The sequence below is a fragment of the Polyodon spathula genome, chromosome 4, assembly GCF_017654505.1.
Source record: "Polyodon spathula isolate WHYD16114869_AA chromosome 4, ASM1765450v1, whole genome shotgun sequence".
NCBI classification, from domain to species: domain Eukaryota; kingdom Metazoa; phylum Chordata; class Actinopteri; order Acipenseriformes; family Polyodontidae; genus Polyodon; species Polyodon spathula.
Genome location: NC_054537.1, coordinates 83,778,463 through 83,900,962, shown reverse-complemented (window position 1 = coordinate 83,900,962; position 122,500 = coordinate 83,778,463). Strand labels below are relative to the sequence as shown.

Below are 122,500 nucleotides of genomic sequence, written 5' to 3'. Positions count from 1 at the left end.
TTGGTTACTTGACATTACTCATTATCTATTAAACTAAACTATGAACAACTGCATTATATACTGCAGAGTTAAAAAAAAAATCATAATACTAATAAAAACACACGGACAATAAATACTGTTTATGCAGTCTCATGCACTTCCCTCCAACAATAAGCATTTGGTATGCATTAAATCATTTGGTAAAATGTAATCCCACAGAATATCATAAAATATATTAGGTAGCCAACATTTTAAAATCTGTTGCATTGTATGACTATAGTGCATTATTAATACATTAATACAAAAAGGATTAAAAAATAAGAGTGTAAATGCAGTGTAATTTATAAATAACAGAATAGGTATAGGTGGAGTTGCAGGGGGTGTGAACATGGTAGCAATACCACAAACAGCTTCACGGGAACATTGTCAGTACCTGAAATATGTAGAACTAGAGAGTAATATAAAGCTTGCAAGGTTTTTGGGCAGGAAATCTATAGAGTCATAAATACAAGTGCCTAGAACATGCATTGGTCAATCTGCAAGGCAGTTACAATCAATCCTCTCGTGGGAGAGAGGCATTGTTTTTGTTCACAGTTGAGTTGTTGTTATTCATGAGAAATACATAAATAAATAAACAAATTCACAAACGATAAATCTACAAATCAAATCCTGCTCGATAATAGGTTATTCCATGTTTCTGCTTACTGTTTTATGTACAGAAATCAATGTGCTCACAACAATATAAACATTTCCACTCTACAGAAATTCATTCTAGATGACAAGACGATTAGTGTATTTTTTTTTTTTCCAGCAGAATACCTGACGTCTGATTATAATGCATTTTTCGGCAGTGATTAATTTATATAACATGGGTGTACATAGTATTTAATTTAAAATGTAATGCCAGTTATAAACAAATAAACAGTGCCATTTCATCACACAGTCACCTTCATTTTCATTCCATATGACTGCTTTCTCTAAATGTCACACAGACAATTCTTCAAGAAGAAGAACAATTCAAACAATACATTTTGCACCGGGACATTCAATTTTGTTATTTACCAGAAGGGGATTACGAAAAAATATTAAGATGGGACTGAGTTCAAAATGTTCAGAGCAGGATCTTGTACATGTGGTACTTTAATTAAGTTACAAAGAAACATTTTTACATGTTTTTTTTACAAACGCTGCTCTCTGCCTTAGAATCTATTATTCTAGCTTTCTCCAATGTATTGCTTCTAACCCCAATAAACTGGACGTTCTATCACTCACTCAGTCACCAGTCCTCCAGAGCAATGAGCCATCTCAATGGATCCAATAGAAAATCTATTCTAATTCTTGGTATATTTTAGACACAGATGTAGGAGAAGCCCCTTATTTTCATTCCCCTTGAAGTTGTGCTGGATTCATGATAATAATGAATGGCTCCAGCCGTCAGTACAGAACAAGCCTCCTGAGTGTGTTGCTCTGAGGTGTCAGTACAGAGGGTATCTCCCAGAGCTGGGCTCGCATTGCAGCCTGTGCACATTCCAGCACGAGACTCTCCACAGGATTCATGTCCTGTTCAAGACATCATCATGTATGAATCAAACCTTTTCAAAGACACACATTATGATTTAAACGCTCAACCTAATGGCAAATTAGGTTCCCAAAGCACTGAGTATCCTATAATACAGACTTAAATTCTTACCAGATTCCGTAATCAATCATACTTTGTCAGGTCGCATACTGAAAATCCTATTGTAGAATTTTACTTTTGCTTTACTCAGTGTTTCTTTTCACATATGTCATCACTGATCAGATTACAATACCACTCGTTAATTCTACTATAGAATCGATGGATTTTGCTTACTTAATGCAATTCATGTCTCCCTACGACATAAGTTATTAATCAAGTTGACAGATCACCTTCGCTACTCGCAATTAATGTTTCCTTTAACACACTACTTCGGATAGAAATGACACTGCAGGACATTCAAGGATCTGCTCCAGCCTTCCAAACCACCCATCACAAAGGTGTCCTGGAGTTCTGTCAACACACTGTGCTCCGGAAGCTTCTCCCCACCCAAGGATGTCCTTCTAGAAATGACGTTTGCCTCTGCTACTGTTCCTACAGTTCCTCCGGCATGGTGAAATCACCATGGAAACCAGTTCCTTGATCCATCATCTGACCCCCACATCGGAGATCTTAATCTTCAATCTCAGGGTCATTTATTTCATACATTTGATGCATGTAAAATATCATACTAATTGTATTTATTGCCTTTTCTGCTCCTCTAGCTACCTATTGAGGCATCCTGCTGCAGTTCATATAGACTTTTAACTTCAATCTCAGGTGAAGGAACAACTGTTCAGATTGTTTGCAGTAATTCAGTTTTCTGTCCCCACGCTTCCATGCTATCCATGCAATATCTGGCATCTAGACCCATTGTTTCTAACTACGCAGAACTTGCCAGTCTCCAGATCCTGAAACATTCCATCGCATGGCATCAAAAATCTTGGTTGGCGGTCTTCAGAGGCTCATGAACTATAATTTACATAATGAACAATATTAAAGACATTCTAGTTGCCGAACAACAACTGGAACCTTCACCCTAATGAATGACTTTACTCCAGGGTCCAATCCCACCATATCCTTTGTTATGTATAAAGAAAACTGCATTTTGCTGTACAATGCCACCTATTAGAAATATATAAAAGTATACAAGGTTCGTGCTTTTATTTTTTTTTTAGGCCTGGATGGGAGGTGGCTGAAGGTCTAGGACCCCCGGAGATTTTTTCCTTTTATTTATTTTTTTCTTCCCTCCATTACCTTCGATCACTAAAATAAGCTTATCACTTAAACCCCGTCCCCCCCCCCACCCAAGGCTAAAAATAAAATTAAAAAACGCGTTGAGCATTTAGTGTGCGTACACATACGCCACACCACGCGGTATAGGTGGCTCCTCTGCTCCTTCGTACATAATTATATGACATATTTTTATATTTTTTTAATTTTAGTTTTTGACAACTTGTTTTTTAGTTCACAGGGATGAGCACAGCGTACCAATTTTTAGCAACTAAGGATTCTCTGAATCGCTTAGCCGATCCTTTGGGGGGAGTATACGATTCTCCTCTGCCTAGTTGTATTGGTTTTCTGAACATCGGCTAGATTTATTATTTATTTATTTATTTAGGGGGCAGCATCGAGATGCTCCGAAGGATGAGGCTATTTTTCTTCAACCATTGTTTGGGTTCAATGTTTTTGGAAATCTGTAAAATTTTGTATTATAAGGAAGGTGGTTATTTAATGCAAGATTGTCCTGGTTGAATAGGACTGAGAGATAACCAGTACTGAGTGCTGTTCATCTGCACTGCAAGCAAACAGTATATTGAGAATGCAACACTATAATCTGGTTAGGAGACAAAGACTTTCACCCATGTATAAATAAACATGTGCAGACATCGTTATTGTTTTCCTGATGAGTAATTCAAAGCATAATCAATCATCTTTTAAACACACAGTGGGTTATATACTGTACATTGCATTGCTTCATTAGCATTCATTAGTAATTAATCAGCACAGCTGGATAATCTCGGAAGTTCAACAATCCATAAAGTGTGTTTACATTGGTGATTATTCTTTAAAAGTTGAAAGAATACCTGATGTGCAACTCCAGCAGATATTAGAAATTGAATTATATATAAAAACTTACTGATGAAACATAACTTAAGTGGATATAATACAATAGTATCTGTGGGGGTAAAAAAAAAGATATTTATTGGCAAGAGATCAGAAAATACAAATTATTTTTTGACTGAGGCAAAGGCCTGCGAGTGGTAATTTGATCCTGAACTTATGGGAAAAACCTGAACTAGTGAGTTCTTCTTCTTCGACACTTCGGCACTATCTGGAATGTGTCATCTCTTGATTTTGTATGTAGTGGATCCAGCCAATGAGATTGCACATGCTAAAGTATTGTGACACAGTCTCTAGGATGAGAGTTAGAATGGATGAATCGTGTTAGGGTCTGAAGTAATCAGAAGCAAGAGATAGTGTATAATAAGAGCTAACATGCTAAAAATAAATGTGCCCCCTGGGGGACAGAGTTCTCTTAGATAGCAGGTGCATTACCTCTCAGCCTGCAGCAAGGGTACTCACAACTCAGTGTGGGATAAAATGAATGACATTTGGGAAAAAAAAAAGTTAAGCATTTTACTGGTGGTAGCTGGGAAGGTCAGTCTAAAAATAAAACAATTTAACACACTAGCCTGATCAATACTGAGGCAAATAGTTTGCAATTACAATTAGTGTCAAAGCAATGATACATATTACAATATGAATAGAGAGCTGAAGGCAGGGGCAATGACTAAACAAAAGGCCATATTACAGGCATTAGGCAGAAGCCTGCAGGCAGAGTTAGTACTGGAATACTTGATTTGTAATAACTCCTAGCTTTCTCGCAAGTGTCTCTATGCTATCCTTCATAACTTTTTAAACACTACCAGTCACATACCCTATTTTGTTAATGACAATTGGGTACATAAATATCAGAAAGGATTTAGGTCTATTTATGTTATACATTTAGCTGGTAATGTGCATTATAATAGGTAAGGTTTTTGAAGCCCATGATCTGTTGAAAAGTTTACACCATTTAGTGTAAATTTGCAATAAATAAATAAATAAACCGACATGTTTAACATGAACAGTTTAAACATCCTTAGTTTAAGCCAGGTCACAGTCGATTTCCTCATGTACGATCACAGCAGTTTAGTGGCAGTTGTGTTCTATTGTTATTTACACATCAAATTACTTTTTTTTTTTTTATTGGAACATTATTGAACATTCTTATAGTAATATTTTGATATGCTAAACAGCACCACAGCCTTGTGGTAACATTCTTAGTTAACTATTAAGATGATGTGTATAAATACCAACAACAAAAGAGTTAATTTAAACTAATATTTTACAATTAATTAAATAATAAAGTGGTTCATTTGGTACCAATGTCAGCCAGGTGTCTGATTCAATCATGATGCAGATTTTTTATTTATTTTTTTTACAAAGAGACCAGCTATGTACTTTTCAGTTACTGTACTGTGCATCTACACGGCATAACATAACAATAAATGTGATATAATTAATGAGTAATGAGTAACAAGAATATAACAATTTTAAAACTTGGTCAAATAGGTGCCACTCTATGTGCAGTTAGTTCACCACACAGCTTAGTTCACCACACAGAATAATAAAGCTTGCTTTCTAACAATGTGGGTCTGGCAAAGGGGAATGCATTGTGTCTTGTGGTAACAGTTCATCAGATCAGCAGAGAACATAAATATGGATAATTCAATACGATTCACTGGATTCCAATATCCTGTGGTGTAATTACAAAAGGACACCATGATAGTCATTTTTTTATGAGTGTAAATACAGTATGTGGAATGAATTACAGCTTGTGAGCTGAACAGTATTGTGGATAATGGGATTTTATAAGTACAGTATAAATAATTCAGATTTATTGCTAGAAATAAAGCAGAAAGGGGCCAAGAGGCTAGGTAAGAAAGCACTGGCCATCTGCTGGTCTTCAGAAAGAAAGAAGAAATATGCATGATGTCAGAAAAGACTTATGTCCGGGAATTGGGATATATGAGCGTGCAGCAAATGGGTTTGTTTATGCAGCAATGCATATTGTTATTGGGAATGCATTCTCTCTGAAATGGAATAATAATACCATTAATTTAATTGCTTTCTATATCAAGCTTGGTGCCATGCATTTTTAATATTCATCACCCCAGTCACCCTCTATTGTTTTTAAAAACTGTGGTGGATTACATACTCTATACTTGCACCCAGGCAAGTAATGTACACATTTTGTATTAACCAATGGTTGAGTTTCATTGTATCCAGAGGATTATTTTTTTTTTGTCTGCAAAAAGACCATTAGTCAATATTTAAGCAATGTTTTTTTTTTGTCTTTGCCTGGCAGACATTTTCTTTGAGCCTTGTAACAATCCCTTTCTCACTTATGTCCCACATCAGTTCTTCACAGCATTGACATTTTTCTGTATGCAGGATGATGGAAAGCCAGCTTTATGCATCATTCAGCTTGCAAAAGATGTACAGCTTCAGTTCCTTAATAATGTCATTTTGGCTGAATGCTATTAACAGATTACCCCAGCCTAGGGCAGTAAAGCATGTGCAAGGGAAAGATAACCTTGTGTTGGTAATTTAATATAAACTGTTTTCTCCATAGTACCTCTTTCCACTACATTAACAACAAACCAATACAGCCTTGTCCCCTCCGGTCGTATTCTTCAGTGAAAAATGGATTTACAAGATAGGAAGTTCCTGAAGATTTCCAATGAAGTATTACAAATCACTCAATGCCTGATCCAGAGAAATGAAAAATAAACAGGCTTATTTTCAATCAAATTTAATTCCTCCAATTTAGCTTTACTACACATCAAAGGGTGCTCTTATTAATGTCTTGGAGGACAAATCTAACAGTATTTCTTTCCCCTCTCCTTCTTTACTGAAAGCCTGCAGTTGCATTCAGCATAACTTGAGATCAAGAAAAACACCATTGCAATGAAATACCGTGACGCAGTCTAAGAAAAGAAAGTGTAAGCCATTTGAAGAAAACTCTTTATGCTTTATCCTATTCCATCCCTGGGAGCTAAATTTATATCCTGCATTAGCTATCATAGCACTGGGGTATTAGTCTTCTCTCTTTGCAAGCATTTCAGGGCAGACTGAGGCCCTATCACTCACTACCACTCACATATACAGGCATTATAAGTTTATCTCATCTCCTGCAGAAAGTGCTGGGCCCAATTCATTCCTTCAGGCTACTTTGCTAATAACCTATTCCTTATCAGAGCCTCTCTGCCTCAGCCTGTGATCAAACACCCAATTAATGGAGTGGGGAAAGGTGAAGCATTCAAATAATGGAGACAGATGTTTTTCTGTTTGAGAAAATCCATCTGTATTGTTATCATAGCGCACAGTTCCCCAGCTCCTGTTTAATTCAGCCTTGCTCTATTTCTGCAGCTGATAAAAAAAAAAAAAGTCACAATGAACTTAGAGGAGAATGGCAGAAATATCACAGCATTTCAACTCATCCTGGGTTTATCAACTTAAAAGTGGAAATACACGGAGATAAGAGGAGGAAGTATCCAACAAAAGGCAGTATCAAAACATGTTCGTTGGACTTTTCTTGATCCCTTTGAAATGTGTTTTGATGACGCTGATACACATTTCAAATCAAACGCTTGGATAATTTAAGGTCAGTTATAATTTAGCACCAAAGTACCAAAATGACAAGTTAAAAGGGCCATTCAACCTTTTAATATGATTGCATTACAGTCACAGTTTCTATGGAGGTTAGAAACTGCCTGTTCCTTTCCCAATACATTACTATATTGCTCTCTCCAGTGAGAGGTTAGACAAGACCCATGCTGATACCAAGCCCCTAAGCCCGCCAATCCATGTAATAAAAGTGCAAAATTAAATGCAAGTGCTGTCATCAGGACATTATCGGCTTATTATGTAATGGGAACGCAGGAAGTGCGTCTGTAATGTACATTAAATAATGTAAAATGAAGTGGCTATGCTTATGTAAAAGGTTGATTTTACATTGAAATATATCTCAAGGCTGTAGGTACTGTTTCAGGTTAGTTTATTGAAAGTGATGTGTTTAGCCTGTAGCTCTATGATGTTTCCACAACAGCACCTGTCAATACTCTATCTGAAAAACTCTGCTTTATATACCACTAGGTACTAGGCGGAATTGATTGGAAAACAGTTTTTTAATTACTCTGCAGTGCCACCTACTGGACACTGCAGCTAGTATACAATATACACACATTATAGGAAAAGGAAATGATGGTGGCGTTTACATGCACAAGTCTTACTGTAGAGTCGATTTTCAAGTGCCAATGTGTCTTATTCTGTAAATACATAACAATAAATACATTGAGCTTACATCTTTAGCTTGTAGTTCTGATTCCTGGTTGCTTAGAATCGACACAGTAATGGCATTTACTTATAAATGTTTCTAGGAGATAGAGTTCCCAATAACTCATTCATTAAAACTTATTTGCTACCTTCCAACCAGTACTGGGAGATTCTATATCTACCCAATACTGTCCTAGGACTTGTTTGAGGACAGTGTGTACCATGTACAGCTGATCTCAAGAGTCCCTCTCTGTTTCTCTTGTTTCTGAAATGACAACCTTTCAATTTCAATATTGCACATTGCTTGATGTGTTCCCCCATCAACCTAAACTAACCTAAGAATTGTAATTTCTCCACGTTGGTGCTTGATACCGAAACAAACAAAAAACAAATCATATATTGTTCATTGTTTAAACAGTAGATAGAAATCTGGACCCCTGCAAAATAGGATACAACTTCAAGAACTTCAAGTCGTTCTTACATTGGGCCAAACCCTCTTAGAAATTAGATGAACATACTGTATTATCTAATTATTTTCCTGCTAATACTGTATATGATTGTACTAGCCTTGACAATAAGGCATGGTTAGTAAGAGAGCTTAATAACCATGCAAGGGCACCGGAACTAGGGGTGCTGTTGGTTGCGGCAGCACCCCCTGGCTTTTCATGGCTTCCATCATATACAGGGTTAAAGTTTTGTTCAATGGCTTTTAGCACCTCCGCTGTAAAAATTGTTCCAGTGCTACTGTAACCATGCCTAAATAACCAAGACTGTAGTTTCTTAAGCAGTTTCTTGAGGCATTGAAGTTGCTATTCTTATACTCTTATATTCTTAAACAGTAAATTCAGCTCATAGAAGGACAGAATGGATTCAGTTTGTGCATAAAAAAGGGAATCTATCTGGGAATTCAGTTTCACTTTTTACATGTTGTCACTCACATAACTGCCCAGTTTAAACATGTATGTGACCCCACTTGTCCCAGAGGATTGTATTTTCTCTTCAGGGAAAGCTATGGGACCTGGGTTCTATATAGTTAAGTAATTCAGTAAGTGTGTTGTATTTTCCTCTCCAAATTCTCTGTCCTGTAAGATTTGAAAATCTATCCTAGCTGAGTCAAACCGTACAAGCAACAAGAACAGAATAGTGATGCCTCCACTTTGCTTAACCTGACTAACATTTAAAGGATATTATGACTCAGATACACACATGCTTTTTTAACCTCTTGGGAGCCTTCAGTTAATAACACTTTCCCGTGCAGATAATTATTTTATTTACACTTGGTCAGGGGACAGAAGAAAAGAAAACAGGTTCAATATAATAAACCAGGAAAATAATACTTATAATGCTTTCCTTAAATAGGAAACTCTCTCAGTGCAGTGGGATGCAACATGCAGGTTGTATTCATCCACATTACACTTTACCCTATAAAAAATAAATTGTCACTGTCACTTTATAATGAAATGTTTTTGTCTCCTTGAAATAAAAAATGCCCCTTATCAAAAATAACACTGTTCCTGTTTCCCCGCAGTTAATGCTGGTAACAAAATCAAACTCAGGAATTTCAACCTTGCACACAAAGCTGCTAAAATGTTGCCCACGCCTACCCTCCTAACGCACACACACACACACACACGTACATATACACGCACACACACACAAAATACAAGCTGTTTGTCTGTGGTGTATATCAACATAGAAAATACAATAGAAACCATAAAATTACAAGTAAACTTCCCTTCAAAACAGCTATACAACTAGTTAGAATGAGTTTACTTAAAATATCTAAACAACATGTTTTACAACAGTTAACATTGGTACATAAGTAATTATGTATTGCGGTGATCATCACATGGGTCGAAATCCTTTAGCACTTGCTCCACATCAACTGGAATATCTTGATGAAGTGAGCTGTAAGCCAACTTTCACCCATGCAATTCCGTAGCCAAGCTTTCAGTCTTCGTAGCGCACTTTCAGTCGTAGCAACGCTTACTGGCATTATGGCCAAAACACAAAGAGATGTGTTGCTATTAGGGTAGAATGCAGCATTCAAACTAGACAGTGTAGAGAGAATGCTGTTTGACTTGTTTTTCTCTTGGACTGCTATCCTCTTTGCCTTCCAGCTCTGCTTTTCAGCTTTTCAAAGGAAATGGAACTTAATAACCTAATAACCTTTAAATGAGTTAATAGAAGCCAGGCAGCATATAGCTTACTTGCACTTACCGTATCAGAAAATAATGTATAACCTTAGAAATCTGGGCTCACCTAGCTAGCAGCAGATCACGTAGCTAGATCCCCTATTTGTGCTTTCAGTCACGTCCCCTTGGTTAGCGAGTGCAGCCATTTCTCCTCCAATCTACGGTTGCCACATCGCTTTCTCTGGAGTGATGACTTAATGTACTGCAGCTGTGCCCTCTTTCTAGATGGCCGACTTCCACCTAACCCTGGGAATGAATTGTCAGGCCATCCAATCCAGGGCACTCTGTTCCCATTACACAGCACCCTCACAGGTCGGGAGGGAGATTTATCCCCAAGAATCATTCTATCTCTGTTACAAGGGTCCACAGTTAAGATTGACATTCTTGAGTCACTGTGACTGGTGTGGATTAGAGCACAATCTATGCAGCAATGCTAATTAAACTCAATCCCCACCCCTCTCCGGCTCCAGCGCCCTGTTACATATGCGATGGACCCCTGGAGTCAATTAAATTGGATATGACAGGTTCTACTGTAATTGGGAGCAATTGGTGCTGTGGATACACCAATTATTATGAAATTATATATGGCTCATAATGTTTTGCCAAAACTAGATACATGGCTCTTTAATGTGTTCATCTTAAGTGCAATTACTGTACAGTACATGCGATTTCAATATAATCACATTGCAGAGTACATAAAAATAGGTAGAAACAGTTGGTTTCCTGTAAGAAAATGAACATTACTGCTGGCCTGCTAAATCTTTTCCAGGCAAAGGATATTCTTCACAAAACATTTAAAGTCTGGTGCCACATCAAAGCCTAAGCCATTTCTGTAGTTTTATGTTTCCATCCTTGTACACTAGCCTTAGTAAAATGCTTCCAAAAATACTGTAACATCCAACAAAAATACCTCTTATCTGTGTCAGGACACATCTGCTGCTTTTGGGAAATGATTACAGTCCCTTAGTATGGATGTGTCTCCAAAGAACCCATAGGATTCTGAGTACCTAAAGCCATCATAAACAGTACAGACAATATCCTAAGGGTATCATATGAGATGAGCCCTGGTGGCAACTTCTGTAGGCCTGGATCCTGGATACTCTAGGGCTCAAAGCTCTCCAGGGTCAAAGACAGTACACCTGACAGCTCTGGAGATCCTGGGGATAGCAAGTGAGTGGCTCAGGACAACAATGCGTAGCACATTAGCCTGAAGGCTTTCCTTCTGTTCCCCAAAAGCACAAGAACTATTCAGCAGATTTGCAGCTATTCCACAGTTGATGCTTGGGGCACTACTTGTCTCTTAGAAGACCAGTACACCTAGAGATTACCAGAACAACTGAGGGTCTAACTGCTAAGACAGGTGTTGAGCAATGAATGGAAGCCCGGTACACGCTGCAGATTTTAAAGTCTCCCATTACACAAATGTAATTGAAAAAGAGAAAAATAAGAAGTTAAAAAAAGAAATCATGGTATGAGTACTAAAAGAAAAATAGATTAGAACAACAAGGTTCCGTATGCACCTGCTGCTAAACTAATTCACACCTCGTTGTTACAGACCAGCTGGTGACCCAACCAAACATATGAGTAAGAAAATGAAATAATTACCTTAGGTGACCCTTCAAGAAAAGTAAATGGAGGGTGATCAGAAAAGCACAATAACAGTGATCCATGGTGTTTGGGTAACTGTTAGCAGAAAATGAATGCAGAGACGGTATGTATACCTGAATGTGTAGTTTGATTATTATTCTTTAAAAAAAAAAGCCAATGGTATAGTTATGGGTTAAAATACAGTTATAATGTGGATAACGTTAGGTTACTTACCGTAACCCTGGTTCCCTTACAATTCGAAGACGACCACCAATGACATTATATATGGGATATGCCTGCCCATTGGGTAGGTATTGCTGAGCTCTGTATACCAGAGCTGCCAATAGGCCCCTTCCTGGTATGATGACCTCGGTTCCGCCCACAGTGGAATTAAAACCATCATCCTGAGGAAGCCATTTTTCTTTTTCCATCTAACCTGTGAGGGCAACCAATGTGACCTCGCGGTTGGTGGTCATCTTCCCTTTCAGGGAACCGGTGTTACGGAAAGTAACCGAACGTTCCCTTTCAATTTGAAGATGACCACCGAGAACATTATGTATGGGATAATGTATACCAGAGCCATTACGAGAGAGAAGGAACGGCAGCATATGAGGGACTCATCAGAACCATGTAGCCCAAGGGTTAGTGGTGTGAGCTTACACCCTCAAGGACCCTCGTGCCTAACGAAGGCAGGGCAAGATCGACCACATTGAGGCGGTAGAACCTGGAGAAAGCATTATCGGTGTAGCAGTACAAATATCGGACAGCGAGGCGCATCTGAAGAGGGCCCAAGATGTAGCCAACCCTCTAGTGGCGTGTACGGCTACCCTCCCAGGTGGGGGCAAGCCAGCACCATCATACGCAGTTGAGACTGTGTCCACAATCCAATGTGACAGACACTGCTTTGAGAGAGGCTGCCTAGGGTCCATATACATAAGAACATAAGAACATAAGAAAGTTTACAAACGAGAGGAGGCCATTCAGCCCATCTTGCTCGTTTGGTTGTTAGTAGCTTATTGATCCCAAAATCTCATCAAGCAGCTTCTTGAAGGATCCCAGGGTGTCAGCTTCAACAACATTACTGGGGAGTTGATTCCAGACCCTCACAATTCTCTGTGTAAAAAAGTGTCTCCTATTTTCTGTTCTGAATGCCCCTTTTTCTAAACTCCATTTGTGACCCCTGGTCCTTGTTTCTTTTTTCAGGCTGAAAAAGTCCCTTGGGTCGACACTGTCAATACCTTTTAGAATTTTGAATGCTTGAATTAGGTCGCCACGTAGTCTTCTTTGTTCAAGACTGAACAGATTCAATTCTTTTAGCCTGTCTGCATATGACATGCCTTTTAAGCCCGGAATAATTCTGGTCGCTCTTCTTTGCACTCTTTCTAGAGCAGCAATGTCTTTTTTATAGCGAGGTGACCAGAACTGAACACAATATTCAAGATGAGGTCTTACTAGTGCATTGTACAGTTTTAACATTACTTCCCTTGATTTAAATTCAACACTTTTCACAATGTATCCGAGCATCTTGTTAGCCTTTTTTATAGCTTCCCCACATTGTCTAGATGAAGACATTTCTGAGTCAACAAAAACTCCTAGGTCTTTTTCATAGATTCCTTCTCCAATTTCAATATCTCCCATATGATATTTATAATGTACATTTTTATTTCCTGCGTGCAGTACCTTACACTTTTCTCTATTAAATGTCATTTGCCATGTGTCTGCCCAGTTCTGAATCTTGTCTAGATCATTTTGAATGACCTTTGCTGCTGCAACAGTGTTTGCCACTCCTCCTACTTTTGTGTCGTCTGCAAATTTAACAAGTTTGCTTACTATACCAGAATCTAAATCATTAATGTAGATTAGGAATAGCAGAGGACCTAATACTGATCCCTGTGGTACACCGCTGGTTACCACACTCCATTCTGAGGTTTTTCCTCTAATCAGTACTTTCTGTTTTCTACATGTTAACCACTCCCTAATCCATGTGCATGTGTTTCCTTGAATCCCAACTGCGTTCAGTTTGAGAATTAATCTTTTGTGCGGGACTTTGTCAAAAGCTTTCTGGAAATCTAAATAAACCATGTCATATGCTTTGCAATTATCCATTATCGATGTTGCATCCTCAAAAAAATCAAGCAAGTTAGTTAGGCACGATCTCCCTTTCCTAAAACCATGTTGACTGTCTCCCAGGACCCTGTTACCATATAGGTAATTTTCCATTTTGGATCTTATTATAGTTTCCATAAGTTTGCATATAATAGAAGTCAGGCTTACTGGTCTGTAGTTACCTGGTTCAGTTTTGTTTCCCTTTTTGTGGATCGGTATTACGTTTGCAATTTTCCAGTCTGTCGGTACCACCCCTGTGTCAAGAGACTGCTGCATGATCTTGGTTAGCGGTTTGTAAATTACTTCTTTCATTTCTTTGAGTACTACTGGGAGGATCTCATCTGGCCCAGGGGATTTGTTTATTTTAAGAGCTCCTAGTCCCTTTAACACTTCTGCCTCAGTTATGCTAAAGTTATTTAAAACTGGATAGGAACTGGATGACATGTGGGGCATGTTGTCAGTATCTTCCTTTGTAAAAACTTGTGAAAAGTAATCATTTAACATATTTGCTATTTTTTTTTCTTCCTCTACGATTTTGCCATTTGTATCTCTTAAACATTTAATCTCCTCTTTGAATGTTCTCTTGCTGTTGTAATATTGGAAAAACATTTTGGAATTGGTTTTAGCTCCCTTAGCAATGTTCATTTCTATTTCTCTCTTGGCCTTTCTAACTTCCTTTTTGACTTGCGTTTGCAGTTCTGTGTACTCTTTCTGCGTACTTTCTTTTTGGTCCTTTTTTAATGCTCTGTAAAGTGCCTTTTTTCGCTGAATATTTTTTTTAATTGATCTATTAAACCATTTTGGCAATTTAGTTTTACATTTAGATTTGTCTACTTTAGGGATGTAATTGTTTTGCGCCTCTAGTACTACATTTTTGAAGAACAACCATCCTTCTTCTGTGGGTGTTTTCTCTATTTTACTCCAATCTACTTCTGTTAGTCTCTGTTTCATACCTTCATAGTTTGCTTTTCTAAAATTGTAAACCTTAACTTTAGTCTTTACTTTTGGGGATTTAAAAAACACTTCAAATGAGACCATGTTGTGGTCTGAGTTTGCCAGTGGTTCTCTGACTTCTGTTTTAGTTATTCTATCTTCGTTATTTGAAAAGACTAAATCAAGGCATGCCTCCCCTCTAGTGGGTGCCTTCACAAATTGTGTTAGGAAGCAGTCATTTGTCATTTCCACCATTTCTATTTCATCCTTCGCGCTACCCACCGGGTTTTCCCATTTTATTTGGGGGAAGTTGAAATCCCCCATTAGTATGGCTTCTCCTTTGCTACACACATTTCTAATGTCATTGTATAACAGATTATTGTGCTCACCGTCTGAATCTGGCGGTCTATAGCATGCTCCTATTATTATGCCTTTTGAGTTTTTGTCTGTTATTCTGACCCATATTGATTCGGTTTTATTTTCTTTGTCCAGGTTTAACACCTGGGCTTCAAGACTGTTTCTTATGTATAGCGCTACCCCTCCTCCTCTTCTGTCCTGCCTGTCTTTCCTATACAGTGTATACCCACAAATATTATATTCGTCCCCATCACTCTCAGATAACCACGTTTCTGATATACGTTCATATACCACGTTCATATACCATGATAGACAAAGAGCTGGTCAATATGACGCAGAGCTCTTGTCTTATCCACGTAACACCTCAATACCAGCACCGCAGAAGAAATTCAATCTCCTATCATCCTCAGAAGCAAACAAAAGTGGATAGAAAGATGCCAGTTCCACAGTCTGATTCATGTGGAAGGCTGTAATCACCTTAGGGAGGAAAGAAGGGTTTGTATGCAGTGACACCCTGCTGCCATCGTCCCAAATACGCATACAGGAGCTGTGCACCGACAGCGCCTGCAGCTTACTGACCAGCTTTGCGGAGGTGATAGCCAAAAGGAACACTGTCTTCATAGACAGATGTTTCAACCATGAGCACCTTTCAAAAAACCGGTCACTAGTATATAAGCGCCCGGGACACTGAGTCAACTGGGACATGGCATGCAAATATGGCTGCTAGGTACACTTTCACCATAGAGGTGGATTGACCCGCCTCTAACAGATCTTTCAGAAGCTGTAAAATAGTTGCTATAGGGCAATAATTGGGGTCATGACCTCTCACCATGCACCAATTTTGAAAATACTTGTGGAGGAGGCCCTAGCATTCTGCAGTACACTGATGACTGTGTCTGAGAGCCCTAAGGCAAACAGATGGTCCCGTTCAGGGTCCAGACCCACAGTTGGAGTCTGCCTGGTCCTGGGTGTCAGAGGGTGCCTTGAGCCTGACTGAGGAGATCCATGTGCAACAGGATCCCCCAGGGCTGACCTTGCAGCAGCTAGCAGAGGTTTGAAAATCAGAATCTCCTCGGCCATCTAGGGGCCACCAGTAGAACTGTCATCTTGTCTCTCCTGACCTTTCTTGAAGAAGACATGGAGCAGCAGTATTGGTGGGAACTCCTCTGCCTGCCCAGACCACCCCCCAATTGATGGTTGTGCATCACTCCCATCTTTACACCTTCACTCAGGTGAAAGGCTTGCCTCCACCAGTGTAGAGCTTCCCAGCATAGGTCAGCCGGCAGTTCTGTCACTCTTGGGTGCAGCCGAAAGTCATTGAGCCACACTTGGATCGGGCACATGTGGAGTAACCCTAGATGGGTGGCTGATGAAGCTGTGGTGATCAGACCCAATAGTTTAACACAAAACCAATTGTACTGTGAATCCTTGTTGAACAGGGCCAGACAGTTGCGAATGGCAGCTACTCTGTCGTCCGACAGGTGGGCTTGCATCGTAAGGGAATCCAGCCAGAGAGCCAGACCGTACTTTGCAGCGGAATTAACTGGCTTGTCACAATCACTGTGTGGGCCACTGCTGCTTCCTGCGATTGGGACAAATCAACCAGTCGTCCAGGTAGTTCATCACACTGAACCCTTGCAGCCGCAATAGAGCTAGGATGACATCCAAGCACTTTGAAAATTTGGGGAGGGCTAAGGAGAGGCCGAATGGCAGCACTTAAAACTCAAAGACGCTCCCCTGAAAAAGCGAAGCGGAGATACTTCCTGTGCGCTGTACGAAGAGGTACGTGGCATATGTGTCCTTTTGGTCCACTGTGATAAACCATTCACCTGGCAGACAGGAGGGAAGCATTGAGGCTACTTGCCGAGATGCCTTGTGTTCTCAGAAAGAACGCTGCAACAAATCCTCAACCGCTGGTCCAAAGGAATGGTTATGGGAGGTAGGGGCTGTTTCTGAAAGAAGGAGCTACCTTTCCATGAGGCTGTGATCAAAATCTCATCACGATCCTCCTCAGCAATGCTGACATCCGGTTCTGTAACATCCGGGGCAACCACTGGTCAGCTCTGGGGCCGGCGTTATCGACTGAGCTGAGCCTGCTGTCTGGCCAGGGTCTCCCAACACCGTGTACGGCTGAGCCATGCTAGCAAGGGATGTTGTGCAGGACATGAAAACGTGGACTTTAGCCATGCTTGATGTCTGCACAGCCCCAAGGGCGTTGTTTAAATGCTGGAATGTGTAGACTTGTGCTTTGAAGCACTCAGGCACCAAGGGTGCAGAAGCACCGAGGACACTGAGTGTTGTAGAATACAGTATTGGTGCACCGAAGAATCAGGGCACTGAGTGCAGGTGTTTTTGACATGCGGTAGTGCTAAGCACCAAGGCATGGAGCATCTAAGCACCGAGAGCGACGAAACACAGAGATGCGCCTAGCCTTAACTGTGTGTAGTCAGCACAACCCAGGGTAGCGTATAGCATACACTGGGGTGGATACACAGGCTTGAGTGGCTGCGGTAGGCAATCAGGAGAGCAGTACAGGGGAGCACATGGTGCTGCACCATGGTGCAGCACGGTGATAACTTGGTCCTGGACCACATGCAGTCAAACAACGTAGCAGCATGTAGCGTATACCAGAGTGGAGCACAGGCTCAAGGAGTTGTGGTGTGTTAGGAAGAAAAACGTATTGCTTTCTTTTTAAACTGCAAGGGCAGTAAAAGGTAAAAAATAGAGGCTTACACACACAGCAGTTCGGCTATGGGAGAAACACATTCACCACTTCAGACGAGTGACCAAGCATGCTGAGTAGGCGGACTGAAACAAGCCTGCTGATTCAACTCAACAGCAGGACACAGCAGAGCTGGGTCCCGGTGGATATGACACTACTACTTTTTCTATTTAAAATGCATGGCAATACAGAAAAAAATACATACACACAACAGCAAAGTTCCGAGGGTAAACTAGCAGTCACCACGGCAGCGCTTGTAACTGCCTATTTTTTTTTTTTTTTTTAACCAGCGCAACCAGTAGGCGGGCTGAAACAAGCTGGCGGATGCCACTTGACAATGGGGATCAGCACTGCTGTGTCCCGGTGGAAGAATCACGGTTGTACTATTTTTTATTTATTTATAAACTGCAAGGCAGTAAAGAAACAAATACATACACACACCACAGGAAGCTGGGAGGGTAGAAATAACAGTCACCTCGGTAACACAGGTAACTGATTTTGTTTAAACAATCTGGCTTATGCAACTCAACAGAGGGGAGCAGCAGAGCTGGGTCCTGGTGGAGGAATCACAACACAACAGCAAAGCTGTGAGGGTAAATACAACAGACACAACAGCAAAGCAGCTGAAATTTTAAAGCGCACGAGGACGGGCCTAGACAATCCAACGGAGTCAAGTCCACAGTGGGGTGCGGCAGAGCCAGGGTCCAGTGGAGGATCACAGTCCTCTTTTTTTTTTCTTTTAAACTACAATAGCAGAGGAAAACACAAAACAGCGAGCGCTGTGAAGTTAGAAAAGTAGACTGCAATCGCAAAGCGAAAAAAAAGAGTAAGCACAGCACAGTTGTTAAGCGTTTACAGCTGAATTCACAGAAGCAGGGTTTCTGATTCCATGGAAGTGGCAAGCCAACTTCCAGCAATGAAATTGCAGGGGAATTCCAGAAAACTCTCTCTCTCTCTCTCTCTCTCTCTCTCTCTCTCTCTCTCTCTCTCTCTCTCTAGAGAGGTATTTCACACAGTCTTGATCACAACAACGGGACAGGGGTGTCTAGCCTGGACACCGTGTACTCACACGAAAGGGGCAGCACATAGCCTACAGTGGAGTGGAGTACCGTCTACAGGCAGAGGGCATTGAGGCACCTGGGAGCAGCTATGCAATGGTGCCTACCCTAACCCCATGGTCACACACCTGGCCAGTGAGTAGCATGCACCATGGAGACACAAGGGCCAAAGACACAGCAGGAAAGTTGAAGGCAGACAGCAAAAACATGGTAGAACAGAAAAGGGGAGAATGCTCTGTTGTTTGTTTACAAAGCCCAACTTACTGAGGTAGGAAGCCTACACAGCCGGCGAGGTCTACTCTACAGCGGGATAAATCAACAAAGCCCGGTGGAGAAATACTCGGCTGGATGGCTGAGTAACAACCGCACTGCAGCTATCCACAGTATGACCCTAAACAGGGCCATGTGGTCTGACAAGAGACAGGGGATGCGCAGCAGCAGCCAACAACAGGCCCACTCCAGCTGCCAGACAGCGGCTGGGGGAATCACTCGACAGCCGGGATGCGACAAGGCCTAGCCCCATGGAGGAACGGTATTCTCCCAAGAAAGAAATAGACACTCAATCACGGGGTGACTGCACAGGCAGTTGCTCACACATGACAGACAGTAAAAAGCAGAGCAGCCTACAATGCAAGCAAGGAGGCGGCTGAAAGACAGAAAGGAGAGACTTGAAATAGAGAGTCGGTGATTCCAGGAAAGCAGCAAGCCGGCTTTCAGCACGAATGCAAGGGAAATACAACTCGACTCAAAGCTCTTTTCTATCAACACGCTCAGCTAGACATAGAGGTCTTACCGTACCATCTTGAGAAGGAAAAAAGAGATATGTCTTCCTCAGGATGGACGGGATCGAGTGCGTCATCCGAGGAAGGGGCCTATCTGCAGCTCTGGTATAGAGAGCTCAGCAATACCTGCCCAATGGGCAGGCATATCCCATACATAATGTCGTTGGTGGTCGTCTTGGAATCGTAAGGGAACTTTGACTGACCCAAACCCTAACACTAACCACAACCCTAACTCCAGAAATCCTGTTTACAAAATGACATGCAATTACAGACACGATGAACAACAGGGTGGTATTAAAATATAGACAAATTTGCTTTCGGCTAAGGTATTGGATAAGAAAGCAGCTCAATTTAAAACCGAAACATTTGGAAATTAATTTTATTATGAATTCCTACCAGCATAAACATTAGGTTTAAAGTTCTTGATTTTTTTTTTTTCATCTCTTGGTAGGTTAACCTTCCTGCAGCAGTTTAAGTTTTGAGTATGACTCATACTCTGTTAATATATATTCCCTCTGAATTAGAAAAGCAACTGCAAGTGGCTCATGTCAGTCGACTTATCCTTTTTGAATAGGAATTTCTTCTTTGAGCAAGCAAACAGCTATCCACACTACATCTATTAAGCAAATGTACCTCTTCATCCACGGTCTGCTATTCTAAAGGCATCAGGATATTTTATTGCCACTTAAATGATTGTAGTAGAAGTATCATTTAACAGTCAATCAAAATGAAACAGTGTTGTAGACAATATGTGTGTGAAATGTAATGTTTATTGATGAAAACAAACTGCAATCTCCCTTGAAGCTATAAGAAAATTAGTCTGGGTTCACCCAGTTGCTCTATTTGCAACATACCTCAGATAATTTACTCAGTCAATTCCTCGGGTATTATTAAGATACAGTAGATGCATACTTTGACAAATATTGCCATGGCAACTGCAGACAAAGTCTCAGTGTTTAAGTGCTGTAGCTGGTCAGGCTGTGGCAGATTCAGGGGACCCCATACAGAATAACAGATGTGGAAAGGTGTGGAGGGCTTATATAATTAAGACATGTATATGAGAAGGAAGTTCAGCATTACAGGGATGGGGTGTTAACAGCAGATCATAATCTTATGAATACAAATCTTTTAGTCATCACCCAAATGTGTCAAGTATTCCAGGCTGTAAACTAAATTGAGAAGGTGCTTAACTAAACTGATCGTGGAGGAAAAAAAAAAAAAACGCAACTGGGGATATTTGCAGTTACATTATTGTCTTTTAAGATCATTTTAAACGTGGTCTGCAGGAGCACTGTTTTTGGAAACCTTGAATCAGTTTGTCTGTAACGTGTTTACATGGATATTGTTCACTGCTTTGCTATAATGAGTTGATGCTTGTCTTTTATATGGGTAATACCACCAGGGTTTCCACTACCACCTTGGGAACATCACCAAGATACATATAATTCACTTTCTATTAAAAATACCAAGACCTTAATCCACACCTTGGTCACCCTGAGAAGAGATTAATGTTACTCACAGTGTGCTTGATTGCAAGCCTCCTCTATCTATGATAATCTATGATAATGATCCTCAGTAGCCAGCTTGATCTTTCTTACCAGACTCCACACAGGAAATTCATGATTTAAAAAAAAAAAAAACCTTTACAAAGTGCTGATGACATTGCATCACCATGTAATTGTACTCTGGCCATTCACTAAAACACTGTATTTGCAGCAGCTGTTTGGGGACTGCAAAATATTGCCACCTTTCAGATATATTCTACTGATCTAAATGATGGCTGAGCTAAAAATCTCTTAATTGAAATCCTTAGAATAGCATTTTTTTTTTTCCTGAGAGCAACACATTAAATATTTTTACTTGAAAAAATATACTTATATGCTGTTAAATATTCAATTTTCATAACCTTGGTACACAAGGGGCCCTATATCACTGATTTGTTTAGCTATCCCACTGTTTAGATCAATTGAATAGATATCTTGATTTGACACACTGACTTATTATACAACAGGACTGGAACATTGTGTAACTTGCCTGGTACCCATATGGCATCTAAATATGTTAGTGTGAGCCAGCTGCCAAATGAGGCTATGCATTTCCAACAGATCAAATAGTGTTATTTTATACTTTGTCTATTTATACAAACCAAATTATTAATATGTAGTCGTGACCTACGCCAGCTTAAAATATAAAGAGATTAAGCAACTCTATTGTAAATAATCAGGTATCTTTTTAATCTTTGGTGGGGAGCAACTCAAATACCAACAGCAATGGAGCAACACTCAAACTGCATAATGGCTATCAAAATGTGTTTTATTGATTTCTAAAACAGCAATAAAAGTTACCAATGAAGGCTACTAAAACAGGAGATTCCGTGTCTTTAAAATTCATACATTATACACTAAAAATCACCATAAGCATACATATATAATAGATGCCTTCACCTCCTCACCATCTGCACAAATGAGGCTCAGAGTGGTGATAGCATTGTTACCCCAATTTAACTATTAGATTGAATTTCCACTCTTTTAAGAGCAACACCAGAGCAACCCTGAATGAGCAGCACTTACACCTTGAGGTCATAGAAGAGAAATAAAAATACTAAAAGCAGGGATCCTATCATAAAACACACAAAGGCAATTATTTTCTTTTGAAAGCAATGGGAAGATCGAGAGGCTCTAAAACAAACATAAAAAATGTATCCAGAGAGGTCCACGCTCCTAGTATCAATCTCTCTCAGATCGGACCTCGCAGCTGGATCTAATAGCAGCACCACACTCGCATCCGTCCCTCCCCCTCGGGTAGTTCAAACCCAAAAAATTTAAACAAACAGATGGGGCTAAATCATAGGGAACACAAGCTGTACAAATGTAAGGAGAGGCAGGGAAATGCACAACCACACAGCAGAGTATAAAGCTCAACTGGGCAATATAATAAACTGTAACAATGTACTTAACTTTGGCAGGGGAGCGAATTTCTCCGTCACTCCCCCTACTAGCAGTAATCAACCCGTCACACAGTCAGCAGTCACCCTGGGACAATCTCTCTCCGACTCTGGTAGTATGCTTGATTTCTTTGGCTTAGTCCATTCATGCTCACTGCAAAGTCTCATCCTGTTGTTTTCTTGCTGCTCTCTGTGGTTGTGTTCCCTTTCTTGTGCTCTCTGTTTCCTCTCTTTTCTGTGCTTTCTCACTGGCTCTCGCTCTTTCGCTCTCTTGCTCTCCCACTGTCGTCTGGTAAACATGTTAGCTTTTTTTTTTTAAATTTAGTCGTTGCCAATGATTTTTACTCCAGTTTTCTCAACGATTTGGAATCGCCAATTATGTTATTATTAATCCCTGTTCACCGCTGCAACCCCCCGGCGACTCAGGAAATGGAAGCTGAAACACGCGTCCTCTGAAACATGTTCCTGCCAAGCCATTATTTTTCACACTGCGGAATGAATGGCTCCACTGCAGACCCAGAGGCGCCCTGTCGGCCACAGGGGTCACTGGTGCACGGTGAACCGTGGATTGCCCTGCCGACCTAAGCACTCCCTATCTTGGCAACACGAGAGCAATTGTGCGACGTCTGTCCCTGGACATTAGCCTACTACCTATACCTACCCGGTGGCCTACCTTTATTTTCTCTTTGGGAATGCCTCAGCTCTGCTACTAGTTCAACATCAAATCCAACCTGTGGGTTCTGACCAAATAGATATCCCCAAGAAGCTTGAGGCTCTTGCCCAACATTATCTGGTTCTCTGAGTGGCTCTCTATTATACTCTTGTTTGGGATACCAAATACCAGGACGAAGGTGGTTCCGATGAAGGACCACCGGATTCTGTCGGGCCAATTATAACACAGGGCTTTTTCTCCCAACGATCAGAGAACTTCCCTTTTCCACATCTGCGGAAGTCTCTCACCAATACACGTTCTCCTTATAACAAGGGAGCACTTCTTTGCCTGACCTGCTGCATTGGAGGCTTGCTGGCTGGCTTTCAATCATTAATGATGGCCCTGTACGTACTGCTCTATCCCTCGACCTTGGGGCCTAGTAGCTGTCCCTAATGCCATATTTATAGGAAGGTGGGCATGTATTCCATATATTAAAAAGAACGGTGAATACCCAATTGATGCGTGCACTGAATTATTATATGTGTGTACTAACTCCAGGAGCATCTCTGCCCACCCATTCTGTTGGTCTGATTCTAAAGTACCTTGTAGCAATTTCCATGCTACATAATGTGGGTGTAAGTCTCAACCTCCTGTAATTTAAATTAGGGTCAGTAGCCTGGCCACAGTTCCTTGCAACCATCCTCTGTTCATGCTCTCTCCACATTGAGTCCATTCAAATATCCAATCCTCCAAACTCAGAGCTCCTTAGAAACCAGCACCTGTATTAAAGCCGGCTGATTAGGCCTGGAGGGCAACTCCCTTTCTCTGAGGAATCCATCATAACATACAGCATTACAAACTTAAATCTCAGTGAATCCTTCAGCATCTTTAAATTATTCCAGTACAGTGATTCTTTTTTATTGTATCCTGAACTTTGTCTAAACTCTTCTTTTTATTTTCACTATTTAAGTTTAGCTGTTTTTCAAGGTCTGTTTAGTGTTTGTTATTTTGTGTGTTCAGCCTCCATTTTTTCCTGATCCTCCTGATTTTTTCAAAACAACTGTTCACCATTCAACTCAGCACTATGACACAGAGTCATCATTTTCAACGTACTCATTTTTTGACCTTCTACAATCACCATCATTACTGGACTCTTTGCTGGACTTCCTTCTCTGTTGGTGAGATCATTCCTTTTCTCTATGGATTTTTTCTACTTTAATCTGATACTTTTGTTTCCTGTATTTTTTGGTTTTGTACTTTTGTTACTTTGTTTGGTTTTCAATTACATTGCTGCACTGTTGGACTTGTTAGGGCTAACTGTCAACATCCAGACTGTTATTATTATTATTATTATTATTATTATTATTATTATTATTATTATTATTATTATTATTATATTTGTTACCACCTGTAATCTTTTCATTCAGCTTTATCTTTCTCTGTCTGTCTGTGCATTGTGTTTGTATCATGTTTGTTTGTTTATTTGAGGCCCACAGGACACTACATCCATTTCTCATTTGTGTTACTTTTTGGCCTTCTGTTTTCCATTCACCAGCTTACCTGTACCATCTTTATACTTACCTGTTTTAGTCACCTTTTGTTTTTGTTTATATTTAATTTGTTGACATTATTGTTCACAACAATAAACTAGTTTTTTTGTGAAATTGACACCTCTGCTTTTGCTGTCTGTCAGTCTTTCTGACTTATTTAATTATAGAAATAGGGCCAGTAGTAATCCTTAGGGAGCACAGTGCAACTGCTTCTCAGTTGTGAAGAGTGATCAGTACAACCTAATAAGTTCAAAAAGGTCTGATTAAAACATTCACACATGCCATTTACCTGGGGATAGTATGGGGTGGTCCGGCTCTTGGTACAGCCATAGCACTGACAAAGCTCTCTTATTAAGGTGGATTTGAAATTCGCACCCTGGTCCAAATGGAATCATTCTGGGAATTTAAAATGCTGTATTACATTAGACCACAAGGCCTTAGCCTTTGATAGTGCATTATGGTCCCTTGTAGGAACTGACCACGCAAACCTAGTGAATAAGCCAGTCATAACTAATACATTTTGGTACATATCAGTGGATCTATTCAAAGTAAGAAAATCAATGGCTATGACTTCTAACGGTACACTAGTCTGGATGGGGACCAACAGTGCCTTACTCTCTGGCCCGACTTATGTAGGAGGTATCGAGCGCAGGTCTTCAACCACTGCCGAGCCTCACTTTCCATATGAAGTCAGTAGAAACTCCACTCCACCACGACAAGGTTTTCTCTAAGCCCAAGTGACCCAAAGTGGCATTAGAATTGTCCCAGACATTCCTAGTGTGCACTTTTGGAGTTACAATTTTATATTGAAGCTCACCAGTTCCGGGGTCTTGGGTTCTCCGACACAGGGCTCCTTCTCTCAATTCCAGCTGTCTCCATTGTTGTAGTATTGTTTGGGTTAGCAATGCTTCTTCGCTTCTCTCAATAGCTGAGGGTGGCTTATCCCGGATAATGCACCTCCTACTGGACTACAGGATCAGATCCTCATCCTGCAGTTTCTTCCAGTGGTCTGGGTTCCAGCCCCATACCTGGGGTTCATCGTCCTGGGCAGTGCCTGCCATTAAACTTGGGGCTGCAAGGTGGTTCCATAAAGAAAGGCAACATCATGGCCACCAGGGGTCATGCTTCCTCCATGCTGCTGGCAATTGCGCCGCTCAAAACAACAAAAATCCAATTTTCTGTGAGCCAGCTGCCAAATGAGTCTATGCATCTCCAAAAGATCAAATAGTGTTACTTTATACTTTGTCTATTTATACAAACAGAATTATTAATATGTAGTCATGACCTACACCAGCTTAAAGTATAAAGAGATTAATCAACTCTATTGTAAATCGTTGGGTATCTTTTTAATCTTTGGTGGGGAGCAACCCAAATACTAACAGCAATGGAGCAACACTCAGACTGCATAATGGCTATCAAAATGTGTTTTAATGATTTCCGAAACCAATTAAAACAGCAATAAAAGTTATCAATGAAAACTACTAAAACAAGAGATTCTGTTTCTTTAAAATGCATACATTATACACTAAAAATCACCATAAGCATATATATATATATATATATATATATATATATATATATATATATATATATATATATATATATATATATAAGTGACCTCATCTCCTTACCTTCTGCACAAATGAGGCTCAGAGTGGTGATAGTGCTGTTCTTACCTGGCACAGGCTCTTCACTGTACACAAGCTGTACAAATGTAAAGAGAGGCACGGAAACACATAACAATACAACAGAGTATACAGCTCAACTGAACAATATAGTAAACTGTAACGATGTACTTACCTTTGTCAGGAGAGCGAATCTCTTTGTCACTTCCCCTACTAGCAGTAATAAGCCCGTCACGCAGTTAGCAGTCACCCTGGGACAATTTCTCTCTGACTCCAGTGGTATGCTTGATTTCTTTGGCTTAATCCTCTCGCACTCACTGCAAAGTCTCGTCCTGTTGTTTTTTGCTGTTGTTGCGTTTCCCTTTCCTGCACTTTCCTTTTTCTTGATTCCTCTCTTCCATGCTTTCTCTTTGGCTCTCACTCTCCCACTGTCATCTGGTAAACCTGCTAGCTTTCTAAGCTATGTGGTTAGGCAGGCATTCATTAGTCTCAGGTTAGGATTAGTGTCCTTAATCAATTTCAGTTGCAGGGGTGTGATCAATAAAAAGTCAAAACACACAAAGTATATATAAAAACAGCACAAATAATTCAAAATGATACATGTAAACAAATAAATTATGAAATAAACATGTGCAAATGTTTTAAAGTGCAATAATATATCATTAAATAAATAATACAAGCATGCCCCAAAATAAACAATCCACTAGTAAAAGTGCACCCTGCAACATTAACGAGCAAGCAATATAAACAAGATGTCATTATAGTCTTAATTAAAGGACTCTGCTGTTCACCTATGTTTTGTACCAGTTCTGTAACATTAGTAGTGTGTTTTTCTTTTACAACATATGGTGCTAATTCTGGTAAGCTTTAATAAGTAGGAGCAAATGTGGTATGGCTTTAATTTAATTTGGCCTAAAGTGGAAAAATCTGCCGTTCAAATCTTGATTTAAACAGTGTGTTGAAGATGTGTTTATGTTCTGTATAATGTGCACACTCAGTTTTAGTATTATGTATTAGTAAGCTCACTAAAATGTTCACTAGAACTCAAAATGGTGTCTTTGTGTTTCTGAAACCATTGAAGACCTGAGCAGCTAAAATCTATTTACTTTTATAAACAGAAAGCTCTGTCTTTTAATGTTCAGATTATAATCAATGACATTACAAGGAAGCTGATTATCAACCATTTGGGATTTTGATTTTGAAATACACACAAGCATACTTCTAACCGACTTTAAATATTTCAATGTGGTTTTACTGTTTGAAATACTTTAGTTAAAACAAAGCAATCAGTGTTATTGGGTTTTACACAATCAAGAACATTCAGTCATTTATCATGGATATGCCATTTTCTCACTCTGTTGTGCCAGTGAAGTTTTTCTTTTCTTCTTTTTTCCCAAAGTACCTTGAGTGAAATGTACACTCCAATGTGTCTATTATTATTGCATGATTTGAACATTGACATTTCACAAGTCAGATTATCAGAATACAGTTTCATGATCACCCCTAGAGCAGATAACCTATATAAAAAAATTGCATAAAAAGTTATAACACTGCTTGACAATCAAAGAATATGGAAAGTATGTGAAAGACAATAGTTTTATGTGCATGGTGGGAACGCATTATATGGTGATTTTATGTCTCTCTGAGCATGCCCTGAGCAGTTTCTTTCAGATTTCTGAAAGAGTATTGGGGATTGGGTACCAGTACTGTTCCTTTGTGACCTGGCAGCAGCTGCACTTTCTCTTGATGGGAGTAGTAATGGAAAGCACTAAATCTCAAGGGTTGCCCTCATTCTCCCTAAGTGATAGTAGTGTTGATATGGTAGTTCTACATTTTTAACAAACTCTACCCTCCCCCTCTAGGATTTCTAAAGTTTTCATGATCTGAACTATATAAGGTTAAATGCAGCATTGAAGCTTACTCTGAGAAGGAGCTAATTGTTGTGATTTACAACATAACAAGCTCTCTCTCTATCTCGCTCACTCTCTCTCTCTCTCTCTCTCTCTCTCTCTCTCTCTCTCTCTCTCTCTCTCTCTCTCTTCACATCCTAATTGTAGTATTGGAAAAAATATATCATTCTTTTTTTCCATTAACCTAGGTATTTTGTCTAAAGCAGCTCTACAGTTTACAATATACAAATGGGGCCTGTGCACAATGATGTCAGTCGGGTGCTACCTGTTTTTATCACTGATCACTAGAGGTCCACCAAGCATGATCTTTTTTTCCAACTAGAGTTACATAAAGTTGCAGAACATCTAAGACTGTATGTTGACGGGCCATTAGGAGGCCAATAGATGGTCCCCTTGGCAACTGAAGACTGAAGCATAGTGGACATAATCTTTCTTCTGCTAATAGCAGAACTTTAACTAAGACATTTACAGTTGTTGTTTTACAAAGGTGGGCTATATTGCGACACCCTCTCTTGCAGTGGTGTGGTGCAATCTGTCACACATCCAAACTGCATGGAAGCACAGAAGATACTACAGTGTCTGTCCAGGCGTGTTTTTTTTTAAATGCATAAATCCTTTCGATAGAATTGGTAAAACACATCTTCACCGCGTTTTTTATGTGTTTAGGCTGCTCCATAATCTAAATTAATTTCTTTCATGCTATTTATTTTACTTTTGCACCTTTTTTGAAAGCTAAGACTTACTTGCTGAATCTTACAATTGACCCCTTAAATAGTTCATTGAAAAAGTATAATGCCCTGATATTTTATCTGTATTACTTGAATGCATTACTTTGTGTAAGTTGTTAGTATGTCCTCCTTCTTTTAACAAATAACCCTTTTAGTTTTGGATGCTGTTACATGCTGAATTAGTGGCAGCATTTTAGGGGGCTTTAGTCAATGAATTACAGACCCTTGTTTTATCTGGCTCAGATCTCTTCATCTGTTACTTATTTTACTCTTGGCCCCAGGCCAAAATCCAGAAATAAAAATGTAACTTAGGACGTAACCACTTCATTCAGGGATTGAGAGAATCTGCTTCTTTCATTGTCTTGTTTTTTCTCAATTTCAAACTGATCCTGTGATATTGCTTACCCTTGCTGATGTGAGTTAAAAAAAATAGAATCATAAAGTTCAGTTAAGTAGTCTAGACGTGATCTGCATCTGTGCCTAGAAAAGGTACGCTAAAAAAAAAAAAAATGCGACAAGTATTGTTATTTATTTAAATACAACATATGTGAATCAAATTGTATATGTCTTTCCTCATCGACCACAACCACTTGGTTCCTTAATATTGTTGAGAGTACAGTACATGTTCTATTAATATTTAACATTGCGACACAGCCGTTAAGTTGCAAATGCAGTATTTCTTCAACAGTTTATTTCTGATCATGGTGAAAAAGGGAGGTTGAGGGCATCCACTGACAGATGGAGAGGTATACTGCGGTACTGCTACCTGCAGTGGCAACTCAGAGGGTGGAGTTGAGCAGGACAACCACAGGGCTGTAGCAACAATGGCACATAGCACGAGTGAAAATACACAAACAAAAGTGTGGGCAAAACACAATGAAACACATTGGGAACACAAACAAACAAAAAAAATTGCTTAAAAGCAGCCAAACACTCTGTGTGCCTGTGACAAAGTGCCCGCCCCTGTGTATATTATCTGTTATGTGTTGCGTGTGGTGTGTTTAAATGTTGGTGTATAGACATTGGTACACGGGATATAAACGGGTCTGTGTAACACGAGTGTTTAAAAATGTATATGTGTATTTAGGCACGAGGATTGCACAGCACTTCACGTGCAAGTAAAATGTAGTAATATGTGAGCACGGGGAATTGCACTTTTTAATTCACGTGCTGGGATTCAAGTGAATAATTAATTGGCAATTGAATCCCAGCACAACAGTATATATAGATGCACGTTGTCACATACTCGCGGTTGGGTGTTCGGGAGTGGAGAACGGGAGCGAGAGGAGGAGTAACTTAAATATATCAATTGCTATTGCGTGCTGGTGGGACCAGCACGATACTTGTTTATTTAAAACTCGCCGTGTTTGTCAGTGTGTCTGTCCGTGCACCGTTTTGTTAAGTTTAGTCTGTTTTTGTTTGTCTATTTATTTTGGCGTAGAGTGCCGTGTCCTGTGTTTTTCGTGTTTGTTTAAACCTTTTATTTTGTAATAAACCGGCGCCAACAGGCGTCTTCATCATTTCATTTCACATCATCGTCTTTGTATATTTCATTCCTTCCTGGTTCTGACGCTGCCCACTTGGCCATCTTTGTGACAGTGCCTTATATAAAAATCCCAGAAACAAAACACTATCCCTTGTTGTTTAGAGAGACCCTACTTGACTAATTACAAGGCTTGTCTGAGTCTAAATATGCTTTGACTAGTCTCGCTGGACTGGACAAAATCAAGGCAGTGAAACAGATTGTATAAAGTATGTTTTTACTTACTCCACTTGTCTAAAGCAGTTGGTGCGATCTATTTTTTTTTTTATCACTAATCAACATAAGTCTAAATTCTTAGAAAGAGACACCCTTAATAAAATTGCAGTATCTGCGTTGTGTCGAGTAACAAGTATAAATGAGTATCTGTAATGATTATTGTGTTTTTTTTTCCAGTGTAAGAGTATTAATGTATACATTTAATTCCTAAAATAATTTAAAATTAAATGACAAACATTTCGACTAGAAGTCTTTCACATCTTATAAAACAAATTATGATCAGAGTAGTTTATATTGTTTATCTTATCAATTTAAGAAGAGTTTTGTGACTTATCATATCTTATTCCCATATTACTGATCTAGGGTTCCGATGATGACACTTGATGATTGTTACTGACTGGTAAACATGCAAGTGAAAAGTAAAGCTGAAGATTCTAACTCCTAAAATAACTGGGAAAACAAATCACATTTTAAATCACATTTTTAATTCACTTAAGAAAAGTTTTAATGTAAAAGTCAGATATTTCCTCACACACCTGCTACAAAATATTACTATTTCAAATACACATTTATCACATTATGAGCAAAATTTAAAACCTACATAGTGGGGGAAAAAAAAAATCATTAAAGGTAAGGTTTACTATTTTCTGGCATTATCTTTATAACTTTTCCTTTAAAAGACCTGCATACTCACAATTTCATTCCACTCTACAATTACATCTTAATGGCTCGTACTGTGCACAGCAATCTATATGAGGTCTGAAAACTTACAGTAAAACGATAGGTAGTAGCTATAATAACTTTTGATCTTAAGTCTGGCTCATTGCTGATAATGCCACTTTGTAATTTATAGTTAAGTCTCTTAGTTTTATTTTTATTTATTTATTTATTTATTTCCTGGGAATGTTTATTACAAGAAACAAAAAAGGGTGAAAATTAGTGCAAAAAAAATGTATTCCCCATTTTTCTGGGTAAATATCGGGGTTCATTTTGGTGGATGGGAGGACATGCAAAAAAAAAATTAGCGAAGTATTGAAAGTAAAAATAATTCAATGCTGTGGTAGCAAACAGAATTGAATGTGGTAAAACTGCAACTGAACTCAAAACACTGTATGCAACCTCTGAGTTAATGAAACCATTATCTAATCCCCTAATAACAATCAGACTTTTATTTTTAATAAACCATTTACTGTTGGCGACTTATAAAATCATTTAGCCTATAGAAATTTTCATTAAATAATGGGGCCAAATTACTTTATTAAATATACAGCCATTATAATGATATATTTAAATACGTTTCCCAAACAAATGAAACCTTGCCAGACCTTTGAAACAAGGGGTTTCAGTATAAATTCCAGTGTCTTTTTCCAGGCTCGTTCTCGTGCAGTCTTGGATATAGCCGAGTTAAAAAAATTAAAAAATTCTCTCCACAGCAGCTGAGCCAAGCAGGACACAAAGGATGCGAGAAGCAGCGCGGTTCAAATTTGGGAGGTCAGTGCGCTGGATTTTTCAGAATTTAAACAGACTGATGCCGCCATTGTTTGGTGAAGACATTGTCATCTACACGTGGAATTTGCTTTCCAGTTTATACAATTTTTCTGTTTCTACAGATTAAAAAGTAACATCAACTGTAATTAAACGCTACCTGTAAAGTGTGAAATGTGTAATTGGTGGACGTGGGATTAATGTGTGTGTGTGTGTGTGTGTATTGTGGGTGTGTGTGTATTGTGGGTGTGTATATCTTCCATCACATTGTCTTACTTTAACAGACAGCTTTGTATATACCTCATTTTTGATTAACATAAACACACATATCTAATGTATTGTATTTTCTTAATATAATCATCCATTTGTATGCACTTCAGTGGTCCAAAATTCAAATGAAAATTGGTAAAAAGCAAATAATAGTTTTTGTAAAACCAAGTAATTTTTGGGTAACAATTGGTATAAACTGAAAATGAAGGGCCCTGCTTATACTGTTTGCCTTTATTTCGTTACTGCAGCAGTATACTGGGATGATGGTCCACATTTTTTCCACAATAACCCCCAAATCCCTTTCCTGATCAGTGCTCACTACATGAGTTATGATCAGCTGCTAGTGTTCGAAGGACATTTTTCTGTTTTATAAGTTTTATAAGCACTTATGGGGATAAAAGTATTTTCTTCTGACACTAAAGTTCACGGTCATTAGAGACATAAAAGAATTTGTCTGAGAAGTACTTTGCAGCTCAAGCTTAGCAGAGCAATGCAAGGGCAAAGGGCGATTTTTTAAACTGCTTTTAGAATAACCAAAATATAGAGAAAGGATAAAAGATAATAGGTTCCATATGTAAAATGTTGCTTTAGACATTTATGATTGCCTTATGTCTTTTCCCCTGCGTTACTCATATAAAGACTCAACTTTGCTTAGGGTAACCCAAACTGGTATCTAGGTATTTACAGTTTGACTTGTTACAATATCTCACTTTAAGTAATATATATATATGATATTATAGTATATAATATATATGATATATAATATCTCAAAAAGTAATCTTATAACTGATATTATATAATATATATAATATATATATTTCATGTATATACAAGAAGTATCACTCATACGTATTAAAGTACAAATGTCTTCAAAATGCATAAGCCAGCTGAGTGCCTTGGCTATTATGTCAAACATTAAAAAAAAAATAAACAAATTTAGATTTACAATATTGTAATCAGGTTTTTAAAGAGAAATTGCATGTCAACTGTGACAGATTTCGGCACATTACATTCTTGAAGATTTTTGCCTTGTTTACTTTATTGCCTCATAATGTCCTATAGTGCAGAATCATGTTAATGTATATGAGACAATGGATACAGCGCCAATTATTTTCTTCTCTTTGCTTTCTCAGGGGTAATGTTTAAGATGCAGAATATATGTCAACCACCATGTCTTCCAAAAGTATACCTCTACTGACAGATGAGTCAGAAGCCTACCCATACTGCACCAAAAAAGACATCAGACCCCATCACTGACAAGCCACATTTTTCATTTTATTGAAATCATCATTCTGCTGGGATTAAAATGCAAATGGAATCTGGGGATTGGCTGAATGAATGCCTCAGACAGGATTTACCCACGCACACACAATATGAAAAGCAGGGCAAGTCTGAAAAAAGCAGCTCATCAGATTGTCAGTGAAAAGGTACAATGTTTTAAAAAAATCACTGGAGGACAAAAGCATTGTTTTGTCTTACATAAAGAGCAAGTAGCTTCAAATTACATTTGAGTTTCATGTGACCTTTTTATGATACTCCCAGTCGCTCAGAGCAGTTCTAAGTGTTAGGTTAGTAATTTTCCCTGGCTGCCCATTGTATTTTCTGGGATCCACAGCCATTCACCCTGGCTGCCATTCCCTGTCAACACACTCAGCTGGCAAGCAAGTTTTGGCAAAACATCTGTCTCCTTTTTAAGTTTCCAAAACTATTTACAATAAAGCAAAAAAACAAAACAAAAAAATACAAACACACATTATTTCCCTGTGCAAGCCTCAGCACTGCCACGTCATCTAATAAATGTATTCAGTTTCAGTATATAGTAGATTCCCTCAGTTAAATATTTCAGTCATGGTTTTAAAAGACCCACTATCTCCTGGCAAGTGAACGAGAAGCAGTACAATGCAATATGTGCTATCCATTAGTAAGAGAACACCACATTAAAGCAAGGTTAAGTGCCACATTCCCACAAAATCATGCCTCTTCTATTATATACACTTTTTGAACTTTTTAGGTGATGAGAGTCAACTGATAAATGTGTTAAAAAAATCAATCAGCATTATACTTTAAGGGCCTTTCATTTATAACAGCATGAATCAAGTATATTCTAACTTACAGCTGTAATATGTAAAGTCAATCCTGACAGAAAACACATTTCATAATATTGATAAATGGATGCCAAAACAGTAAAAGCCAGTCTGTTTATGAACCTCAACTATAACATCAAGCACTTGAGATGAGTGTTATTATAATTTCATTTATTTAAATTATTCCTCAAGAGGCTTTTCATTCTAGACCAGTTGAAACAGTCTGTTCCACAGTCATATCTCTTGATGTACAGAATGCATTTTAAAGACATATTTCACCTCTTTTATCAAGATCATATTCTCTGAATATCTAGTGGCATCAGAAATGTAAAAGTGAAAGCAAAAGTTATTGGAATTTAACATAACGAAGAAGTGCTATATTATTTGCTGTGATAACAGAGTACAATTATTTAAAGGTAACACTGCATAAAATGGCCAAAACAACCAGCTATCTTTATCACAGCTGCTGTCCGTTAGTTACATGGGACAAAAAGCACCAATAAGCTAAGCAAATAAAGTTCTAGTGAGAATGGTAAAATCCAAGGTGAGTAAATACATAGTATAACCAGGGAAAGGCAACACTGTAGAATAATAGAATAGTCATTTTAGGATTATAATGGTGAAAACTTAGCACTTGAACAATTGCTGCTGTATATGTACTGCTTCAGAAACAGCTGTACAAAACTGTCAATATACATTGAGACATTTTAGTTCTGGTTCTGTGTGATCAACAGTTTGCTGTTAATTTCAGGAATAATGGTGTTAATAAGGACCATAAGTTCATAAAAATAATAATAATAATAGAAATTTAAAAAACACCCAGAAGGCATTCGCATTGCAACTGTGGGCTACAGTAATCTGAGAATTGATATCTAAATCATAAAAGGCCACGTACTGTGAAAAGGAAATACCTCAGTATGCTATATGTTTTAGAGTATAATAATAGTTATATATTCTAGAATGTTTTTACGTTAAGCCTGTATTGATTATGTAAATGTGCTATACATGTAACTTGTAAAATATTATCAGCAAGTGTGCTAGGAATTTGTTTGATGCATAACAACACAGTGATACTATGGTGCTGCATAACAATAGTAATGCATAACAACACAGATTATTACTATTTTTATTTTATTTTGTAAGAAAATTTTTAGTTGAGCTTGAAGGTCACATATGTTTAATGCATTTCCTTGAATCCCTACTATGTCAAACTGAACACAGTAGGGATTCAAGGAAATGCAAGCACATGGATTAGATAGCAGCTAACATGTAGAAAACAGAAAGTACTGATGAGAGGAGAAACCTCAAAATGGAGTGGGGTAACCAGTGGAGTACCACAGTGATCAGTATTAGGTCCTCTGCTCTTCCTAATCTACATTAATGACTTAGATTCTGGTATAGTAAGCAGATGACACAATAATAGGAGTGGCAAAAACCGTTGCAGCAGCAAAGGTCATTCAAAATGATCTAGAAGGCATTCAGAACTGGGCAGACACATGGCATATGACACTGAATATAGAAAAGTGTAAGATACTGCATGCAAGCAATACACATGTCCATTATAAAAACCATATGAGAGATACCAAAATTGAAGAAGGAATCTATGAAAAAGATCTAGGAGTTTACGTTGACTCAGAAATGTCTTCATCTAGATAATGTGGGGAAGCTATAAAAAAGGCCACCAAAATGCTAGGATATATTGTGAAAAGTTCTGTATTTAAATCAAGGAAGTATAGCGTCAGAGTGGGTCATAATATCATTCCCCCACCGCTGAATGATTCATTTGGTGCCAGCAGCATCTTGCACAACACAAGCCAAACGGTTTTGGGTGCTTTGACACCTCAGACACCTCAGAACAGTACCCCCCATAAATACAGCCGACAGGGGTCGAAACCAAAGACCAATTGAGAACAACCAATGAGAAACACCCCACGTGGACTCAGGCGCAGCCCAAAATAACCAAACTAACCAATCACAGGGTGGAAGTGAGAATCACAAAACTATCCGTGGGACTTTCAAACGGAGTTCAATCTCCACAAACAAAGACTTTTTCCACACTAAGCAAGTTCCCCACAGAAGAAACAACACTCCAGGCAAGAGAGAGTGCTCTCCACACAAAGAACAAGTCTTTGTACTTTGACAATCAGAAGGAGTGCTGAAAGAGAAATGGAAGCTGAAATGTTCTGAAGAAAGTTACTGAAGTCATGGGAGCATAATTGCTTGAATTCACGGAAGGCAAGGAAGAACCAATGTTCTGAATAATGGCTAAAATTATCTTCTGAGGAAGGGCCCTGCCATCTGTCCTACGAGAGACTGGATCAGTAAATGGGATACTACATTAATCAGAAAGCGGGCCTTTGTTTCAGCATAGCTGCATGAAACGAACTGAAGCAAAGTCATCAGTTATGCTTTTGGAAGATCCAGAGAGAATTACAAAAAGAACACTTCTACAAACTATATAACTTTTCAATTACTACGCATTATCTGAACTGTGTTACGTCTAATCAACAGAACTGTTCCCAGTTGGAAAACTATCGAAATGAACAAGCTGATCTCCATTTGAAAATAACTATTTGTTTATTGTGAGCATACACACTACAATGGGTACAGCAAAGTACCGTCTTCATTGGAACTGCGGATCCAGAGAGCTGCAGTATTTATCGACACAGACTGACTTGTCTAATGTTAAATACTTTATGACTCCGGAAAGTAACTAAAGCAAATGCTATCAAGTTATGTGGATAAACTGTTATAGGAATAGAATATAACTTCCTGTTTTAGAGTGTGTAAGAAATGTATTTTGTTTGTTGAAATGTGAAACTCAAAAGAGTTGTCTCATAAATGCAGAGAATTTGATCATTGCCCCATTTCTGAGTAAATTTGAATATGTAATCAACTGAGGTTGATAACATATTGTGAGTTTGGTACATCATGTCTAAACTACAGTAAATTAACATGGTAAAACTCATTTGCTAAATAAGATATTGGAATGTTGGACTCCATTCCGAATGGGAAATTGAATTAATTCTCATGCATATTGACCTGATCGTTTACAATGAGAAATGGGTATTGAAAATATTAGTGCAAAGTAGACACTTTGTGTGATAAGCAATATTTAATATTAGTATATGTCACAAAGATGGCTGTAGTGGGTGACGTCAGATCTGAAACAACACAGGACAGACAGAGAGACGTGGATTTTTGGTGAAGCTGAGTTGTGCTCAGCATATAATAAACAAAATGAAAGATTTAAAACAGAAACAACAGCACACCAAAACAGGACACGGAACATGGGGCCAAAATAAACAGACAAACAAAACGAATTAACACTAAACAAAACACACAAACAAACAGCGGACGAACAGACAAACACGGTGAGTGAAATTATGATTTACTTAACGTTTGCACTTTCTCCTCTCCACACCCATTCTCCACTCACCCAACACACAACCCTGAGTGAGTAAAAACATGCTACTTTTATGCAGCTGTACCAAGACTCGATTGCTAATCAATCATTCAATTGGAGTCTCAGTACAACTGCACATGAATTTATAAAATGCGCAGCACACCTGGCCTCAATGGCCACCTCCCCCTCAGTCCCAAAGTCCCGGACGTAGTCCTGGCCCAGGGAGGTCCTCCTCCCACCCCAACAGCTGTAGTGGCCAAGGCAATCCTGGATGCCGTCCGGCTGTCTGTGGGGTTGGTTTCCTGACCTTCTCCCCCTTCTCTGTAGCTGGCAGCTCCTCCTTGTGGGGCTCCGGACACCAAATTCCCTGCAACAAAAATGCTGCGGGGAAGGTGGTCTCCTGACCTCTCCCCCCTTCTTCATAGCCGGCAGCTCCCTCTGGTGGGGCTCCGGCCACACTGACCCCTGCGGCCAAGCAGAGCTCGATGACAGTGCGGAGACACAGGCAGCCCCAGCAATGCGGAGCAGCAGTCAACCCCGGGCGATGTGGAGCAGCAGGCAACCCCGGACGAAGCGAGTTAGGCATCCTTGGGCGAAGCGAGGCAGGCATCCCTGAACGATGACGTGGAGGCATCCTTGGGCGGTGTTGTGCAGGCATCCCCAAGCGATGATGTGAAGGCATCCTTGGGTGGTGTCATCCAGGCATCCCCGAGTGATGATGTGCGGGAAGTCAGGACAAGCTGGGGTGCTTGTCTCGGCCACTGCAGCGAAACGGTTCTTCCCCGTGCTTCCCTCAGCAGCCTATGCAAGGGCTGCTGAGGACCGCCAGCATCTAGTCCTGGTCTTTCTGGTGAAGGGAGAGGAAACTTCTGCTTCTCTCCCCCTGGTGGTGATGGAGGCAGAGGCAGCTCCAGCTCCTCTCCTCTTGATGGTGGGGGAAGTGATACCAGCAGGTAATCATCCTCACTGGTGGAAAGGGACCCATCAGGCATTCACCCTCTGCTGGTGGAAAGAGACCCAGCAGGCATTCACCCTCTGCTGGTGGAAAGGTACACAGCAGGCATTCACCCTCTGCTGGTGGAGGTGGAGGAGGCAGAGGCAGCTCCCGCTCCTCTGCTCCTTGTGCTGGAGGTGGCAGAAGCAGAGGCAGCTCCTGCTGTTCTGCTCCTTGTGGTGGAGGTGGAGGAGGCAGAGGCAGCTCCTGCTGCTCTCCTCCTGGCAGTGGAGGTGGTGGAGGCAGAGACAGCTCCTGCTGCTCTGCTCCTGGTGGTGGCAGAGGCAGAGGCAGGGTGTAGTCTCCTGGTGATGGAGGTCCTCCTTGCAGGGGACTGGTGTGGCTCTCCCTCACTTGCAGGGGACTGGTGCGGCTCTCCTTCTGGCAGGGTTTCTCCCACCGACGCTGGACACTTGGGAGCTGACGGCAGGAGGGGACCCTGGAGAGGCAATGGCAGGTACTCTTCCCATGGCGGTGGAGGTTAAACTAGTAGGCATTCTCCCTCTGCTAGTGGAGGTGGGAACAACAGGTATTCTTCCTCTGCTGGTGGAGACTTGGGCAGTAGATGCTCTGCCTTCCCCTTCTGGAGCTGTGGAAGCACCGACTACCCCTTTGTGGGCTGTAGACGCCTGTACTCCCCCCTTCTGGGCGCTGGGTGCTCAGGCCCCTCCCACTCAGGTGTAGGACGTTCGGGCTCCTCATCCTCTGGCTCCTGCTCTGGGCAGTCCTCGTTCTCATGCCCATAGGCAATGCACAGAGTGCACCACCTTTGCTCCTTCTGCTTCCTCCTCATCTTTCCCCCTCTCTGCCCCCTTCTTCTCACCTTCCTCTCCTGGGCCGGTTCCTCCTCTCCCTCTTGGTAGGGACAGCTTACCACCCGAACTCCCCACAGTTCCTGGCAGCTATCTCTCCAGCTCCAGCCTTCCATCTCTTTTTTTTAACCAAAAAAAACACCCTTTCCTTGGTCTGACGCTTGGAGGCGCTTATCCCACGCAGGGCATCATATGTCACAAAGATGGCTGTAGTGGGTGACGTCAGACCCGGAACAATAACACAGGACAGACAGAGAGATGTGGATTTTTGGTGAAGCTGAGCTGTGCTCAGCATATAATAAACAAAATGAAAGATTTAAAACAGAAATAACAGCACACCAAAACAGGACACGGAACTTGAGGCCAAAATAAACAGACAAACAAAACGAATTAACACTAAACAAAACAGACACAAACAAACAGCGGACGAACAGACAAACATGGTGAGTGAAATTATGATTTACTTAAAGTTTTCACTTTCTCCTCTCCACACCCGTTCTCCACTCACCGGACACACAACCCTGAGTGAGTAAAAACATGCTACTTTTATACAGCTGTACCGAGACTCGATTGCTAATCAATCATTCAATTGGAGTCTCAGTACAACTGCACGTGAATTAATGAAGTGCAATTCCCCGTGCTCACATATTATTTTACCTGCACGTGAAGTGCTGACCAATCCTCGTGCCTAAATACAAATATACATTTTAAACACTTGTGCTCGTAACCCATATTTATATCCTGTGTATTTTATACATAAACACCAACATTAACACACTACAGACAACATAAAACACTAATAAACATAAAGGGGCGGGACACTCCGCCACAGTATATTAACCATGTATGCTTATGATGTTATGGTCATTGTAATCGTTTGACTATGCAATCAATGAACTGTATACTATACATGCATATATCTAACCAATAGCCTTTCCTTTCTGTAGTATTAGATTAGTTGTGCACCTCTGTTTATTATTAAATGCATTAGTAAGACCTGATCTAAAATATTGTGTTCAGTTCTGGTCACCTCTCTACAAAAAGGATATTGCTGCTCTAGAAAGAGTGTAAAGAAGAGACATCAGAATTATTCCTGGTTTAAAAGGCATGTCATATGCAGACAGGCTAAAAGAATTGAATCTATTCAGTCATGAACAAAAAAAGACTATGCAGAGATCTGATTCAAGCATTCAAAATTCAAAAAGTTATTGATAATGTTGACCCAAGGGACTTTTTTGACCTGAAAAAAAAAAAAAAAAAAAAAACCTGGACCAGGGGTCACAAATGGAGATTAGACAAAGGGGCATTCAGAACAGAAAAAATAAGGTAATTGTTACACAGAGAATTCTGCGAGTCTGGAACCAACTCCCCAGTAATGTTATTGAAGCTGACACATTGGGATCATTCAAGAAGCTGCTTGATAAGATTCTGGGATCAATAAGCTACTAACAACCAAACAAGCAAGATGGGCCAAATGGCCTCCTCTCATTTGTAACCTTTCTTATATTTTTATGTTCTTATGTAACCCCCTGGTGTTGCCAGTACTGGATTAGCAATATCAGGCCTGTCTAGTTCAAGGCATTAAAATGTGTATGTCTGCAGCTAAAAATGTAAGGATGATAAACAAGGATGGCACAAATGGATAAATAATGTAATGTTGAAAACAGTCACCTATTAATCATATTTAAGTGCAGTATATTGAATCTGATTGCAGCAGCTTTATGAAGTACATAGATAATGAACAAAAAAACACACTACAAATATGTTTGCTGCACAGCATATTGCTAATGGCCAATGCACATTATTGGTGCAATATCAAGTAGGCTAATTTCATCTAATGACACAACAACTTCAAAATGTGCATACTGCAGTCCAATCCCAGACTGAAGTAAAGGAAATCCTTAAAGCTAGATTAATTAAATGTCATTCATCATGTGCTACATTCACAAAGGTGATAGTATGTGTTTTGACCATTTTGTCATAGTGCACTTGTTTTTACTTTAAAGATAAAGCCTTCACCAAGGTCTGAATTCACAAAGGACTTGACTTCCTTTGTTAGCATCCACACAAGACAACATATATGTAATGTTCTTAAAGCAATTAGACTATTAATTAAAATGTGCTTTTATCCCACAAATAATTTAAATCTATTTACTCAGTTTGTTTGACTGCTCAAAATACTACACTTCAGTAAAGTTAACAGATGATAATCCATAGCACATATTGCTCCTAACCTGTAAGCAATAACGCACACCTGTTCGTACATCATGTTCAGTTGAGGATAGCTTGAGGGGTGCTCGGAGCATGATTCGGAGGTGAGCGCTTCAATCAACACCAGCTAAATTGAAGCTCAACATAATGCAGGAACAGGTGTACATTATTGCAAGTTATTCATGCCTTTTGAAGGTTTTGTGTTGGTCTTATATCCTTTTTATAGTATTATATTTTATTACAAAATGCACATTACCCAGTAGCATTATCTTTGTCCCTTCATCAGGGCAAAAAATAGAGGAGGAACATAATTCTCTGCATTTAATGATGGTTGTTTAAACAGTGATTACAAGAACAGAATCCTGAGTGTCATATCATAGTCACTGTACATAGCACAGATGGAAGGTGCCAAGAAAGAAATAGTGTATCCGTCATGAAGTGGTTAATGCAAAAACAGTAGATTATTACCATAACCCTGATTCCCTGAAAGGAAGGACAACCATTACCAAATGGGGAAGAGCCTCTCTGACCCGTTAATCACTGAGCATATATAAAAAAGCTGCCCTATCAGGGCCCTGCTGTGAGGAGGAAGTCGCTCCCACCTCCTGCTGAAGAGGGTCGTCCTCACAGTAGCATATCGCCATTTTCGAAATGGAAGGTCAGCTGGGGACACAACCTCGAAGGGTAATGGTTGTCATTCTTTTCAGGGAACCAGGGTTATGGTAATAACCTAACGTTCCTTTTCAAGTGGAATGACAACCGTTAGCAAATGGGAAGCTGTACCAAAGCTGTCGTGGCTCCAGATTACCGACAGTACAGCCCCACGGCGATAGCAGCAGAGCCCTCATGATGCCTAAGGGCATGCCGCCTACAACACCCTAGAGCCCAGAGAAGGCCTCGCACAATTTGCATTATCAAGGCGGTAAAAACGCACAAATGTCTGACTATCTGTCCATGTAGTAGCATTGCAAAGCTCATCCAAGGAGGCGCCATGAAAGAGAGCCCACAAAGTCGATTGGCCCCTTGTAAAATGTCCCCCGACATGGGGGAGTCTGTCTGTTCATATGCCAAGCTTATGGCATCTGCCACCCAGTACGCTAGATGTTGCTTCGAAAGGGCTTGATCTCTATAGTCGACAAACTGCTGGTTGGACTGTCTCCAGAATGCTGTCCTATCCAGGTAACAGCGCAGAGCTCGGACCGGGCAAAGCATGTGCTGTCTACACTCCTGCTCTGACTCAGGCGGGGGAAGTTTGAAAGCTTCCAAAACCACTGGTTGGTTAATATGGAATGAGGAGACCACCTTTGGCAAAAAGGATGGGTTTGTTCTTAATGTTACCCGCTAGTCATTACCAGTGTAAGCCATACACGTGTCATCAATGGGCAGCGTATGAAGCCCACTTACTCTTTTGTCAGACATAATGGCTAATAAAAATGCCACTTTGAGGGAAACAGGGCGCAGCTCTGCTGAGGCCATAAGCTCAAATGGGGGACCTGTAAGGACCCTCAGCACCAGCTCCAGATCCCACTTAGGGACCATGCTTTTCACCAGAGAGCTGAGCCTCCGAGCCCCTTTAAGACATTGCACTGCCAGGAAGTGTGCTCCAGGGGACACAGAGTCAATTTTATTGTCGCACACTGAAATTGCTGCCAAGCAGACCTTCAGAGTGAATACGGATTTTCCTGCATCAAACAGGTGTTGTAAAAAGGTTAGAATTGTCTCAATAGGGCAGGTCACAGGGTCATGACCCTCAGCAATGCACCAGTCTTGGAAAACCTTCCATTTATATGAATACTGGGCTCTAGTGCTAGGCGCCCTAGCAGACTGTAGTGTCTCTATGTTACAAAGGCGGCCGGAGTGGGGGACGTCAGACCAGAAACAGGAACCAGGAAATAAACGACAGAGAGGTGGAGTTTGGTGGAGCTGAGCGAATGGTCTTGCTCAGCATTTAATAGTGCACAGACAGACAGAAATTAAATGGTTGTAAGACAAACAAAAACACAGGACACGGTACTGGTAGCCAAAATAAACAGACAAACAAAACGGACTAACACTAAACAAACACGGTGAGATGATATTTTACTTATTATTACTATTATTATTATTATTACCTCCATCTCCAATCCCATTCTCCACTCACCGAACACACAACCCCAAGTAAGTGAAAACATGCAGCTTTTATGCAGCTGTACCGAGACTCGATTGCTAATCAATCATCTAATTGGAGTCGCGGTACAACTGCACGTGAATTAATAAAGTGCAATTCCCCGTGCTCATATATTATTACTTTTTACTTGCACGTGATATGCTGTGCAATCCTCATGCCTAAATACAAATATACATTTTAAACACTTGTGTTACACAGACCCGTTTATATCCCATGTACCAATGAATATACACCAACATTAACACACAACATACAACACAAAATACACACAGGGACGGGCACTTTGCCACACTCTACCACTGCATCTGGCAAACCACATCTGTATAGATGGCTCTTTTCAACGGCTAGACCCAGAGCTGGAGGGGCACCTTAGCCATCTGGGTGCAACCAACAAAACCTGGGCTCTCTCCACCCTGATCTGCTCTAGTGTCAGGGGTAATAGCGGTAGCAACGCATACAAGATTGCAGTTTTTGTGCATTTATATGCGCTTGCTGCCTATGTCCTTTCCACTGACCTCTTATTCCCCTCCCATTCCAGACCGCTCCCCAGCCCAGGCTGGATGTGTCCGTAGTGACAACTTTCCTTTTGTGAGGGGAGCCGAGGGGAGATCTGAGGTACAGGGGCTGAAGTTAGACCGGAAGTCGACCATTTTGCTGCAGTGCAAATCTGTGGGGAGCCCTGGATTCCTTTACTGTGATCAGCTGTGTTATTTGCAGAAATTGGACCGGATGCGGTGACGTACTCATCACAGGGAGGAGTCTGGTAGTATTTAGGTGACATAGTTTGCTGAATACTTCCCTTGTGTTATGACACATACTGACAGACATGCTGGAAGCTGCTTTGTTTATTTTTCCTTACACACAGACGGCGGAATGAGCCCTGGAGATGGAGCTGAAAGCACTGACCACCACTGTACCCGGAACTGAATGTTACTCCACCCACTTTGATATAATTTCTTGTTTTATTATACATAGCTGTGAAAATAACCTACCTGAAATACAAACAGACCCTTGCGGGTTAAAGATACAAATTGTGAATCTTTTGCATCGTTTTGAACTGCACCTACACCACCACTGCCCTTCACATCCTGACAGAGAATAATACCAATTGGGGCCTGTAATGGCATCTGTTCAGAAAGGTTGATTAAACTGGATCATAGTGTGGAAAATTGCTCTGCAGAATTCAGTCCCCTTCCACAATCCATTAGTTACAGCATGGCGATCTACAAAGTGATGTACTCACAAAAATGAAAAAGAAGGAAATGTATTTACAGTATTACTTTAATTACCCAGGACTTATGGTAGTTTGAAAACTGTTAGCCGCACAGTTTCAGAATCCCAAACAGATCAAAAATGCATGGTGTCACAGATTGCATTTCTTGTTTGAAGAATTCATCAACTATTGTCTTTCAACATTAGCATGGTCACACCTAAAACAGCTCTGCAAAAGTAATGCTAAACCCGATGGCATACCAAACAAAAAACACTAAAAATGAGAACATTTTGATCGAACACAGTCCCTGGATAATAAGCCAAAAAAGGAAAGATGAGGCAACCGCAGCTTCCATTATAAAAGTTTAGCATATTAAAAGCCTAGCAAACTGTAATAAAGTATAGTGAGAGCATGGTAAAGCATAGGTAAGCATATAGAATCTAAAGGTATGGGAAAGCATATTATTAATTATAGCAAACCAGGGTAGACCATGGTAAATGCATAGCATAACCTTGGGAGAAGCATAGTAACACTGCAAAAATACCATGCAAAAATATTGTGGTAAACTTAGAATGTGCTTAGTGTAACACAAACCAGAAGTAACCCCCAAACGACCTTATAAATGACTTCCCCCGTAAGATAATAACACCCAGTTCAAAGAGTATTTTAATAACTCAATTAAAATCTTGCTAGTTATATTAAAAAAAAAAATTCATATTAATAAAATAATAATAATAATAATAATAATAATAATAATAATAATAATAATAATAATAGACACAGTACAATTATTTGTAATATAGTTGTTAATACCTGTTTCTGTTAATGATTAATTAATGTTAGGACTATGTGTAATATAAAGACCTAGATACTGAAGTGTGAATTCCATATAAGAATCATTTACAGAAAAATAATAGATGATGTGAACAACTTTGATCAACATTTGTATTTTTTTTAACACAAAATGTTTTCTTTTGTTTAAATGTTCAACCATAAATCATTCTATGGATTTTATCACAGGAAGCAATTCACAGTTAAAACACACATCAAGAAATCCTTCCATTGTGAAAAAGCCATTAAAACTCAATGTAACAGCAAATATCTAAATTACTGACATTTTAAAGTGCTACAAATACCTTGTGCTTATTCCCAGTACGGCTGCAACTTCACTCATGCACAAACATGTAGCAACAGTAATATTGAATTGTAACAAAAAAAGGTTTTCATTTTAATAACACAATGATAGTGGGCAGGTTGAAAGTTCTTCAGCATTTGGCACGTAAACCAAACATTTTTCATGTTGTGTCATGACAGTGATTTTAATAAGACATATTTAGAAGGTACACATAACCAATAATGGGTGAGTCCGTACAGACTGCCTTAAAAGTAAGATTTGTCATGTACAAAAATAAAATAGTTACAAAAGGGATGATTTGATGGAAGGGGTTTTTCGTTAAATATTTTCAAGCGCGCACCCCAAATGAACTGTGTAAATAAGCAGATGGGAAGTCAAGCACACCTGGTTCCCAGCAGGCATCTGAACCAAAATTTCTCGTGATTATAACTGAGGAGAAAAGCTCCCAGTTCTTGACTTCCATCTGTTTTTACTCAGCCCTATCATCAATAAAAGGTTTACCTTCAAATTCTTGCTGTTTTCTGATCAAATCTTTGCTGTCGCCCTGAAAATGTAATTTGAACACTGGTGTGTTTTTTTTTAGCACTATAAAATTGATGGGAGGTGATTTATGCAATACAACTGTCATTTTCTTTTGATACATTCACTTTGAGTTCTTTCATTTGTATTACAAGGCTGGAATAAGGCAGAAATGTATGTTGGTATAATATATAATATTATTTCAATCCAATCTACAGAGACCTATGAAACGATACCATCAATTATGAAGGCAACTCATTGCTGACAATTTCTGTAGAAGTCAAAAGACAAAAAAAAAAGGAAATGACCTGTAGAAGAATGCTTGTTGGCAAATGTGTCTACCTTTTATGTCTCTGTGCTTTGTTAATGTGTTATCTATTCAGGCCTGCACCAAGACAGGTTTATTGAAGAGTGCACGGAAAAGAGAAGGCAAAGCAGATAAGACTAAAGCTTCAAACTCAATTAAGGCTTTATTTCTAGAGGTTCAGTTCATTCTGTTCTGAACTATTTTGTTACAGTTCTAATGTCTTTACACTCTGTTTTTAATCAGCAGGGGTGCACTTTTCAAGTGAATTCTCTTATCACTCTCCTACAGGCCACAGGAAAAAAGAGGTCTTAGAAGTGACGATGGCTCAGTTAATGGTGAATGTGATGCATAAATACTAATTTTATTTATTTTGTTGTCTCGATTGGGACAAAAATATTTTTCTGTTAACAGTTTAAAAAGAAGAAAAAAAAAAAAGAACAGGTAACAGTTGCAAAGGTGGCAAGACAACTTAACGCACAGTTGCTTCAGATTCAAACCAAGTCCCAAAGGATTTGTTCGCTGTCCTAAGCTGCAACACCCAGGATCCAAAATTCATTTGTACCATTGCCTAGCTGCTGATTATGTGTTACTCTGTTTTGATATGTTCTGTATTGTTAGACGTGTGACGTGTGCAAACACAATCTGGCTACAATGTGTTGCATGCTTGCAATATTATACAGGCAAATATTATACAAAGGTGCTGATTCGTCATTGTTTAACCGCAATGGTAAGCAGTGGTAACACGTTATGACATAGGTGATCATTTTTGTTTTCCTATACTACAGGTTAAAACGAAACCAGATAAAATTTACTGCCACATGTGTTATATAAATATATTACTTTTTTTTTTTAACGAAAAAGAATCCTATTGTAAATGTGCAGTCATTTTGCATTTCTCCACACCCTGCCCAAGCTGATGCTATAGACATATGGTTTACAATACATACAGTATCTATGCTTTACCAAACTTTGCTATGCTTGTTCCATGATACACTGCAATCTTGTCTTGCTTGTAAATTAAACCAGCTGAGGGAATGCATGGAGCAAAGAGCAAGAGACAATGTCAGTGAATACAGATATTAACATTTTTATTACACAGTAAGGAATACAACAATACCTGAATCATACTTTAAAAGATTCACAGGTTGACAGACCATACATTACAGTCCAACTAAAGAAATGCAAAGAATAAACAAGAAACCACAGTTCAGACATTGTAGACTTTAAAAGCTCAAGAGTATTCTGACAAAAGCATGATGAACAGACCCCCCCCAGTGTTAGTCTAATATTAACTTGTGGTACATGTCTGAATTAAGTATTGCACAACAACTTCCATTTATTTTATTTTCACAATTAAATCGCAGAACCAAACAATGTACTTTAATCTGCATTTCCACAGTCTCCAGTTTGCACGTGGCTTGTTTATTTTGATTCTTCTACAAACTTTTTTTTTGTCCCCCAAAGTATTCCAGACATAGGCATGCTTTAATTAACCAGCCTTTATTTATTTTTTATTAACTATATTATTGTATTTATTTTGTAATTAATTCCCATGACATGCACCTACGCAACAAAGACAGGCAGCCCTGTCACAAGCACGTCTCACAACAGAAAGACATTAAAGAGAGAGAGTGAGAGAGATAAGACGCTCTATTCGTATCAGCGACCGCTGTTTTGATTGTATCAAATGGTGTTGACTTTTTCTTGTTGAATTTCTTAAATGTGTGTTTACCTACAAATTATACTTTTCACATAATCCGTATATAAGTGACAAGCATAAAAGAAAGTAACAAAAGTTTTTTTTTTCTTTAGGTTTATGAGGTCTGCATTGTTACCAAGTCATGATATGGTTTTGCAGCTGTATGAGCTTTTACTTTTGGTATCCTGTTCTCTTGTGCCCATTTGGTTTGACTAGACCAGTATCTTGTTCTGGTGCAATATACATGCTGTCAGAGGTAGAGCGAAACGTTTGCCACTGAGGAGGCTGTAGCAAAACATAAGAGGAGAGGAGAAGGTGAGGAGAGGGGAGGAGGAGATAGAGCTCAAGGAGTCAGTTTCTATTTGTATTTATTTGTTATTTATTTGTTTTAGCCAGGGTGCCCTGAATTGACGTAACATGATGCAGTAATTCTTTATTTTAAGTATACAATACACTAGTGTTAAAATAGCATTGCCGTTTCACATAAAATCACAGCTTCTGAGACATAAATGGGTGTCAGACACCTTTTTGGATTGCATAACCCTTTACAGTCTGGAACATAGGCTCAGGAACGTTAGGAACATGAAAGATGTCCTACAAATCAGACTGCCATTGCCAGTCAATTGTATTGAGGTCAATGACTTGTCTCTTAGCACCATGGTTTTCAGAAGACCATACAGAACATGTGGTTATGTGCTTGTTAACTACTGATTCCTTTTTACTTAGGTACTATGTTCCAATATCCAGTCTTTTTTACTTTTTTTTTTTTTTTTTACAGTTCAGCCTTAAGTCAATAGTTACATTTTGCTTTGGCTGGTAAAACCACAATATAAATCCAAGTGTTGAAGGCGCATTTTCAGTATGTGGATATAAAACTGGGGAGTGATTCCCCTTTGCCTGCATCAAAACCATCCATGTTAAACAGTTAAGAGCAGGTAGGGGGGCTTTGGTTGACAGACACAAAGCTCTTTATTTATAAAGGCTATTTCATTGACTGATAAAGAAAGACACACTCTCTTCTGCTGTATTTATCTCTCTATGGCCTGTATTAGGGTGTGGTGACATCAACTGTATCACATATTTATTTCCATTCAATAGCCAATTTGTAGAATACTATATGTGCCATTGTCAAAAATGGCCCTCCAAAACTACCACCTGCCAGGAATTGTTTTTAAAAACAAATTAAAGCATTGGAAACAACATTATTGTCAGACAGTGGAATTTTGGATGTTTTTCTTTGTTACAACAAACTTATTGACTGGTGTCTGAACTTGGAAATTATTGCTTGTTTGAGAACCTTTTGATGCTTCTGAAAGGCGTGACAGCACCCTTATACTGGGCCACTGGCCCAAGCTATTGAGTAGTTCTGGTCTGGGTTCTGGACAGCAAAGGGTTAACTGGTTTATGATCACCGGTTCACCTGCTCCAACCGGTTAACCTGCTGACCATTTGGAGAAAAAACAATTCTGGTACTTTATGGAGTGTTACTCTTCTTCTTCTTCTTCCTCTTCTTCTTATCATCATCTTAATAAAATCAGATTTTGGTCCTTCGGATCTGTCTTTGGCTGACTTCCCTTGTTTGTAGTAATACTGTATAACCTGGCACTCAGCAGTGTTAAAGCTGTCAATCTACACCTCAGCATTTGGAGCGTTATTTTTTTAAAATTATTATTATTATTATTATTATTTTTTTTTTTTTTTTTTGTAAAAAACAGCAATACTTAACAACCTTGCACTGATATGCATGCATTGTCCTTCATTTTGTCGTTATTGTTAAAAGATATGAAGTCTTGTTATAGGATTATGAAAACTTCACTAACGATAGCGAGAAAATAAAAAATAAAATTCACATCTACTCTAAAACTACAGATAAAAATCTGTGAAAATGGCTCTAGCACACTTAATAAAGAGTTTGCCAAAAGAAGCATGCCTGGGGAGTCTTTGTGACAGTGCAAAATACATTTATGTACATCCCCTTGTACAAAACATCAATATGTTAGCATTCCGTGTAGCATGCTAGTTCTCAGAAAAGATCCTAACAGAGTGAAATAGCAGCTCAGAGAGATAGCTTTTTTTTCTTTTCTTGAGGACAACCGAGAAAAAGTTTCCATTGTTTCTTTTTGAACTACTAGAGAAATATCACTAATACATACAAATATAAAAGCAGCATAGAAAGATTACAGTTTTCTTCTTCAACAACTAGGAATAAAGAGACTAAAGTGATTGGCATGGTTAAACTACAATGCATCTTCACATTTGTCCAACACATTCACAAGAAATCACCATTGGGAACCTCACAGGACAGAAGTGTTTTACACCAAGAGAATTACTAAAAAAAATAAATAAAAAAAAGGTATGAGGGCGGGAGAAACATGAAAGGGCCCGAATTGAAGCCAATGTGTTTTTTATTTACCTTCTTTTTTTTATTTGACGTTGTTTAAATGAGCAGGAACTGACCTGATTGCCTTACTGTGTGGAACGTTTTTAAAGTGAAGCAATGCTGTTGAGTAAGGAGCAGCTGGCTGATATGAAAGCTGGAGAACAATAGTGCGTTCTTTATTTATTATTTATTTATTTCATTTATTTTATTTTTAATTATGGCATTTGTTTTCCCCTTTGCTACTGCAGCCTCTTCTTTTTGTATACGTTCCACTGCAAAACAGCTTTCATTTTTCATTTCGTTGACATGGATATTATTATATTTCTTTCACAAGTTACAAAAAAGGATGAACATCTGTGTTTCTTTCCAATCCGCTGCTCGTGCGCGTTTCATTGTGGGTCTTCAAAGTTCAGTCAGTAACCCATGTAATCCATTCATCTTCTAGTTAGAATGTCTACGCTCTATCCAACGCTCATGCCCTTGAGGGTTTTTCTCTCTTTTTTCCATCATTGTTACAAAGTACAAGGTGTCCCTTTCTCATATTTGAATATTAGCATTTTTGCTTTCAACAGCAATTAGCAATCTCTTGGTTTGCTGTTTGGTAAAGCATCTGTTAATGAGGTCATCTAGTTTAAAATCCCAGCTACTGGAAAAATAACAGAGGGGAAGAAGTCAAATCTACTCTTTTGTTATTCTCTGCTGTATTTTCTTTTTTTTTTTTTTAACAGAAAAAAAACAAAAAACAAAAACAAAATCTTTGTGTTTTTCATGATAAGTCAAAAGACCTGTTACTGGTCTTCTGTGTTTCACTACTACTTGAGGATAAGTTCCTTCTTTTTGCAGTAAAACAGTTTATAATCTTTGAGCATACGAGGACATGTGTGTTTGTTTGTTTTTGTTTTGCCTTCTTTATATTCTCTCCTTGTTTTAGCGCGTGGTGGATTCTATTGCGGAGGGAGTGCCTGGGGTTGTTGATCTGGGAGTGGCGGCAGGAGGCGTGCTGACCGGACTCCCTTCTCCTCTGCAGGGTGTTGCTGAGGAGCTGGCTGCTGCTGCTGCAGCTGCTGCTGTTGTAGTCTCTCCCTGCTGCTGCTGCTGAGCCTGGAGGGTCTGCCCACACACGTGGTGGTGCTTTTCCCAGTCCTTGTGTTGACAGAAAGAGCCGCAGTATCTTGCTGTGTTACAGCCGCTACAAGTTTCGCTGGCCTTGCGCCCACAGTTCCAGCAACTCTGCAAAAAAATTTAAATAAATAAATAAATAGTGGTTCAGTTGAAAGGTTTTCTGATGGTATTTTTTTTTTTTTTTTTTTAATCAAAATATAAACACATAAGTAAACAAGAGGCAACTGGTTTATACAGGGGTCAAGAAAAAATATAAAACATTCATTTTCTTAAAACAAACAAATGCAGATTTTCTACAGTGCTATTAAAAAAAACAAACAAACAAAAAAAAACATGAACAAGTGCGTACTTTCAAAAGCATATGGATGAATTGTGAAGACAAATAATTAAAACTACTTGTCCTAGACAGAACTACTGCATCTTGTAAAGCGCTTTGTGATGTAGGTCCATTATGAAAGGCGCTATATAAAATAAAGGTTGATTGATTGACCTACAGAACAAATCTTTTTTTTATTTGTATATTTTTATTCAACTGCATATCAGCTAATCTGACAATGTATGTAGGCAGTAATAGAAACGTTAGCAGGTCTGGATGATTATTTTCCTGCTCATTTACAATATAGCAACTAAGGTTATTTACTTCTTAACATATCCCTTCTGGGCCCCCACATATTATTTAGGCCCTCTGTTGCTGTAGTAGATAGTTAAAAGTTAACTGCGCCGGGAAAGCCCCAAAACAGGCAAAGGGAAAACAGCGCTTATAAGCAGGTACTGAAACAATATTTGAGTGTCTTGCTGTTTGGTCAAATACATTAACAATAATGACAATAACAAATGACAGTCAAATAAACCCTGTGCTCATAGTTATGAGCAAACTGATTAAACACACTGGCTGAATGGAATGATTAGAAGTGTTTCTGTCCTTTAAAATTAATACCACCTTTTCAACAGCAAATTAGCAATCTAGGGGTTTAACTTCAGGAAAACATTGCTTTTTATACATAACTTAAGATTTTGGAGAACAAAAAAGCCTATAAAAACAGTACCATAGCTGAAATGGAGCGCTGTACAAATAAAACCCTTTGCTCTACTCTTTTTTTTTTCTTCTCCAGAACTGACAATAAAGTTTTGTGGCAACTAGGTTTGTTTCACATTTATCCCACATTAATTATTAAATGTTTATTCACATAGCACAAATATACAAATATCTGCCTCCGTCTCACTCAGCGTTCTGACAAAGATATTTTTTGGTTATTGTCCGAGTAACAATCCCATCCTCCTGTTGCTGTTGTCTGTGCCTGTTTGACTTGACAAAGGAGGCTGACCACGAGTATGCGTGACAAACGTGAGCCGTCTCAGGGACTGCTGCGTTCACAGCAGACCAAAAAGCTGACCAAAGCTGTCACAGAGCCCCCTCTGGAGCAGGCCACTTTTAGGACGGCTGAACCTGGGACGGCTGCATTTACACTACAAAAAAAAAAAAAAAAAAAAACCTAAGCTGACTCAGAATCGGCTTAAAAGTGCCTGGCGTATTTGTCTTCTATTTCTATTCCAACCTTTAAATGGTCGTAATACAGTTTGCAATCTTCCATATTGACTGTGTCTGCTATGCCCAGTCAGCACTTCATCATACAAGGTCTGTAATGACTTCTAATTAGAGACACAGCTTTTCACTGAGCACCTAATGACCCTCTGAAGATGCTAACAGCTATAGAGAAAAAAAAAAAAAAAAAAAAAACTTTAATCAAATCAAACTGAAACATCTAACAGTGAGTCTGCTACGTAAAAAGGGTCCTATTTAGTGATTTGAACCCCACCGTTGATCTAAACAGAGGAAGTGACCATTTTATTACAGGAATCACCATCTGAACCATACAATTGCCTTTAAGTTGGGTATATTAGACTTTGTATTATTCTAAAACCTAACACAGAAAGTGAATGACCTTAGGAAATACTGCTATTTAAATAAAAATTTATTTTTTGTGGAAGGAACAAAGATAATCACCTGAATTACAGTTTGAAAAAGGAAACAATTAAATAAATTAAAGAAAGGTTAAAGCATTTGATGGGCAAATATTAAGGCTACTGACATGTGATAAAATTATACAAGATACAAGATATTTTCCAGTGTACCAGACAGGACCCATATTCACTTTGTTTATTTGCACACTGATAGTCCGTGGTTGTTTGGAAGACTCCGATCACAAATTCCACTGATGTGACTGCACATTAAAAAAAAATAAAGTGTAATTAGTCTGATTTATGGGTTTTTCCATAACTATAATGAATTAGTCAAAGTACTTGATCAAGTAAAGACTATATTCTATATATCTGTGTATGCATAATCTCTGTGCTTGTCTGTCCAAACTTTTTTGCATAGTATATGGAAATTCAGGCATATAATAGAAACAGAATATTATGAAAAGTTATTCAGAATACTCATATTCAGTATACTGAAGTATTCAAAATGCTTTTGCCAGGAAAACAAGGTCAGGCTACAACACTCACAGTGTTGGGCTCCTGAGCACAGCCTTTCTAAGAGGGCCCAGTGCAAATTAGGATTGAGAGTAACTGCCTGTCTCAGAAGTGAGTGCAAGAGGGGAGCCCCACCTCGCTGGAGTCCTCCTGCTGCTGAATGACGCTCAGCGCATCCTCTGCGGCCTGTCGCTTGGCCTCAGCGACGGTGCGTTCCATTTTCACCCTCTCTGTGCTGATCATCTCGTGGGCTTTCCGCTCAGCTTCTGACACGGCCTTCTGCAGCTCTGACACTGCCTGCCGTTTCACCTCATTCACCGCCTCCTCTGAAAACCAATGTGAGGAAACAACTTAGTGTCAAAGTAAGAATTATGGATTAAAGTGACAGGAGACTAAAAAAAAAAAAAAAGAATACAATTTGTGACTCCTGTTACACGGTAACTACAAACAAAGGCAACTACCCTCCTGAATTGATTTATCCATAATAATTTCCTCTTTTATTCACAGTAAAATGACGATGATTAATTGAAAACTAAATAAGCGGTAATTATTAACTTGGCAAATCCAGCACCAATTAACACCCTATTAAAACTAATTGCAGTGTGTTTTAATTAAGTGTTTGAACCTAATTGTTTAATCCACTTAAAAAGTACCTTAATTAAATGTGCTGTTCAATTTAAATGTGCGTTTCGAGTAAAGCAAAACAAAAATAAGATGTCCGTTCATTTGAAATGTGCGTTTTGGTTTGAAAAAAAAAAAAAAAAAACAAAAAAAAACTTTTACAGAATATCAAGAAATGTCTTTGATACAGTTGTATGAGAAAATTAAACAAGTACTGTATATATTTAATATATATATATCTATATACTATATATATATATATATATATATTCTTTTTTTCCCCGCTTTTGCGAAAACTTTTGTAAAATCATAGACACAATTTATCAATTGATTTTCACCAGATACCCTTTATACCCTTGAATTGGGTGACTTGGATCAATTTTACTTTGAATATTCAAGGAGAATTAAAATTCCATCTAAGTGGCAACACAGGACAATAATTTTTTGCTTACGATCAAAGCTGCAGCTTGACTAATTGTATATGTAAATCAGGCAATTTATATTTAAATTATGCATTTCTATTCTAGTCCCAAGGGCACATGCAGATCAGTAAAGAGAATTGGTAGGACATTTTGCAAGGTGCTTGAATATTTATTACCAACTGCAAACATTCTCCAGTCACTTGAAAAATACATCTGCATGTGGAGACAGATACATACAGAGTTTGATTTTTATTACCAATTTTATGAAACTGAAAAGTAGTCTAAATTAAGGCTTATCTGCATTTAGGATTAATAATATTTGACTAAAGCTGACACCTTGTTACATAGCTTACATTCTGTTCAGAGTAAAGGCATTTTATTTTACAATTTGTAGATAAAGTGGCAGGGCAACGTGATATCTTTCTGAATCTAAAGTGTCATCTATTATGAACCTAGATGTGGGTCAGCTGTCATGATAACATGATTTAAGCTATGGTGTTGTATTCCCAAGGTTGCTTTTGGTTTTATATGATGTCTGGGGGCCCACTGCAGGTTTGCAGAAATGATGAATAAAGTGCTTATTTTATACAGATGTGATCATACTAATTTTATTTGTAAATGACACCATGTGGCAGAAGTGCTGATAAATCATGACGTGACCCTGGAAGTGGATTACAATGTGCTGAAAGCACTTCTGTTTTGTTTTTACTTGTTTAAAATTGTCCAAGCTTTGTATTTTATTAAATTGGTAAGGCTTATCACATTTACAGTAAGATGCTATTTCACATGATTCCAGCTGCAACTATATAACAGAGTTGTTGTATTTTTAGGGACTGAATCATTCACACTGAATTGTATACTGTTTCTGTAAATATATAATTAAATGAGGTAGAATTAGAATGAACTAAGTTTGCTTTGAATGAAACCGTCTCTGAATAATGTTACATTAACATTGAATTACATACTGCTCTGTAGTTTTCCATAAACTGAATGAAAAACTAACAAATTGAAAAATTTGACATTTCAAAATCTAACATGAAATTCTGTACTACTATTATGGCTTCCAGTAGACTTTTTACGGTATCATTTTGTAATTTATTGGAATACATGCTGTTAAATAAATATCTAAATTAAGTTCATTAGTTTTTTTTTTTTTTTTTAAATGACATCTTAATTCTAAAATTCTAGATGATGCAAAACTGTTGGCCATAGCTGTAGAATATTTATTTATTTATTTATTTAATTTATTCATTTATCTAGACCCTTCATACCGGAGTACCACAAGACACTGTACATAAATACATAAAAATACAATAAAATACTAATTTTACTACTACTACTACTACTACTACTACTACTAATAATAATAATAATAAAATAATAACAACAATAACAACAACAACATCATCATCATCATCATCATCATCATCATTAAAAGCTAGCAATTATGTTGCATTAAAACCACTAAGTTTAACATTTTTAAGTTTAGATTTAAAAATAACCACAGACCTTGCTTCCCTAAAACATGGAGGTAGTGCATTCCATAGTTTAGAAACCCCCCTGCCACCTGTATTGATTTTATTGACCCTGGGAACAACGAGCAGCCCAACTTCCTGTGATCTAAGAGTGCAACCATATACGTACAGTAATCTACAGATTAATAAGGTCCTGAGAAGTTTTTGCAAGTTTATACCATTTAACTAAAAGTTTCTTCAAGCTACACCCTCCAAACGCTGTTAGGAAAACTGCCTGAAAAATTCTATTCATTTGGCATTGCAACAGAGTGAATCCATCGTGACTTGCATTAATTGTGTTGTATACCCGTTCAAACAGAACATGCACACATGTCATTCTCACCAGCTTTCTTCCAGATCTCTTCCGGCACATATGCAGAGGCAGGCCTGTGAAGGAGTTCACGGTGAGCTTCTGAAAAACATTCAAGAGACTGTTCAGAGCATGTAGGTACAGTGATATTAATAATAGGCCATGTATGGCAGTAACCTTTATTAAAACATATCACGAATTCAAAACTGGAAAGGCACGAGCCAAGTTAAAAAAAAAAAAAAACTATTACATTTGCTTTCATGGTGACAGTGTGCTAATTCCAATTCCAATGAAAGGAACTACAGTAATAACCTTTGGCAACAGATGGTGCTGTATATTATTTTGAAAATATTATTAGACGTAAAGGCTTGTTGCACATATTGTACATAGCAAATATATTTAACATGAGAAGAAGAATAGAATTGTATTGTAAAGAGACAACCAAGTAAAAAAAAGAAACAAAAATAACTATGTGCGGTTCATTCATAGCTTGGACTAGGAGGGTGCAGATCTATTTGGAGACTAAACATGGATACAATGACATCCAAAAACAATGGATATTATCATTAATCTGACCATGTAAATTCTGTATTGACCAAAAACATTCCTTTGAGCTGCTTTCCACGTACCTGGAAGCGAGGGGTCTGTGTTGACGGGGCTCTGTTGTCTGGAGTGGCAGGTGCTGGTGCTCGTCCCTTTCTTGAGGTCCTCAGCATCGCTGTACCGCCTGATCCAGTAATTGAGCTCCTCACGGTCTGCCTCCTGACATCGCCGCAGGACTGTAAGGGAGCGCCTCGTCTTCTCTACCATGTCCATGATGCAGTTCAGCAACTGAGGACAGAACAATGTCACAGAATGCTGAGCACTTGCGTGAAATATTGCTGCACAAAAGTAGGTTCTGGTGACACAGGTACTTCCACCCTTTACCTCTTTATTATTCCTTCTTATCTCGAAAGACAATACCAATACAGTAAAGATCTGCAAAATATCAAGTTGTATAAATGTGAAGGTAGTGGTATTAAGATATGCTACTGTTTAGTTTATTAACATTCATCCCCATGGACTGCTGCATTTAAAGAAGAAAACCCAAATAGATTGTTTACTGAGATTATTTATTTTACTCAGTGGGTTAGTTTGTAAGTGTTAGTGGGCCAAAAGCTAAGGTGTTGTGCTGCTGATCAAATTCATATTAAAATTAATATTAACCCTGAATCAGGACTGTTTAATATACATATTATTTAAGATACCAGGAGGGGCACAGTATTACTGTGGCACTTCAGGTAATCACAATTTCATTAAATCTGTTTGTAGATAGTATGCCACTGTTGTGACAGTCTGTGTGTGAGTGTGGATGGAAAGTGGGGTGTTGTAACGTCCCTCTCTAGTACAGCTTCCATTCATCCTGCCAGGTCAAATGATTGAGTCTCCTCACAGCTGATCAAGAGCAGCCACCAGCTGGACATCAGAGTTATTCCAATCATATTTCTCCCAGCTGCACTGCATAGGATCACTCAGCAGGGTGACAGAGGTAAACTGGAAAAGCAACTGCTCTCTAAACATACATTGCATATGAGGTTTCATGCAGATGAATAGCTCAGCTTAAACAAATCTGACACACACATGCACATCTTTCTGTTTGCATTATACTACAGACTATTATGGTAAGGCTTACTATAAGCCTTAATTGCTGAAGTCATTGGAAATGAATTCCTGGAAAAATGTTAGCATTTGTAACACACAGTTTGTATCAAGCACCATGTCGAAACAGTGAAAAACATTCTGTTTGCTGGGCTACAGATAATTTAGTTTATGCAGATTAAACTGAGTGCTGGCAGTTAGTGATAAATTGCAAACCATTCTCATATTATTTGATATCATTGTTTGGCCATGTTGACAGTATATTTTACTTGTAATATACCATAAGGACCCTTCACAAGTTCACTGTCTTTAATAAATCATTTTTTTTTTATATGGAAGTCTGTGCATAGCAATATATACAGATACATATTTTGTATGCCGTCTGACTATATACAGTAAATCATGTAATCTAACTACCCTTCTTAGTTTAACATGTAGTAATCCAAACAGAGTTATAAGCATACTTGTTTATCACATGCATAAAAATATATATTCTGAGAAATAAAATATGTTATTACTTTTCTTACATGGTCAAGGTGCTTCCACTCCTCTGCCCATTCTCTGTCCGTAAGCCGGTGATCAATCACTTCTTCCTGACGCGTGCCATGCATCCCTGTCAAGAATGGAAAAATGATTTTACTCACTGTAAGCCATTCGACTGGAAACCCTTTCTTCTCCTTCCATTATCCATCAAGTGAGTCATGATCGTCTCTGCATTTCTCATCACTTACACTAAACCCGACACTTCCATTCTTCATCAAATACCTCTACTTTCCAATTCTGTCTACTGGCAAGTCTCAGCCCATTACACTCACAAAGGGGCTGTCAAGTAATAATAAACATATATCATCAGGAAAACCCATTCTCTCTACTACTTTTTTTTCTAAACCGAATATGTAGTCTGTTATGAACTTCGCAAATCTGTATCTCCAGGCACCGCTGGAGTCAAATTGAAAGCAAGTGGGCAGCTTGGGCAACATTATTTCCTGACTAGAAACAATGCAGATCACCCAACTCAAGATCTGACTACAATACATTACATTACCCAGCAGCTTAAAACTAAGATCTCTTCATTTACCAAATAACTGAGAACCCTGGTTGGCCCAATTATGTACTGATTATTCATTCAGCACTGATTATTATTTTGTGACTATTTTTCCTGCCTGACCCCTCAGAGGACTTCTCTGACACTGCTGTCTTACAATAAGTGCAGTTGCCAGAACAGGGGAGGTGGGACAGGTGCAGCTGGAAGTCTGCCTGTCCACTTCTACTTCCCCTTCCCCCAGCTGCTGCATGTTAACGGCTGCTTCTCATTCAGCTGCTGCAGGCAATGCTTATACTCCACGGTCTGCTTTCAACTCCACTCCCTATCAATAATGAACTGAGCTCAAACATTCAGGGCCATTCAAGAGTTTTGGCTATACAGTGAGCCTAGTCTGCTGCAATTGGATGCAGAAAGTCATGATCAACATTCTGTTTTCACGGATGCCCCTAAACCAGAGTTAGGTGTAGGCACTGTGTTTTCTTGGTACACTTCCAATTGACTTCCCTGGGACCTTGCTTAAAGGTATTACAGAGGATTAAATAATTCTATAGCTCTTTCTGGACACTTCCCTTTGCTATGTAGACCTCATATGCACAGCTTTGAAAGGCATACTTTATAGCGAACATTTTCATTCAAAAATATAAGTCACTCAAGTGAAATGGCCACAGAAGTGCAAGACCACTGAACATATGACATGCAAACTGAGATTTCTGTAATGGAAATGGAAATCAAAACTACACGTTTGACCTACAAGTGGAAGTACACAACGTGTAAGATGCATCTATTTTTTTAATCTGCAATAACCTCTTCAAGTGGATTGCATGGAAGGCTTCTCCCTGTTCCTGCTCATCGTAGTGTCTCTCTCATACTGGATATCTTTCCCCTGTTCCTTACCCAAAGGTCTGGTCCTGTCCCTGAGGTCCCTGTGGTTGGGATGCCTGTATGAGTCCCTGTAGTGATGAGCGATAGCCATGTCATCCAGACGGTAGTGCTGAGGTGGAGGCGGTGTGGGGTGAGGCAGACTGTTGGGCTGGTATGTTAAGCCGTTATTTGGACTGTACCGTTGGCTGGGGCTAATAGTGCAGGGCCGCTTGCTGGGATGTTCTGAGTGCAAAGGCTCTCGATCAAAGCCGTTCTCTTTGGTTCTGCATGAAAAGAATGAAAATAAACAAACGACAGTCAAACACACAGGGTATTGGCATTTGAATTTAACACACACTCCCTGTTGAGAAAAACATTAATGAATGTTCTGGACTGTGCTGCCGGTCTTAAGCAAATAATTGCCACTTAAAAAAAAAAAAAACTAAAAAAAACTGCCACAATAATTTTGCAGTTGACCTTGCTTTTCATATTGTTATACATCACTCTCCTTCTTAACTGTTGTATCACTCTTGACCTTGTGTAATGAATAATAAAACGGTATTTGTGTCTATAAAAGTATGCATGTCAGGGACATCCTTACTGGAAGCAATGTAACAGTATTTAGACACAGAACTGTTTAGCTACCTAAAACGGGTCGTGCTATAACATGTGTTTTGTTGTTTGCTGAATTCAGTAAAAAAAAAAAAGAAAAAAGTAAATGTATTGTTTAGGTCAGGAAAATGAAGACTTCAAATCAACTTAAAAGTTTTCAGCTGTGCCGAAGACATGGACCCTAATCCTCCAAGGACTTTTTCATGTACAGTTGCTGTGGAAGGTAATTTTAGAATGTAACAAGTATAGCAAGGTACAACTTAACTGAATCTATTGTACTGTGTATACAATTTACCCATTGCGATGGATTTAAATGGAAGCTGTGTGTTTTGTTCAGTTTCAGCATTTAAACCCGGTTGTTACGTTTCAGTGTAAAAGTATGCCAGCCCTGCTGACATCCCCGGGATCCAAAACTAGTACCAACAGTGCACCACTTGGACTTTCCATAAACAAGCAGCTGTAAAACACTGCTCTCTTTCAAATGTCACGTTTTTCACTGTTTTAATGACGGATAGTTCCCAATGTTACTACAGAAACAGATTGAACTTTTTAATGAGCCATTTTAATAGACTTGAAATCTCACTGTGACTGTTCATCCATAGCAGACCATATGCACCAAAACACCCCCCCCCCCAAAAAAAAAAAAAAAACAAAACACCGAAAAAATATTAATTCATAGTAGATGAGAATTTGATTCATTCCTGTCAGCTAAGAATTAAAACCAGAATCTTGAACTGGATACTCTCACAAAACAAGTAAAATAACTAAAGAAATGAATTATTATTATTATTATTATTATTATTATTATTATTATTATTATTATTATTATTATTATTATTATTTGACTGTGACACTGTGACTGACCGAATAAAATTTTTTATATACCATATCTATAGTTATATAATATAATGGATAGAATTTTCAAAATATTATATATATATATATATATATATATATAGGCAAGCCAAAACATCTCAGTTTTCATATATATTTCTCTGTGGTGCCATCCACAGGCTCCAAGGTTCAGTACATGGAACCGAGATTTTCAAAACAGAAATTAGGACGTAGAACACAGATTTCCCAGAAACAGAAAGTCTGTTTTTCTTTCTTCCCCCCACTCACATTGATATTTGTGTTAGAGTTTACTAAATAAGCAATGAAGTGTAACTTTGGGCTCTGCTGGTGCATGTAGTTATATTAAGAGTAAGCTATGTATTCTACAGTTATTCCACTTGGAGCAAAGTCAGCAGAGCTCTCAGGCACAGAATCTCAACAGTAGCCCTAATCAGAAATCTAAACTTTCCAGCCTTCACATCTAAAATCTAGAGCTAATGAGTCACCTGTCATTTACAGACATGGACACAATGGAAACCCTATACAATGTGGCATACTGGAAAATGTATTAAATTACCTTTTATTAATTAATTATCTATCTCTTTACATAGGTGTGCAATCAAGAGTATCCTTTCTGTCTTTCTTTGAGATTAATTTGCTCTGTCAAAAGCAAGATCCTCCTACCCAAACAAACCTACTAATGTACAGTACATTCACAAAACAAGAACCTCTTACACAAACACACCAACTAATGTATAGTACATTCACAAAACCCAAACCCTTATACACACGGGCCTTGTAGAATAAATAAATAAATAAATAAAATAAAAACTAACAGCAAAAAGAACAAAACAACACCATTATACTATGACAAATCACTCAAAAGACAAATTACACATTTTTACTACCATTGTATTAAACATTGAGGCAGCAGAACATGACTTGAATGGACTTGAGGGTTTGTCTGAGATACGGTAGGCAGTGTGGGGGTTAGGGATTAAAATCTAGGGCAGCAAAGTCACCTATCGGGTGTTCTCCTCTTGCCGTTTTCGTTGACGTCCAGCAGCAGATCGGAGGAGTCGACAGGTGAGGTGGTGCTGGTGTCAAGCAGCAGCTGCTCGTGCTGAGCGAGGTACTGGGCCGGGTTCTGCTTGGCCAGCCGTGCGCAGTGCAGGAGCTCCCGCTGAAGTAGAGGCAGGTTGGCCTGGGAGGAGAAGCGTGACACAAACACGAACCAATGAGGAAATGCTGGCAAAACATTCTGCTCTTTCTGCCCAGCTACAAGACTCCAGAGCCTTTTCAGGAACTAAAGTATAAGTGCAGGGTATGTTTTTGAGGCTGAGTGAATATGAATAGGTTGTATTCACTGTCTTTGTCTTGGCTTAGAATTAATTAGTGAAAAACAATTGTAGTTTAAATGCACTGAAGATGCGTTCAACTGAAAAAAAATAACTACAAACTACATTTTAAGTGTAGATTAATGCTCTAGCAGCGCTGAAATACAACTAAATGAAGAATACCGCTGCTAACATAATTGGCCAGCTACAGGGCACAAGATTTACATCATGGCCCGTTCCTTTGTTTATTTGGTTTATTGAAAAATAAAGGTACTGGTCAGTATATCACTGCAGTAAAAGTACATTAGATTGGAAGTTTTAGTTCCAGTTTTAGTTTTAGTACAGCTTCAGTTTGATTAGTTTAAGTTAGAGTATAATCATAGTGGTATTAAATTGCAGATACAATGAAGATAGTGCAGCAGTTGTCCACCTACACACTTTAGTATTTGTTCCAATTGAAAATGGCTTGGGTAGACGTTTTTCACATGAGATACTAGACCTCTTCTCAATGCTACATGGCAGGCTGGGTAACCAGTATAGTAACCTGTCACACAACCGAGAGAGAAAAAAAATATATACTGGGTGTAAATGACCAACAGTGCTAATGAAGGGCCTTCATGGTCATTACAGTACACCTAGTTACACAGCATGGGGTTTACTACTGGTCTTTTTAAAAATAAAATTTACAACATATCAAAAAGAGTCCTAGCATTAACAAAACTGCACAAAACAACCACAATATATATATATTTTTTTAAATACAGCACATTTTGTAATTCCATGTAATTAAATGGCACATCTAAAGCTTAGGAAACAGCTTTAATCTAGTAATCTCAAAGCAAAGCATTCCTGAAGTGAGCATTAGAAAAATGTAATCACAAGCTCAACATCTTGCATACAGATGTTTTTGAATGCTTCTATGCAATCTTTACCACTGACAACATTTTTCTGTCATTTAATTTACAAATATATGTCAAAGCAAAACAAGTACAAAAAAAAACAGGCCCACCAGGCATTAATAAAAGCAGATCTCCTGTAGCTGTTTTTATTAAGCCATGTAAAAACACATTACAGAGCTGTTAAAATGTCCGTTTCTGCATTTTGAGATAACATTCAATAAGCATTGAAATTCCAAACTTACTTCCAAACTGTTTAAAAAGCGCAGATTCTGCACACAAAGGCTGAACAATTGGCACAAGATAAATGATTGTTAACAATCTGGTTTGTTGTTTTTTTTCTTTTCTTTTTCGGAGGTTATGCCTTGAAGCCAGACTTTCTTGTATTGACGATACAGAATGACAAGCTTTCACAGAATCGGTTTAAATGTATCGACTATATAAACAGGCTTTTCAGATTAAAAAGAATATGGTAATACAAAGCAATTTTGTTTGCATCAATTCTGGTGTGAGAATAGGTAATTAGAATGGTGTTTAGATGTTTCTCCATAAACGCAAAATAGAAAAAAAGGGTCTGTGGGTTACATTAGCCTAATGAAAACAAGCCTATAATGCATATTGGTACAGCTGCGTTTGAATGCACTTAAGACCCATGTTCCCACAACCATATGGTATTTGTCATTAACGTCCCCTTTGAGAAAAAGTCCTAAAATTAGAAGAAAAAAAGAAGTTGCATCTTTGATTGCCAACCATCTCAACTAAATGATATGATAACCATATGGCATGAGGCACTGAAAGAAAGGTGTCCTTGAATGCTTCTTAGGCTCTCGCAGACTGCCAGCTTGACCCTAAAGGGAGTCATTTTCACAGTGTAAGGAAGACAGCTTTCAGTAAGGAAACAGAGACTGCATGATGACAGTCACAGAAACTGTTCTCCTCACTTAGCTCCAGGCAGAAATATTATCATGTGTAGTGTGGTGATAACTCTGACCAGAAAGCAGGATAGAGTAGTAACCACCTATACTTTATTTATTGCTTTTATGATTTTGTGGCCACTTTGTTGCTTTCATCAACATATTTACTGTAAGTGAATTTAGGACTAAGGTGCACCCTGCATGAAGGCAACTGTGAGTGGTTGGTGGAGGGGCAGTCATAGCCCTCCGCAAAGAAACAACAGTAAGTGCAAACTTTATTTCAGTGGCTGTTGTGATATATTTCTGAGGAACTAAACTACCTTAATTCATCTGACTTTGTGTTTTGATTCAAACAAGATCCCAATTGGTGACCCAGCGTTATCAAATCTGAGGAAACTGTTTCTTGCCTGTTCCGTTATACCTTGAACAAAACTGGACACAATGGTTCAGTAATTTGAGATTATAAAAATCCAACAACAATGAAAAATAAAATAAAATCACATAAAATGAGAAATTCAAAGCCACGTGACCCACAAGGTCATGTACCCAATAAAGTGCTTCGGGGAATGGGGACGCTACACATTTTAGCTTACTTCTTTCTTTCATTCACTCTCATAAAGAAAAAATAAATCAGTAGAAATATGCACATCTGTGACTTAGGTACAGTGCTGTTTAAATAGTTTCCAGACCAGCGAGTTGTGCAATACCTTCAGAAATGGGACGACGAAGGGTCGCAGTGGGAAATTCGTAGCTTCTTGCAGTTTGGAATGAAATTCTTCTATGGTTAAGGTAGAGTTCTATTAAAAAAAAAAAAAAAAAAAAAAAAAAAAAAAAAGATACATACATAAATACATATGAAAAACATTCTATGACTGTTATAATGGCATTAGTGATTGGAAGCTAAGTCATATCCTGTAGCATGAAGCATGATTGAGAATGTAGGACCCTTAATAGTGAACATATGTGATGCTGAGTGAAGTATATTGATTCCTCCTTTCTCTTGGGTATACTCATATTAAATACATCCCATAACATTGTCTGGAGAGGGAAAATGTGCATAAAAATAAATTAATCTGTAACTTGAAATGCAAGGGCTGGTGTTGTTGTGCTGGTACAATTGGTATAGTCTGCATTCTAATTTAAAACCAAATCTGCATCTTAGACTAGTTTATCAGTTTAACCATACAATAACATATGCTTTTAAAAAAAAAAAAAAAAAAATATATATATATATATATATATATATATATATATATATACACACACACACACACACACACACACACACACACACAATTAAAAGGAACAATATAAAAAAACAACAAAAAAAAACCACATTGCCTTATTTCCCAAACCTAACTTTTGTTACGATACCCTTACATCTGTTCGCACAGATTGCAGAAGCTTATTGTGACAGCTAGGAAGTCTCCTGAGCTTTTCTTTAGGATTGCAAGCTCTAATTAAGTGTGTCATGCTTTTTTAATAAAGGAAGGAAAACTGAAAATTAGGCAGGGCGAAGGACTGGCAATAAAGGAAATCAAGAGGACATACTGAAGATTATGGCTCTGGGTGGCAATTGTGATGTCTTGTAAAGACAGCGTCTGGCCATTATAATGATCCTGTCCTGATTACCCCTGGAACCCTACAATACTATATACTGTTACTAAACAATAACTATTCCTTCAGTTGGAAGATGACACAGTAGTTATACAAATGTGTATAGACTTACTATTTAAAAAAATGTATTGCATTTACAAAGGATCCTTAGCATGTGTTCTGCAAACCGAACACTTGCTAGTACTATTTAAATGTTTTAAAGACATTGAGAAGGAACTGTGGTCAGAATGCTTGTCAATGTCTTTCAATATTTCTACATATTCTACTATTGAGTGTTTTATATTAAATGTTTTTATTTGTACTTATCTTTAAACACCTGTCATAAGAGTAGCACCATTACTAGTACTTAAAATAAATATAGCTTTTTTGGTTTTTTTTTGTATTGACTTACCACAAGCCCTAGCACTAATGTGCGCACCCTCTCTCCGATTTCGGGTGAAATGTCGTTGCCAAACTGCTGCAGTGTGGTGAGGAACCTCTTGAGTTTACTGAGCTGCCGTGCGCCGCAGGCAGGTGGCAATTGCTGATTGGCTAACGATGAGGAGGGACCATTGCTAAAACCATTAGGGGGAGACGGAGCACCGTTTAATGCTGTGGGCGAGTGGCTGGTGCCATTGGTTACTGTGCAAATTAAAAGAAAAGGGAATTATTTCTACAGCAGTGGAGACATATCCACTTAATGGCCACAAAACATCATATTACAGCATATGTACAAGGTACTATAAACAACATTGGTAAACATTTTGCACAGTATTTACAATAGGTACCCGTCTGACATTTGACCCCATCTGGATAGGACTGAGCTCAAACAAATAAATGTATATTTTATTTTTAAACGAGATTCTATGGTAGTGCTGATAAATGGGGGACAAAGCATTAGACATGGTTAAACAAAGCAATGTAAGGTGCCTTGAGAGGTGGTTGTTCTAACACATCTCAATCTCAATCCTCCCTGGTTTTATGATGTTGGCTAATGCTAACAGAAACAGAAATGAAACCCCCTTTGTGAAAAATGGTTTTGGTTCCAAATTAAAGATAATTTTAATCCCTCTAAACCAGTGGACATCACAGGGGGTCCACGGAAAAACAAAATAGAAATTGCCTCCTCGCACCAGCAAGTCCCCATTTTCAGAATGTAGCGCCTGCCACTGTATTACACTTCGCAAACATTGTATAAAGTGTGGCTAAATGTGCGGCGAGTTGCAGCGTGTGACATGTTTAGCCTGGTGCCAAAAGTCTGCAGATGTGCTGGTGACATTATTTAAGGCAGGAGATTGAGATGGAGGCTGAAGTTGATACACCCCGCAAGCGAACAGGATTTATTTACACATCAACACACTGGACAGCTCACGTGACATTACCAGCAATGGCAGTGCACAGAGCACATACAATACAGTGTTCAAAAACTTTGGAAGGATCTACAATCTCTGAAATACCGTTCTTTGTTCCATAATACACTTCGTTGCTGAAGAGATTGATCATGGCGGATAAACGGTTAGGGCGGATATGTGATGGGCAGATACGCACCGGATTACTGTATTGTATTTGTGTCTTTATAACGAATGTTCCACACTGCTGTCACGTAATGACTTGTAGAACTAAATATGTGGTTTTAAGGATCTGATTTGTCAACTGATTATAAAAACTTGAATCTGCAATTGTACAGGTTGTGTGCTGTTTACAGTGCTAATGTTGCTTTTTTAATTGATGGGGGTATATATTTGCATAGCAGTCTGTTATTTGAATGCATTCAAATGCTCTCAGTGGCATATATGAAATCAACTGAACAAAGTAAATTAACTTTTAGTAAGTTTGCCATTGAGTGGGGGTGGTTTTGTGATGCGTGTCTGAATTTTCGCATTTAGCTCTGAGTTGGTCGATCTTGATACATGTACCCCTTGGTGTTGTACACCATAATGTATGTTTCCATCTTCCATAATACTGCTGAACAATAAAACAATTATTTACAGTAACAGCAAAGTGGCAGCTTTGTTTAGCATTCAGAATTGATAATTGCTGGTAGATTTCGAGGCTGCTAAATGCCAAACAAGCAGCTTATTAAAAAAATTAAAAAAAAATAAAAAATACACCGAATAGGGGAAAAGTACAGATTTGCTTAGTTTTGAAAGGAAATTTCTTAATAGCCCCTAAACCCCCTATACCAAGTGTAAAGTATTGATAGTTACATGTGGTTGGGGTGAAAGAACTAGTCCTCGGAGCGCCTTGCATGGTTGGAGGAGGTGGCATTGTTGGTGGCGTCAACCTGGATTGTGTTTTCAGATCAGCAGGTGAGTCTGGCATTGTGGAGTGCTTCTCAGTGCGATCTGGAACAGATAGAAAGATCAATAAAAACACATGAATTATTTGCCAAAATATATCTGGATGAACAGTCGATAAAAAAGATAGAGAAGAGAACCCAGACCACAAACAAAACACTTGAGGCAATAATATAACAAGTGTCTGGGCTATACAGTGTCTCAGATTTACACCCCTAATCAAAGCATTGTAAAAAGGTGAGCCTCAGATGGCACAGTCTCATTAGGAAAGCGCTTGGATTATCATTCCCTTCTTTTCCACACTATAGGCAGATGCGGCCAAAGGTACAAACAAAGCCCCAGAACACAGTTGTCTATGTCAATCCTCTGATATTTCAGAGCAATACTAATATTAATAATAACAAACGAGAGGGAGAGAGAAGAGAAAGGATGATAATGAATCCCCTAATGACAGCCTGGACTGAAAAACATGATGCTCTGCTCTACAGGTGAGGTTTTGGTGGGGGCTGTATTAGCTGACAACTGTACCACCTGCTGCCCACTTCTTAGGCGATATTAATTTATGAACATAGTAAAATATTTGGTAATGACATGTTATCATTTATATATATATAAAAAACATCCCTAATACTAGCCTAATTACAATGTACCTACATAGTTATTTATAGACTCTTTCAAGCACGAAGTATATGGTTTATAAACAAGGTTTTTGGGCGATAGCTTTTTTCATAGGATAATCTAAAATACATATACACAACACTAGCTTTTAAAAACCACAAAAGTCTAATCTTCAGGTGAAAAGTGGGAAAATTCCTCACAGAATCTAAAAAGTAAAAAGAAAAACTAAAGTCAACTAGAAAGATAAGCCTAGGGTAACAAATGTCAGTGTCTTACACAGAAATGGATATAGAAATACAGTACATTAATATATTTGTGGTTACAAAAGATTAGCTCAGTACAGCAACAGTGCAGCTCACATAAAAACACATTTTAGATAATCAGTTGAGCTTTCTTTCCCACAGCACAGATTTAGGTAGCTATTCTTTTTCTCAGAAGAGCTAGTTGCCCAGTGTTTCGATTTAATTAACATACCTTTCTCAAAGCAATGGTATGTTTAAAAAAAAAAAAAAAAAGATAAGTAAAAAATGTAATGGTAAAATAAGTGGGTAGTGGGTAGACAGGTACATCTGTGCCATGTCTAATTTATATATATATATATATATATATATATATATATATATATTATATATTATATATATATACACACACACACACAACCTCCTATAGTATACATACGCTGCATCAGAAAAAAACGCAACACACACTACTGTAAAGAATAAGTATACTATAAAGAATAAAATAAATAAGATAACAAATGAACTGATAGTAGAACACTTTTTTTTTACAAGTTTGCTTGCTCCACCTTCATCAACCAGAAAAAAAATGATGCCACTTGAAATACCTTTGAAAAAAAAAAAAAAAAAATTACTGTGCTGTCACAGAAATGGACTGAAGAAAAAAGCAAGCTTGGGCAATAATGCTGAAGGTGGTACATGCGCTGTGTACAGCAGGAGGCTTTGAAATGGTTACATTTACATGACAGGGACCCCGTTTTTCATGACATCCTACGACCTGACCAAGTAACACATGTAACCACCAGTGGGCATGACAGTAATTATCCCTGGGTGGTGTGTTTGCGTAGCAGTCTGGCCCCCTGAACTGGATACGCATCCCATGTGAACAGCTTGCCACCTTACAGCATTAAATCCTCATCTTGCTTCACAAACTGGATGTATACAGGCTGCAAATCCAATTCAGGCAACAGGAGGCATGCTGTAGACTGGGACAAAAAGAGAATTGAGCTTGCTGAACCGTGGGACATTTTGTGTCGGTAAGGTAAATGGTGCCTTGTTCAGTATACAATCACCTGAAACAGGTTAGGGGTGTGCTTTTACATAAAAGGCATTAACCTTTTAAAATGCTGAGCACTGGCTAACCTTATTGAATAGAACAAGCAGCCATTGGCATGTGGGCACAACATCAATAAAGGGATATTCTGGATATTCTAAAACACTTTTATTTTAAATGTATGTAGAGCATTTACAATGCCTTTGCCTGTACTTATACCTATAGTAACAGTTAGCCCCACAGTGTGTGCCTATGTTATTTCCTCAAAAGCCTTGTCTGCATTCCTCAGTAGGTTTGCCCCACTCTCCTCATCCCCACTGCCTGCTACTCTCTTGAGCACATCGGACAGGGAGCCTCCAGCACTGCATGACATGGCTGAACTCAAGCCACTGTGATGTAGCCAGCACAGGGCCCTACCCAAATACAGGAAAGCAACTCTGATATGCCAGGAGGGAGTCTTGTCAGGGCTAGGGGAAGAGATAAAGAGCAGGAATGTCTGGTTCATCTGGTTTCCATTCTACTTACACTCACGCTGAACTGTTACAGAGAGCAGGCTCCACACCAGATTCAAAACACATGTGAGCAGGCTGACAGGGACTCCAATAGACAAGAATCTGTTCCAGTCCTTTCTGTATCCTCTGATTGGGACCACAGAACAACCACCAGCTATTTGTGCTTTTATTTTCTGTCCGAATCAAGTTTTTCATTTTGGAAGGACAGTTGTACATTTTGGAATCTGCCACTTGCAGACAGAATTATTACATTTATAACTGGAAAAATATTAACTTAATGTCAGGACCTAATTCTCCAGCTGAATACGTATCAACGCATAAGGGCTGCAACGTCCAGCACGCTTTTTGGGAAACAGATAAACAGCTGCCAGTTTGCATTAGTTATGATGGTGGTTTTATGATGTACTATAGGACTAGATGAGACCCCCAAAAATTTCACAAGTTCACAAGTACCACAATAAAAACACTGACTTCTTGGGTCTACCAACAAATGAGTACTGGAATCATAGCAAGTTTTCTTTCATGTCAAAACCAAATAAATGACACTAAGCAACCTTTCAGGATTCCTTTATACTGCAATTAGAAGACCCAACTGTGATTTGATTCCCAAGTTGTTATTATTGGTTGTCATCTGGCTTCAACAAAATAATTAAAATTAAGAGTTGCAACACTAAACATAAAGTACTCAATCATTTTTAAGTCCCTTTCTGCACAGCAAGAACAGACTTTATTGGACAGCCTAGAAGAGAAAACACTCAATGTGGTGACTATCCCAGAAATGTCTGTTTGGAGAGAGAGTGGTGGTTTAGTGAAGAGGATTGCTCAGCCTGAACAGTAGTAAGGATATGTAAAGATAGCTGAAGTTTGGGTGTTTTTGAAGCATTGAAAAGTGTTTTCTTTAAAACCTGTTTGTTTTTGTTCTGTGCTTATTTTATCCGCCTTAAACTACAGTATTCGAGTCTGTGTCTGTTTTCCTGCCATTGACCAAGCCTTGACCGCAACACTACCTTACCACAAGGTCCTCAGAATGAAACAAGTCAGGACCATCTGTAACTCATTCAGCTGTGCGGATGCTGGAACACTATGCTAGTCTTAATCAATATACACACCAAAAAAACAAAACAAAAAACCTCTGGTGGAATTTGAAGTACATTTAGAAAATATGGCTTAAGGATGCAGTGCTCACTGTCATTTGTTTTCCATTATATCAAGGTTTTATTTAATCTCTCTTTCATGGCAGAAGTGTTTGAGTGTCTTTTTCTCAACATGGCACTGAACTGTAGATAAGTGCTTGTTATAGAAGAAAACAAGTTTTTGCAAAAACCTTAAAAGTTTTAATTTGTATTTTTGAATTTTTTTATTTTCTGAATTCATGTATACAACTAGGTGTTGGCCTGCTTGGACAAATTTAACCATGAAACAGGTATACTGCAGTTTACCATGGTAAAATCAGAGAAAAGCGTAGTAAAACAAAGAATATGGCAATCATGATAAAGCACAGGAAAGCAAGGAAAATTGCTGATTGTACAGTAAAGCACTGGAAATGATTTTTTTAGCAAAATTGCTGCACAAATGTACCAAGGTAAACTTTTATAAAAGGAGAGCATAACACAAATGTGCACAGGCCCATCCTACATTAAACTACATCAAATTAGAAAACCAGCTGCTGTGTCTGTCAACCTTTTTAAAACCATCTATACATTATACTGTAAAAAATAAACATTGAGAGAGAAAAGAAAATAGCTAATGAAGAACAAAATGAAAACAGGCTTTCTCCAGAACATATTGAAAAGTAGACATGTTTAGTGTTTTTGTCCAAAACCCAACTACTCAATTGTATTATTTTATTTTACATAATTGTTTATGTGATTGCTTAACACTTTATCTATTTTAAAATTACAATAACAGTTACCTTAAAGTAATTTCCGTATGGCAACGGCAAATACCTAACTAGCAATGTGAAAACACTGGCCATTTGTTTTTGGTTAAACCAGTTAATACTAGCTTTAACATACATTTAATATAGAGAAAACCCAGTTGACAATAGTTGTATGAGAAAGCTATAAAATACTCAAGTCTTTTTGACTGGAAAACTGTCAAGCCCTTAAGATTGCAGTGTTACAAACAAGCATCTTCCCAGGGCCCTTAGATCCTTTTCAGAACAGAAGTAGAGCTAGAACAAAAATAAAAACTAAAATATTCTTAGATCCCTGATGCATTGAGCAGTGGTGGTCAGAATACCCCTGAGTATGCATGCAATTGTACTGCAATAGGAATATTAAACAACATTTTAAGACTGTGATTTCAAATAGCTTGTGGAACATTTTGACCTTAATGAGAAAGCCACCAAATTGTGTGGCTTATCATTCTTTAGACATATCGGTAATGTAATGTAGTTTCATTCCTTTGTAAAAAAAAAAAAAAAAAAAAAAAGAGAAAGAAAAACAACTCCTTTTCAATATAAAACTGAGTGGAGTGGCTTGTCTCAATAAATATTAGATTAATATGCTCCCTAGTCTACAAGCAATGCCCTTTCACCTTTGTGCTGAATATGAATGATGTGTGGAACCAAAGCATACATATTTTATTGATAACATTAAGATAGCTATTGGAATGGCAAAGTAATTTACTGCTGAATCACAGAGCGCTTTCAATGTTCCATCCAGAGTTTTTTTTGTTATGTTTGGAGGAGAGCATAAGCAATTTAGACACACCATTAACTGAGCTTGCAGTTCCCTATGTAAGTAGGAGTGCACAAAAGAGTTTAACTTCATATGCTCCAACTGCTTTTCATTTTTTACAGCAAGATTACAGATCAACTTGTTAGATTCACAGCAATGTATACTTATGTGATGGAACCAGAAGACACACTTTTTCCAGTACCAGCCCTTCAGTTATTATTCAGCTGGTATTTTCATAGGTGATAACCCTGACACTAGGGCTCACAAGCTGTATTACAGAGACTTTTAAAGGGCTGTTAATAAACCTGTTAAATGTCCACATAGTACCTGAACTTGTCCAACCACAGTCATAAAGCCTATCTTTATGACAGTGGGAGAAAATAATCACCTTAAAACCAAATATTTTAAGCAAGAGGAAGCAACTACCAGTACACTACTCTGCCAGGTGAACTTGGGTGTTGTATGGAGAATAACGAGGAAGGGCAAGGCATTTCAGAAATCTTATAATGATCTACTAAAAAGAGCCTTGATGTACCCACGCTGCCTTCTACACATTCCTCTGCCGTAGGTTAACAGAGCAGTGAGCTGAGCTGCAGCAAATGAATAGCATTATCAACTCCAACACTGATGACACTGTTTAAATTCACCAACAGAAACAAAAAGAAGGAAACACTAGTTCAAAATGTTATCTTCAGTCTGATTGATACCCAATATATTTGTTCCTTTTTTAAGAGGGGGTGGGGGAGGGGGTTGTCTGAATCCCTTAGTTTGGCCTCTTTCTCTACACCTATACTCCCCATCCATAGAACCCTGCTCTGAGCATTCTTGAGCTAGGTAGGCAATATGTCTGCAAAATGTCTGCAATTCGGCCTCCAATCCCCTGCCTGCTGTTTTGTAGTTATTAGCTTTGTAATTAGCAGAGAGGTTTGAGATTGGTTCCATGATTTAAAACTATACACTGGAAAGCCTAGGTGTCATTTAACATTTGTATTACTGAAAGAAAAAAAAAGCACTGCACAAAGTCTGCCAAATATGGAAGCCCTGCATTTCTAGAATGTGGGTGCTATTCAATCACAGCTATGGTATTCAACCTTTCTGCAATTGCTTTGATCATAAAGAGTTATTATGCCCTTATAAAGTATTCTTTTAAACAAATGCAGCCGCTCTTTCTCTGTACAGGGTACATATTTTATTAACACATGTGTGTATGTCTGTGAAGCATTTTTCCATGCTATCTGAACAGGATGAAATGATATAATCCACAAAATGGAGGTACTGTATAGGTAACTGGTACTGGAAACAAAACACAAACCTGGATGCAAAAGAAGGTTTTAAATTCAATTAAACAGAAAACACAGGCCTCATTTTACCAGTTTGCACATATTTTAATGCTGTCTAAAAATTAACCTGGTTAACATTTCTTCTAGACAAGAGTTTGTGCCAAGGTAGCTAATTATGACATTATCAGCATGACGTCAGTGGCCTTGCTGTGGCCCCGCCAACAGTTTGTAACTTAGAAGGGACCCACCGCCCACCGAGTGAGATAGAGAGAGAACACATCATTACAATAGTGCAGCAGTTCAGAGAGATGGGGACGCTCATGCAAGCGCCGCTTTCTCACCCTGAATACGTTACGAACTTGCGGCACTCTAATATGCCATGCAATCATAAGCACCAGATGGAACAGTAGGCAGTACATGTCCCATCAAACCTCAGCGTGTCAGGAATATGTATTATTGTCCCTGCTCTGTGGTTTTTTTTTTTCTGTATTTTCTTCCTAACTGCAATCCATGTCATCCTCCTCTTAGACTTCCACATTTCTCAGCACTGTCCCTGTCTGCTCCCAAGCAGAGCTCCTCCAGGGCTGCCTCATCTGCGCCAGGTGGTGCAAAGAGTCATTTTATTCCATTCTATCAAATCAGGTGAGGGCTATGGGACTGCGGCAGGCTGTGTTCAATCAAGGGTTACCAGATGCGGCAGCGAACAACCTGTACAGTTTAATATTTAAAAAGCCTGCATTCTTTTTCTTACCTTAAAAAAAATAAATAAATATGTTTGCTGAATATTACAGTATATCTTCCACTAAGCTATTTTTTGTTTAAACTTCATGTGCTTGCTTGAGCCCAGTAAAATAGTATATGTCTCTTGTAGTATATAATAAAATATATTTTTCTTTCTTTATAGGAGAGAACCCATTGGAGCCATCTTTTGATATAAACACCTTTATACACAACTTGCTATATAAATCAACTAATCGCAGAGCTAATAATGAACATACAAACCATATACTTACAGCGATTCATATGTTTCTAAATCCGTATAAACATCTAACATTTCAGGTGGAGAATGGATAAGTAAAATACACAACACTGTTTATCGAGTGATTTTATAGCTATATATATATTATATATATATATATATATCTATATATATATATATATATATATAATAAGGGGTTTGGGTAAATTCTTTATCATAAAGATGATGATTATTACCCAAAAAGGTTTCTATTACTCTTTATGTTTTAAAACACTTATTATTATTATTTGTAAAAGAGGGTACAATAAGGAACTGTCTTCACAGTTTTTGTATACTTTAGACTCTGTTACCTGAGACAATGGGGTGGGGGGCGGGGGGGGGGGTGGGGGTCCCCCCTCAACAGCTACTGTAGTACCATACTGTATGTATCCTTCTGTGTAATGCACAGCACTAGAGGATGCCATACTGAAGCAAAAAAGGCTCCTGAACAGATGATGTGCCTGGACACACAGCATGACATCAATAGGCCAGTTTGTGTAGAGATATGGTCCTATTGAAGCCAAAAAGGCTGGGAAAGTGTCTAGCGAAAACACTGCAATTAAACCAGCATGTTCTTTGTAATTTAATTCATGCTTGCAATTCCACCCTTCCCTTCTTCCACCCGTATCTGTGATTACAGAGCTACTTTCCTCAGCTTTGACACAAGCATTAAAACTGCAAATTGCAGTCTGCTATCTAAAACATTAACAGCTCTATGTCGGTGGCAATTTCATTTCTCTCTCCTGTAACAATCACCCACATATGAGCTCCGAAGGTAAAAGGAGTTAAGTACACCACGGCTGTAAATGCCAAATCAATTTTCAACAGATAATAAAGAGGTTCATGTTTTACATCAGTGAAATGCTATTTTACTACACCAAAATGTGGGCTAATAATTACCCAGCTAAATGGAAAACACAGCTATGCTGTAAAGTTAAAAAAAAAAAAAAAAAAAAAACCCAGCCTGGCGGCAGGATGATGGTTTATTTCTGCTGGGACCCTGTCTGCAAGTGTTTTGAAAATATCACATGACAGGGGCCATGTGTTAAAAATTATAGCCAGTTAAGTTCTCTACTAAGAAAAATATGTAGACAATTTATGAAATGTGCTTCAGGATGGAGATGTACTAAGTAGAACCAGATTCTGAAAACAAACCCCTTTTTTTTCTAAAACCTGAAAAAAGAGTCTGCAGTCACATCTGGCACGCAGGAGTTTTTGTAAGGGGTGGTCTGACCTAATGCAAGAGCATTCTGAATAAGAACAGTGTCATTTTGTGTACGGCAGTGGCCACGGTCACTAATAGCTCTTTCAATGGAATAGTCCAGGGTACTGTCAGAGGCAACTATAGGAACACTTTTACAAGATGACATCTGCACACTGCATCACTTCTGGTTTATAATAATGTATAATTAATTTTTGAAGTTCAATGTATTATTTCACTTGTTTGCCTATCATACTAAAATGTATGAACCAAAGAAAGCATTTCAATAATACAGAATAACTTGAATTGCCTAATATAAGCAATGACAATACTGAGAACAGAAAAATATACACCATTTTGTGAATTGTGTCATTAAATGGTATATGCTTGTAAATTAAAATCCATACATGAACAAAAACACAGCAATTCTGTGGTTATGGCAAAAAGTGACATCATGCAATTTCTCTTTTTAAGGAAGGATAATTCCATTATTTGCAGCGGGTTTATAGAAAATAAGAAAGCATTTTGTTGAGGTTTTAATTGAAAATGAACACTCTCTGTGGTTTAAGAAATAAGCTTATTTTTAAATGTACATTGCCAGTAATCAAATCAGGTAGACAGGTAGAGATATTTCTCCTCAAGCACATGCTAACCATAATCCACCTACAGATGGCCAAGTTTTCCTTTTTAACAATATATGAGGGTTGAACAGATTGTCAGGCAGTTCGTCCTAAAGGATAGTTAAAAAAAAAAAAGTGCAGATGAGTGTCAGAAATAGCCGAGTGTCAGATCTGCTCAAGTATCTCCATGCTGGCACATGCTCATGGTCACAGCTGCTAGGTGCATTCTCAATACTACAGTGCAAGGGTCTCTAACACCGAACACTGATAGCAGATAGAAGACGTCACCCTTTACAGGACTATCTATTTCAAAGCACAATTTGTGTGCACATTTTTGGGATCATCCACATGGTACCATAAGGCACCAAAACAACATGCTTGTATCAGAAATACTTAAAAACACACACACACACACACACACACACACACACAAAAAACCCAAAACATCGGCATCACTCTTACTGTATATCATTCATCACACATTACATTAACAATACTGTCTGGAAACATGTAATCTTAAAATTGTAACAAAACTCTACTTGCAGTGTCTCTGGATAGAGTCAGCACAACATTTGCAAACACATTCTATTAGAAACTCGTTTTGGAAGATTTTAAAGAACAAAAATCTTGACAAAGAAAGTAAACAGAATAGTTCCTCCTCAAACAGCTTTGCAGACTTAATTACAACACAGCACAAAATTAAACCAGAAATGCAGTACAACATCTACTCTACATACTTATTAAAACAAAACACTGTATTACATTTCTGAAAAGAGTGAAACCAAGAGATACAATACCTTAATAGCACTTTCTGTTATGGTCCCCGTTCCCCTAAAATAATCCTGCGTGACCTTAGACTCTTATGGCATTTGTAAAACATTATGTGCCCAGAAGAGTCACTTTGAACTTTTCCAGCCCCTGCGTTGATATTTTATGCACATTTGATTTGCACGTCTGTAGCCTTTTCCTCAATCCTTTTAGCATCCTTGCTTTTTGACCAAAATGCTCCTGTCACAACGGCATCCAAAGATGAAAAACCATGGTATTGGTGGAGTGGGACCCACACAACACCCCCACAACACCCCCACCCTCAAAGAAAAACAACTGGCAGCAGTACCTACGCACAAGCGGAGCAGCAAGTCAAGCCAGAAGATACTGTTTCAAAACACCATCTGCGAGGTATACAGACTGTGCAGTCTCTTCAGCCTGTCCTCCCCCAGTAATCCACACAAGAAGCCAGCTGCAAGCTTTCTTCCAGCCTGTTATCTAGAGACTGGGTGTTTGTATCAGCCACATGACCACGTTCAACCCTCACATAAACTGCTAACACTATCCAGCAGCCAGAGCAGGCCGCTAACACAACACAGAAGCAGAGTTCTTTCTTGTTTGCACTGCTTCCTCAAGTTGCAAGGATTTAGTCAGGTTCCAATAAGACCCGAGCCCGAGAAGATGCCTATACTTTCGTGCCTGCTCATTTTAACAGGGTCAGATCTGGTGATTAAGGTGCAGTGCACATGCCACTACTGTTGTCATTTTTAATTTTAAAGTATCACTATTTCTATAATGGAATGGCAAAGGACAACTTTACTGCAACCCCAGTACTGTACTATACAGTCATTGCTGCTAATGGACATGCAGACAAATGAATGAGTATGAGGTATAATCACCATGGTTTAACTTAATTATAAAATATAATTACAAACCATGAATTATGCAGTAACTTGGCAAACCATATGGCAAACTATTACAGTTGAGTTGAAACAATTTGTCACACTTGCTGCATACACAAAAATTATTTCTGCAGAACCACTAAACTCTTTACTTCATAGACCTTTTAAGTCGGCGCAGTCGGAAAGTTTAAACCAGTTGAGGCAAACAGCAGTAAAGAACAGCCCTAGCTTTCTGCCCAGTACTTTAAAATGAGTGCTGAAGACACGAGGGGCCATCAAGACTGGCGGTGGCAGCCTAGCTGGAGGCAAGAAGCAGGGCCTGTGCGTTTTTGCTAGGCAAAGACAGATGGAGAGGTGACACTCCGTACTGCAATTGGAGCAGAAATGTGAACGATGACAGAAGCACATGTGGCCTTGAACCGAGCCCATCTCTTCAGGCAGAACAAGTGGAAGAGGGGGAGAGACGGAGGAATGCAGATCACAGAAGCATTTCTCGAAACATCCCACCTTTGCATACAGTCCCCTTTAAGATGTGCTCCTCGTCTATTTTCCATTTGAACTTTCACTACAACATATATTTTATCTACTGTCAGTTCACAGTATTGATTGCAAATGCAACTGTTGACTTACTGTTAAGTAGTTGCCCATGTGTGAACATGTTTTACCAATGACTCAATATTTAGAACAAAATTAATCTCATATTACTATGGGTCTTGCCTTTTTTAATTTGTTTTTTTACATTTTAATTCAAATAACAAAACCGAAGATAATCTGCCTATAGTTACTGAATTACAACAACATTTATTCAAATCCAAGAAGTACAAACCCAAATTAAAAATAAACAATCCACGTCGGCTAAGAACATTTTTTTTTTTTTTTTTTTTAGTAATTATTTAGTTCTATGGCCTGTTCAATCACAAAAGATATGGGACCAAAATAAGGACAAAAATGCAATTAGCCTTTTAAAACAACCAACCCCTCCTGTCCTACCCCCACCCTCAGCTGCATTTCTTCTCTCACTGTCTTCACTGCATCTGATTAACATATGTCTGGATTTTCAGCCCTTGTCAGCTTGAATGCATTTCTCCTGGTTGCTGCCTTAAACCTCTGATGAAACCCATGTGGGCAACACAGGAAAAACTGACCAATTTTCTTTTTTTCTCTCTAAGAATGTGCCCTCTCTTGGCTAACAGATGGGCCTGTGGCTCCTTGACAAATAGTGTCAGTTAGTAAACACTTCAGCTGTGATGCAGCCTGCGAGCCTCACCTAATGCAATGAAGCTCTTAAAATGCCACTATTGTCAGAAGAGCTGTAAGAGGTCTGGAATAGCAATGATTGTGCTCTATCTCCTGACAAACAGCAGCAATCACATGCTTACAGAGGAAACCAATTCACTCAATAGAAGTGGGGCTCCCATTTTAGGTCTTTTAAGACCTACAAAACATATAAGTGGTCCATAAGAACGGTTCGTAAAAAGCAGTTGCACCATTTACTATAACTACCCACACACCAAGTGGTCAGTGCAATTTCCACTAAAATTGGTAATTTTAAAATGTATGCATTTTCACAATTAAACTTTTACAGTTTGCATGTTTTCATAGATCGGATGATACAGTAACACTGGTGGGAATTAAAGAAAAAAAATACATTTATATACAGTAGTAAAAGTTTTAATATTATAAAGACCCACACATAAAGAGAAGAACATATGCTTATTGCATTGAGAATCATGAATAGAAATACAATCTGAAAATGACCTCTTATTGTATGTTATATATTGTATGTGCTACTACTTTAAGAAGGTAGTGTACACAGAAGCATTACAAATTTCTGATTATGCATTTCACTCGTCTAAGAGTTACAAATGTAATTATTACTAATGTAATAACAACCAATAATAAGGAGTTGTACTGAACTGTCCAATCAGAGAGATGGATGCAGATACTGAGTGGAATGATTAGCTGATTCACGTTTGACAGTGTTTCTGACAAGTCATCTAAAGAGTTGGATAGCGTACTCAGCGGAGTGACTGAGAGTGTAAGTATGTAATACATATCTAGCTTTTAATAATAATATATCTCATTAAATATTTTATACTGTCATGTCATCAATAAAAATATATCTTTAAATATCTGCATATTTTCTGAAACTGAACTTCCTGTGTAATTTTTATGAATGAGATGAGTGAGTGACTGAATGCCGCTACTCAATTAGGCGGGTCAAACAAGCTATTCAATCATAGCTGTCTCTGTCCCCTGAAAACATAAAATGAAAGATCTTTGATATTAATTTCAGACTTTGTTGGGCAATCCGTGAATTGCCCAGTTTTTAGGTTTGCCTGTAACATACAGTAGTCTCCGGCTAAGAGAACAATTTATCAATAGATAAATATGAATTACTTGTCATGACACAAGTGCATTAACATATGAAATTAACTGAGTATGTAAGAGAAAAGCAACAGGCAAGTGTATGTTAAAAAACTATAATAATAATGTAACAGACAAACTAACTTTAATAAACTGTAAAACTAAATTAACACAGCACCCCAACACACGTTAGAAAATGCAGCAGTAGCTCTAGATTAATTATGAATACATGTACAGGAGCAATATTTAATACATGCACAACATTATTTAACACTATGGTGAAATAACTCAAATTGCTTGGCAACTTGTGTCCAATTCAGACTTTTTTTCAAGAGCTCGAACAATTTCCACCTTTTTGTAGCAAGAGAAACAAAGGCACGTTTTGCCATTTGTTTACATGCCTTTTCGTAGCGATGAGGTGCACTCGTGGAAGTCACAATACACATCGAAACACTGATAAATTGAAAGAGTGAATAAACCAGTGTTCCTCAAGACACTTTCACAATGACAAGTTAGTTTTGAAAAGATTGAATAAACTATTTTAATTTAAGACCGATAATGATTATCAGGTTACAAAATAGTATTGTATCAGTTGTGAACGAATTCCTATCGGTGCCAAAAAGTGAAGTTTCTGTTCCTTTACGCTTTAGGTGGAGCATTTGCAATGGGATAAATCTGTTTCACCACAAGGGTATTCTCTTAGGTGGTGTTCCTATACGCAACAACTACTCTGTGTGCGTGTGTGTGTGTGTGTGTGTGTCATATATATATATAATAAAGAACTTCACAGCAGCTGAACAATGGTAACTCTTCACTTACCATTACGAAACTGAAAGTTTGAGAAAAGTTTATTTCGGTTAAGCCCTTGCAAGCCGAGTACTCAGTGCCTAAATGAAGTCCTTTCTCTGGGTCTTTCCAACTTTCCCCACTCCTCTTTTGTGATACAATGTGAATTCATGACTCAGTGGGTATTAAGTGAGTTAATTTAAAAGAACTGCAACCTCACTGATTCCATTTGAAAGCAATACACCAAACCAAACAGTCTTCTCCTACCCCCATCTGCCTGCCAACCTCTTTTCAATGCAAAGGAGAAAAAATTAATAGCAAGATATATTCAAACCGGCCAAATGAAAGGACCTCATTTAAGTCAGGGCTGTATTAACAGAGTGAAAGAGAAATAAAAAGAAGAAAAATACATGGGCAAAACAGATTCAAATAGCGCATTTTACTCCTTGAGTTGGCTTTAACAAAGCTGAATGGGGGCACATTCTGACTTTTTTTTGTGCAAGACTTGATACACTGAATGGAATGGCACTCAATGATGAGCCAATGAGCTATTGATGAATGGTCAGCATGACCTCCCTCTCTTGTGGTGGGTCTACCTGCCAGTGGAGCACCAGCTTGGAGGGGCGGATTTGCTAATGTCCTAATTTCTCTGCTTGCTTGTTTCCCTTTCTCTCTCGGACCACTGGCCTCCAATTGGGGCATATTGGAAAAAAACATCTTTTATGGCCTAATGATAGGGACAAAATGTACGAACTAGCTTTGGTTTCACATTCAAATATTCCACTTTTTGTGTGTGTTTGTGCGCCGGACCCCAAAAAGTCTTATTTTCCACACAGCTGGAAGCCATTAGTGCTTTCCTAAAGCATCCCACTGGTAAGCAAGACCCACCCAATGAGCGATTTGTCAGAGAGAGAGAGAGAGAGAGAGAGAGAGAGAGAGAAAGAGAGAGAGAGACTAAGTTACAGTTTCTGGAACCAACGGAGGGAGCCTGTCTATTTCTCACTTTTATTACAGAACAGAGTTTAACTGCCAATTAAATCAGTGCAGACGTGATAAATTAATGTGTGCCGCCTTCTAGGAGATTCAGATACTGTGTATTTGGCAACCGGCATTCTGCATAATTTACTGTGGAGACACACCTCGTTAAATTTAGCAAATAACAAGGCAGAATTAGCAAAGAAAGAATTGGGAGGATTAATTATGCGTTTACTTTAAAAGGAGCACTATTTAAATTAAAATTGGGTGATGCACAGCAATGAACATGTGTAGCAATGAGTCAGTCAACAAGCCTTGTTATCAAAATGTTTCATATTTTATCCTGGTTATTATAATGCCAGTAAAACGCTAAACTTCATTTGTGGAATACTGTGAATAGGATTGCTCTCACATGACATTGTTGGACTGTTACTAAACAGTTTAATCTATCTATCTATCTATCTATCTATCTATCTATCTATCTATCTATATATCTAATTAGATATAGATATAACTATCTATCTATCTATATATATATATTTTATTGTTATTGTAATGCCAGCAATAAGATACAGGTCTTTTCAAAACACCTTCATTTGCAGACTGAACTACAGTGTCAGTGGAAGACTGTAAATATGATTTTCTCACTACAGTGCTGGACATTTGGTTTCTGAACTGTTGTAATATAATTACGATTCCCTGCTTATTTTAATACCAGCAATGAGCCATGTTGTGTTTATAAACATTATGACATGTTTGAAGAAGTGCCTTCAGGTGCTTTACTTACTATTACAGCAATAAGCGGCTGACTGGAAATTCTTGGTTTGAATGAAAAAAATAAAAACAAACAATTGTGGTAATATTTAACGATATTTATAGGTTCACCATTTACAAGATCTTGGACATTTACTAGTTCAAGCAAAATGTACAAAAAAGAAGCCACAGACTGTGCATGCCATAGTTATAATAAAAAATAAAACAGTAGTACAGCAGAATGTGTTGTAGCTCTATTGTTGCAAGACAGTTATTTTCATACCAGCAGAATCCTAAATTCATTCAGTACTTAACAATAAGTCTTTGTAATTTGTATAGTTATTTGCATGTGTCTGTACAGTTACTGTACTACGCACTGGTGCACTGCTGAAGCTAGTCACTCCTGTACTGTATTGTAATATTCTCTTATACTGTAATGTGTTTTATTTCACTGAACAGGTATTGTGTTTGAGATCAAATGCTTTGTCACACTCCAATCTCCTTTCGCTGACTGATGAAGAGTTGGTTCTGTTGAAATTCAAGGGCGATAGTGTATGCTCCAGTGAACTTTCCTGCCTCCCAGCAGCAGAGACAAAAACCAGCAGCACCGCTTCTGTGCTGCCTGCCATCTGGAAAACTTTCTGTTAATGCTCGCCCTGCACCAAACTGTTCTGTGGAGCTATTCCTGACATACCAGTTTCACATTTTCTGTTGGTTCACTCACAACAATAAATGCTAATGAGGTCAGCGAATAACTGCCTGCAAAAAATTACTAGTACACTCCTCCACAGACACACACAGACACACTTGCTTCCATTAGGCCATCCTTGTTTTAATTCTGTACCTTCTTGTTAATGCGTTTTAAAACACAGAAACCAAAACAAAAATACTGTTTAATAATTTCAATACATTACATTCTACATTTGAAAGACCGAGCTTATATATCTTATACTGTACCATAATTCTACTGTTGAGTTGAATACGAATTTTGGCTCACTTACCTGACTTTTGAATGGTGGCCAAAAATATTTTTATTGACACTGTATGGTTACTTTCCAGCAAATTCTCCAACAATTTTACATCTGAAGGATAAGAGTTACTGTAGTTCTTGTGTTAAGCAATCACATTGAATTCACACTGATGAAATTGAGCCTTTTTTTATCTGCACACCACCTGCACCATCTTGACAATAAAGAGGTTTATAGCACTCACTAGATGGAGCTCACAGTACACAGTACTCTGGCACCCTCAGTTCATCATGATTTATTCTATCAAGTGCTGGTAAGTCACATTCATAATCAGCAACCAGTCTTCTATGCATGTGTACACATACCATACAGTATTTAGTCAGTGAAACATCACTTTCTGATCTGCCCTCCTGTACCTTCTAGAAGTACCCAAAAACACCTCTGTTTCAGCACTGGCAAAAGTAACACTCCATGCAGTATGTGCCCTAGATAGTCTGTGACATTTTCCTTAGGTTTTTCTGATTTCTCTTTTATTTGCAAATGGTTAGGTTTTATTAATTAATTAACCGTCTTTTTGTTTTTTAAAGCACACAGTAGATTGAATTAATTCACATGAACACAGAATTTACAGTATAATTGTAAATCTCGAAAAACTACTCACTTCTAAATCTTTTGTAGTCATCTTTGTATTACTTTAGTATAAATACATGTTAATTTGGATTCATATGTTGTTTTTTTCTGACTTTATGTGAACGAAAAGATACATATTTGCCCGTTTTCCCATTGGAAATAGTGATATTTCAAAATATCACTGTCCTGGTCACAAAAGCAAAGTTTGTGGGGAATAATAGCCATTTTCTATACTTTTGAGGCATGAGCAATTAGGAAATAACACTTACTACCCAGGAACAACAATTGTGTTACATAGTGTTATTATTTGGTTCATGAAGCACAGTTTGTGCAAGCATCTCAAAACACTACAAAGTATAGATTAATATGAACCGTGCTCAGCTAATGTATGTATGCCTCACTAACCAATTGAGTTTCATTTGTTTTTGTTGGTCAAAGCTGATTATCACTTTCTCTCGCCACCATTTTCAGGGGCTACAGTAGTTCTCAGGACTCCCAGGGTCAGGCACACACATACAACAATGCATAGACTATTATTAGCGCTAACAAACAAGCATATCTGTCAGACTAAAAAACTATTCTGGCAGGAACTGCTGGACGCGTTACGACTGCTAATTTGAGGCCTGCTTTAGGATTTGCACTGTTCCTAACAAGAAAAACAAAACAGGCAAATCTGTCAGTGTAGCAGGGGCAGGCAAGCGACAGTGCAGGACCGGCAGGAACCTCGGATTCCTGACCAAACCCTCTTCCACACAATGCCTCCTGAATGGAAGGAACCCAGGCTCGGCAGAGATAGCCTGCTGTCAGGAACAAGCCCTGACATTTGTGGACGGACAGGGCCGGCCATGCAGGATGTCAGAGCAACAAACTGGAGCCCAGAGATATTAGATTTTCACACACTCTCCGCCTGATGTTTTGCCTTTCAGGTAATTAAACACGGAAGCAGGGCTGGTGTGTATGAGTCTGACCGCGTTACTGCGGCTCCACAGAACGGCATATCTGCTTCCGCAGCAGCTGCTCTGTATCAACAGATTCCTACAGTTTTTCATACACCCACATTAGAAAAAAAATAAAACATTATTATATAGTATATATTATATATATATATATATATATATATATATATATATATATATATATAGTATATATGGCACTGGATATTCCTGACCCTCTCAGGTATATAGTGGATACATTTGTGCTGTACATATAATGAAGTAATATACTACTATCAGTGCAACAGGTGGCCCACATTTCTGAAACAAAATAAGTTTTATGGGTGTGTTGCCACATATTTTGGTCGCAAATATTTATGTCTACAGTATTTTGTTTAAATATAGCTGATACAGCATAAGTAAACAACTAAACAACATAAATAAATAACAGAACATGTTTTTGACGTTCATACTGCAAGTTTTTTTCTTTCTTTTGTGTATGTTTTGTAATTAATTTTCTGTTAAGTCGCAGAGTTGCCGTTCAGCAGTTTTTTCATTCAGCCATTTTATCTTGTTGTTTAGGTGGAGGGCGTTCCTTTGAAAAGGGCAGGACTGACAGTGATGTGAACAAATCACATGACAGGTGGAGACTACTGTGCGGTGGTGTAAGGATGTTAGGGCAATACTTCAATCTATTTTTCTTTTTTGGACAAAATATGATATCAGTGTTTCCACTTTAAAAAAAAAAAAGGTGGTTGTCAACATAATTATAAATACATTATTCACATGCAACACTAACATTTTACAATCTTCAAAGTTTAAGATTGGTTTTGTATACACAACTGTATCAGCAACTTTTGACATGCAACTGCCTGTACAATTTATTGTTACTTATTTCCTATTATTTTCTGTTGCAGATTTGATTTCTGTCCTTGTGCATATTTTACAGCAGTTCTCTCTCGTGAAGCTCCACCATTCAAAAACATCTTGCAGATGTCAGTCAAATGGCTGACTACAGCTACTAAAAAATAAACCCCTGCAGTGAGGGAGCTGATACTGTAATGATGTTACAGTGATACTGTAGTTGTAAAATACCTAAAGATTCACAGTCATTAGGTTTAAGGTAATATTTATTAAAGTATGCTGGCATTATGGCAGTAATTTCTTTGTAGAACAAATGTATAGTATCCAAAAATGTGTACCTGTTTAACTAGCCAGCTATATTCAGCATAGCAACAGCACTAATTAAATAAGTTTGTGCTACATGGAAAAGGAATCTTTAAAAAAGCAGGATTCTTCTGATTTATGATATAACAGGTAAGTAAAGTGTCACTGGGATATTTGTCACAGACTTCTTTTTATATGAGGTTTTCCCTTTGTAGTGTACCATAGCTCCGTTTTATTCAAATTTGATTCAGAAAGCTGCAACCAGAGGATGGCCATAATCGTCAACAACTTGTTTTTTTTAAAGAAGAATCTATTTTGATTTGTGGAAGGCTGAACACAGAAACCTGTCATTCTCTATTTTACCCACCTTCAAAAACTTTCCAAAAGTGACAGAAACATTATGTAGAAATTACACAGTTTCAGAACTGTGCTTTTGTTTTTCTCGTAATGCTTAAGTCTAGAGGTCTACTGAAACACAACTATGTTATAGGTTTCTATGGTAACAACAGAGCAGGCCGAGTGTCACTACAGAAAGCCTTAGGGTTCCCTGAGGTAAAGCAGCAAACTACGGAATAACTCAAAGGTCTTTCGTTGTATGAGCCATATGTATAGGTAGTACCCAGGCTCTTTCACTCTAGTGGGACAATAAAAAATTAAACAATTTCCTTCAGTGTATTCTTGGAACATCACAGCCAGTTTCAATTACTAGTACTGAGAACACAAATTGATTCATATGAATAATTAAGCAATACATAACCCAAACAAAAGGACTTTGTGATCCTCAGTATTTTTTTTTTCTCTGAGACTGTTAAACTTGGGTTTTGACTGATAAAATAACCATACAGTAGTTTTTATTGTTTACAGCGACACTGCTAAAATTCCAGAAAAGTGTGCACTTACTGAAGTTTTAATTTGATCAGAAAAAAGAACACAATTTAATCATCCTAATTATAAGCACATTGGTTGATCTCTGCCTTAGCTTTTACTGAGGAGTCAAAAACTAAACTACAGCCCTGACTAGCAAAAAATGACCATACGCAAAATAAAATAATTATCATTGGTTGGTACTGAAAATGCGTGGATTGAACATAATCGTAGAGGCAGGATATCTAACCTTGCTGTTAACACGTGTTAACAAGTTCCTTTCCATTTTAAGTAATGTCTTGTTCCCTTCAAACATGTTAAAGGAGAGATTCTGAAATAACAGTAAGTTAATCAAATCTATGAAATGTGAGCAAATATACCATCCCAACTTTTAACACCCAAAAAGAAAAAAATGGCAGGGTGGGGATGTGGTGAGCGCAAACATGATTGCCTGCCCCGTGCACTAAAATGCCTAGTTACGGCTCTGTTGTTAAATTGATTGGACTAATTAAACCATTTAAATATAGGCTATTTTAATAATACTTAAAACCATTACAATACATTTACCTTTTGGCATTTTCCTTTCTTTTTTTACTGCGTCAGGCTATTTATTGACGATGTTGTTGTGGCTTAACCTGGTGGATTTGGATGCTTGCAACCTCTTGCTGCTCTGTCTGGGCTAAATCCCGCCAGAACTGAACAGCTACAAAATGACCGTATTACACACAGTTGTAGATTCATATTGAATTTATGAAAATACATGGAGCACTCAGGAATAAGCAACCATTGCTTGGTTAATCACTTTATAAAAATAATGTTCTCGATTACCCTAGTACCTTATTATTTTTATTTTGTTCTGTTTTCACTGCAGGTGCCATAAATTAAAAGCAGGCGTTCATGTTATTTTGGCAAAAGGTATTTAGAGTGAAAACCGGGACTTTTTAAAGATTTTGAGCAAAATGTCGGGACACCGGGACCTTTGATGAAAAACCGGGAAGTTTGGTCACCCTACCTATCCTCTTGGTTAACGGAACTATTAAAAGACCAGCATCGGTGGACTGCAGAGCGAGACCAGGAGTGTAATTTGACAGCAGGTCAGAGATATAAGGGGAAGAAATTCACCTATTGGCCTTAAAGTCAACAATAAAATGTTATAATCAATACGGAATTTGACCGGTAACCAGTATATAGATTTTAATTCAGGGGTTATATCTTCACTGGAGCGGGACCTGGTTAACACCCCAGCTGCTGAATTTTGCACATGCTGGAGTGTTTTAACAGTATTCTTTGACACCCCAGCAAGTACGGCATTGCAATAATCAAGTCTGGAGGAAACAAAAGCATGCAGAGTTTTTTCTGCAGCAGACATTGAGAAGACAGGGCGCAGTTGAGCAATTATCCGAAGGTGAAAAAAAGACAACTTGGTAATATTCCGAACATGAGGCTCAAAACAAAACTCTGTTTTTAGTACCCCATTAATAGTCATGTTTCAGTTGATGCAGAGTACCTAATAACATAACTTCAGTCTTGTCACTCAGGCGTGGTTTGCAAGTAAATCTGGGGCTCATCGGCATAAACATGAAAATTTACGCCATGACTAGAAAAATTTGACCTATCGGAAGCAAATATATGCTAAATTGGATAGGTCCCAATATGGAGCCCTGGGGAACACCAGAAGAAACCAACACAGACGTGAAACCACCCAGAGCCAAAATGCTTTCTCTCGTGGAGGTAAGAATTAAACCAGCCTTGGGCTGTACTAGATATGCCAAACATGTTCTCTAGCGGGGCAAGGAGAGTATTATTGGTTCACAGTGTCAAAAGCAGCACTGTCCAGTAAGACCAAAATAGGGAGGGCCCCAGAATCTACCTCCTATGTAAAACATGTCAAATAACTTTTAATTTCATTTTTAGGATTGGTGTGTATTTGTATTTAAGTTGCCGTTAGGTCCTAATACAACTGTATTAGCGAAAGTAAAAAAAAAAAAAGAAATCTAATAACATACAATGCATGTGTTATAGTGCTGTTTGTTTGTTCATGAATTTTATTCAAGGCCTCCTGAGAACAGAGCACAGTGTCTGCTGTTGTTATGACGTGCTGTTACATAACTGATTAAAGTAATCAGTCTGCATCCATTTGTTGGATATCTACAATGCGTCTTCCAAACTTGAGAGTAGCAGTTCCGACAGTATTGCTGTTGTGGTGACCGTATTTCTGCTGATTCACAAAACACTATTGGATTTTTTGTTACTGTATTTGCTGAACGCAATCTCAGTAGATAGATTACACATATTAGACACAGAAATATGAAACATGGAAGGATAACATTTGCAGTGCCTCATATTCACTTAATAAGATTAAAGGAAATATCAGATTTTATAACTTACTATAATTATCATGATAATAAACTATGTTATAAATCCAGATCCAGATCTTTTACTGATAAAAAAAGTAAATTTGAATTATCCATTTAGATTTAGTTTTTAGTTACCAAGTTCCTTATAAATATATCTGTGAGATTGCCTATATCTATATCTATATCTATATCTATATATATATATATATATATATACACTAAAATAATATACTGCCCTTGTTACAATGGTGTGCTAAATAAAATATGTTAGTATTTTTGTACACTCTTTAAAAAAATGTTTTAACCAAGCGAATTAACTAAAGCCACAGCCAATTTCCCTCCACAACCCACACAAAATCAGTCTGTTTGTATCATAAAATAAACAGACGTCGCGCAAGCTTTTCTGTTCATACATTCCTGAAACGCATATAACCAAAATTTTGTGTCCAATCCATCAAATACTAAACTATTGTTAACACAAAGGCTAATAAATTCCAGGCATGTGCATTTAACATTTTTATGAATGTTTAAACACTATGCCATATAGCAGTTTAAGTAATCTCTGTCTGTGTATGGATATACATATGAACACAGACACACTTTTTAATTTGTTATATACTAACAGAAGACCGGTCGCATGACAACGAGATGGGATTCTAAGCACCGTTTGTTGCCTTCACCTAGGTGTGTTTTCATATTTTTCTGCAATCCAATAACAGCAACAGCATCGCCATGTCTGTGTCTTAAGCGAAGATTCCTGAAAATCTGTACCTCTGTGTTGTATATGCTTTTTCTTTCTTTTTTTGCCCAGCAGCTCTTTCACACACAGTACATCTTGCCAACTCGATAAACTAGCCACAGATACTTCCTCTCCCATTCAAAATTATAAGAACGTATTTTGTGTTTGTGTTTGTCTGCATTACTACTGCTTGCAACTGCTTAAATCACTGTAATAGTAGCAGATGGGTGATCTTCTTCATGAAAATCCCCTGAAGATGCTGACAGCTTAGCAAAAACACTTCCGACTGACAATTGACTTGCTATCAGTGTACACTCTGCAATAGGTATTCATTTGTATTCTTAAAAACATCTGTCAGGACATCCCTGTTAAACTAGCGGGGAAAATAACAAGTATGATAGGGGATGAACAATTCACGTAATTCGTCAGCTGTGTTTGAAATAAAATTTAAAGGGATCAGAATTAGGCTCAGGCAAGATACGAAGGTAAAAGCAAAGATTGTTTTGTAATTAACAGCTTTTTCTGAGTTTAATTATGAAACAGAATCAGCTATGTTTGTTTTTTTAAAACGAACGAAAAGACTAAATATTTTTCCGTCCAATGGATTTATTTTGCATTAATGCAACCTCTGAATAAATGTTTTTAAAAAAATACTTTCTATTGCATATAATATATTGTAACACACTACAAGTACAATTGTGTTAAAAAGGAAACAAATAAACAAAAAAAAAGCTCTAAATAAGACTCCTGATGGCCACACCTTTAAGAGTGTTTTGCAACACAAAGAACATTCCACATAAAACAAACAAAAACAAAACAAAAACTGGCGTTCAGCCAAATTCCTACAGAGACAAAGAGGTTCAAATAAATTGATTTCACACATCATACTGACCTGGGATTGTTTTAATATACAGTGTTCCATGTGGGGTAAAAACCATTAAAGCTACCCAACTCTGGTAACATAGACATTATGAGGAGATCTTTTCAAGTTAAAAAAGCAACTGCTGCCGCGGACAGGAAGGACACCTTACATTGCTCCCATACCCCCTCCTTTTTAATTTAGGGAGATATTTTACAGTAAATCAGGTGATGTTTATTTTATGTACACTGTATTTTATGTAAAGCCCTCTGAGACGCCTTTATTGAAAATTAGAATAGAAAGAGATCCCCAACCGAGGCGCCGTCCTGCTCAGAGGAGAGGACTTGGTCTCGAAGGCTGCTAGCCCCGAGGATCTGAAAAAGCATAGGAGATCTCTGCCTCGGCAGAGGTGCCTCTCGGAGCGAGGAAATCAGTGGGACCTTAAGGAAAATGGAAATAGAGCAGAGCCTTACGTGATGAGGTAAGATAAGCGCATGAGCTGCGAAAAGACAGAGTGGGGCCCGGGGGTTCCCTCTGACTCACGTGGTGAGAACCTCCCCTTTAACGAAGGTAGAGGAAGCTTGACTTAAGGTCAGGGAAGTGAGACTTACCCCCACCAGAGAAGACCAATGTAAAGGCACGTCTGAAATGAGGAGGAGGAGAAACAATAACACTAGACAGTGAACGGGTGTGTGAGTGGGGATTAAATAGGAAATTGGTAAATGACAGACGGCAATGAAGGCTATAAATCTCGATCAAAGGCTAACACTTGATTGATATTTCCCCTGAAACTGTATCTATTGCACCTATATTTTTTTTTGTAGTCATAAGTTTTTAAAAAAGAAAGAAATGCATTTTAATGTACCATAGACCTGACAAGACCATACATTTGTGAAGCAACAGAACTGGAGGATATAACATGTTAATAGTTTTCATAATTATTTTAAACATGTCTGAACATGTCAGAAACTTTTCTTTTTTCCACAAAGGAAATTTGATAAAAAATAAAATAAATAATCATCTCATTTTGGCTGTCGTTTATTTCTATTCAAACCTGAGTTCCTCTTTCCTTTTTTTTCTACTGGCCTTTCCTATTTAACTCAAAGCCTTTCCACTATTATACAGATCCCATTCTCTGCTAATTTCCTCTGTCCTCTTCTGGCTCGTACCAATATTGTTTTGGCCTGCAGCCCATAGATCAATCTATTCTCCTGACAACAACAGAAAGAAACCTGCACACATCACAGTTAGGGATGAAAAACTCCACCCTTTTATCTACATATGAAAAGAAGTACCATGTTTCTTCTGCTTCTAGCACTAGATAATCAACCTCATTAACAATTTCTATAAAATAACCCAGCGTGCCCTATTGGATTACTGAATTACCAATATTACTCCAGTTTGATCTTTTTCAACACAGGGCCTGTACAACCTTCAACTGCCCCAACCTGTCAGCTTGCCTTTGTCTGTTTAATGTATTTATATATTCTATATAACAGGTCAACTTTTGAATGCCACAAGTCCACCTATATTTACCACTTCACTCTGAAATGTGCTGTTTAACGCAGTTGAAAAGTCAAACACAAGTGCCTTTTTTTCTACTGCCCCTTTGCTCCCTTTGGTATATTAATTCTAAATAGTCTTCAGAAACCTGAACGGCAGAATGTTCAGCAAATTCCTAAAGAAGAAAAAAATAACTGTACTGTTACTGTAATCCAGACCTAATCCAGTTCTGACAGGTCTAACTGGTAAAGGATTCCACAAATAGCAAAGAGATTGAACATTAAAAGTTTAGGATTATGATTTTATCTCAGCACACATGCCCTAAAAGTCTTCAGACTTGGGCACACGACGTGTTCTATGTTGCTCCTGTTTGGACCGTTCATCTTTAAATATGTATCCTATATATGCATTAGACAAACACCTGGTAGAAGTAACTAGTAGAGCAGACCATTATTTTTCAAACATCACACAGAGTTCTCAGTTTTAATCCCATTTGTCAGGGATATCCATTGGCTGCAATGAACTTGCTGTAGTGCTACTTGGATAAATACAGGGTGTTTTATCCATTGGATATTCAAATGCATATGGACCACGTGATCCTTAACTATGTACTGCTAAGGTACACAATGAATTAACAGTGGTTTCCAAGTGGTGCTGAAAAAGTTACCCAAAAAACAAAATGTAGTTTATGCAATGTTTAACTTAAATTTACCAACATAAAATTATAGCTGTGCCTTTATGAGAGATCCCTCTGCAGCTGTGAATTATTACGTGGATAATTTAATACTGCCAAAGAGGAAGTAGCAAATTAAGATCGTATCTTTGCAAAACTGCCAAACCGAGCATGTTCTTCGTAGAAACACAGTAAAACCATTATTTAAGTGTATCATGTTCCCTGAATTTCGCTCCTTTGTTTAAACAATATTGCCATACACACTGACTGAGCCTACTGAAACAGTGGCTTGAGATAAGCACAGACAGGCAGTAATGCCATGCTCCACAGGTATAAGTGTTCTCACAGTATTTCTTATTATGAAAATCTTGCACATCGAATGACAGCAATTTGTTCTATCACTGGGGTGTTATTAAAAAGAGTCACTGCATAGTTTGCTGTCATGGAAACAAGGAAAACAATCTTTCCAAAAAGTATATTACTTTCTCTCAAAGGTACGAAATAATGCGAAAAACATGTGTAAATCTGCACTCCAAGCAGTAGTCAAAGCTGGCCTAACAGAAAATCCAGAACACAAACCCAAGTCATATAAAGGATTTTTGTTGCTAAAATAGGATGTGAAAACCAGATGTTGATAAAGAGACATAATCACTGACGGGAATGGAATTACTAGCTCACACAACATATCTTTTCACATTTCCTACCAAGTGAGGCGAAATGTATTTATATTCTACATATTTTTTATTGTTATTTAAAACTTTCATACATACAAATGCAATTTAATACGTGGGTGTGACAGAGAAAGAATGAATCTTGGTTATAAATCTCCCTCCGGATCTGTGAGGGCATGGTGCAAAGGAAACAGAGTGCCCCGGACTGGATAGTTGGACCATTCATTCCAAGGGTTAGGTGGAAGTCGGCCATCTAGAAAGGGGGTGGAGCTAAGGTACACCAAGTCATCGCCTGAGAAGGGATGCGATGTGGCAACCATGGATTGAAACAGAAACGGTTACACACGCCAACCAAGGGGTGCTTGACTAGGGGATCTGTTCCTTTTGCTATGGTAGAGTGCGAACCGCAAAAGGAAAAACTGTAAACTAACCATGAGTGTTTTGTTTGTTTGTCGTGTGTAATAATGCTTGTTTGTTCTTGTTAGACGGCTAACATGATCCAGAGCTTTCGCTTAAGGCCAGCACCAAACCCAGACAACACTGCACAACTGTTCACAAATAAATTGTATTTGACCACGCGGACTTGTGATCGTGTGTGTGTCTTGTGTGTATTTAAAACTGTGTTTATTATTTTGGGACTGAACACTGTGTATTTAACTGAGCAATACACATCGTTGTGTATTGCCAGTTGTCATTATTATTTATTGTTGTCAAGTGACTTTGGATTACAATTAAAACCATCATTTCACCAGCAACTTTGTTGTTTGTCATTCTCTTGAACACTGCAAATCACTTTGCCACAGTGGGCAATACCTTTTTCTGAACCAAAATCCTAACTATCCAAAATGCAAAGTGCTGTAAAAGCAGTGGAATAAATGGAATCATTCATTTGTTTATTGTGCACTGTTACAGATACTTGTCACATATCATATACATTAAATAAGACATATATATATATACTATATATATATATATATATATATATATATATATATATATATATATATATATATATATATATATATATATATATCTCAAAATAATGCATAAGATCTGCTCCTTAGCATATGTTGTTACATAGCCAACTACATAAAATTATATACCTCTAACAGTATTACAGATACTGCAATGCAATACTGCTAATGATTAGTTACATCTTAGACTTTCAAGAACTGGAGTTGTGCTATCTATTACCCCCACTGCTTTTGACTTGAATTGCCAATAGAACCATCAGCATACAAGGTGGGCACATAAATCCAAAGAGAGTTACAGGGTCAAGACAATTCATTAGGTGAATAACAAATAAGTATCTCTTCTTTTAGATGACCATAGCTAAATCTGTTTGAAGACAATTCATGAAAGGATCTGCTGCTTTGTGTGAATGCATTTCTCCACATCTGATTTCACCTGTGAGAGATGGTCCCAGGAGAACAAGAAAAGAGAGAACACAAATTATATCCAGAGGCTGCTGCCTTCTCCAAACTGAAGGCATCTGTTCTGCGCCAGCCTCTTCCACTTGGAAGAAAAACAGGACTTTGAAGGCATCTGTGTTTATGGTTGATAGTTAAACATCTTGGGCTCCACGGTTCTTACCCAGCTGCAAACATGCTTTTCGTTTTTTTTTTCTTCTTTAATTATCAGCTGAGCTTAAAACCATGGAAAAACAGAGGCAAAGCCCCCAGGCAGCTGTTTTACACTTAAAGGGTTAATGATAATCTAATCCTTTCACGTTTAAGAATTTGCAAGGATTCCTACAATGTCTTCCACCCTCTTTATTTGTCTCTTTTTAAATCCTGATTGGTTGCAGAGTCAGTGCTGACAGGACTCCGGGACACAAGTCTGAGCTTCCACTGTATTTTGCACTTATTTATCAGTGCTGCAGAATCCTTTTATACATTCAGATGCATACTTTAAAACATGTCCTGGATTGTTTTGTTGCCAGGCAGGGTGTGGAAAACTCAAGCACAGTTAGAGCAGAATCACACAGACAAGTGTTACAAACACTGCTCTTTGCAGAAATACTACCTCTTAATTATATGGCGAATGCACATTTCAGCCATATCAAGATGTTCAGTTAGCACCTTCTGTATGTTTCTACACATAACAGTAGGTCTACACTGTATTACCCATATGGGAAGCACCTTCATTACAGTCTGTATTTGCTTGGCTACTGCCTTACCAAACCAGGTATAACATCTTTAAATAACTGGGTCAGTTTGTTGGCCTTCTGCCCGACCATGTTAAACCACAACAGAATGTTGATTTTGCACACTCTTTAATCTTCACAGTCCATCAGCGAGACAGTACACATGTATAGAGACCAGGGAGGTTTGGTTTATTGAAAATAGATTTAACATAAGTACAGGCTTAGTAACAACTGTCTCAACATTACTGTTTGCGTTTCAGCCCGCCTCTACAAATTTGCTAAGCTTCTCATGGACAAACAGAACATCAAAGGCAGTATCAGCTGCAGGTCTTCTCAGCGGTTTTGCTGTTTAACTTCACATCAATAGCCGCAAATGTTCATCAATACTTCAGTGTTATTCAACATATTGTAACTTATTATTCAAGACTGTGTTCAGGTGGCAAACTGGCAGTACCTAATAACAATATTGACATGATTATCTGTTTTTTCTCTAAAATGAATAGCTTGTCTTTAACACTAAAAACAGATCATATAAATACAACAAGATAAAACCATATAAACAGGTAAGTTAAGAGGTGATGACTTTGGCTTTATTGGAGTATTCTTGGTTTGAATTATAAATGATAACAAAAAATATGACATATGACAGACACACTGCATTTAGAACATCCAGACAGAAACAGTTACCTGATTTCAGTGATGTCGCTTTTTTTTCCCCTTACAGTTAAAGGTGAAAATTGGTTTAAACTGAGAACGATGGGAGGTTTAAAGAAAAAGGTTTAGAGCATAATGGTAACCAATTCAAACTGGCCTTCTTGCATTAACAAATGTATACGATGGCGTCCAAATTACAGGGTATTATTTTTAGTTGAACCAGTACAATATTCACAATAGAGCAGATGTAGCAGTTTAACAAAATAGCTCTTTAGATCTAACCCACAAACCAGAACCCAGCTCGCTCATTCTCTCTGACACTTTCCATTTTTATGAATTGTCACTCTGCCCTTGGAATAATTTACGCTGCATATTCATCTCAGTAGCACCTGCTGATCAGTCAGGAACACAGCATTTTCCTGAGGCTGGCATGGGGTTCTTATTCTCCTTTCACAATCTCCAGGTCTCTGGTCGTCAAACTAATGAAAACAAGCAATTAAAAACAATTCGCAGCACATCATTAACCAAGTGGCTAATGAATAATTAGATACATTTACTGAACCATGCTTAATTTTTTCAGAACATTTGCTTGTCTTGTTCTAGATTAAGAGGTTGAGGTGTGGATCTTTATGTGAGGAGCTAGAATTAATACAATTGTAATAAAATAAACTGTACTAGCTTGTAATTTAAATTAAAAATGATTTCCCTGTTGTCTCGCTAATTCTATTATTAACCTTCTAAATATTATTCTAATATATATATATATATATTATATATATATATATATATATATATATATATATATATATATATATATATATATATATTACTACTATATTATATACATATAACCTGATAAATAAGCATGTTGCTTTTATGAAACAATGGCCTTGTTTTTTGTATTCTGTTATAGTGCGTAACCATATTTTTTAAGCAATACAAAGGGTAAAGCCAGTTACTGTGACTGTACTATACAATTCTGAGATTGCATCTAACCTATTACTATCATAGTTTTAATTTATGCACATTTATATTTTTACATAAAGATGTAGTGACACCAAAATCAATCATATATCACTTTACTGTACTAGTTACCTATTTTAGAATTCCTTTTATAAAAAAAACCCCAAAGAAACACAAATAGAAACACACTTTAGAAGCATACTAGGTTACATGCTGTGTCACTTTAGCTTGGTAATATTTGGTGTTTCATCATGCTCACTCAGGCAGTAACAAACCAAAAATATCAATATGTTCAGTCAATGATGGTAAAATATAGACGACTATGGTCTCTGACTATTGATTCATGCAGTCAAGGGAAATACAGCCTCAGGCTTCAAACAAATATTAATTAGGGCCATAGCTTTTCTTGTTGTTGTTGTGCTATAATAGAACAGCAACACAGTTAAAAGAGCGAGTATAATCTTTCTTTTTTCACGACATGAACAGAGGCATTCCCGCCTGCTTTGCTACTCTTCCTAGTTAGTCAATTGTGCTGTGATCAGATTGTCACACCACTATTTAAAAACAAAACACTTTGAACACAAGTACAGAACCTTCAACGTTTCTCGGCCAATAAAAAAACCTGAATATTATCTGAATATTCGATAATAATAATAATAATAATAATAATAATAAATAATAATAATAATAATAATAATATAATAATAATCACACCTCACATGCAAAAGCTACAGAAAATTCTCCTCCAGCATGCATTCAGTCCCACCCTGGCCATTAGATATAAAATAAAACAACGAGCTACTTATACGGAAGTGTTTTATGGACTTTCAGTGAACAAGGGAGCCGTCCTCTTGCAATGGCCTCCTAATAAAATAGCTAATCAAGCCATTACACTACTCAAATTCCACATCAATCTATTGGTTAAGAGTTGTGTCAATAAATAATTAATTGTCTCCCCAATTATCACCTTTTTTTTTTGTTATAGCTGCCTAAAATCCACCACGAAAACCCAATTACACATAACGACTTGGTAGTCTCACCTCCTAAAGTCCTGTCTGAATGGAGATAGCAATCTGACGTCTAACATGCAACAAAGGCATTTTTTTCCCCCTTCCCTTGCCCCCTTCCTAAACTTCAGCTCCCAACACCCACCTCCAACTCCCCTTTAATATAAATTCTCTGACAGCAAAAAAAAAAAAAAAAAAAAAAAAAACAGGAACGGCAGAAAACAGGTTACATCTTCACTCTTGGACCATTATCGAGTTCTGCATCATTGAAAAGCACCTATTCAATGAGATTATCTTCTGGCAGCGTGCAGCGTGACAGACAATGGCTTTGTATTCATTAAACACACATCCCTGGCTTATCTGAAATAAAAAGGCTTGTCAGGATGGCACATTGTGTATTTGTGAGGGGAAGGCAATGTGCATTAGGGCGATTACAATATCAGCTCGGCCCAGATGAATGCAGGAAAATAAACAGAGAGGGCGTGCGTGCGTGCGTGCGTGCGTGCGTGCGTGCGTGCAGGGTTTATTTGTCGACTTTCACCCTGTGTGGAGTTTTGTCTGACTGGAGTTAGCAATAGTAAATAAAAATATAGTGAGAGTCAATGAGAAGTCCCCACAACTACAGGAATACAACACGTGTGTTTGTGTGTGTGTGTGTGTGGGTGAAGTTAATTGGCAACACAATGGGAAAACAGAGATGGGGATTAAAGGAAGAGAGAGACAAAGAGAGAGAGAGAGAGAGAGAGAGAGAGAGAGAGAGAGAGAGAGAGAGAGAGAGAGAGAGAGAGAGAGAGAGAGAGAGAGAGAGAGAACAGACAACTGCAACAGCCAAGAGACCTGTCACCTAGAGCAGAAGGTGTTCATACTTCTTGGACTGAGGGCTACAAGAATTTTTGACATTGTCAGAATGTGAGGTGAAAGGCAGGTTGTGGCATGGTGATTGTGTGTGTACATAGATGGGTATAAGTGAGTGAGAGACACTGAGGGTGTGTATGTGTGTGTGTGTGTGCGTGTTCGTGTGTGTGAAGAATGGGGTTTAAAACCTTGTCCGTGCAATGAGTGTCTGGCTAAATAGGGGTCTGTCACAAATCCTCAGATAATCCAATAATGTGAAACCCTCTTGATATAATCGAGACATGGAATAATAATGTATATTTGATTAGGAGACACAGCAAAAGAATGTCTATCTGTTATTTCTGCTATTTCTTCCTTCTTTATTGTGTTCCATATTTCTAATTAGTCAACTTACTACCAAAACTATTTAACAGCAAACAGTAATGTCTTTGAAAAATGTCTTGTAAAATTGATGCTAATCCCTGGTTCAGACTTTGTTTGGCTCTGGAACTGTGCGGAAAAGGTGACACAAAAATAACTTTGTTTTAAAATGTTGTAACTACCCAGTATTGTAATTGCATACCAAAAACATTTTAATCATTGTGATGGCTGTACTCATGAAGATATCAGTAAAGGTAATACTCCCAACATATCTGAATGTGTAGTGAAATACACAGTATTTTATTTCCTATATATTAAAAACACGAACATACTTTGACATCCTTGCTATTGATTTGTGAGAAGCTGATATTAACATGCATCTCTGTTTCGGCTAGAAGGACTCCCTCCCCAGTGTCTCTATCAATTTTGCACATCATCAGCCTCGTGCAGGAATTTCTGTGCAATACAATTACACAGCTCTAAACAGAACAATGCTGATGCACTCTGAAATGGCATGACGGACACCTGAAATGTGTCATGACAAACACCCGGTCGTTTTGGCAGTAACAAAGCCTCTTTGTTTCTTTTGTTCACAAACAACAACAACTAATAAAAACAAATCAGCAATTTAAATAACAGAACACTGTATCTGTGATCACTTCATACAGCATATATATAGCAAGTTAGTGGGAGAAGGGGGATTTGAACCGGTGAACATCAGGTTACAAGCCCTGGACTTTAACCACTGGACCACACTGACTCTTAAAAGCTGGCTTGCAATCCCAACAAGCACGGTAGAAAAAACTAATTTAGATTACCTCCTATTAAATTCTGCGCAAAGGTTCCATCTGCCTCAGGTATTGTTGTGCTTAAGACCATCCAAAAAATGAAACAGGAATAGTATCATTTATTAAAAATGGTAATGTGCACACAGTGCCACAAGTTTAGTATCAACTGCAAAGCTTTATTACCTTTTATGACCGTTGCTCCTGAAAATAAGTTACAAACTTCACTTTCCTGGTTTACCTGAGAAAAGACTGCATTGCTTTCCTTTCTGAATAATAATAATAATAATAATAATAATAATAATAATAATAAATAATAATAATAATAATGTATCTTCTAGTTTTCCACATGCATAAGGCTGCCATCAATGATCTGTATATTGTCTAAAAGTTAGCTTTACAAGAGTATTTATGTAAATATAAATTATTACTCTTAATTAACCCTCCTTTCGATGCAATTGCCAAAATGGCACAAAGGATTAACAGGAAAATATTTTATCACAGTGGACCAAAATTCAAATTTCTTTAAACTTAAGCAAACATTTATAATCTCTCTTAAGTAATTAAAAAAAAATAGACACTTATTTAATGCTATTAAAACAAAATAATAATAATCAACTATTACATTATTTATGCCACAATACTTAATAAATACAAAAATCATAAATAAAATAAATAAATAAATAGACTGAGAAAAGAAACAACAACAATAATAATACGCAACGGATGCGTGGCGTGTCGTTCCCCCCTCCCCCCCTCCCAGGACACATACACGCATACAATTTGTAAATAGCAATTATAATGTCTTTTAAAAAAACATCTTCTTAGTTTTCATTAGCAGGAAAACTTCTCAAATGTCACATCTTTGACCCCAGCCTATAATTAGTATGGACAGGTGCACGGCTTCTGCATGTACAGATGGCTACTGGAAATAGTGCAGAGTAGCTCCTTCTGTTTACACAGCACAGAGATAATCCACACCGCACTTATCACTTACAATTACCACCAGCAAACTGAACTTATGTTTGCTTTAATTAAATGCTCACCTCTCTGTTAACATTATCTATGGGTTTTGTACCAAAGGCAAAAAATGAGGAGGACAGTAAAATGATGGAGAGTTAATGGACTGCAGATTAGAGGCTAAATGCTCATTCTAAAAGCATCTCCCTTGCATTGAGGATGCTGTATCCCTCTACAGTTTCCATAGTTGCCAAATGTATGAAACAGATATGAATAAACAACCAACAGGAAATATTCTTACAGTTGCACAGAGTCTGAATAGAAACCACATGCACAAGATATGAAATCATACTTAAACATTATAAACCCAAGTTTAAAAAAAAAAAATGATTTTTTTTTTTTTTTTTTTTTTTTTTTTTTAGTACCACTGCTGTTATAATGGCTTTTTTAAGTTGGTAGGGTATGCTCAGCAGAAAAGCAGGAGAAGCAAGTTAAAATATTTCCAAAGGCAACTTTTGCAACAAAATAATATAAATAATGTGGTAGCTAAATGTGCAAGGTCATGTTCATGTCTTTGCTGTAGTGTTTAACTACAGCAAAGACATGAACATGACCAAAAAAATGTCACAGTTGCAGATATAATGTAACAACAATATTATGTCAGCATCTTTGAAAAACCATCAGTTATACAAAAAAGCCCACAAATTGGATATTTATTCTTTCTATAAGATAATCAATTAACAACAGTTATTACAATTCTAACCATTTCAAACATAAAAAATATATATATTTTTTTAAATAATTAATTCACTTGCTTTACAGGTCAATACGGGTACAAATAAATGTGTAGAAAGCTGTGAGAAGAACTATGTAGTGTCCTCAGTCTCCCTTACTGTAGCTGGAAGGCATGTTGATCCCAGCACATGACAAGTTCCCACAGGAAAAAAAAAAGAGTGACGTTTTTAAATTCAATTTGAAGCCCCTAATGTTCTAATAACTTCACTTTTCAATCACCTAAATGTTTATCGCTAGTTGGTCACGGCTAGAGAAAACCCATCAAGGTGGATCAAAAAGATGGAAATGACAATTGTGACCAGTTTAGGGTTTTCAAATGCAAAATCTGCAGATGCCAATTTCTGAAGGGTCCTACTAGAGACAGAATGAAATGTGCCAAGACCCTCAATGAAATGGGCTTTGCATTGAGTACCTGCCAGCTGATGTTTATCTTTAATGGAAGGGGTAAAATAAGATTTGACAGGAAAGAAAGGATGGGAAGAGCTTAACTGACCAATGATGGACTCTGTATGGAGCATGGAACTATTTCCAGTGCAGCTTATATTCTCCTTTGTTTGAATGAGGCGACCCAAACTCTGCTACATACATAATATATTTCTCACTTCCAATTTGACAACTGACACATAACTGGTCATTGAGCAGCCTTTCTTTCTTATGTGTAATTAAAAGTCCAAAATCATCCACGCTCTGCTATTGATGAGTGGAAAAAAAACAACAAAAAAAAAACACTACAAAATCAAAATTATGCAAAACATTTTATTGTCTTTTATTTTATTGTCTTTTATTAGTAGAAGGGGCAAAAAAGTGATATAGTGCAAAACGTGTTCAGTGCAAACGTTTCAGCAGCATGACCCTCCTCAGTGCTCAATGCATTCAATTTGCAGTGTACACATAAAGGAATGTCTGAAACTCAGACTTCTGGAATCATCTTTGTCTGTTTGCATGTATTCATTTGAAAGGAATTCAAGAAAAAAAAAAAAAAAGCCAAGTATTGTATTGAAGCTGTGAAAATCAATTTTTCCTAACATTAAAAATAAAAAAGAAAGAAAATATGTATTGGTTGTATGTATTGTTTTTAACAAGACAACCTTTGTTCCAAGTTTAATGTTCTTATCTTTTTACAGATAAGAATCACCGATTTGGTATAAAGTTTTTTTTTTTTTTTTTAAATATTATACAGAAGGCAAAAGCACCAATTAATATGACAGTTAAATCAGACAAAATAAAAGTCAATTTATCAACAGCATTTAAAAGCTGTTGGAATTCTGTACAAACTCTGGCTTAATAAAGAAGCGCTGAGCTCGGTCTGTTTTGCTTATTAAACCTAACATTTTGATTTGACACACATGTTTACATTTTTACAATACTTGAGTGACCTTTCCTCCTTTTGGGACAATTCAAATCCTAACATTCGACTTGCATCGTTTCTCATTACATTAATTGCTTCTGGAAATGCCTTGGTGAGGGGGGGGGGGGGACACATAATGTCTTCCAAAAGAGAATTTGGTTTTAAAATCCCCCAAAAACAAACACAAAAATTGAAGCTGTTATAAAACAAGGCCAGATGCAAAGCCTCCTGGATGACAAGATTAAGAGATGCAGGAGCCTGAAAACTGCCAAGCAAAACCCTCCCAATAATGAGAAAGCCCTTTGAAATAATTAGATATATAGTGGCATGTTAAGGATTAAGTGTAACAAATAACTAAAAACAGACTTTCCTGCTTCATCACTTCTGTCCATTAATGTCAATATAACCAATACAACTATTTCCAGATACAGAAAAAAAAAGACAAAATAAAAAGAAAGTTATAAAACATCAGTCACTATGGTAAATTAGTGTAACTCAATTCTGTGCTGGTTCAGGCTATACACTAGTCAACAGATATGAATGTGAAATTGATGTCACTGCCAGCCACTCCATTCCTCAAAAACAGTTCAAATAACAGCTTACTGATGAATACAATTTTAAACACATATCTGGGGTAACTGCAATGTTTTAAGACCACTTCATCATATACGGTTTATAATATTTTACTTATTTTGTATGTCAAATTCAATGGTCACAAATCTGTGATACAGGGATGCATTACTATAGTAAGTAAAGCTCTCTGATGTATATAAAATACCCAACAACTTCTAATGGGATTGGTATATATCCTACTGCAGTTAATCATGTGTCACTCAGTTCCTATACAGGTAATGCGTCTTTGTAATCTGTTGGTTCAAGATATTGAACATACTGAACAGATCTATTTAACATACCAGAAATAGATACAATGCATGCTAAACTGAAAAGAACACCATTAGGTTATTTTTACAGGCAGTCTATATCAAATGTTTATTCTGCTAAAACCCCGACTGATTTCTGCATATCACATATGATATTCTCGTTGCATACGACTAAACAATCCTGCCCAGTATAGTAATTAGGGAAATAGAGATGATCAAATAAACCGTACTTACACTGAAAAGGGACAGAAATTCCCACCATTCGTTACTGGGGTTTAGCTACAAAGCAAGTTCCAGTCTCCGAATCCGATGCAAAAAGAAAGAGAGCAGGAATGCTAGTTTTCTTCTTCTCTTTTGCTGTCCAGATGACACACGTCCCAAAAGTCAAAACTATCTCAAGAACTCCCGCTATACAGTACTGAAACTGTCCAAGTTCATAGCAATCAGTCTACAAATAAAGTAAAATGTTGCGAAGAAAAACAAAAAACAAACCAAAAAAAAAAAAAAACAGTCCACGAGTTCCTATATGTGGCAGACAACCGAGATTTTAAACCCATAAAAAAGGTTCCGGCTGTCAGCGTGTCGTTAGTCTTGGGTAACCTGGATCTTGTTTCAGTGTTTCTCGGATTAACTGACAGGAAGGAGGCTCCTTGCAAAATATGCACTCACACTGCTAGCGTCTCTCTGGTGCTTGTTCTCGATCGCTTTGGAGTCAAACGGTACTCTGTCTTCAGACTGTGGACTCAGCTTACCCAGGTGCCGAGTGGGAGGAGTTTAAGCAGTGGGAGGTGACAGAGGTACTAGACATCTGTGTCATGAGCAGGTTGTGGGGGTCAAGTATATGTTAACAATGAGCAGGATCAGTCCCTCATGGGCAGCTGGCTGTCTATCGATTTATATTCTGCTGCTGCAGCAATATGTGTGTCCGCCTGTGTCTGTGTGAGTGTATACAACCTGCTCCCTGATGATGCTTTATTAAGCCTGCCTGCCTGCCTGCCTGCCTGCAAAGCTGGCTGTTCCAATGCAGACTTCTCCTGTAGTAACCCAAGATACACACTTTCCCCTGACCATCTGGAGAGCTCCCGACTTCTTCCTGTATTGCATCAAATCTGAGGAGGCTGATATCAAGCCACTTTCTCAGATCTCCGCCACTGAGTAATCCCCTTCTGCTAGTTGATTTTCAGTTGGTTTGTTTGTATGTTTGTCCTCTGTATATGAAGGGACTTTTAAATATAAAGAAATAACTATTAAATTTCCCAACTGCTACTCCTTTGGCTTTGTTACATGTAACACATCCTCCTACTTTCATTCAGTTTTATATATGTATTACATTTTTACATAGCAGATATCCACTTGTGTATTATTGTATTTACTTCACACCTGATCTTGACACCATATAAATAAACTGTATCAGTTTTGTATATATCAAAATAAAGAAAATATGTTTTTTTTTTTACGCACAGGGTGAATCTATTAATTTACCCTGCTTGTGGATATGGTTGAGCAAAAGTATACACTGTTGAGCAATGACACTTGGGAGAAGTAACAGTAGACAATGTGGAACAGGATGGTGTGATTGGCACCATGCATCAAAGAGGATGTTATTGAGCATGGTTGTGGTCACAATGACTGCGCCCCCTGTGCCAGTCTTCATGCCATCGTGAAATGAACTGGTCAAGTGACTTCCTATGTGGAAATAAAGCATCTCTTTTTTTTTTTTAAATTAAAGAACTGCTAAGTTGTCTAATACCGTTAAACCTGGTGTTTTTCTGCAAATGGCGGTGTTGAATCCCCTTCTGGGTGTCATTGGATGGCTGCTACACGTTGGATTTTTTCCTTCCAGAGTCCCTTTTGTCGCATCTCTTCAGCTTCAGTAATAGTTTAGCTACCAGAAGGTGTGGTCAGATGCAGCATCAGCACCACGTTTAACTCGGACGTCTTGCAATGTTGTTCTAAACTTTCTTCCTATACATATGTGCTCGACTTGGTTTTCTGCCCTGTGGCCAGGTGATACCCATGTTGCTTTATGAGATGCCTTGTGTGGTAATCACAAGATTGTGTTCAGCACAGAAATCAGTGAACAATTCTTCATTTGTTTATATCACCCAGTCCATGTATCACCTATTGGTATCCAGTATTGTTCGATCTGACTTTGGCATTGAAATCACCCATTCGAATGGTCACTTCTCTTTCTGCACTCTTTTTAGCACTTCTTGTAGTCTGTGATAGAAATTTTCTTTTTATTCTCCTTTTTCGGTTCATAACACTGTATGTTTAACTTTATGAGGCGGTCTTGCTTTCGAAATTGTGCTGTTATTCTTCAGTTTACTGGTTCCCATCCTATGTGGGCTTTCTGAGCTTCTTAATATAACATTAGTGCTATGCCTTCTGTGTGATGTGCCTGCTCATCATAAACTGTAAGCAAATTAAATGAATATTGTATAAAACACTATAATATATTGTATAAAAAAAAGACTTTGTGAGAAGAATTTCAGTGCATCATTACTTACCCCATATGTTTTCTATGGTCTGCTTAACACATATTATAACAATCAAAACAAACATCTTGATGGAGAGGCACAAAAACATCTCTTTAGGAAATGTGAGAGGGGAAAAAAGACCCGATAATTTCTTGTGTCCACTGATAACAGTATAAAAGAACAGGAAGCACTCAGTGCTGTTTTGCTGTTGAGGTTCCTGGAAGCTGCCTGTACTGTAAGAACTGTGGTTTACACACACAGGATACCTCGCCTAGCAAGGAAAACCATTCCCCCGACACACATGGACTCATGGCACACTTCCTTAGCTTCCCCACCCGCTGGGAAGCCACCTGCAATGAACAAAAGCAAGTCTATTATCAAGTCATTCCAAAACAATAATAAAATAACAACCACGCATTAGGCTGTTTACCTAAACAAGTTTTGAAAAACAAACAAAACATAAAAAACAACCTCATACACTGAACTACAGGCTACCCTGTACTAAACTGAGGGTTTATATATTTAGGGACAATCTGTTGTGCCTAATAATTACACTTACCAATGACTTATATTGTATAGTATCTATATGTTGCTACCCTGTTTTGTGATCATCTGTGATTTGGTCTTGCTTTCAATATATTGAAGCATTAGGTCTTTATCATCTGGAATGACCCCAATATGGTAACCATCTAAATTCACAGGTCAAAGTTCAGGGAGTAGTTAGATTAGGAGTTTTCATAACACATATGAAATATGAAATTGCAAGATAAAATGTTTTAAGAGATATTAGCTGTTGTAGAAGTAGGTGTGGTGGATTTGCAAATTAATACAAGCTAGAGATGCTTAATAAGTTCGTTTTGAAAAAGACCCTTAAATAAAACAGACAAAGCTTTGTTGAACCAAACCATATAAATGTTACTCCACGTTTGTTATGTGTTTTATATAGACTGGCTTTCTGGTGTTACAGGCAAGGGGACATACCACTTGTTAATTTCAGGAAAAACACATTAATGCAGACCTGTCCACCCTCCCTTATTTGCCGGGACTCTCCTATTTTTTGGACACTTCTCCCAGACAACTCCTGGGACAGATTTTATCCCGTATTTTGCTCAAAACTCTACTGTTAAACACCTTTTATGTCAGTAAACCTTTAATTTCTGCAAAAGGCATGTACTCTGTGGTTAATGCAATCCCAGTCTGTACCTACCAGGGTTTAGGAGCCAAGGGGAGCCCTGTGACAGGCATGCATTCAGTGCATGAGGCAAGCTCACATAGTTGACAAAAAACGAAAACAAAAAACCAAACAAAAAAACAACAGATAGATAGATAGATGCAAATTTCAAGCTTCTTGGACCACAACATATTCTCACATAATCCCAAGCACCAAACTATGCAGGACTGATTTTAATGGGGGGAGCAAGAATAGTGATGTTTGTGGTAAGCATGAGCGATCACAAAAATATGGAAGGCCATCGGGGTAAACAATTTAGAACATGTTTCAAACATTTTGTACATGTTCTTTAGTATGTATTGTAATTCTAATAATTACACATAGTAATTTGGCCAATCAGATCACTGAAAATGAAATGAGAACCAATTAATTTAAAGAAAATAGTACATGCGATAAATTATCCAATTAAAAGTCACCTTACATCTGCCATTTGGACTGGGCATTGAGTATAGGCTAATGCAAAAGGGACAGACACAGTACCAGAGCCTTAGAAATCACTTTAATTCATTGGTAACCCCACTTTAATATGTAATTTTAAACAAGTGGTGAAAGTTCTGATATTAAATCTAATTTTAGCTATTGTAACTCAATATTTTTGTGTAAAACTGAAATAAATATAATAAAATAATTTTTAAAAAATGATTAGGTACATGATTAATACAAACTGAACACTGTCTCAAGAAATCAGCAGCACTCAGCAAATATATATTTTCACTGTAGAAGAAAATCTTTTGCCACCATGATTTGCAATTTACCTTAATTTTTAATTTTTTTTAAAGCATATATTTCATGAAAACAGCTACCGGTTATCCTCGGGACTGTTCAGTCTTTTACTGCTTTCCGCCATCTTCTCAAAACCCACATATTCAACTTTTATTTGTAAATTCCTATTTATATACCTTTTTGTATTTTCCTTTATATTTATTTTGTATATATTGTATATATGTGTTTGTCTTTGTGACAGAAAAAAAATGAATCTTGGTTCTAAATTTCCCTCATGACCTGTGAAACTGCTGTGTAATGGGAACAGAGTGCCCCAGACTGGATGGTCAGGCAATTCATTCCAAGGGTTAGGTGGAAGCAGCCATCTAGAAAGGAGGCGGGCTAAAGTAAGGAAAAGAGATCTGGCAACCTCAGATTGGAGGAGAAACGGTTGCACTCACTAACCAAGGGGGTGTGACTGACGGTACAAAAGAGCATGTGGCTAGGTGATCTGTTCCTTTTGTTATGGTTAAGCTGAAACCGAGAAAGGAGAACTGAGATTTAACCATGAGTGTTTTGTTTGTTTGTCGAATCTAAAAGTACTGTTTGTATTTATTAGACGGCTAACACGATCCAGAGCTGTCGCTACAGGTCAGCACTAAACTCGGACAGCATTTTACAATGGACACATATAAATTGTGTTTCACCACTAGAACTTTAGCACTCACTCTGGATCGTGTGCATGTCTTTGTGTGTGTTCTACTGTGTTTATTCTTTCGAACACTGCTTATTATTTGGGTCTGTAAACCCTTTGTTTGCAACAGTTTAATACATATTGTTATAAATAAAAGTATTGTTTGGAACATAAACCTCTGTGTTCTGTTACGTAATCACATCACCACTACATCTGCGGACTGCAAATCACTTTGTCACATGTGGTGTCAGAAAATGGGATGGATCTTACTCATTTCATTTGAGTGGTTGTCTCATTTGAGTGGTTGTCTACCACCATGTCATGGCCAAAGGAGTTTTGAGCTAGCCAGCTAAGGATCTGCCTGATTGGGGAGGCCTAGGTAGCTTACCAGGCCATGACGGACACTGAAGCTGCCCAGTAAGACATAGTGAAACAAGCCATTGTCTGCCTCCTGAACATTACAGGGGAAACTGACGTTGTATGGTTCAAGGCGTACCAATGATTGTCAGAGAGTAGTTGCACAACGATTGTGTGACCACATGGTACACTGGCTCAGCCCTGCTCAGAAGACTGGGCTACACAATTGCACAATATAATCCAGATCAAACACAGAAAATCCGATTATCAAAGTTTTGAAAAACTGGCTCCTGGAGATCGCAGATTCGAATCCAGGCTATGTCATCGCCGACTGTGACTAGGGGGTTCCTAGGGTGCGGTGCACAACTGGGGGGCTTAGGTTGGCATGGGCAATCCATGATTCACTGCGTACCAGTGACCCCTGTGGCTGCTACGGCAATAACAAAATAAAAAAAAAAAAACCCTTTATACCAATAAAAATTACTTTGTGACCCAACTGCCTTGTGTTACTGTAGAATAGTTAATATTGATTAGTAAAATCTGCATTAGAAGGCAAAACTAATATAGTAATTGCTTATTTTTATAGCCAACAGTATAAAAAAACTGTACTGTTTTTAACACAATATTTTGTTTATTTTTTTTTTAAATTAAGTATTTTATATTATGTATTCTGCTTATAGATAAATGTATACAAATGTGTTATTCTATGACCCGAGGGATCTTAGAATACTTCCTGAAAGTTTTGTTGAAAAATATTGATGTTTGGGCAAATTACAAGAGATTGTTTCACCTCAGTGATTGTAATGACATAATACACGTTTATTCTCAGGGTCTTTATAAGTAATAATGGACACTACTCTTGATTATTTTTTCAAAATATTTATAAATGAAATAATAGTTATTCATTCCATTATTATCAGTAATAAGGAAAAAAAGTACCTGATACATTTAGTTCATGAAATAGTATCTGCTTATATCCACTCGCTTCTTGATATTTATAAATGTTGTAAAACACACACACGTATATATATATATATATATATATATATATATATATATATATATATATATATATATATATATATATATATATATATATATATATATATATATATATATATATATATATATATATTAGCACCAAAGAGCCAGGTGCCCAACGTTTTGATATGTTGTACAAAAAAACATGTTCAAGGGGGTGTAGACATTCTATAGACACTGTGACATATATAATATATATAATATATATATATATATATATATATATAACACACACACACACACACACACACACACACACACACACACACACAGTGCCTATAGAAAGTCTACACCCCCTTGAACTTTTTTCACATTTTGTTGTGTCAGTGCCTCAGAGTTTCATGCATTTAAATAAGGATTTTTTTCCACTTATCTATATATATCTATATTAAAAATACAAAACTGAAATAATTAGATAAGTCTCCACCCCCCCTGAGTTAATACTTGGTAGAAGTACCTTTGGCAGCAATTACTGCTATGAGTCTGTTGGGATAGGTCTCTACCAACTTTGCACACCTAGATTTGGCAATATTTGACCATTCTTCTTTACAAAACTGTTCAAGCTCTGTCAAGTTCATTGGGGAGTGTTGATGGACAGTAATCTTCAAGTCATGCCACAAATTTTCAATTGGATTTAGATCGGGGCTCTGACTGGGCTACCCAAGGACATTTACCTTGGCTGTGTGCTTTGGTTTGTTGTCATGCTGAAAGGTGAACTTCCGTCCCAGTTTCAGCTTTCTTGGAGAGGGCAGCAGGTTTTCCTCAAGGACTTCTCTGTACTTTACTCCATTTATTCTCCCTTCTATCTTGACAAGTGCCCCAGTCCCTGCCGATGAGAAACATCCCCATAACATGATGCTGCCACCACCATGCTTCACAGTAGAGATGGTGTTCTTTGGGTGATGCGCTGTGTTGGGTTTGCTCAAAACATAACGCTTTGCATTAGGGCCAAAAAGTTCAATTTTAGTTTTGTCAGACCACAAAACTTTTTGCCACATGGCTACAGAATCTCCTGAGTGTTTTTTTTTCCATACTTCAAACAGGATTCAAGGTGGGCTTTCTTGAGTAGTGGCTTCCTTCTTGCCACCCTACCATACAGGCCAGATTTGTGGAGTGCTTGGGATATTGTTGTCACATGCACATATTGACCAGTCTTGGCCATAAAAGCCTGTAGCTGTCACAAAATGTCGCTCTCAGTGACATCACAACCCCCCCCCCCCCCAAAAAAAAAACAGTCCCTCCCCATCCAATGATATGTGTTTCAAGCCTGTACTTCAAAGTACGGTGGCCCTGTAAGTCATCAAAACAAAGTGTTTTTATTTTTATCGTGTCTACACAATCACGGTCCTTAAAGGGTTAAAAGTCGCCTGTTTGCCTGTGTTGGTAATTTTGTTATCTTACGATTTATAAAAAAAAAATTCAGAAATAAAAAAATTAAAAAATGCTCCCATAATAAACTGATTTTAACTTTTTATCTTCAAAAAGAACAAGAGCTTCCAGGAGCCTAAGTGGCCCCTTGCCTTGTCTTTTCCTTTCCTCATTTCTCACATGCTAAACAGCTACTCTGCTCCCTCCACTGGCTCCCCATACACTTAAAAATTATTGTACTCAACTATTGCTGTCTCAACCTTTCTGCTCCCTCCTATCAGCTGTACCCCCCTCTCCCCCCGCTTCCAGAGCCCGCTCCTTCGCCACCCTTGCCCCTTAGTGGTGGAAGGACCTACCCACGGATATCAGGACTGTTCAGTCCCTGACCACTTTCCTGCGCCTCCTGAAGACATACCTGTTCAAACAGCATCTGTAAACCTTACAACTAAGGACTATACCGGATTATATGGCACCCAACTTTACCAGTACTTGCATCAGCTTGTACTTGAACTGAACCTCTCCATACCTTGCTGTATTCTACTACTGCTCTTAAGTATAAATATTTCCTTTATCTTGTACTTGATTTTACTTTTAAATGTATCCGTATTCAAATTTTTTCTAATTGCTCTTATTTGAAATCGTTCTTATCCATTTATCGTACTTACTACATGTTCTTTATGGACTTTACTTGTAACAGCAAATATTTATGCTATAAGTTAACTGCTCTTAGTCGAATTCACTCTTAAATGTAAGTATTTACTGCATTCTTTATTTTGCTCTTATTTGAAATTGATCTTATTTTCTACTGATTTTGCTGTACTTTATAACTGCCCTTATCTGTAATGTGATATTGTATAATGTGATATTTTGTAAGAACTGTAAGTCACCCGCTAAGAAATAAATAATAATAATAAGTCGTGGTCTAAAGGCTTTCATCTCCAAGGAGGCACCTACCCGCAATGCTAAAATTTTTTGCCCATCTCTGCTCTGTCAGCTTCTACCACTTGTAATAAATGAACATCTGTTTGTTCTCAGCATTTAGCATATTGTATATATTATGCACAGTCTCAATTTCTTTTCATAGATTCATACCATCGTTCTCTGCATACATTGCCAGCTAAATTGGAATTGAGTATTAACGCAAAACACTTTATTATAAAAAGGCTGCCAAGAGAGGACATCTTACAATACATGTGCCAGGGCATTAACAGGTACTGTGGTGGCAGCCCTCCAAAAAACAAGCAGCAATGAGATCGTTTCATTCTAAGTGAAATAAATTAAAACATACAGCATAAATACAAAAAGGGTAAGGCTTTCTTTTCATTTGTGCCTTAAAGTTGAAGAGCCTGTCATCACTTTAAGCCTACCGTATGTTATATTTCACTTGCTTCCTAATCCTATTACAAACTGTTACCGGCAGTACAAAAATCTGCTCCCTAAAGTATTTCAAGATATAATTATGCAACATAATTAAAAAGTATGCTCAAACTATTATTATTAAAAAGTATAAGAAAAAAAAAACAAAAATAACTGTGATATGCTTGCTTACAATTATTAATACCATGCTAATTTATTTAAAATAATTACAAAAAAAAAAAAAAAAAGCATTTTTAAGTGGTCATAGCTAATAAAGAATTCCATAAATTGTACTTCCATTTGCTATGTACGTGTAGGTCTTAAATGTAGAGTTTTGAAAGAAACTCACTGGTTATAATGTAGCCACAATTTAAATGTGTATTACTCATTGGTGAGCATATTTTGTAGTAAATCCAATTGATTCACAATAAATGATGTTCTTACTGGAATATTGGCTGACAGGAATTGATAGAAGTGGATTCATTCAATTATTGAATAGGGCTTTTCCTGAGGCGAATCTGCATATCAAATGTGAAGTGATCTAGTATACCGGATACTTGCTACAAATCCTCCCCAAATCACAGTTTACACAAAATCACAGTTTACACAATTCTAGCTTTCTCTGAGTAGTACCCACCTAACAATATTTTAAGACACCTTTTCAAACAACATGACTTGGATTTGTGTCCGTTTGAATCTGTTGAATTCAACTGAAAATTTAAATCAGAGGGAAAATGAAGAAGGCTGATGAATGAGAAAACTTAGACTATAATATACAACAGCACAGACCATCACTGCAGCCTACTCATCTCACATTTGTGTGTATACTATAACACATACCACTTTTCTAATAATTTTACCAACCTATTTGATGCAAAACTTGTTTGTGCAGTACAGCAAACCTATGAGCATTTTTTTAGATCGTCTCTCAAATTCTTCAGTGAAGTTGCATCTGTTTCACAATACACATTCATATCAACCCAGTTCAGTCCAAATTTTGGATCAAGTATAGCAGCTATAAGATAAACTTTGTCAACAAAAGGCTCTTGCTGATGACCCCCAGTACTCCGAGGTTCAACCTGTATTCAGAGAGATTCCATGGAATCGATTTGTTATTGATTCCATAAGAACACGAATTAGCGGTCTACACAAACTTCCTCTCTGTTCATCCATCTTCCTTAGATGAGTGTTCAAGTCTAGTACAGTGGGTATGACCAAACTAATGGTGACACATCTCTCACCCTGGGTCAAGTCAGTTGCCTCTGAGAATGGACAAAGGATTCACGCAGTTCTATGAGCTGACTCCAGTCTTGAGAAGAGAAGGCCACATTCTTGAAGTCTGTACCACTTCAGTTAAAGACCTGTGGTCCAGTGCTACAATTGATTTCAGTTGCTTGTAAGCAGAATTCCAACTGGTAACATTTGCAGCTGGAATTTACCTTCCTGATCCAAACACTGCCTCAAGTCTATCTTTGAGTACAGTACTACTGCGAAGTGATGTTGAAAGTTTTGATGCTTTTGCAAGAGCCGAGGATATGCACCTTAATCCTACCCCATCATGAGGTGTAAGGGATGTGCAAAGCATGACAGCCTTTGCCTTGAGCTGCTATTTATGGATATATCAACAGCAAACTACTCATTTTCATCAAGGCTTTCCCATAATGACTCATCGTCCAGAGCAACCATGTCCACTTCATTGTACTCCTCAGTCAGATATTCTTTTTCAAGTGACATAAAATATACATTGAATACATGCTTCATGTTTGCAGCATTATTACATAGTCCATTTTGTTTCTGATTTTGTAATCATCTTCATGTTTGCAGCATTATCCGTGATTGCATAGTCAATTTCGTAATCATCTATAGCTCTTCAAAGGCAGAAGCAATATTTTCCCCAGTATGGGACCCAGTGAAGTTTAAATAAAATGACTGGAGCTTTACAATGTCCTTATGGTTGGCACCAATCACATGAGCTGTTACACCCAAGTATGAACATATTGTAAGGTCAGACCATATACACTTATTTCCCCTAAGGCTATTCATCTGAACAGTCACAGACCCGACGTGTGCTTCACGTGAACAGTTCTGTGAGCTTCCTTTCACAGGCTAGGATGAAGGCTTCTAGCACTGCCCTGCAGCTCAAGTAAGCCTAAGAACAGAACAAAAACAACCAATCACAGAACACTCAAAATCACACTCACAGTCCATTGGCCACGCCTCCCTGTTCACGTCACAGTTTCAACTGTGAGCTCTCAGCTGTCAGTCTCATGCGTAACAACACAACACAGACTTTCACTGTTAAAATATATTGCAAACCCAGGATTTGCACATCACAGAACAGTATAAATGAGTAAACTCTGTGCCCCTTATCTGAGAAGTGGATAAACGCTAGACTGCCGAAATTCAAAGTGGGTAAATGCCATTTACCTGCGTATGACTTCGACCTCACCATTGACTAATCCTATAAAGACTCTGCATTATCTGTAATGTAATGACTGTTATTTAGTAATAAAATGTGCCTGCCTGACTCTTGGTTGTAAGCACCTGTGTTTACAATATCAGAGAAAGAGACACATTTTATTGCAAACTGGTAGAAACCAAGTTGTGGGAAGGGTGAATTTGACTGGGCTCCTGTTATACACTCTCGGCACGGTCTCAGCTGAGACTTCGAGTCCTCAGGGTGCGGAGATCGAGTCCAAGACCAAGTCGAGTACGATACCTTGAAAATTCGGTCTCGAGATTGAGACCAATCTTGAGTCCTGCAACATTGTTAATTAGGTCAGTTGAATTTTAAAGGAGAATTGCTCTCTCTAAAAGAAAACTTAATGTAAACCCAAATTGCCTGAAAGGTACTAACAAAACAGCATGACAAAAATGTGAGACTTATTTTTATATGTAAACTATGGTGTATACTACTATATGAAAAATAAATCACAATTCAACTCTAGCAGTCTATATGAAGTTTATTGTATAATATGCACAGTAAATTATCTTCAAACCTCTATTGCATGATAAGTCCCCTACGCATCATTTCGCTGATGTGCTATTTTAGGGTTTAAAGTAGTCCAACATGTTCCTTCTGACATTTAAATAAGAACATAAGAACATAAGAAAGTTTACAAACGAGAGGAAGCCATTCGGCCCATCTTGCTCGTTTGGTTGTTAGTAGCTTATTGATCCCAAAATCTCATCAAGCAGCTTCTTGAAGGATCCCAGGGTGTCAGCTTCAACAACATTATTGGGGAGTTGATTCCAGACCCTCACAATTCTCTGTGTAAAAAAGTGCCTCCTATTTTCGGTTCTGAATGCCCCTTTGTCTAATCTCCATTTGTGACCCCTGGTCCTTGCCCATAATTATAGATCCTGTTCACAAAACTATAGCTAGTAGAACACAGATATAATTTCAATTATTATGAGAGCAAACCAATTCTCCCCATAAATTATGTAGCATTCTATATTTCCATGAACTGAACATGTTAATAACAACCTCTAACGCATATAGTAAGTACAGATTATATATAACACTTGCATAATCACAGTAGCAGGCTTCACATCCTGGACAAAATATATACTCTAATTTTGAACTGAAAATGATTATTACACCCCCAAAATGAACAAAAAAAACCAAAAAAAACAAACAAAAAAAAACAAAAAAAAAAACAAAAGGCTTTAATGTGAAATCTTTTCAGAGTGGTTTAGTGTAGAACAAATGATCTCTGGGCATAGATCTGTTTGAAGGAGATATGATTGATGGCCTATCATCTCTAATTCACTATTTATACTGGAGTGAGTCTGCTGGGAAAATACATCATTCATTGGGGTGTTATTGAATTCAAACAGCGTATGGCACCTTCCTCTTAACAGACTAAAGGGGAAAAGCTAAGTGGGAGAAAATTGACAACCATCCCTGATTCTATGATAATGCAATTAGGCTTCACCTCTCCCGAGCTTTTGTTAATTCACCAAACAGCTTCAGTCGGCAGGTCATAAATATAGGATAATTTTTCACACTTTGAAAAGTAATGTCTTGACATGTATCAATAAATCATGGAAGAGTCATTCATTCATCTCCGTTGTATATGCCTAGCTTTGAAAAAAATAATATATTAAATCTGATTTAGTATGTAGTCACTGTGTGCAGACTAGAAAGGAAAAAAAAAAACAGATTAAACTACTGCTTGAATATGCACTCAATTTATTTTCTCCAGACTCAACCAGTGCTTAGAATTAACTCTTTATGAACTGAGTAAACAACCAGAAAACTGATTACTCATACACAGTTTTACTATACCAAACTGAAAACACAATACACTGACTTAAGTTAACAAAAAATAGATACAATGCATATTTATTTGGCAATTAATATTTAAATTGAGGGAGGCTGGCTGGTGGATGTTCTTGCATATTTACACTTTTGGAGGTGTCACAAAAGAATGGGTATGACCAAAGCCTGATGATGCTTAAAGCATGCCACTGCTGACAGATTTTTGGAACGTAATAAAGCTTAAATTTTCTTAGGTGCCTTTAATTAATGGTGGACTAATTGCTGCATTGGCCTCTTGTTCTCATGTGGGTTATGAAGGAAAATTGTCTGTGGTTAGTTCATTATTACTTCAGATGCTGACAAGTCCAGGTGAGCACTGAGTCTCTTCTCCAGGGTTCAATAGCTTGATAACCTGCTTATGGACTGATACAGCTGGTTGTCTTGCCAACATATAAACTTAATGTTATCCTCATGTATAAGCTACAGTTTTAACAGCCTTTCAGTAGTTTCATCACTACTCATCGTCACTTTTAGTCATTTCCACTTCACTACTCAATGATAGCGTGTTCACAGTTAAGTTCTCATATCTGTGGTTCAAAAACAAAAGTCTATTACCAGAAGGTTGCCATGTTTCTTATCTTCATTGAAGAAAACAAAGAGACATAATGCTTCTATAACCAATGATAATACCCTTCTACCTTAAATCAAGAACACAGGTGCTCGAATCTGGCTGGCATAATAACTCGCACAAGGGCTGCTGCTGTGTAAGCCATTTTTCATTCTGTTACAGTTTATTAAAATAAAACAACTACACATACAGGCATAATTCCTTCTGGTGGTGGTGAAGGAACGGATTAACATTTCAGTGCTCTTGAGTGTCATGTCTGGAAAACGTATTCATAAGAGACATTCTGCTTAATAGTTTAGATGGTATTCTGGCATACACTAAAATGGAGGTGCTACATTCAATTCAGTTTACACATAATCTCTGAATCACTGCACTGTAAGAAAATCAAGCTCCATTTATTATTATTATTTAGATTTATTTAAACAGAAAAGCCCCCTGAGGTGAAGTCCTCATTTATAAGCGGGGTATGACTTTGAAAAAGAATAAAGT

The 122,500-nt window shown here is 37.9% G+C and overlaps 1 protein-coding gene across 4 annotated transcripts; it reads right to left on the bottom strand.

Annotated features, from left to right (window-relative positions):
• Window positions 1–49,236: 49,236 nt before the first annotated feature.
• Window positions 49,237–109,079, bottom strand: LOC121314985 (protein CBFA2T1-like). Of its 4 annotated transcripts, none has more exons than XM_041248801.1 (11): window positions 108,125–109,079; window positions 69,913–70,050; window positions 68,118–68,347; window positions 66,817–66,906; window positions 63,985–64,166; window positions 61,550–61,800; window positions 60,129–60,223; window positions 58,602–58,803; window positions 58,006–58,074; window positions 55,241–55,431; window positions 49,237–52,738 (listed from the first exon to the last, which is right to left on the bottom strand). In XM_041248801.1, exons 1-11 carry the CDS (start codon window positions 108,150–108,152, stop codon window positions 52,436–52,438), a joined length of 1,779 nt encoding a protein of 592 aa, XP_041104735.1. In that variant the 5' UTR covers window positions 108,153–109,079; the 3' UTR covers window positions 49,237–52,435. The 4 variants fall into 4 exon arrangements, with proteins under 4 accessions (XP_041104735.1, XP_041104736.1, XP_041104739.1 ...); XM_041248802.1 differs by having other exon boundaries at window positions 60,138–60,223; window positions 108,125–109,078; XM_041248805.1 differs by lacking the exon at window positions 108,125–109,079 and adding an exon at window positions 80,340–80,447.
• Between the last annotated feature and the right edge of the window lie 13,421 nt (window positions 109,080–122,500).

Coding starts and splice junctions, on each gene's coding strand:
- LOC121314985 (XM_041248801.1), bottom strand. CDS start 108,152: ATGGTGGGAATTTCTGTCCCTTTTCAGT. Junction 64,167..66,816: donor TCGTCGTCCCATTTCTGAAG/GTATTGCACAAC, acceptor TTCTCCTCCCAG/GCCAACCTGCCTCTACTTCA. Junction 60,224..61,549: donor GGACAGGACCAGACCTTTGG/GTAAGGAACAGG, acceptor CATTCTTGACAG/GGATGCATGGCACGCGTCAG.